The sequence below is a fragment of the Homo sapiens genome, chromosome 2 (assembly GCF_000001405.40).
Source record: "Homo sapiens chromosome 2, GRCh38.p14 Primary Assembly".
NCBI lineage: Eukaryota > Metazoa > Chordata > Mammalia > Primates > Hominidae > Homo > Homo sapiens.
In genome coordinates this window covers 38,517,027-38,654,339 of record NC_000002.12, presented here as the reverse complement: position 1 = coordinate 38,654,339, position 137,313 = coordinate 38,517,027, and the positions used below count along the sequence as shown (strand labels likewise).

Genomic DNA, 137,313 nt, shown 5'->3' with positions numbered 1-137,313 from the left:
CGTCGCTTCTGTGTCTCTTCAAAAGGCTAACATTGAATCTAGGTGAGAGAATTGCAGTGGAATTGGCAGTTTCTTCTGAGTTTAACCACATTCTATAAAGATGTGTGGTTATGCAAGGGCCAGGCGAGGTCAGGAGAGGGCAAATGTGACAAGCTCCTGGGCAGTGTTTTTTTCTGACACCAGCTCTGACACCCAATCACACCAACCAAATCTATGACACCAATTGGGTGTCCCATAATTCAATTTTGACATGGCCTATCTGGAGTTAGTGTCAGATCCCACAAGTTAAAGGGCTCAGTCTCACAAGACTGCCCCTGTCTTCAGATACCAGCTGCAAATAGGGTGCCCAGGCTACCCACACTTCTGCCCAGACCACTACAAATGTGAGGGTTTCCATGACCTCCTTTCAGGTTTGCTAATTCACTAGGATGACTCACAGAACTCAGAAAAATACCTTACATGTGCTCACTGGTTTCTTATAAAGGCTAAAACTCAGGGGAAGCCAAATGAAAAAGATGCACAGGGCAAGATATGGGGGTGGGGTGGCGCAGAGCTTCCGTGCCCTCTCTTGTGCCCCATCTTTCCAGCACATCAATATGTTTACCAACCCAGAAACTCACCGAACCTATTGGTTAGGGGTTTTTGTGGAGGTTTCATTACCTAGGCAAGATTAATCAAGTCTTTGTGTTTGATAATGAAACTCAACCTTTAATCCCTCCTCACCCGCTAGGGAAGTGGGGCTGACAGTTCTCATCCTCAAATCTCTTGGTTGGTTTTTCTGGCAACCAGCTTCCATCCTGAAGCTATCTAGGGCCCCTCAATCTTGAGTCATCTCATTAGCATATAAAAAAACCCCTTATAACTCAGGCGATTCCAAGGGACAAGACTATATATATATTAGAGATAGTGTCTATGTTGCTCAGGCTGGAGTGCAGTAACACCATCATAGCTCACTGTAGCCTTGACCTCCTGGGTTCAAGCGATCCTCCTACCTTAGCCTCCCAAGTAGTTGAGACTACAGATTCATGCCACCACACTCAGCTAATTCTTAAAAAAAATTTTGTAGGCCAGTCATGGTGGCTTACGCTTGTAATCCCAGCACTTTGGGAGGCCGAGGTGAGAGGATCGCTTAAGCTCAGGAGTTTGAGACCAGCTGAGCAACATAAGACCTTGTCTCTACTTAAAAAAAAAAAAAAAAAAAAATTAGCCAGACATAGTGGTGCATGCCTATAGTCCTGGCTACTCTGGAGGCTGAGACAGGAGGATCACTTGAGCCTAGGAGATCCAGGCTACAGTGAGCTGTGATTGCACCACTGCACTCAGCCTGGGTAACAGAGGGAAAGCCTGTCTCAAAAAAAGAAAACAAAAAAATGGTTGTTCATAGAGATGGAGTCTCACTGTTTTGCCCAGGCTGGTCTTGAACTCCTGGGCTCAAGTGATCTTCCTGCTTCAGCCTCCCAAAGTGCTGGAGCTGCAGGTGTGAGCCACTATACCTGGCCAATTTAAAGATCTTAGTTGGCTTTTATTTACAGTTCTAGAATCGAGCAATACCTCATTCCATAAAATATGATGAGTGTTCCGATAAGCTGAGCAGAGGAGGTTGGCTTTAGAAACGAGAAGTGGGGAGAGAAGCAGAAACAGAAAATGAAAAGTGGATTGGTGGTTTCAAATTTCCTTTCCTTGTAAAGGTTAAAGTAGAGAAGATTTTCTTATCATATCAGCTCAAATAGCTTGGGTACTGGGCTATTATCTCACTCTCAATTTCTGGGAAGGTCAGATAAACAATTTATTTTCAACTTGGTGGGGTGGAGCTTCAGTGTGAGTGACTATTTTGGTTTGGTCTGTCAGGCCTAGTGCAGGAGCTCAGTTCAAACCAATGGCCTCCTCTAAATTGTATTTAATAACAGTAAGTCTAAGGAGGGACCTGGCCTCTATTTTTTTTTTTTTTTTTTTGAGACAGAGTCTTGCTCCATCGCCTAGGCTGGAGTGCAGTGGCGTGATCTTGTCTCACTACAACCTCTGCCTCCCGGGTTCAAGAGATTCTCATGCTTCAGCCTCCCTGGTAGCTGGCACCACAGGTGTGTGCCACCATGCCAGGCTAATTTTTGTATTTTTGGTAGAGAAGGGGTTTTGCCATGTTGCCCAGGCTGGTCTCAGACTCCTGACCTCAAGTGATCCACCCGCCTTGGCCTTCCAAAGTGCTGGGATTACAGGCGTGAGTCACTGCACCTGGCCCTGGCCTCTTTTTCTTTTTCTTTTTTTTTTTTTTAAGACAGAGTTGTGCTCTCGTTGCCCAGGCTGGAGTGCAGTGGCACAATCTCGGCTCACCGCAACCTCCGCCTCCCGGGTTCAAGTGATTCTCGTGCTTCAGCCTCCCTAGTAGCTGGCACCACAGGTGTGTGCCACCATGCCAGGCTAATTTTTGTATTTTTGGTAGAGATGGGGTTGTGCCATGTTGCCCAGGCTGGTCTGGGACTCCTGACCTCAAGTGATCCACCTGCATTGGCCTTCCAAAGTGCTGGGATTACAGGCGTGAGCCACTGCACCTGGCCCTGGCCTCTATTTTTTTTTTTTTTTTTTTTGAGATGGAGTTTTGCTCTTGTCGCCCAGGCTGGAGTGCAGTGGCGCAATCTCGGCTCACCGCAACCTCCGCCTGCCGGGTTCGAGTGATTCTCCTGTCTCAGCCTTCCGAGTAGCTGGGATTACAGGCATGCACCACCATGGTCGGCTAATTTTGTATTTTTAGTAGAGATGGGGTTTCTCCATGTTGGTCAGGCTAGTCTCAAACTCCCGACCTCAGGTGATCCACCCGCCTCGGCCTCCCAAAGTGCTGGGATTACAGGCGTGAGCCACTGTGCCCAGCCCCTGGCCTCTATTTTTAATAAACTCTCTAAATGATTACCACGCTCACTGAAGTTTGAAAACAAAGGGGTATACATTTTTTTGAGTCCCTCACCCCCAGCACCACTCCTTCCCATGAAGCCTATTCAGTCATGCTCTGAAGGAAGAGCCCCATTTGACTCAGGTTGGCCTTCTTCCTTAAGGGCCAGGCAGAAGGATGGCTGAGTACAGAGGATGGCTTGGCGGAGCGCATCTACTTTAGGATCCTGGAGATTCTGCCGCAGGTTGGAATCAGATTCTCAGGAAAAGGAATCAGAATTCACATTGGTTAGTGTCTGCTGTATCAAGCAATGTGCATGCTATGCATTTTTATGTGGTTTAATCTGTGAGGGAGGTATAACCACTGTCATTTCATAGCTGAGAAAATTGAGACTCAAAGAGGACTGGGGCCAAAGAGTCACACTGGTATTCAAATTCAGGCCTGCCTGGCTCCAATGTCTACCCCCAAATAGTATGTAATGGGCAGGGAACATGTTGAGCTTGTGTGACTTGGCTGTGAGCTTGAGCTGCTGCAGCCACAGTGTAGTGCTCTTCGCTCCATCATCACTGCGTCTGGAACAGTGGGAAGGACAGGACAGCTCTGTGCTGCCAAATAGGAGCACCATCAGCTCCCAGATGCTGCTTCCTGAAGCACTACTTTCTCAAAGCCTCCCTGGGGAATCAGCAGTCCTGCTGAATGTGTCCCTGTCTCTCTGTAGATTATGCTGCTCTCAGATCCCTGAGGTAGAGCCTGGCCAAAGGTTCTGGAGATTGTTGGAACCTCCACATCTAATGCTGAATCTAGCTTGGTTGATGCCAATTTGACCTTCTTCTGATGTGGTGAATGTCCCCTGGACGGCTCTGTGGTCCTAAGTCCTGTCTGCAAGGCCAGGGAGGGCTGGGTAGGAGAACAGCCCTTCTGTTCAGGGCTGGTATAGAGGGAGATGGGCTGAAATAGAAAAGGCGTCACTTAGGGCTTTCTGAGTAAGGCAAATCCAAATCCAACAGCAACAGTGGGAAAATAAATAGAAGGAATATAAAAATCAGCAGCCAGAACTTTGACAGTAGGTCAGAATAGAGTGGAATAGGTGATGGGAGGTGATTTAGGGATGAGTCTGTGAGGCCACAGCTTGGCCAACACACATGGAGCGTGTCACAGGGCAAGAATAGGAACTTGGAGGAAGTATGTGCACCTGGCCAAACTGTGCTGTACTTCCATGAGTTTGTTTATTCATCCAAGGTGGAGTCGCAGTGTGACATGACATTGATGGAAGGGACAGGACAGGAAGGCGGCGGTGTTGTTGGGAGAAATTAGCCAAGTGATCACCAGGGTGTAAATTCACCTTTTAGTCCAGGGTCTGGTCCTCAGCCTTTCAGGCAGGAAACTCGGTATTGTCAGTGCCCCAGGATTCGTCCTGCTTAGAGACTAACCCCAGCTACATTTTTAAGGACTGGTATATAAGATAAAAGCCTATTCTATCTATTTAAAAGAGATTATCCTCTTCCAGGGCCTGGAATGTTCTAATCTCCCTTTCCTAGTATGGAAGAACTGGTGATGATGAATTAGATGAATTAACAATCAACGGCCGGCTAGGCGTGGTGGCTCATGCCTGTAATCCCAGCACCTTGGGAGGCTGAGGAAGGGTGGATCACCTGAGGTCAGGAGTTCCAGACCAGCCCGGACAACACGGTGAAACCCTGTCTCTAATGAAAATACAAAAATTACCTGGGCATGGTGGTGGGCGCCTGTAATCCCAGCTATTTGGGTGGCTGAGGCAGGAGAATCCCTTGAGCCCGGGAGGCAGAGGTTGCAGTGAGCAGAGATCATGCCACTGCGTGACAGAGCGAGATTCCATCTCAAAAACAAAAACAAACAAACAAAAAAAACAAGGGCCATTTTATGAGCATGAGTTGCTGCAAAGAGCTGGCTAGGAAATGTACGTGCCCAAGGAAAGGTCCATGCTTCACAAGAGGGAGTTCATCTCTGATGACGAACTGCTGATGCGCCTCAGATTCAGTGTCTTCCCTGGACAGTGCTGGATATTATCAACCAATGTTTGTATCTTCAACTCTTCTTTTTCTATGCCTCTGTATCAGAGTTGCACAATTTTTTTTTCTTTTTTCTTGAGTTGGAGTCTCGCTCTGTCTCCCAGGCTGGAATGCAGTGGTGCGATCTCAGCTCACCGAAAACTCTGCCCCCCATGTTCAAGCGATTCTCTTGCTTCAGCTTCCCCTGTAGCTGGGATTACAGGTACGCAACACCATGCCCAGCTAATTTTTGTATTTTTAGTAGAGACGTGGTTTCACCATGTTGTCCAGGCTGGTCTCAAACTTCTGACCTCAAATGATCTTCCTGCCTTGGCCTCCCCAAGAGAGTTGCATAATTTAACTTGTGCTCCAACTTTGTTGTGCAGATGAAATGGGTTTTCCTATCAGTTTGTCCATAGCTGCTCTGGTCTTCTATTAAGCCACCACTCACTTGGTTAGTTGTTGTTGGTGGTGGTGAAGATGATTGAAATGTCCAGTCTGGTTTAAAGCATGGTAATGCTGATCATTGACATAATTCCTTTAGCTATGTTCAGTTTCTCTTGGATGAATTATCTCAATAATCTCCCGGTCTTCCTGCTTCTTCTCCTAACGTGGTGAACAGATGTATGGAGAAGAGAGACTAGTATGGCTTATGAGTCTTCACCACAGCAGGAAGAGCCACGGGCCCCTTCTGGGTCCCCCGCCTTCTCTCTCCTTTGTCCACCTGTTTTCTGTGTGCTCTGCTGGTCTGAAGCTGCAGCCTGTAGCAGTTAGCATGTGGTCGTGAACTGAAGGTCCTGCAGGTCCGGCACTGGTCCCGTGGTCCTGCACAGCCTTGGCAATGCATCTTGGGAACACTGGCCCCTTTTCCATTACAGACTTGACTTGCCCTCAGCTCTGACTGTGAACACTGAGCCTCTGCTTTGTCCCCCACTTGTCGCCTGCCCTGGTTGTGAAACCTGCCCAATTGTCCCATACAACTAATGTTTAGAGTTTCTTCTGAATAAACATATGAATTAATCCTCTTAGTCTTAAAACTTGAGTAAGTTCCATTTGTCTTATCTGAGTTCCATTCTCAGGAAACCAACCGTCATGCCTCCCAGATAGTATCAGGAAGCTGAAACTTACCAGGTTGCTGCATCAGGACAGTGAGATGCCAGACACCTCACCCATCATGATTGCCTAACTCACCACCTGCTTCCTGTTGACCAACTCCTCTTCCTCACCCCTCTCTATTCCTGTTTTCCTGCATGTAGTTTCATTTCTTCCTTGCTGTATAAACCCCTGATTTTAGTTGATCAGGGAGATGGATTTGAGACTGATCTCCCAATTCCTTGGCTGTAGCCCCCGATTAAAGCCTTCTTCCCTGGCAATACTCACTGCCCCAGTGATTGGGTTTCTGTGTGGTGAACAGTAGGACCTAGAACAAAGCCCTGGTGTTGTAGTAAGAGTGGCCTGCTGCAGCCTATGCAGTGGGGTCTTCTCTTGGTTCAAACTCGTGTCCTCTATCATTAGTTAATACCATAATCGTCTCCGAATAGCCTCTCTACCTATGGCCTCCTCCAGTCTCTTTCTCACAGCTGCAGAGCATCTTTCTAAAATGCCCATATGATCATAAAAAACCCTTAAGAGTTTCCACTTTTCTTTTCTTTTTTTTTTTTTTTTTTTTGAGACAGAGTCTTGCTCTGTTGCCTAGGCTGGTGTGCAGTGGCGTGATCTTGGCTAACTGCAACCTCTGCCTCCCGGACTCAAGTGATTCTCCTGCCTCAGCCTCCCGAGCAGCTGGGATTACAGGCGCCAGCCATCACGCCCAGCTAATTTTTGTATTTTTAGTAGAGATGGGGTTTCACCACGTTGGCCATGCTGGTCTTGAACTCCTGACCTCAAGTGTTCCACCCGCCTCGGCCTCCCAAAGTGCTGGGATTACAGGCATGAGCCACCGTGCCCAACCTCAATTTTCTATAGGATAAACTTTCAGCTGCTTAGTCTGGTTTAAATAAGACCTTAAGCAATTTGGCCTTCGTTTACTTTCCAGCCTCATCTCTATTTTTCCTGCCTCACGTGGACATCTAACATAATACACCCTTTTAGGACCCCATGTGCTATTTTTTCTGCCTTAAATTTTCTTTTTTTCTCATTATTTAAGGCCTAGCTCAAATGCTTCTCTGTGAAACAATGTTTTCTTTTTCTTTCTTTTTGCATGGATCTCTAGTATGTCACTTATTACATCTATATGTAAGCTGAACTATTTTAAATTGAACTTAAAAATTTAAGAAAAATTTGTTTCTTCAATAAATTGTGTAATAATTAAAAACCCAATTAACAACAAATGCTCTTTTGTGTGCACAAGAAGCAGCCCTTGGTCATTAAAACAAACTCACTTTAGACACTGACATTTTTACATAATTGTAAAATATGAACATCTCAGAGTTGGTTTATTAGACTGCTTTTTCTTTTTTTTTTTTTTTTTTTGATACAGGGTCTCCCTCTGTCACCCAGGCTGGAGTGCAGTGGCAAGATCTTGGCTTACTGCAACCCCTGCCTCCTGGGCTCAAGCCATTCTCCTACCTCAGCCTCCTGGGTAGCTGGGACTACAGGCATGTGACACCATATCCGGGTAATTTTTTGTAGTGATGGAGTTTCACCATGTTGCCCAGGCTGGTCTCAAACTCCTGAGCTCAAGCGATCTGCCCGTCAAAATGTTGGGATTACAGGCATGAGCCACCGCTCCTGGCCTTTATTCAAGTACTTTTGGTCACAAATAACAGGATATTGGTTTCAACGGCAAATAACGGTACATTAACAAAAAAGTTAGAGCTGGGCATGGTGGCTCAGGCCTGTAATCCCTACACTTTGCGAGGCTGAGGCGGGCGGATCACCTGAGGTTGGTAGTTCAAGACCAGGCTGACCAACATGGAGAAACCCCGTCTCTACTAAAAATACAAAATTAGCCAGGTGTGGTGGTGCATGCCTGTAATCCTAGCTACTCGGGAGGCTGAGACAGGAGAATCGCTTGAACCTGGGAGGTGGAGGTTGCGGTGAGCCAAGATTACGCCATTGCACTCCAGCCTGGGCAACAAGAGCAAAACTCTGTCCCAAAAAAAAAAAAAAAAGTTATTTTTCTTAGGTATTGAGAAGCCAAGAACTGAGCAATGCTGGTGTAGCTGCTAAGAAATGCACCCAAGGGCCAAGGCTCTTTTAGTTTTTCTGCTCTGCATTTCCTAGCTTAGGGACTTTTATCCTCATGCTTGACACCTCATGTTACCAATTGGCTGCTGCATCTCCAGGCCTTACATCTGCTTTCTAGACAGGCAAAAGGGGGATGAGGCAACAGGAACAGAAGAAGCAGGGTTCTTCCAGCTGTATCTATCCCTTTTCATCTGGAAAGAGACACCTTACATTTTATTGGCCAGAAGTAAATCATATGGCCACCTTTGGCTGAAAAAAAGGAAAACAGAAAATTTTGCTTTTCAGCCTTTAAATAGCAGAAAAGGGCAAGAGAACAGGAATCCCCAATGTCTATCACAATGCTGTATTGGGTGAGATTACTCATTAGATAAATAATGAAGGACCTTGATAGAAGGTGGAGAGAGAGAATGGTGGAATGTTAGGATTTTTTTGAGATGGAGTGTTTTGGGGTGCAGTGGCATGATCTCAGTTCACTGCAAACTCCGCCTCCGGGTTCAAGTGATTCTCCTGCCTCAGACTCTCGAGTAGCTGGGATTACAGGCGTCCATCACCACGCCTGGCTAGTTTTTTGTATTTTTAGTAGAGACGTGGTTTCACCATGTTTTCCAGGTTGGTCTTGAACTCCTGACCTCAAGTGATCTCCCTGCCTCGGCCTACCAAAGTGCTGGGATTACAGGCACGAGCCACCACACCCGGCAGGATATTTTGGATTAAAAAACCTCAAAGTCTGTCATTGGTTTCTTGGCCTCTCCGGTTTAGCAAAGAAATCACTCAAATCTAAGAGACTTCTAACTTCTCTTTTATGGCAGTCTTCTCTCTTTTAGATTCTTCCTCCAGAATAGATTTTTTTTTTTTTTTTTTTTTGAGACGGAGTCTCGCTCTGTCGCCCAGGCTGGAGTGCAGTGGCGCGATCTTGGCTCACTGCAAGCGCCGCCTCTTGGGTTCACGCCATTCTCCTGCCTCAGCCTCCCGAGTAGCTGGGACTGCAGGCGCCCGCCACCACGCCCAGCTAATTTTTTTGTAGTTTTAGTAGAGACAGGGTTTCACCGTGTTAGCCAGGACGGTCTCGATCTCCTGACCTTGTGATCCGCCTGCCTCGGCCTCCCAAAGTGCTGGGATTACAGGCTTGAGCCACCGCGCCCGGCCCAGAATAGATTTTTTTAAAACCATCTTTATCGAGATATAATTCACATACCATAAAATTCACCCATTTAAGGTGTACAATTCGATGGTTTTAGCATATTCATAGAACTGTGCAACTACCACCAAAATCCAAGTTTAGAATATTTCCATCATCTCCAAAAGGAACCCCCACCCCGTAGGAGTCAATCCTATCTGCACCCCAAACCCCACCGCCAGGCAACCGCTCATTTAATTTCTATTTGAGCAAAAATGTTTAAAAGAGCCAGATTTTCTGCTGGAAAGTCAGTAGAACACACTATAAAAATGAGCTGCAGGATAGATACTTAAATTTAAATATATCATGAAAGGCAATTCATTTACTGTAGGAGAGTTTTTTGTGAAGGAACTGATTCCATACCGCACATAGTGAAAGCAAAATTTCTAAGCACTTCATTTCTTTCCTCATTTCACTGTCCTAAATAATCATACTGTTTTCTAAATCTTGGCTGTCTTATAGTTCAGCCTTTCTTTAAGGTAAGTGAGATTTATAAAGACATAAAGTAGATATAAAATTACAAAACTCAAAAAGAAACTCAAGGTCTGGGGCCGGGCACAGTAGCTCACGCCTGTAATCCCAGCACTTTAGGAGGCTGAGGAGGGCGGATCAACTGAGGCCAACAGTTCGAGACCAGCCTGACCAATACGGTGAAACCCCGTCTCTACTAAAAACACAAAAATTAGCCAGGTGTGGTGGCGGGCGCCTGTAATCCCAGCTACTCCGGAGGCTGAGGCAGGAGAATCGCTTGAATCTGGGAGGTGGAGGTTGCAGTGAGCCAAGATCACACCACTGCACTCCAGCCTTGGCAATAAGAGCAAAACTCCATCTCAAAAAAAAAAAAAAAAAAAAAAAAAAAGAAAAGAAAGAAACTGAGGGTCTGATTATAAGTAAGGCTTTAGTTAAAAACAAAAAATTTACCCAACGCCAGAAGCGGCCAAACAAGCTGCTCATTGACAGTGACACTGGAGTCACGTGCCTTTTCTTCTCCCCTGGTATCTGTACAAGCCCTGTCCACTTTAAGTGTTATTCACAAGAGATAATCTACTGAAACGAAAACGAGCAAGGAAGCCTAAGACTCAAGAGTAATTGCTTTCATTATTGTTGCAACATTCCCTCTAACTGTCACATCCTCCACTCTGTACCTGTTGTGTTGAGATAAAAGAGAAAACAGGAAGTGAGGTTGTTATTTAGCACAGGCAAACGACTATCACCAAGAGGTTCCAGGGCCAAGGCTTTCTGGTCAGAGGTTGAGGAGATGTACAGAAAACCAGTTTTGTACCAGATAATAGTAGAAAAGAAAGCTGTGCCCAAACAGAAGCGAGGGGGCATCCCAGTGTGCTGCCTTTGATATTAAGTTACTACCACTTAAGGTAGACAGATCTTATTTACCCCTAACGACTGCAGATTTGAATCTTGTTCATTTGGTTTCAATCACGATCAGGCTACCGAGAGGTGACAGCGTACTGGCAGCCCTCGCTTGCTCTTGGCGCCTCCTCGGCCTTGGTACCCACACTGGCCGCGCTTGAGGAGACCTTCAGCCTGCCGCTGCACTGTGGGAGCCCCTCTCTGGGATGGCCAAGGCCGGAGCCATCTCCCTCTGCTTGTGGGGAGGTGTGGAGGAAGAAGTGCAGGCGGGAACTGAGGCTGCACGCGGCGCACGCGGGCCAGCGCGAGTTCCAGGTGGGCGCGGGCTCAACGGGCCCCGCACTCCGAGCAGCCGGCCGGCACCGCCAGCCCCAGGCAGTGAGGGGCTTAGCACCCGGGATAGCAGCTGCGGAGGGTGCCCTGGGTCCCCCAGCAGTGCTGGCCTGCCCGCACAGCGCTCGCTGGGCCTCAGCTGCCTCCTCGCGGGGCAGGGCTCTGGACTTGCGGCCTGCCATGCCTGAGACCCCCACCCCTGGTGGGCTCCAGCACGGCCGGAGCCTCCCTGATTGGCGCCACCCCATGCTCCGCCGCGCCCAGTTCCATCGAACCGCCCAAGGACTGAGGAGTGCTGGCAGCGCAGCATGGGACTGCACAGGCTCCTCCTGCGGCCCTGGGGAGGGATCCACTAGGTGAAGCCAGCTGGGCTCCCGAGGCGGGTGGGGACTTGGAGAACTTTTATGTCTAGCTGGAGGATTGTAAATGCACCAATCAGCACTTTGTGTCTAGCTCAATGTTTGTCAACACACCAATCAGTGCTCTGTGTCTAGCTAATCTAGTGGGGACTTGGAGAACATTTGTGTCTAGCTAAAGGATTGTAAACAGACCAATCAGCTCTCTGTAAAATGGACCAATCAGCAGGATATGGGTGGGATCAGATAAGGCAATAAAAGTAGGCTACCCGAGCCAGCAGCGGCAACCCCGTGGGGTCCCTTTCCACACTGTGGAAGTTTTGTCTTTTGGCTCTTTGCAATAAATCTTGTTGCTGCTCACTCTTTGGGTCTGCACTGCCCTTAAGATCTGTAACGCTCACTGTGAAGGTCAACAGCTTCACTCCTGAGGCTAGCGAGACCACGAATCCACTGGGAGGAATGAACAACTCCAGACGGGAGGAACAGACAACTCCAGACACGCCTTCTTAAGAGCTGTAACACTCACCACAAAGGTCTGCAGCTTCTCTCCTGAAGCCAGTGAGACCACGAACCCACCAGAAGGAAGAAACTCCAAACACGTCCAAACATCAGAAGGAACAAACGCCGAACACACCATCTTTAAGAACTGTAACACTCACTGCGAGGGTCCACGGCTTCATTCTTGAAGTCAGTGAGACCAAGAACTCACCAATTTCGGACACACTACCAAGTTTCTTTTTCTCTGAGCTATTTGTTTTCTTTTGCCTTTAATTATGATTGCTGTAGCAGAAAGACATTTTGTATCAGTTTGCTGTTTAAAATGACCCAGTAGGCTAGAGGAGGTGGTTCACGCCTGTAATCCTAGCACTTTGGAAGGCCTAGGGTGGTGGATCACTTGAGACCAGGAGTTCGAGACCAGCCTGGCCAACATGGCAAAACCCCATCTCTACTAAAAATACAAAAATTAGCCAGGCAGGGTGGCATGCCTGTAGTCCCAGCCACGTTGGCCACGCTGGTCTTGAACTTTTGACCTCAGGTGATTCACTTGCCTTGGCCTCCCAAAGTGCTGGGATTACAGGCGTGGGCCACCGCACCCGGCCATAATTTCAGGTTTGTTCTTGTACCCCAGAAATCATTCTTTGATGTTGATATTCATTTTCTCCTCAACTAAATATTGATTTCAATTTATTGACCTTATGCCAGAATGTTTATTTGGTATACTTCTAGTAGTGCTACATATTTTATAAATATATATATAAATATATATGGATAATATATATTTATATATAAATATTTATATTTCATATGAATATGAAAAAATGTATACATACATTTTTAAGTGACAGGGTCTTGCTATGTTTCCCAGGCTGGTCTCAAGCTATCCTTCTACCTCAGCCTCCTGAGTAGCTGGGATTACAAGCCTGAGCCACCATGTCTGGCTTAGTGCTACATACTGTAATCTTCCTCAACCTGCTTTTTTGCTCAACTTTTTATTTGTGAGATTAACTATTGTTGTTATATGTAGTTCAAGTTATTCAGTTTCATAAGTGCTGTGTAGTTTGTATGAGTTATATGTATATTTCATTTAACTTTCTTCTTATTGATGGAAATGTAGTTTGTTTCCAAATTTTTGTAATTCCAATGTTGCTATGTACGTTTATGTACGTATTATCTTGTGAGTGCTTCTCTAATATTTGTACTTAGGAGTGCAAGTGACATGCTGGGTCAAAGGGTGCTATTATTTTTAAGGTGAGCTTTTAAGTTCATAAAAATGGATAAGCATGTGTAGGGAAAGTATATAATTCTAGGAGATAACCTTCTCTTGCTTCCCTTTTTTGTTATAGTTTGGGAACTGTTTAAGAACAATTTTCTTCAAATTTATTTTTTGTTTTTCGTTTGTTTTTTTGTTTGTTCGTTTGTTTTTTGAGACAGAGTCTCACTCTATTGCCCAGGCTGGAGTGCAGTGGCACGATCTCAGCTCACAGCAACCTCTGCCTCTCAGGTTCAAGCAATTCTCCTGTCTTAGCCTCTTGAGTAGCTGGGACTACAGGTGCCCGCCACCACACCTGGCTGATTTTTGTATTTTTAGTAGAGACAGGGTTTCACCATATTGGTCAGGCTGGTCTCGAGCTCCTGACCTCAGGTGATCAGCTCGCCTCAGCCTCCCAAAATGCTGAGATTCCAGGCATGAGCCACCGCACCTGGCCGTTTGTTTTTGAGATGGAGTCTCGCTCTGTCTCCCAGGCTGGAGTGCAATGGAGTGATCTCAGCCTACTGCAACCTCCACCTCCCGGGTTCCAGTGATTCTCCTGCCTCAGCCTGCTGAGTAGCTGGGATTACAGGCACCCACCACCACACCCGGCTAATTTTTGTAATTTTAGTAGAGATGGAGTTTCACCATGTTGGCCAGGCTGGTCTCAAATCCCTGACTTCAGGTCATCTGCCAACCTCGGCCTCCCAAAGTGCTGGGATTACAGGCATGAGCCACCTGTAATTTTAAAAATTTTAAAAATTTTAAAATTTAAAATTTATTTTAAAAATAAATTATTTTTTATTGGTGCTGAACAAATTTATTTTAAAAAATTGATATGAAATTATAATAATTTATACAACATTATGTTTTAAAGTATATATACATTGTGGAATGGTTAAAGCTAGCTAATTAACAAATGCATTACCTCATATAGTTATCATTTTTGTAGTGAGAACACTTAACATCCACTCTCTTAGCATTTCTTAAGAATACAATATTATTGTCTTTGACTATAGTCACCATGCTGTACAATAGATGTCTTGAATTCCTTGTTTAAGAGCAATTTGATGCAATGGTTGCCATGGTAAATACTTTTCATGAGAACTAAGTATTGTTGAAAGCTGTTATAATTTACCATTATTTAGTTTCAGAGTGACTTGAATGTTTTTACTTTCCCCCTTCATTTAAATATTTTATCTGCATCAGAATTTCTTTTTAAAAGTTTTCTCTGGAAAAGACATACTGTTTAATACTTTTGGCCTGACTCTGACCTCACATTTTAGGCTGTTCACAGGTAGCATCTCAGGCTTCAGCAGTTCAGGAAAAAAGGGCAATTGAGTCATCTTATCATGGAGGGGTGTTTATGAATGCTCACACTATAAATGTGCTCAATAGCATAGTAATGAAATCAGATTTTATTCAAACTCTAAAAGACAAAATGTAAATGCAGTTTTATGGCCTAGGTGAGTTCTGCAGCTGTGGCAACATCTTGTGTTGTCAGATGTCCTGTGGCTTATGTTGTTAATTGATACCACGGTACTCAAAGATAGCAAGATAATGAAATGAATTATTCTTTTTTTTTTTTTGAGATGGAGTCTCCCTCTGTTGCCCAGGCTGGAATGCAATGGCGCTACCTCGGCTCACTGCAAGCTCCGTTTCCCGGGTTCACGCCATTCTCCTGCCTCAGCCTCCAAGTAGCTGGGACTACAGGCGCCTGCCACCACGCCCGGCTAATTTTTGTATTTTTATTAGAGACGGGGTTTCACCATATTGGCCAGGCTGGTCTTGAACTCCTGACCTCAGGTGATCCTCCTGCCTCGGCCTCCCAAAGTGCTGAGATTACAGGCGTGAGCCACCGCACCTGGCCATGAATTTTTTTTTTTAATAAACAGTAAACTTTAATGTCGAAAATGCAAACTTGGGGAGGGCAAAGTGTCACACACAAGGCTGTCACTTCACACTTGGAGGGTTGCACAGCGCTGGCCATGAATTATTCTTAAAAAGAAAAAGACCTAACACAAAAAAATGACATCAAGCACTTCGGTGGATACACACAGGATTGAGAAACATGAGGAGGGAAGATTTTTGTTGGAATCATATATTCATAAAAATAGCCAATCCAAAAGAGCCAAAAATATTCTGGTATATTTTAGTCACAGGGTTAGAGACTTATATCCTTCTAGGACAACTTTTGCTTTTGTCCCTCAAAAAAGAAAACTTTTTGTCCACTGTGATATTGTGGGTTTATCTGCTTTTTCCTTTTTTTCTAGAATGAAAGATAATCCAGCCCATTAGTGAGTTACCTGGACATATATTGAGCTCTCTGCTCTCTTTCCTCCTTGTCTCTCTCTGTCCCTCCTTCTCTTTGTCCCTCTTTGTTTCCTTCCCTCCCTCCTTTGTACCCCCATTCTTTCTCTTTCTCCTTCCCTCCCTACCTCCTTTTCTTCCTTCTTTCTTTTTTAGTTTAAGACCATTCCAAAGGAATCATTTATGTGATGATGGCATAGGTATAGATGATAGTGGGTGGGAAAGTTGAAAGAAATATAGATGATGTATTTGAGGTGGGGTCATGAAAAATTCCGAATCATTCATTCTGAGTAATTTTTTGCTTTCTCTTTTATTAGTAATAAGTGATAACTTTAAACTCTGAGTATATATTGGTCACTGAGTGTTTCACATAGCTAATTTTTATATTTCAAACTAGCTTCTGAAAAACAGGGACTGTTAATTGCTCTTTCTGTGTTGTCACAGTATCCAAAAGGAAAACTCCTCCAAGGTCCATTTTTTACATTTAGGGGTACATTGCATACACACTCAAAATTCATCTTCTTCAGGAATCCTTTACGAATGCACCCCCTTCTACTTCAATCTCTTCCATTTTTAAAAATTTTAAATAAGTTAAAAATATAGATAAGTATAAAGTTTTCTTGCCTCATGGAATTGAGAGTTATCTGTGTCTTGACATATTTGCTTTTAGGCTTTATATGTATGCAATAAAATAGTCCCCAATAAATGTGAAATATCTATGACCCTCACCCTCATCACATTCTCATCTCTGCCTCCTCCCCTGCCATAAATCTGCTGTGACTCCTTTGAATTTCATTTTCATACTTTCTACTATTTTCTTTATTCTATGTCATGAATGCCTTTCCTTCCCTTCCCTCCCTCCCTGCCTCCCTCCCTCCTGTCTCTTCTCTTTCCTTTTCTTTTCTTTCCTCCCCTCCCCTCCGCTCCCCTCCCCTCCCCTCCTCTCTTTTCTTTCCTTCTTTCTTTTCTTTCCTTTTTGACGGAGTCTCTCTCTGTCGCCCAGGCTGGAGTGCAGTGGCGCGATCTCGGCTCACTGCAAGCTCCACCTCCCGGGCTCACGCCATTCTCCTGCCTCATCCTCCCGAGTAGCTGGGACTACAGGTGCCCGCCACCATGCTCGGCTAATTTTTTTGTATTTTTAGTAGAGACCGCGTTTCACCGTGTTAGCCAGGATGGTCTCGATTTCCTGACCTCGTGATCCACCCGCCTTGGCCTCCCACCGTGCTGGGATTACAGGCGTGAGCCACCGCCCCCAGGCCTGCCTTCCTCCCTCCCTCCCTCTTCCTTCCTTCCTTCCTTCCTTCCTTCCTTCCTTCCTTCCTTCCTTCCTTCCTGCTTTCCCTCCCTCCCTCCCTCCCCCATCCTTTCTTTCTTTCTTTCTCGCTCTCTCTTTCTTTTTTTTTTTTTTTTGACGGAGTCTTGCTCTTTCACCCAGGCTGGAGTGCAGTGGCGCGATCTCGACTCACTGCAGGCTCCGCCCCCCGGGGTTCACGCCATTCTCCTGCCTCAGCCTCCCGCATAGCTGGGACTACAGGTGCCCGCCACCTCGCCCGGCTAATTTTTTGTATTTTTAGTAGAGACGGGGTTTCACCGTGTTAGCCAGGATGGTCTCAGTCTCCGGACCTCGTGATCTGCCCGCCTCGGCCTCCCAAAGTGCTGGGATTACAGGCGTGAGCCACCGTGCCCGGCCTTTCTTTCCTTCTTTCATTATTTTGAATGGAGTTCTTGCTGCTTGCTCTTAATCTTGGGACTTCCAGTTTTCCCTGCTGGATTGGGGTAAGCCAGGTGGCAGCTGTATCCCCAGACACGAGGCCTTGAAGAAGTTGGTCTGTGAGTCCCCTCTAGCCATCAGAATTAGTGGGATGTTCTCTCCTACATATATTCTGACTTCTCCCTGCTACAATTCTGCATCTTAATCCCTTGGTAACTGTATTAGTCTGTTCTCACAGTGTGATAAAGAACTACCTGAGACTGGGTAATTTATGAAGAAAGAGATTTAATTGACTCAGTTCCACAGGCTGTACAGGAAGCATGGCTGGGTGGCCTCAGGAAACTTACAATCATGGCGGAAGGTGAAGGGGAAGCAAGCACGCCTTATTATGGCAGAGCAGGATAAAGAAAGGGGAGGTGCTACCCAACCAGATCTCATGAAAACTCACTATCTTTTTTTTTTTTTTTTTTTGAGATAGAGTCTCGCTGGAGCTCCTGGCCTCAAGCAATCCACCTGCCCTGACCTCCCAAAGTGCTGGGATTACAGCTATGAGCCACTGCACCCAGCCAGGAGAATAAAAATCTATAGTAGGTGGGAGCTTTCATTGTCCCTGATCTGGAAAAACTCAGTGAGCTGCCAAGTAACAAAAAAATCCTCCTATAATTGGGAGGATTAATTATTTCTGGTACTGAGATATACATTGGATGTGGTATATATCTTCATTTTTTACTTTCCTATGAATATTTTGTGAATCTCCTGTATCTAATAGTTTAAACATATTTTGAGTGCATTAAATGAAACACTAATGACGTGTGATTTGGATGTTTTCTTTTGCTTCAAAAAACAAAACCTATATGCTGTCACTTTAAATCTTTTCCCTCTTTCTTTATTTGAAGGCAGAAATAATCAGGATATTTTCTCTAGGGCGTTTTGGGGACTTGGGACTAATCTTAAGCAGGCGGCATATGTGACTAACCTGTGTGTTGTGAGTCAGGGATGCTGATAAGAGCCTCCTATGTTTTTCCAACAGCCTCTCATATTTTCTTTCTATTTTTTATTTTTTGAGACAAGGTCTCACTCTGTCACCCAGGATGGAGTACAGTGGTGCAGTCTCGGCTCACTGCAACTTCTGCCTCCTGGGCTCTAGCAATCCTCCCATCTCAGCCTCCCTAGTAACTGGGACCACAGGTGTGCACCATCATGCCTGGCTAATTTTTGTACTTTTTGTAGAGACAAGTTTTCACTATGTTACCCAGGCTTGTCTCGAACTCCTCACCTCAAGTTATCCACCTGCCTCGGCCTCCCAAAGTGCTGGGATTACAAGCATGAGCCACTGCACCCATGCTCTCTCATATTTTCTAAAATACCACTATCAGACTTATGTTTGTTTGGTCTTTAGAAATCTGAATATTCTTTGGAAGGGAAACCATCTCAGTGAGAATTTGTTTATTAGATAGTTGTCCATGTTTGACATCTGACTTGGAGCAAGAGTTTGAAGAAATACAAAACAGGTAAGTTGGAAAGGATACTGGGAGGTATGATAGCAGAAGAAAAGGAAATTTCCTTGTAATTTTGCCTAGGATGAGCCCTTAATATAATTAAGGATGGTCCTTCCTCTGCTTCCCTAGGATTTTAAGACCTGCTTTCATTTTCTTCCATCTTTTCTTCTTCCCAAAATAAGAAGTAAGAGGTTTTGAGGTATAGTGGCTCATGCCTGTAATCCCAGTGCTTTGGCAGACCAAGGCAGGAGAATCACTTGAGGCTAGGAGCTTACGACCAGCCTGGGTAAAATAGCAAGACCTGGTATCTACAAAAATTATTTAAAAAAATAAGTTAGATGTGGTGGCATGTGCCTGTAGTCCTAGCTACTTGGGAGACTGACGCAGGAGGAACGCCTAGCCCAGGAGTTTGAAGCTGCAGTGAGCTACTGCATTCCAGCCTGGGTGACACAGTAAGACCCCATCTCAAACATACAAAACATAATGACGACAGCAAACAAAAGGTTTGGGGCCATAAAAAAAGAATTATTATAAAAATTGACTAAAGGGGAAAAGTCATTTATACTACATAGGAAATGTCCCCTAAAGGAAATTTTCAGTACAATTTTCCTCCAATGAGTCTCAATTATATTAGAATTTTTCCTTTCAGGCAATCTTTATTTAAATTATCCTACTTAAAACTCAAATTACGAATCTCTAAAACTGCAATTTCCAAAAACAATGAAGTTTCCTAAAATGAGATTATGCATCAGCAGCAGTGGCACCAGCTTAAATAAATTTTTAATGGAATTGTCAGTATTGCTGATACGTTTAGGGCAAAACTTCTGCCAAATTTTGTAAGATAACAATCAAGTACTGCGTGACCTTGACAGATTCTTTTCTTATTTTAGCAAAACCACATTCTGCTTTGAGAAAGGTCAAACTCAGAGCAAGGGTACAGCTTCCTCTTTACTGGTCTTTCATGAGTTTGTCATCTGATATAGGGACATGGTTAGGTCAAAGGGGGAATGTGCTTTATCTAGACAGTTTAAAATTTCATCTCAAAGTATCTAATCCTTTGGGGCAAACTTTCATAGATTTATATTGCTTTTTCTCTGGTGAATGATGCTAAATTTTATTACTTTGAAAGTTATTGACTATTCTGTGATTAAAGAAAAAAGATTTTTTTTTTTTTTCAGAGTCTTGCTCTATCGTCCAGGGTATGGGTGACAATTTCTTGCTTTACTTTGTTTTATTACAAAAGTGATAAAACAAAATAAAGCAAGAAATTGAAAAATGCAAGAAAGAATAAAGAATACCCATATAACCTATATCCCATATAACCCCAAATCCCACCTGCCCTGATAGATCATTTCATATTAACATAGTGACCCATTTCCTTTTAACTTTTTTTGGGGTGCATAGCTGAAATCATTGGTAGATAAAGTTTTGCATATATACACTGCTTTTTGAAAAATAGTGGATCCAAATTGTGTTGTCCTTCACAAAAAAAGGCTGGAACGAATGGAAAGGTAGACCATGTTCTTGGGGAGGAAGCCTAACAGCATCAAGATGTTAGCCAATTAGAGATTAGCAGTATCCATTAAAATTACAATAGTGCAGCCAAAACAAACAAAAACAAACAAAAAACAAACCAAAATCATGTCCTTTGCAGCAAGATAGTTGCAGCTGGAGGCCATTATCCTAAGCAAATTAATGCAGGAACAGAAAACCAAATACTGCATGTTCTTACTTATAAGTAGGAGCTAAACATTGGGTACTCAGGGACATAAAGATGACAACAAAGATACTGGAGACTACTCGATGGGAGAGGAAGGAAGGGCAGCAAGGGTTGAAAAACTAACTATTGAGTATTATGCTCATTACCTGGGTTAGGGAATCATTCATATCCCAAACCTCAGCATCACACAATATACCCATGGTGTAACAAACATGGGGATGAACCCCTTGAATCTAAAATGTACCCCTGCACATGCACCCCTTGAATCTAAAATAAAAGTTAAAATCATTATTATTATTATTATTTTTTTTTTTTGAGATGGAGTCTTGCTCTGTCGCCCAGGCTGGAGTGCAGTGGCGCAATCTCGGCTCACTGCAAGCTCCGCCTCCCGGGTTCAAGCGATTCTCCTGCCTCAGCCTCCCGAGTAGCTGGGACTACAGGCGCCCGCCACCAAGCCTGGCTAATTTTTTGTATTTTTAGTAGAGACGGGGTTTCACCATGTCAGCCAGGATGGTTTCGATCTCCTGACGTCGTGATCCGCCCGTCTCGGCCTCCCAAAGTTCTGGGATTACAGGCGTGAGTCACCGCACCTGTGCCAAAAGTTAAAATTATTTTTAAACATTACAAATATATGTACATTTGGACCCAGCATTCTCTTATACTTTTAATAATGATTTCTAGAGATAGTATTGAAGGAATATTATTCATTGCTTTTTTTTTTTTTTGTAACAGCAAAAGAAATGGTCACTTCAGAAAAGTTTTTCAGAAAAAAAATTGGAAGCAACATAAATGTCAATCAGTACAGGCCTTTTTAAATTATTTATGGCATAGCTACACTGTGGAATACTATATAGCTGTTAAAAATGAGTAAGTGCTTTTGTATTGATTTAGACAGATCTTCAAGATCTATTAAATGCAAAAAGTGACTTGCTGGAAAAATGGGTATAGTCTTTTGTAATTTGTATAAAAAAAGAAGAGGACAAAGAATGTATATTGTCTTTGACTAGGAACAGCCTTCTGGAAGGCCAGACAAGAAACTACTAATATTGATAACCCAATTGAGGCTGAGAATGGAAACCAGTGGGCACTGGAGCAGAGTAGGGGTGAGACTTTCTATTGTGTATATTTTTATACTTGTTTGCTGCTTGGAGAATGTGAATGAATGAATGTGGTATCTATTCACATTAAATTAAAATAGAAATAAAGAATGTGTGGGCTGGGTGCAGTGGCTCACGCCTGTAATCCCAGCACTTTGGGAGGCCAAGGTGGGCGGACCACCTGAGGTCAGGAGTTCAAGACCTGCCTGGCCAACGTGGAGAAACCCCATCTCTACAAAAATACAAAAATTAGCTGGGCATGATGGTGGGCACCTGTAATCCCAGCTACTCGGGAGGCTGAGGCAGGAGAATTGCTTGAACCCGGGAGATGGAGGTTGCAGTGAGTCAAGATCGCGCCATTGTACTCCAGCCTGGGAGACATAGCGAGACTCCATCTTAAAAAAACAAACAAACAAACAAACAAACAAACAAAAAAACAATTGTGGTTCTTTGCTAAGATGATTAAAATGATACTATGACCCACTATCAGTAGGACTTTAATTTTTAGTTTAATTATAACAGTGATAAATTTGCACTGAATCACAATACCACATTTCTTCAATTTTAAGATGTATTTTTCCACGTATTAAAATTTCTGAAATGACTACTTTCTCCCTGCCTGCTACATATAAATATACCATGCTTAATTTTGCTATTTGGCTATTACTGAACATTCAGGTCATTTCTAGGTTTTTTTCTCTCATTTTCATTTTGAATAATTGTCTCACACTGATTTTTTAATCATTAATTTTTTTTTTCTCAACAATTAGAAACCAGGTTGCAATGCTACAGTGTGATGTGGTGCTTAAAAATATGGGCTGTGGAATTGCACTGTTGGGTGTTGATCCTGACCCTCCTAGTATCTTCAGGCTGAGTAGTGTTGGCAGTAACCCAAGTCTCCTAATTTATGGGGCGGATTTAGCACCATACTTGGCACCAGCATAAGCATCCAGTTAATACTATTTTTTTGGTCACAAAAATATTCCTTGATATATAAGAATTATCTCTAGTACAGATTTCTGAAAATGGTATTATTTAACAAAAGGGCATAAACACTTTAGGACGCTTGATAGGTATTGATAAATTGTTTTTCACAAATTCTTATCAATGTATTTGCCTATCAGCAGTATCATACCAACAACCAATATGATATATTTAACCCCCTTTGAATTAGAGAGGCGATAATATTTAAATATTTAATTTTTTAACTACTAGATCGATGGAAGATTTTTTAAAAAATACCATATATTTAATTGCCATTTAGATTTCTTCTTGTGTGAATTTGTTTATTAATGACTTCTATGCCATTTTCTAACGTAGTCTTAATATTTATCTGATAGTTTATATGAACTGGATACAACACTGATACTTTAACTTTACATTGTTTTTATGCACTTTAACTTGTTTTAAACAAAATTTTTAAATGAACTCAGATTACCTTTTATATTAAAAATATGAAGATAGTATTCAAACAAAAGGGTATCTATAACATATTGCACAATTTAGAGACTAATAATAAGCTGGACTCAGTGGCTCATGCCTGTAATCCCAGCACTTTGGGAGGCTGAGGCGGGAGGATTGCTCGAGGTCAGGAGTTCGAGACCAGCCTGGCTAATATGGTGAAACCTTGTTTCTACTAAAAATACAAAAATTAGCTAGGCATGGTGGTGCGCGCCTGTAATCCCAGCTACTCTGGAGGCTAAGGCATGAGAATTGCTTGAACCTGGGAGGCAGAGGTTGCAGTAAGCTGAGATTGAGATTGTGTCACTGCACTCCAGCCTGGGTGACAGAGTGAGATTCTGTCTCAAGAAAAAAAAAGACTAATAATAAAATTAACACCTCTATACCTGACACTCAGCTTAAGAAGCAGAACATTAGCAGTACTTTGGAAAGCACTATGTAAAACTCCCCAGTCTCAACCTTCCCAAGTCTTGGGGTTACCAGTCTTAAATTTTATGTCTTGCCTTTCTTTATAGTTTTACCATACATATATGTGTGTGTGTGTGTCTCTAAGTAATATATTGCTTGATATTTCCTGTTTTCAACTTTTGTATCAATGCAATTAGAGTGTATGCATGCTTCTATGACCTGATGCAGTACAGTTCTATTACATATCAGGTCTCTACCTGAGCCTGTTCTCCTGGCGGATTTGTCTCTGGTCAATACCACTAAGTCTTAACTATTAAAGCTTCATATTAAGTCTTAATATCTAGTAGGGCAGATCTTTACACCTGTTCTTCAGGAGGGTCTTGCCTATACTTGGCACTTAGTTCTTTCATATAAATGCTAGAAAAAACTTGTAAAGTTTAATGAAAAAAAAAACCTACTGGAGTATGATTCAGAATTGCATTGAATCCATAAATCAATTTGAGAGAACAGACATCTTTATGATGTTCTGTTTATGAAAAAGGTATGTCTTAGCTAGGTGTGGTGATTCACGCCTACAATCCAAGCACTTTTGGAGGCCGAGGCAGGAGGATTACTTGGGGCCAGAAGTTCGAGACCAGCCTGGGAAAGATGGTGATACCAAGTCTCTACACAAAATACAAAATTAGCTGGGCATGATGGAACATGCCTGTAGTCCCAGCTACTTGGGAGGCTGAGGCAAGAGGATTGCTTTAGCCCAGAAGATTGAGGCAGCAGTGAGCCGTGCTTGCACCATTGCACTCCAGCCTGGGCTAAGAGTGAGAACTTACCTCAAAAAAAAAAAAAAAAAACAAACAACCAGATGTGTCTTTCCATTTATATTTGTGGTAGACAGAATAATACCCCCTGCTAAGACGTCCATGTCCTAATGCCCAGAGCCTGTGATATGTTACATTGCATCTGAGTTATCTAGATGGGCCCAATGTAATCACAAGGGTTTTATAAGAGGGAGACAAGAGGGTCAAAGTCAGAGAGAAGATGTGAGGACTGAAGCAGGGTTTGAATTTGAAGATCAAGAAAGGGGCCACTAGCCAAGAAATGCAGGCAGCCTGTAGCATATGGAAAAGGCAATGAAAAGGTTCTCCCCTAGAGCCTCCAGGAAGAATGCGGCTATGACAACTTGATTTTGGCCCATAAGACTCTTTCCTGCTTCTGACCTCCAGAACAGTAAGATAATAAACTTGGGTTGTTTTAAGATGCCAAGTTTGTGGTCATGTGTTACAGCAGTAATAGGACACAAATGCAATATTGTTCCACACATAGCTGTTATAAAAATAACTTGCTGGATTTATTTCTAATCACTTTATAGTTTTCATTGCCATTTTAATGGCATTTTAAAAATTAATTTTATTATATCTTACACTTTATAGAAATGCTGTTGATATTTGTGAACTGATTTTTGTATCTAAGAACCTTACTTATTCTAAGAATTTATCTGGAGATTATTCCATCAGATTCTATCATTTTCAAATAACCGTAGTTTTCTTTCTACTTTCCCAGTTCTTTCTTTCTTATCTTATTGGGCTGCTCAGACCCCTAGTACAATATTTGATAGATATGATGATAGTAGCCATCATTTTTAAATTTCTGATTTTAATGGATATGATTTTAATGTACCACCTGCTAGAGGGTTTTTGAAGATACTCTTTTTCTCTTTGTACTGTATTCTGAGAAACTTCTTGACTTCTATCTTCTAGTACACTAATGATTTTTTTTTTAGTTAAAATATTTTTTACTTTTTAAGATAGGGACGGGTTCTCACTGTGTTGGCCAGGCTGGTCTTGGAGTCCTGGGCTCAAACAATCCACCTGCCTCGGCCTCCCAAAGTGCTGGGATTACAGGGATATGCCACCGTGACTGGACTGATTTTCTCTCTCTCTCTCTCTTTTTTTTTTGGTCATGACAGCCTACTGTTAAATTTTCATCTGTTTTTAATATGCTAACTAGTCCCTTTGATTTTTTATTTCAATTAAAATTTTTAATTTTTAGTTATTCTAATTGTTCAGATCTACTTTGTCAGTTTTTATATTCTCCTGTTTATACTTTCAATGTTAAATACATTCTATATATTTATAAAATAAATCTATAATTGATCATCCAATATCAAAAGTTTTTACAAGCTGATTTTGCTGTTGTTTCTGATGACTCTCACATACTGTGGCTTGTTTCTTTGTGTGTTATATAATTTTTTGTTGTGAGGTCATGTTCCTTGGAACTTTGTGAGAATTCTTTTAAAGTCTGGGTTTAAAGTGTGTCCTGCCAAAGATAATTTGCTTATACCTGCCAAGTGCTTGCACTGTAAGAAAACCTGATTCCAGGCCGGGCGTGGTGGCTCATGCCTGTAATGCCAGCACTTTGGGAGGCCAAGGTGGGTGGATCATGAGGTCAGGAGTTCAAGACCAGCCTGGCCAACATAGTGAAACCCCGTCTCTACTAAAAATACAAAAATTAGCCGGGCGTGTTGGCACGTGCCTGTAGTCCCAGCTACTCAGGGGGCTGAGACAGGAGAATAGCTTGAACCCAGGAGGTAGAGGTTGCAGTGAGCTGAGATTGCACCACTGCACGCCAGCTTGGGCAACAGAGTGAGATTTCATCTCAAAAACAAACAAACAAACAAACAAAAAAACCTGATTCCAATGATCCATTCACTAGGTGTGTAACTCTAGGCAAGTTATGTAACCTCTTAGCCTCCCTTTCCTCATTGGTACAATGGGATACCAAGAGTATACTTGGCTGGGTAGGATTAATGAGTTAATATGTATAAAGTGTTTAACGAACTGCTTGGCACATGGTGTGTTCTTAATATGTCAAATATCATTATTATTACTTAAATTTTTTCCAGTTAGGCTGTCACTGAGTACAGAACACAGTGATATCAACAAGAATTATAGAGCACTGCTATAACATTACTTGACACAGAGCTTCAGATACACTCTGGCCATATCATCCTCTAAAATAAAGATCTATTTTCCCTAAGTTCTTTCCTGAAAGTCTCAGATCACTGGAGAGGCTGGAGTTGGGGTTGGGAACAGTGGAGGGGGAAGGTGATGAGGAGAAATGGTGGAAGTATCTCTCTGGAGGGGCTGCTGCTGACATTACAGGGTCCCCCAATAATAAAGCTGGTTCACCATCTAATTGTCCTGCAGAAAAGCCCTTTAGGCAACACACCTTGCCAATGCACCCGGAGCTTCCAAAGAGCCTTTTTAGGAGGCACTCTTAAAAACTAATGATCAGCCAAGGATTCTGACATTTCAAGAAAACCTGCAACATGAAAGACACATACTGAAACAAACAGAGAAAAATGGAATTCAGATGTTAGAAGGCAGAGAGTTCTTGACCCTGGAAAGAGTTAAGTCGAGTTACAATCACTGTTTGTAAAGCTGTTTGATCTGCAATGTTAGCACTGCTATGGCCACAGTCTCATATCACTAAGGATTACATTCAACTGCAAGTAACCCACCACCAGACTATAGTGGCTTAAACAAATAGCCATTTATTATTGTGACAAAACAAGAAGTTGGAGGTAGCAGCTGCAGGAATTGGTTCAATATCCCAATTATGGCAGGAACGGCACCTTTGTGATTTTCTCCTTCGTTTTCTCACGGTCCAAGATGGTCATTGCAGTTTCAGGAATCATATCTTATTAAAGGCTGATGCAGTCCCCATGCCCTTCTTTATGAGTGGGGAATCCTATACAGAGTATAAGGGAGGCTGTTAATGGGAGTAGCTTAATGGCTGCCAAGGGCTCAGAGAAATCTTTCTTCATATTTGTAGAGCCCAGTTTCTCATCAGAGGACTCTTAGCTTAGATTGGTGTTAAATGCAAGTAGTCAGGTAATGATCATTGTGATGGTTAATATTGAGTGTCAACTTGATCGGATTGAAGGATGCAAAGTATTGTTCCTGGGTGTATCTGTGAGGGTGTTGCCAAAGGGGATTCACATTTGAGTCAGTGGACTGAGAAAGGCAGACCCAGCCTCAACCTAGGTGGGCACAATCTCATCAGCTGGCAGCATGGCCATAAAAAAAAGCAGGCAGAAGAATGTGGAAAGACTAGACTAGTTGAGTCTTCTGGCCTCCGTCTTTCTCCTGTGGTGGATACCTCCTGCCCTCAGACATCAGACTGCAAGTCTTTGAGGGCAGCTTTGGGACTCTTGGGCTTTAGACCACAGACTGCAGGCTGCACTGTTGGCTGCCCTACTTTTGAGGCTTTGGGACTCGGACTGGCCTCCTTGCTCCTCAGCTTGCAGACAGCCTATTGTGGGACCTCACCTTGTGATTGTGTGAGTCGATACCCCTTAATAAACTCCCGTTTATGTATACGTATATATATTAGTTCTGTCCCTGTAGGGAACCCTAATACACTCATTTATAAATTAGTAGATTGTGCCACTGCTGACACCTGCTTGCCTAACGAAGCTTCCTATCTAGTTAACTGACAGTGTGCCCTTGTGGGACTGTTATCACTGACATCAAAAGGATGTGGGGGGAGGGGAAAAATCCCACAGTGGGTCTTAAGAAGACAGTTCTACAAGCACATCACTTTTCAAAGGTTTAACACCATTTAAAAACCATTTCATGTTACATACAATATAGAAAACATCCTCAAATGGTTTAAAGATACGTTCCTGTGACTATGTAAAGCTGGCAGTCTTCTGTGGAACTCTATAGAGTTTTCTCAGATCCTCAGGAGATTAATTCAGAGATGAGCTAAGCTAACTTGGGAATCAGTCCCTGGAGCTGGGTTGTGGATGACAACAATTCCAGCTTTTTCTTTTAAACATAACAAAGCTCAAGCACCATTATATAATGGTAATGTAAATCAAAACCACTGGGGAAAAATCACCCATAATTCCACTACTTTAACAAATAAACCAGTTTCATTTTTCCATGTATCTTTAATGATGATTGACATATTTCTTTAAATGACAAATCACCCATCTAAATGCAAGCTGCTCTTGAGCTATGAGAGATGGTTACAGAGCATTTGGGGGTTAGGGCCACACAAGAGGTTTGATTCACTGTCTTTAAAACTCTTCTGACCCTTACAAAGTAGCAAATTTTAAAAATCGTAATTTGTGTACACATCTTGTCTGTTCTAGATTATAATCGCTCAGAAGACAAATGAGAATCATGGTTTACTCACAATTGCATTCCCTGAAATACCTAGTTCATAAAAGACATATGTACCTTGTCCATAAAACACAATTAATAAATATTTATTGAAAAAGTGAATGGGGGCAGAGCACCATGGCTCATGTGTGTAATCCTAGCACTTTGGGAAGCCAAGGTGGGTGGATCATCTGAGGTCAGGAGTTCGAGACCAGCCTGGCCAAGATGGTGAAACTCCATCTGTACTAAAAATACAAAAAATTAGCTGGGCGTGGTGGCATATGCCTGTAATCCCAACTACTCAGGAGGCTGAGGCAGGAGAATTGCTTGAACCTAGAAGGTGGAGGTTGCAGTGAGCCCAGATCGCGCCACTGCCCTCTAGCCTGGGTGACAGAGTGAGACTCCATCTCAAAAAAAAAAAAAAAAAAAAAAAAAAAAAAAGTGAATGCGGCTGATCAAGATGGGGGTGTGGAGGCTAGGAGTGAGACCAGGAGGTGATAGCAAGGCTGCCTGTTTCCCAGCTCCTCTCTGGTTTGGCCAGTAACACAGTCTTGCATGAGAAGAGGGCTGAAGGGGAAGGGAGTGTGGGACACCACCATCAATTTTCTCAGTGCCGCTCTCTGGAGTCCCTGTCTGCTTCTGGCCACCCTAAGCTCTCAGCTCTATTTACCTACAGACCAGAGAAAAAACATTGTGCGATCTTTGAGACACTCTGCCCTCTGGTATCTACTTGCCAGAGTTGCTGTAAGGATTGCATGAGTTCATATATGTAAACTGCTTGACAAAATGCGTGACATGTGGTGTATTCGGAGATTAGGTAGAGTCCATGGGGGCACAGCCAGAGTAACAGACAGTCCTAGAAGAGGCATGCTAGAGACAGCCCGGAGCAGTTAGGGGCCCGAGGACAAGAAGTAATTTGGAGATAGCCAGTTAAACGTTTACCAGCACACACTGAATAGAGGCATGTGCTGGGACAAAGAGCCGTGTACTTAGAGACTTCAGGATGAAAATGCAAATGGACAAAACCATCAACTCCATCAGTGGGGGCAGCAGAATACCATGAGTGGCAGAGAAAGGAACATTTTCATTCAGGGGTCATCATCCAGGAATAAGACCAAACTAGTCCTTCCACAGCAGAGACCAGCAAAGATCCTGGATACCAACTGGATCTGAAGCCCCTCCCCCTACTGCCCCAGAATGCTGCAATCCAGTATCACTGAGCTGCCATCCTGAGGATGCCACTGGACATCTGTCCCCATGACTCAGTCATCCAGAAGACTGTTTAAAAGCCGAGACTAGGCCGGGCGCGGTGGCTCACGCCTGTAATCCCAGCACTTTGGGAGGCCGAGGCGGGCGGATCACGAGGTCAGGAGATCGAGACCACGGTGAAACCCCGTCTCTACTAAAAATACAAAAAATTAGCCGGGCGCAGTGGCGGGCGCCTGTAGTCCCAGCTACTCGAGAGGCTGAGGCAGGAGAACGGCGTGAACCCGGAAGGCGGAGCTTGCAGTGAGCGGAGATCGCGCCACAGCACTCCCGCCTGGGCGACAGAACGAGACTCCGTCTCAAAAAAAAAAAAAAAAAAAAAAAAAAAAAAGCCGAGACTATGAGACTTTTGATTGGCTGGTCAGTTTTCAAATAGTTGGAATCTAGAATCCAGTTCTCATCTTAGATTCACTTTTCCACCTTGACTTTTACTCCCCCTTAGCGAGGCACACATTGTCTTCTGGTGCTCACAGGCCATAGCAGTTAAAGTGGTAGACATCTATTTGTTTCTGTCTTTTTCTCCATAGTGACCAGTCCTGATGGACTATTCACAATCGCTCCTCCTTGGCTTATCAGGCCTCATGCAAATCACATGCTGTCCCAAATGACCAGTGAACTGCCTCCGAAGGAACCAAAGTGACAGGGGCTGTGGAGCTGAGGACCTCTCTCTAATCCCTCCAGGCTGAAAAATTAATGGCCCACTTTTTCTGATGGTAAAATAATAATTAGTATGATTAATATTAGTAATAAAATTATTAAATAATGTAAAGCTTGATGAAATCTCTTTGGGTGATAGGAAAATGAATTGCTATAGGATCTTGGATTCTTGTACTAAAAAGGAGAATTTTTTTTTTTTTTTTTTTTTTGAGATGGAGTCTTGCTCTATATCCCAGGCTGGAGTGCAGTGGTGCAATCTCAGCTTACTGCAACCTCCACCTCCTGGATTGTAAGCAACTTTCTCTGCCTCAGCCTCCCAAGTAGCTGGGATTACAGGTGCTCCCCACCACCCCCAGCTAATTTTTGTATTTTTAGTAGAGACGGGGTTTTGCCATGTTGGCCAGGCTGGTCTTGAACTCCTGACCTCACGTGATCCACCCGCCTCAGCTTCCCACAGTGCTGGGATTATGGGAGTGAGCCACTGTGCCAGAGAAATTTTTTAAAATGGTGTGTGTGTGTTTTTTTTTTTTTTGAGATGGAGTCTCGCTCTGTCGCCCAGGCTAGAGTGCAGTAGCGTGATCTCGGCTCACCACAACCTCCGCCTCCCAGGTTCACCCCATTCTCCTGCCTCAGCTTCCCGAGTAGCTGGGACTACAGGCTCCCGCCACCAGGCCCGACTAATTTTTTGTATTTTTAGTGGAGACAGGGTTTCACCATGTTAGCCAGGATGTTCTTGATCTCCTGACCTCATGATCTGCCTGCCTCGGCCTCCCAAAGTGCTGGGATTATAGGCGTGAGCCACCACGCCCGGCCTAAATGGAGTTTTTAAACTGTTCTACACTAGAGGATGAACAGCCTGCTTTCTGTAGACCTCCTGATTACGTTATCCTTGATCTTATATACATTAGACTCTGGTTGGAGAGAAAAATACACACACACGCCAAACAGATTCCATTATTCTCAGTTTAGAAAAAAAACCTCATTAAATTTGTAGGTAGTACCTTAGTGATAGTGCTGATAGGAGGTGAACTAAATTCAAGAATGTCTGTTGAATCCATTACCTGCACTGAAAAAAAAAAAACCGGGATTTTACGCTTATACAGGGCCATTTTGACCTGGCTACATCAAAATGGCTGCTTAAAAATGTCCTGCTTCAGACTTGTGTTGTATTCGGTCTTGCAAACACATCCTATCCTGACCACCTCACTCCCTGCTCCTTAAAACTATACCCTAAAGAACACAGGAGCATTTGCCTGTGACACAGATCAGGAAGAATCCATTCACAAACAACCATAACAATATGCTTTTTACACATACTAGGAGCAGAGGTAAAGCCTATGCAAATTATTTTTCTTCATCATATCTTTTAGGTATAATTTTAAAATTCTAGACATTCAACGATCTGCAGGTGATTGGTAATACTATTTTGCTGGCTGCACAATGTGAAAATACTATAGCATATAATGAGAAGTAGGGAACAATTCTATCTTTTGTGGTCAAGGCCCTCACATGTCAGACATGTTGTGGTTTTCTTCTGCAAAAGAAGCGGGAGGTGGAATAGGGAAGTAAGGAGAAAAGGGAAATGACTGAAGAGATTCAGTCATTCATTCAACAAATACTCATTGAGCCCTACTGTGTTCCAGCACTATTCCAGGCACTGTTAATAGAAGCAAAACAAAGATCTCTGCATTTGGAATTCTAACTGGAATAAGGTTATACCGGACATGAGTATGGGAACTGTTGGTGCATAATGATGTGTAATGTTCTCATTTGAGTCTATAGTATACTTCTTATAGCTACGTTGGAACATACCGTAGATATTAAATGCAAATATTCACCTATGAGAATTCTTTTTTTGAGACGGAGTCTCGCTCTGTCGCCCAGGCCGGACTGCAGTGGCGCTATCTGGGCTCACTGCAAGCTCCATCTCCTGGGTTCACGCCATTCTCCTGCCTCAGCCTTCCGAGTAGCTGGGACTACAAGCGCCCGCCACCGCGCCCAGCTAATTTTTTTGTATTTTTAGTAGAGACGGGGTTTCACCGTGTTAGCCAGGATGGTCTTGATCTCCTGACCTCGTGATCCGCCCACCTCGGCCTCCCAAAGTGCTGGGATTACAGGCGTGAGCCACCGCGCCCTGCCGAGAATTCTTACAGCAATTGTGGTGGTGCTGTTCTTGATGCCATTGGTGAGCCAACATTTACCACATACAAGAAGGTGTGTAGAAACCCAAAACTGAAATTAGAGGTAGGAAATATGGCTGGAAAATGTTATAGAAATGCCATATATATATTTTTTTTTCAATTTTGTGAGCATTTATTTGTTAATTTCTAAAGTTCTCGCTCCCTTTAAAATATGTCCCTTCTTCCCCCCCAACTTTTATTCCAGCTGCAGGGGGTATATGTGCAGGTTTTATACATGGGTAAATTGCATGTCACAGGGGTTTGGTGTTCAGATTATTTTCTCACCCAAGTAATAAGCATAGTACTCGACAGGTAGTTTTTTGATCCTCACCCTCCTCCCACTCTTCACCCTCGAGGAGGCTCCAGTGTCTGTTGTTCCTTTATTTATGTCCATGTATACTTAATGTTTAACTCCCACTTCTAAGTGAAAACATGCAGTATTTGGTTTTCTGTTCCTGAGTTAATTTGCTTAGGATAATGGTGTCCAGCTCCATCCATGTTGCTGCAAAAGACATGATTGCATTCTTTTTTATGGCTGCATAGTATTCCAGGGTGTATATTACCACATTTTCTTTAACCAGTCCACCACTGATGGTCATCTAGGTTGAATTCCATCTCTTTATAGCCTCATATTTTTGTGGTACTGTGGCTTCTTCCTGGTCTTTGTTACAGGAAAGACATTTAAGTGATGTCAGCTATAAAAAGGCTAAAGTTTGTCATCTGAAAGATAAAACACCAGAATCTCTACCTTTAGTTTCATCAACATTTTCCAGGTCTTTCTTCTATATCACCACCTAAAAATCACTTATGATCTTATGAAAGTATAAATTCCAGAGAACAACAATTTGTTTTGAAGACTGTGATAGACACTGCTAGTTACCTGTTTAGTGACCATTTCCCACTTCTTTCTTGTTGAGATAATTCTAATTTTATTAGGGCAGCAATGGCAGTTCCTGGTATAGATACGAACTTTTCCAGCCAAATCGGGGGCCACGTGACATGGTTCTGGCCAATAAGATGATACAATAAAGAAAGATATAGTTGGTACCATCTTTGCCTTCTTTTTTCCCTCTGTGGCCTTGAACAATATATATGTGATTCCTGAAACTGCAACAGCTATCTTGGACCCTGAAGAAAAGAGTGGAAAATTACAGAGGTGCCATTTCTGCCACGATTGAGATATTGAATCAATGCCTGCAGCTGCTACCTCCAACTCCTTGTTATGTCACAAAAATAAACGGCTGTTTGTTTAAGCCATTGTAGTCTGGTTTTCTGTTACTTGTAGTTGAATGTTATCCTTGGCGATATGAGACTGTAGCCATAGCAGCACTAACTCTGTTGATCAAACAGCTTCACAAACAGTGATTGTAACTTGACTTTACTCTTTCCAGGGTCAAGAACTCTCTGGTTTCTAACATCTGAATTCCATTTTTCTCTGTTTATTTTGGTATTTGTGTTTCATGTTGCAGACCGTTTTGAAATGTCTGGGATCCTTGGCTGGCTATTATTTTTAAGAGTGCCTCCTAAAAAGCCTCTTTGGAAACTCTGGGTGCATTGGCAATGTGTGTTGCCTAAAGGGCTTTTCTGTAGGATGATTAGATGGTGGACCAGCTTTATTATTGGGGAACCCTGTAATGTCAGAGCCTGAAGGCCTTTTCTCTCGGACTATCCAGTTTCTCCAGAGGATTGATTAGGTTTGGTGGTGGTGGGGCACGGGGTGGGGGTAGGTACATGCTTGGTTACTGGCATTTTGAGAGCAGGAAAGGGACATGCCTGACATGTTCACAGTTCGGTACATAGTCTCTTACATGAAACTACAGTTTTCAGGTCTGTAACTCATTTTGTCCTGCATGTAGCTTAATCTTCAAGTTCAGAGACTGCTGGGTTAATCAGAATATGAACCTCCATTCTCTTTTGGGGTAGTGAGCAGAGAGGGGTCTGGCTGCTTGAGAGTTGTTGAGGAGACTGGAAGTCCAACCATTTCCCACACATGTAGCCCTCCAATCTTAATAATCTTGGAGTCACAGCTTCACTTCTACCTTCTGTGGCTCTTGCTGCCTGCAAGCACTGAGACTCTTTACAGCTCATTACTCATTGAAATTCCCCGCCAAGATGCTTAGATTTCCACTTCCTCTATCCTATTAAGTCATTTTTACTTCTCCATTCACTTTCCATCTTCCCTAAGTTTGTTGAATATTCTTTGTTCTTGTTTCTTCTCCAACTTGTGGCTGGGGGCTAAAACCTCTTTTCTGTGTATTCCTTTACTATTGTGTCACTGGTGTTTGGGAGGAGGCACAGAAGTGTGGTCACTCTACCATGTTTTCCTTCCTTTTTCTAGTTAACTTTATTTTGAATCCCAGAATGTACGGTAGTGAGCATTTATCCTAGTCTGTTTTATGTTGCTGTAATGGAATATAACAGACTAGGTAATTTATAAAGAAAATGAATTTATTTCTTATAGTTCTGAAGGCTGAGAAGTCCAATGTTGGGGGGTCTGCATCTTATGAGGGCCTTCTTGCTGTGTTATAACCATGGCAGAAGGGCAAGCAAGCACACAGGACAAACAGACAGGATGGGGGCCAAACTTATCTATTTATCAGGAGCCCACTCCTGAGATAACATTTTTTTCAGGGCCTAATCATATCTTAAAGACTCCACCTCTTAATACTGTTACAATGGCAAATTAAGTTTCCAACACATGAATATTGGGAAACAGATTCAAACCATAGTAGCATCCCAATAGTTGGCTGTAGGAATGAAAACCCCTGAGAAGAATTGAATAGTTCAGCGGATTGTGGCAGGAGCTCAAATCACTTATTGGTGAAAGAAATCCTACCCAAACAGGTAGGATTACAAAAGAGGAATTCCAAAAGAGGAATTTATTGGTTCACTAAAGTGGGTGGTTCAAGTTGAATGGACACTTTTGATCTAAAGGAGAAATTCAGAGCGTGAATCTATTATGTAGGAGGAAGAAAAGCTCCTTAGGTTAGTTAGTAGAAGTAAAATGAGTTAAATCAGTAAATTCAGGGCAAAGTGAACCTGTCAGCCAGAAGTTTTAGAAAGGGAGAGAAAGCAAGGACACAAATTGGCAGAAATTGCAGAATGTTTATGTGAAAACAAATGCAAAGGGAGCCAAGAATCCATGGGAATTTCACCTGGTATGATTCAAGTTCCATTCAAGTTGTGGTGTGCTGTTTGCTCCCCTTCCAGTTCTGACAATAGCACACCCTCTTTATGATAATGACAAAGACCACATTGAATAAAGTCAACAACAATTAGGGGCAAAACTATAGGTGGTCTAGCTAACTGAACCTTGGGGGACTATCTGGAGTGGAGCTTTGAAAGTGATTTGTGCCACCGATAAAATAATAATATTGGCTGGGTGCACCGTGCCTGACACCTGTAATCCCAGCACTTTGGGAGGTCAAGGTGGGCTGATTGCATGAGCTCAGGAGTTTGAGACCAGCCTGGGCAACATGATGAAACCCTGCCTCTACAAAAAATACAAAAAAATTAGCCAGGCAAGGTGGTGTGCACCTGTAGTCCCAGCTATTTGGCGGGCTGAGGTGGGAAGATCACTTGCACCCAGGAGGTGGAGGCTGCAGTGAGCCGAGATCCTGCCACTGCACTCCAGCCTGGGCAACAAAGTGAGACCCTGTCTAAAATAAAATAAAATAAAATAAATAGAAGAATAATATCAGAAGGAAAACAATTTATGTTACATAAAAAGGTTTAGTTAGACTCTGCAGGCTTGATAGTGATTGTAGGTACTTCCAACTGTTGTCTCTCGCCCTGACTTTGGTCAAAGTTAACAAAGACAGTGAATTGTGTGTTTGTGTATTCTTATTGTCCCACCAGTTGTTTTGTTGGCACCACTGCCTGGAAGAAACCCCAGGAACCCAGAACTGGGAAATGCTGGGAGTCTCTACTCCTGATGACCTTGGGAAACTGGTCTGGATTGGAGCAATGAAGCCTACTGTTCCTGAGTGGATGGTAGGAGAAAAAAAGAGTCAATGTGGAACCAGCTTCAGACAGAACTGGGATCCAGGGGCTCAGATGATGTCTTTAGGGCTGTTTTTCTGTCTCCTAGCTCTGCTTACCTCTTGCAGCTTCATTCTGAGCTTCTCCAATCCCAGGCTCCTATGTTCTTAGCTTAGTAAATCTGGTAAAAAGAGCCAGTCTTTCCCAATAGCTCTGACAAAAAACTCCTGGGGTTGATTCTGATATGTTCTACTTGGTCACATATATCTCTCTGGAACAACCAAGCAGACTAGGGAAATGGGGAACTCTGGTTGGCTTTGTCGGGTCACTTGCCTACTCTTGTGATGATGGCTGTGTAGCCCCAAGTGAGAGTTCAGCTCCAGCTGAGACACATGGATCGGGTTCCTCACAGGAAAGAGAGTTCTATCATAAGAAGGAGGAACCTGGCTATTAAAAATGAGAGCTGTCCATTACAGGTTCACTTACCACCGATGGATTAGAATCTTGCCCTTGTGTGCTGGCTAGCATAGCCCCTAACACAGATCACCTCATTCAATATAAAACATTCTAAACTTTCAGAATGGACACAGAACTGATTTGTTCTATGTAGCTTTAAGTGAACTTTAATTCAGAGTAATGATCATAGTACCTGCAGAAGTGATGCTATTACACTGTTACTTCATAGCTTCATAATATTAACTTGACAATCTGGTAACTGTGACCACGGCAGTGGCCAATGGTGGAGGAATACTTTTAGAGTCGGGGATGTGTCTCTATTGGTTTGCAGTGCCCAGCCTACTTTGAGCTAGGCTTCATCTCACTGTCCTTCATTATCAAAAGTTTTTGATCCACTTATTGGAATTTTTTGTCCATTGAAAAATAATGTAATGATGACTGCTTATGTAAATTTTACCTAAAAATGTCTACCTATGAGAAAATAGAATTTGCTTTACATCTTATTTATAGCGAACTTTTATGAAATACTTATTTTTAAAGTGAGGGACACCTGTGAAATATAAAACTGGGAATTGGTGGTGTATTTTTTTTTTTGTAAATCAGAGGTAGTTGGAATGTTCCCATACCTAGTCAACCCATGGAAACCAAAAAAAGTCATAATAACACTAAATGCCTAACTGAAAGGTTTCAATAACTTCCCCTCACAAAATCTCCACCAGTTAATCTGGGAGTTGTGAGCAAGTTTCCTGTATGTCCTTAGGAACAAGTCTGCTCATGTTCCTATGAAGGTCCAGTCTCCTGGCAGAAGTCCCTTGTTCCAAATCTGTTGGATGGAGGCGCTGGCCCTGTTGATGGGGCCCTTCCTGTAATTTCTGATTTTCTGCTGCCCTGTGCTTCACAGCACTTGGTGGACTGCTTTGCTCCCACTGTGTAGAAATGAAGGCAACGCCTCCAGCCCACTCTACCCTTTATTACCTGGGTCTCAGTGCTGTACATGCTGAATCTGACAATATGGCATGAGAAAGTTCCTTTGTCTTCTAACACTGATCTTCATAAAGACCTAATTGGGTCCACAGGACCAAACGGGTTGGGGTAGAGTAAAGGTGGAAGAGCCGAGAGGCCATGTTTTTCTCTCCACTCTCTTGAGATTCTTGCTCATAGCCTTTTACCTTTTCCTTTCTTCCTCAGCCTCCAAATTCCCCCAAGCCTCCAGGCATAGCTCTCCAAGTCAAGCATCAAATACCCCTGCACTTATTTATGGAATCACATATATGCCTCAGAACAGGAAAGGGTGATTGTCAACCATCTACATCTGCCTCTCTGGCAAGGTTTAGGCACTGGGTTACCCACTTCTCAGATATATTGCTTTGTAGAATAATATTATTGAGACTTTCTAAAACAGTTTAAAATCACCTGTTCTACCGGAGCAAGGAATAGAATGGCCATTTGAATATTGACAATTTTATTCTTTCCCAACCCTACAGTGTTAGAGTAGCCTACACTCTTTGTTCTATATTACCTACTTATGTTACTCAGCACATGTTCACAACTGAAGCTCTATTTCTTGTGCTCAAATTCACTAAATGAGAGAATGAACACGGTAGAACATTCTGCGAATGTTAGACGCTGTAATCCTTAATACATTTTTAAAAATAAAATTGAGAATTGTCAAAATATTTTAAGTAACTTTCCCATTGACGCCAAACATACATTAAATTCTTACTCAAATCCAGTGTTGGGTAGCAGTGATGGAATAATTCTGAATTCATTTTTTTCTTATACAAAATTTCCTTAGAAATTCTTTCTGATTTTGAGCAAGCTCCAAGAAGCATTCTGCAGAATAAGAATTATGGTTAGTACTAATGAGTCATTCTGTCCTTCTCCATCTGAATCACATATCAGTTCTGGCCTTATGGGTTTTTAAAAAATGATTTTGCAATCCTCTAAATAAAGTTTCCTTTGATGTCATTATAACGGGAGATTAAAATTATCTCTAATAATGAAACTGTATAATAACTTTTAAAGATTAAAACTCCTTAGAAGAGTTTGTGACTCACAACAGTACTCAATTTTAACCTTTAATATTTTTATTGCAAAAATATTAAAGAGGATGTTTAAAAACTTCAATGACTTCATCATCCTATTAGAAATGCCTTTTTAATTTTTCCAAATTTCCTCCCAGCTTTCTCCACATATGCACACATTTTTACATAGCTGTGATCATAGAGTATAACCCATGGTTCTCAACTCGGGGTGATTTTGCTACCTGTGGGGAGTTGGGAATGTTTGGAGACATTTTTGATTGTCACTACTGAGGATGGGTGGCGCTAGTGGTATCCAGGGGGCAGGGGTCAAGGGTGCTGGTAAACATTCTACAACGTACAGCTCCCTCTCAGCAAAGAATTATCTGGACCAAAATGTCAATGGTGCCAAGGTTGGGAAGCCCTGGTACACATGGTCACACTTTTAAAAATTAGACTTTTCAGGCCAGGCGCGGTGGCTCATGCCTGTAATCCCAGCACTATGGGAGGCCGAGATGGGTGGATCATTTGAGGTCGGGAGTTCGAGACCAGCCTGACCAACATAGTGAAACCCAGTCTCTACTTTAAAAAAAGCAAAATTAACTGAGCATGCTGGTGCATGCCTGTATCCCAGCTACTTGGAAGGCTGAGGCAGGAGAATCACTTGAACCCAGGAGGCGGGGGTTGCAGTGAGCCATGATCGTGGTGCCACTGCACTCCAGCCTGGGCAACAAGAGCGAAACTCCACCTCAGAAAAAAAAGAAAAAAGAAAAAAGAAAAATTAGACGTTTCAAAACTTTCCATCAAATAATAAATTGTTTTTTATTGTCACGAGTCTTATAATTACCCCTCAGTATATCTAGTTGACAATCATAATTTATCTAATGATTTCTTGACTCTTAGATGTCATAGATAATATTGTGAACATCTCTATGCATATGACTTCTATATTGGTTCGGACTAAACTTCAATTCTCCTGAGTAAAATTACTTTGACAAAGGATATTATCATTTTTATGGCTCTTATACTTGGTATGGGGATCTTATTAACTTTGGTAAAACGCATTTGTTATTAATAATTTATCAGAGAAAGTTAAAGTCTGCCTTTGACTATAGCTTCTAATGCTATTGTTTTGTAAGTGGGAAGTAATGGCACTGGGGGAGGGTTCTAACTGATGGTTTTAGCTTTTGAATAATGATGTCGTTTCACATTGCAGGGAGGATATCTCTTTACCCTCATTTGTGTTACCCACTGTGTCTGAAATCTCACATAAGTCTGTGGAGGAAAAAAGATATAACCATCTGCCTTAGCCTTCTTTAAGATATGAGTCCCTGGAATGGACACAGAGCGGGTTGGGACTGTGTCTTATTTATTCTTTTATCAGGGCCCACCACAGGGTCAGGTTGAAATGTTTATCATAAATGTTTGTTGAATGTAGGAGAGGTAACACATGAAGTGACTGAACGTAGCTGACTTTACTGGGGCAGACGACAGCAGAGGAAGCAGTGTGTTCCCATAAAATTATTGTTTTGTGGCAATGTTTTAGGATCCACAGATTTGTATGCCCGATCCACAGTAACAGGCCAGTTACACTGAGACAGCAGCAGAGGGTTTAATGATCACAGGGCGCCGAGTGAGGAGATGGGAGGAGAACTTCGAATCCATCCCTCCCAGGAGTTCTGGGCTGGGGCTTTTAAGGTGATCATGGAGGCTGAGGGGCTGGAAAACTGGAGTTGTTGATTGGTCAGGGTAAGGGGAATAAAATCATCAGGATGTAAAAACTGAATTCCTTGGTGAGTGAGCTCCTGGGGGTTCCTTCAGACCAGCTGATGTCAGTAGTGTTGTTGATACGTGGGACCAAAAAGAATATATCAAACGTAAAACTAAACATTTAATAATGTTCCAGTTGTTATCTATTGAGGAGTTAAGGGGAACTAAAATCTTGTAACAGGTTCTATGTGATTCTGAGGCAATAGCACCAAGCAACCATGAGGAAGCAGTCAGAGAGCAGCTGGCCTCATGATTAATGCTGAATGGGCGGTGAGCTTGGTTTATTTTTGTTTCTTCCCCTCCCTCCTTCCCTGATTAATTTTATAAAGTTTATAGGGATGGCTTCAGGAACACATGAAAATCATCGTGTTTCGATTTGTTCTTATAGTCATCATTATACTTAGTGATAAAGACTGTTGCTTTTGCTATCAGACTCTGCTAGAAATATTTGCTAACATTGGTGGTGGAAGCCAAGATATCAAAAGTCTGGGCCGGGCACGGTGGCTCACGCCTGTAATCCCAGCACTTTCGGAGGCCAAGGTGGGTGGATCACCTGAGGTCAGGAGTTCAAGACCAGTTTGATAATCTGGAGGTCCATAGGCAATCATCCTTCTCCACTACAAGACTGGACAGAGTTAATGTTTTAAAGTTGTGAAGTAGATGAAATTTGTTTTTGGTGATTTCAGCTTTCTTCACTCATTTTTTTTCTTCTGGCGTCTTCCTTCCCCGGGAAGGGCATCTCACCACACAGTGCCCTTGTGGTGCCGCAGCCATTCAGAATGCCACACCACAGTGCACATAGGATCCCTCAACACATAAGGCTGTGGCTACAAAATTCTCTCTCTTCTTTTCTCACCCAATAATTATTTCCCTCTAGTGCCCCACCACTAGCTGGATGATGGGGTGGAAATGCTGCTGCTTGTGAAAATAACTCAATCTGACTAGGTAGAACTATTTTGCCTTCCCTAGTTTAAAAGAACTTGAGTTTTGTCTTACTGTATACAGGACCAAAAGCAAAAATGATGGGCTGGGCGCGGTGGCTCATGCCTGTAATCCCAGCACTTTGGGAGGCTGAGGCAGGATAATTGCTTGAACCCGGGAGACAGAGGTTGCAGTGAGCCAAGATCCAGCCTGGGTGCCAGAGCGAGACTCCATCTCAAAAAACAATAACAAAAACACCAAAAATTATGTCTAAATTGCAGATATACACATTAGTATTCATGCAGAAGCATTTCCAATGATCGTTTTTGTACATTTCACTTATTTTTCTGTAAAAAACATTGCACTATGGAAACAGTCGAGAAGATTAGCTTTTTCTCTTCTCTCTTCCTGTGGTCATTTTGGTGCCAGTTGCAGAGTAGCTGAAGCCATCCTAGAGACTTTGCTTTCAGACTGAGATAAAATGGTGTATTAGTACCTTCTTCTTCACACTGAAATCTTATAATAAATTCTTATAATAGGAGTTGATTTGGTAATATGTTAGTTGATCATTGCGAACTTTAGTTCTCTTAATTTGTTGCAAGAATAATTTTTTTTTCAATTTCTGCTACTAATAAAAGATTCTAAAAAGAGCACACATGTTGGCCAATTTGCCAAGACTCCTACAGAGACTAGTAAGCCAAATATTGCATCCCTAGACTCTCTTGCAGCTATTATTACTTAAGCTTCAACAATCAGAGCCTCTATGTAAGATCCGGAAGGCTGTTTCTGCTGCTAGGCTTGGCTTTGGGTGCGTTTTTTTTCTTCTATAACAATGGTTCTGGAGGTTCCAGTGTTCACTTATTAGTTTCCTGAATATCAGGAAACATGGGGTGGTGCATCTACTTTGCCAGTGCAGATTATAGTTGGTATGGTGTGATTCTGGAGCTGGCCATGGAAGTGGCAGCTTCCTGATCGTGATGGCTTCCAGACTGTGGTATGGTGGCGTAGTGCTGGAGCAGTCAGCTTCACAATGAGCAACAGCACCGCTCTTTTGGTTTCCCAGTTCTGAGTTATGGTTTTGTGAGTCACTCCATTAATAGTTTCAGTTCTTTAAGTGCTTTAATACTTCTAGCTTAAACTAACCAGACTGGATTCTGTTCTTTGCAACTGAACTTTGGCTGATAATAGTCTGCTCTATTTGTTTTCAGGATCACTCATGTATTCATTGATCTTTTAGCAAATATTGATTGAGGGCCTTCTTATAAATAGGTGGCGAGATATATATATTTTTTTCCAGGGATGTAAAACAATGGTTTTAGTTCACACAAATTATAGGTTGCTTAAAAAGTTATATTTCTAGGGCCGGGCACGGTGGCTCACGTCTGTAATCTGAGCACTTTGGGAGGCAGAGGTGGGAAGATCACTTGAGGTCAGGAGTTCAAGACCAGCCTGGCCAACATGGTTAAACTCTGTCTCTACTAAAAATACAAATATTAGCTGGATGTGGTGATGGGTGCCTGTAGTCCCAGCTACTCAGTAGGCTGAGGCATGAAAATCACTTGAACCCAGGAGGTGGAGGTTGCAGTGAGCCAAGATTGTGCCACTGTACTGGAGCCTGGGCAATGGAGCAAGACCCAGTCTCAAAAAAAAAAAAAAAAAAAAAAGAAAAGATTATATTTCTAGGAAAGTATTTCCGTCTAAATAAGGCAGAAAAATCTAAAGTCCCAATTCCAATGTAGTTACCATAGATAGTTCATATGTCCTTATTGGTATAGTGAAAAGAAGATCGGAATTTAGAGACAAAAGATTAGTCTTTCTGAACTTCACCTGCCAAATGGACACAGTAAGGACCTTCCCTGTTAGCTTATATAGTTTCTGTGAGAATCAAATTAAGCAATGTTTGTGATACTGCTTTGTACATAGTAAAGTGCTATACAATGCTGGTTATTTATTTGTAGTTAGTAATAATAGTAACTTTATTCTCTAAAGTTTTCTACATCAGATGGTTACAATAGCACATTCAAATAAAACTATTTTTTGTTTGCCTAATTCTTCAATTAAGGGCAAATTCTTATTTTTTTTAAATTTTATTTTATTTTAATTTTAAGCTCTGGGATACACGTGCAGGATGTGCAGGTTTGTTACATAGGCAAACATGTGGCATGGTGGTTTGCTGCACCCATCAACCCATCACCTAGGCATTAAGCCCTGCATGCATTAGCTATTTATCCTGATGCTCTCCCTTCCCCTGCCCAAATTCTGATTTTTATATAATGATGTGCTTACAGGTAAATCAGAGAGTAATTACTCACTTTGTAAAGGAATTTCACTTTTGAAAATATTCACAATAGGAAAGTTTTTGTTAAAATGCTTCTCTCACATTTATTACAATTGGCTGATTTATAAATTTAAATCATATGCATTTTGGTACATCAAGTGCACAAAATGAGCCATATCTATGCAGTTATTTGAAAAATGGAATTATATTTTTAAGATGATTTCATTTCAAATATGGGTGAGGAGCAAATCATATTATAGATCAGTCTTTTGAGACATCTTCATAGACATAATTTGCAAAGCTGACATGCTCTGTTTCATGTGCTTCTTTTTCTTGAGGCAGAGAAAGAGAAGCTTAGTTTAGATCAACAAACATCTAGCCAGGCAATGTTCTAGGTGCTGAAGACACAAAGATGAATGAGATCAGTCCAGTCCAATCCTGTGCAACGAGGTAGCCACTTTTATGTGGCTATTGATCACTTAAAGTGTGGCTAGCATGACTGATATGGTTTGGGCTGTGTCCCCACCCAAATCTCAACTTGAATTGTGTCTCCCAGAATTCCTATGTGTTGTGGGAGGGACCCAGGGGGAGGTAATTGAATCATAGGGGCCAGTTTTCCCCGTGCTGTTCTCTTTCTCCCTCTTTTTTTTTTTTTTTGAGACAGAGTCTCACTTTATCACCCAAGCTGTAGTGCAATGGTGTGATCCCGGCTTACTGCAACCTCTGCCTCCCAGGTTCAAGCGATTCTCCTGCCTCAGTCTCCTGAGTAGCTGGGATTACAGGTGCAGGCCACCATGCCCAGCTACTTTTGTATTTTTAGTAGAGATGTGGTTTCACCATGTTAGCCAGGCTGGTCTTGAACTCCCGACCTCATGTGATCTGTCTGCCTTGGCCTCCCAAAATGCTGGGATTACTGGCAGGAGGCACCATGCCTGACCCCATGCTATTCTTATGATACTGAATAAGTCTCATGAGATCTGATGGGTTTATAAGGGGTTTCCACTTTTGCTTCTTCCTCATTTTCTCTTGCTGCCACCATGTAAGAAGTGCCTTTCACCTCCCACCATGATTCTGAGGCCTCACCAGCCATGTGGAACTGTAAGTCCAATTAAACCTCTTTTTCTTCTCAGTCTTGGGTATGTCTTTATTAGCAGTGTGAAAATGGACTAATACAGTGACATTAATTTTCTGGATTTAGGGGTGAGGGTGAGGAAAGTACTGTAATAGTTTTGGAAAGTAAATAGCAACAAGGGAAACAATGATACAATTCTGTTTAAAATATGTCCTATTGATTCAAATGTTCCCTAACATATTCAGAATGTAAAGACATCGCCTGCTTCAGAAAGCTGAAGATAGGGAGGGTGAAAAAACTGAGGTCTAACAAACCTACTGCATGTGTGATCTTTAGCATCCGTTGTCCTTTTTGTAGTAGTCTCAGTATCAAAGATCAGGAAAGGATGAGTGAATTAGTAAACTTGCTTACAAAGGAAACTTCTTTGATGGGGTGAGATGCACCCTTCCCAAGGTATTTTTAATTTGCTCAAATTAAAAGAGACAGAAAAGAAGAGCTGGGAGCTTAAAATTGAATTATTTTTCTTTAGGAGAAACAAAACAATAGAATATTCTGTGAAATAATTGGGAATGATCAAGAGCACTTAATATCTTTTTGTTGTTAAGTATGAGCAATTATTTGTTAATTTTATCCATATTTTCATATGCAAGGTGAATTTCATTTGGCAAATTCTATTCACTCTCAACTGTGGACAGAAATGCTATCATTTCGTTCTTTATTAAATTATAATGTATTAAAATTATTTTTTAAATGTCTAAAGCAATATCAAGTCACACAAGTCAGAGGGAAAAGTGAAAATAATTTAAATATTATTTCTAAGACTGAGGTCAAATGGCTGTAACCAATAACAAGAACCTGAATTGGCTGGGCGCGGTGGCTCACGCCTGTAATCCCAGCACTTTGGGAGGCTGAGGCGGGCAGATCACGAAGTCAGGAGATCGAGACCATCCTGGCTGACACGGTGAAACCCCGTCTCTACTAAAAATACAAAAAGTTAGCCAGGCTTGGTGGCGGGCACCTGTAGTCCCAGCTACTCGGGAGGCTGAGGCAGGAGAATGGCGTGAACCCGGGAGGCGGAGCTTGCAGTGAGCCAAGATGGCGCCACTGGACTCCAGCCTGAGCGACAGAGCGAGACTCTGTCTCAAAAAACAAAAAAAACCTGAATTTTACCTCTCATTATCGGGTATATGAGTGAGTACTTCTAAGGTTAATCTTTTATTTTTGCAGATTTATCATAATTTTTTTTTAAAGAGGTCAAACACTGTGGCAGCTGGATTCCCAGAGCAGCTGTGCATGACAGCTGATAGAGTAGACCACTGTGGTTACACTCGACTACATCTTGAGCTAATAGTGCTTGAGGCATTTCCTGCAGAGTGCATCCTCCTGGAACTGCGGCTTCTTTTGACCATTACTAAGCAAATATAGGTTGAATTAAAGGGGCTAGTTTCAGCAACAGTGCCACAGTACTCTTTCTCAGTGATCTCTGTCAAACAAGTGGCATCGTCAGAAATAGTGCACTCTGGATTTAACAAAACTTCATAGAAACTAACTGATTTGTCTCTGAATAGCTGGATTTCATGTTAAGTATGTTGTCTTAATCATAACACACCTCTATGGCTCTAATCCTTTGGAAGTGTGACTCACAATAAGATGTGCATGAAGGTTTTACTGGACTTTAACAGGAGTTGAGGCAGGAAACAAAAGTTTTGCATATTCAATGAAATGGCAGCAATATTGGAAATTGAGTTTGGGTATGAAAAACTTGTAATTTGCATCTTTAGTTATTCAAATAATGCATCCATCAGAAAATGGTGACACTTTTCACATAATTTCTGGGCTTTTTCTACAGAAATTAAGTTGAAGGCTAGGCACAGTGGCTCATGCCTGTAATCCCAGCACTTTGGGAGGCTGAGGTGGGTGCATTGCATGAGGCCAGGAGTTCACAACCAGTCTGGCCGACATGGTGAAACCCCATCTCTACTAAAAGTACAAAAATTAACCAGACATGGTGGCACAAGCCTGTAATCCTAGCTACTTGGGAGCCTGAGGCACAAGAATCAGGAGGCGGAGGTTGCAGTGAGCCTAGATCATGCCACTGCACTCCAGCCTGGGTGACAGAGCAAGACCCTGTCTAAAAAAATAAAAATAAAAAAAGTAAAAAATTAACACTAAAACAGTGCATTATATTTGTAATTTCCTGTGGAAGTAAATTGAATTTCCTTATACAAATGCAAATGATGAAAACTATAACGTATTCAATCCTTCCCAGGATTATAGCTACATAAACCCAGGTATAAATTAGTGAATGAAGCTGAGTTCAGTGGCTCATGCCTGTGATCCCAATGCTTTGGGAAGCTAAGGCAGGAGGATCTTTTGAGCCCAGGAGTTTGAGACCAGCCTGGGCAATATGGTGAGACTCCCGTCTCTACCAACAACAACAACAAAAAATAGCTGGGTGTGGTGGTATGTGCCTGTGGTCCCAGCTACTTGGGAGGCTGGGGTTGGGAGGATTGCTTGAGCCCAGGAGGTAGATGCTACAGTGAGCTATGATTGCGCTACTGCACTCCACAGCCTGGGCAGCAGAGTGAGATCCTGTCTCAAATAAAGAAATAAATAAAAAGGAGAAATCAGTGAATGAATTAGCATCATTATATAATAAGTGACTATAAATTAGATCTGTATGTCCATGGTAATAAATAACACAATAATTAAATCATCAGTCTTCTGATGACGAGTACTGGCTCTGGAACCCGATTGCTTGGGTTCCAGTCCTGGCTTTTCAATTTATTAACTGCAGCTCTAGGGCAGGTTTCCTTTTTTTTCTTTTCTTTTTTTTGAAACAGGGTTTCACTCCAACACCCAGGCTAGAGTGTAGTGGTGCAGTCACGGCTCACTGTAGCCTGGACCTCCCTGGGCTCAGGCAATCCTCCCACCTCATCCTCCTGAGTGGCTGGGATTACAGGCACGCACCACCATTCCAGGCTAATTTTTACAATTTTTGTGGAAACAGGGTCTTGCCACGTTGCCTAGGCTGGTCTCAAACTCCTGGGCTCAAGTGATCTGTGTGCCTCTGCCTCCCTCTGTGCCCAGCCTAAGGCAGGTTTCTTAATCTCCCCTAGACTGTTTCTTTAATTGTATACTGGGAAGAGTAATAATAATGCCTCTGGTAGAAGGCTTCTGTCAGAATTTATTGACAAAACCCTTTCAGTGGTTAGCACAGTGACTGGCACATTAAATGTGGCTATTAATTATTGTATATGTATTATTACATATGGATGCTTGTAGCCTATCTCTTGGGTATGAGCCTTGTTTCCACAACTTGATTGCAAGCTTTGAGAGGGCAGGGACCAGCTCACGTAGTCCTCTCATCACCTAGCACAATGTCTTATAAATTTTATAGATCAGTAACGAGATTTAAAACTAAAGGGCAATTTGAGGCTGGATTGATTATAAAGGCCCTTGACTCTCAATTTCCCTAGGCCTGCCCTAAGCCTGTCTCCTACTCCAGTATAGCTGGAGTCCCCTTTGAGCTGTGGCAATGGGAGCTCTTGGCTGCTGCCTACTTGACAGCAGCGAATTCAATCAAATGTTCAGAAAATAGTCAAAGGTCTGAGGCCGTAATGCATGAGAGGTTCCAGACAGTCATGGCATTTAGGAGCTGTTTCTGCTTTTCTTAGGTATTTCTGGCTACTGGGCAGTGTGTAATTTCTTTGTCTCACCTAAGTGAAATAATGTAGAGTATAATTTATGTCCTCTCTCTTTAGCTCCTCATGCCCTGGTGATGAGCTAGCTAGTATTTTCCTTATCAAAGGACCTACTGTCACTGTCTGAACAACTCATCTGCAACAAGCTCGCATTTCACCCATGGTTAACGAACTGATTGGTGTCCTTTAAAAATGCTTTCTAAGTTTTACTCCCTCAATATTTTTTTTTTTACTCAACTGGGCTACTTACAAAAAGAACAAAGTTTAATACTGGTACATATTGAATTCCACCTGCTGTTTGTGAACGCTGAGCACAGCAGCCCTAGGTTTGGCAAGGCTGGATTTCCTTACCCATTGGTGTGACAGTTGCATTGTAATGTGGTATAATCCATAGGTTGAATGCAGGGCTTTGAGAATTTAAAATATTTGCATCTTCACAAGAAATATTTGGAAAGTTTGTATAAGGCCTAGTAAATCCAGTTGTGAGTGAATAGAATTTACCAAACTAAATTCACCTAGCATATGAAAATGTACATAAAACAAAATTAACAGGTAGTTGCTCATACTTAACAAAAAGATATTTAGTGCTTCTCATCACACTCAATTATTTCACATAATATTCTATTGTTTTCTTTCTCCTAAAAAATAATTGTTTTAAGCTCTCAGCTCTTCTCTTTTAATTTGAGCAAACTAAAAATATCTTGAGAATGGCCCATCTCACCTCATCAAAGAAGTTTCCTTTGTATCAAGTTTATTAATTCACTCATCCTTTCCTGATCTTTGATACTGAGACTGCTATAAAAAGGACAATGGATGCTAAAGATAACACGTGAAGTAGGTTTGTTAGACCTTTTTTTTGACCCTTGGTATCTTCAGCTTTCTGAAGGCCAGGTAATGTCTGCATTCTGAATATGTTAGGGGACATATGAATCCATAGGACATATTTTAAGCAGAATTGTATCATTGTTTCCCTTGTTGCTATTTTACTTTCCCAAACCATTGCAGAGCTTTTTGCCAATGACATTTTCTCATCCGCAGCCAGCTCTGCCACTCTTTTGCTATTTCTTCTGTCGACTTCCATTTTAATTTAAAAAATAAATTTATAATTTTTTTAGTTCTGTTTTGTCAATGTATACCTGCAGCCGCACACACATTTGATTATAGCTGCATAGTGTGGAAAATCTTGCAATTAGATTCCAAAATGACAGCCGGTGTAATTTACAAAGTACAAAAGTGTTATGTTAAAGCACTCTCAGCAATAAATAAAAATAGCTTTTTTGGAGGAGGAAATAACTTTGGAGAGAACTAGGCTGGAGGAGGAAGCAATCTACACTCTTAGGAAAGGAAGAGCCACATCTAGGAAAGCATCCGAGGGACAAGGACAACAGAAACACAAGAGGCTCTTGATCTCAGGCAGTCCTCCAAGAGGCACCTGACAGAGGGCAGTTAGGTTGCCTTGATTTGCCAGTTTCTGTCCTGAAAGATACACTGGACCTTTATTTCCCAAGGACTACTCATTCAGCATTGTTGAGCACCTAAATTGTGCTGGAGATCGCACAGGAACTGGGCTTGCGAAAATGAAAATTGCACACAGTTCCTGTCTTCAGGCGCTCACAGAGTTTTTAAAACAGAACATCTTAAGAGGGAGTTATAAGGGGCCCTGTTGCAAAAAGAGAGCAGCAACTAAAATCTTGGAAAAGCCCTCAGGACACCACAGAGGAAGCAAGCTGTGATCACAGAACTTTGAAAGGCTTTTGTATCTTTCGACAATAAATGATCAAGTGAAGTAAATACATTGTCCAGAAGAGAAAGAATTGGGATGGAGGATGAGATTTTATATGGAAGGATTAAAACATATTTAACTGGAGCAGGGACTTACAGGGACAGGCAAGTCAGTAAAGGGCCCAGGTTACAAACGAGTTATAACCGATCAGACCGACGAGCGCCCGCGTGCAGCGCCTCCTGCCGACGCGCGCCTCGCAGCCTTCAGTCAATGCTGACAGCTGTTCTCCAACACCCAGCTAGGGGCGGGAGGGTCCGCCCACTTCTACCAGATTTTGCACACAAAACAGTGGAAAGACCATTCTCATGGCTCCAAGCCGTTTTCTCCCTTCATCGCCTGCAATTTTAGGGCTTTTCGGGGGGTATGACTGCAGGGATTTTAGAGGTTTTTTTCCTCATTCTCTTTTTAAGAGGTGATAAAAAGCATTTAAATTAGCGGCAGGGCGGTTAACACCCGCAGCCCTAGCCTCTCCGCACTTCTCGTCGCTCGTCCGTGTTCACTCCACGCCTGGCCTCGGGTAGGAGCCGCATAGCGCCAACGGTTGCGGGTCGCAACTACTCCCAGGCGGCGCGCCTTGCGCGCCGGGCCTCCCAGGACCGCGGCGAGTTCAGAAGGCGCGGGGAGAGAAGTGAGGTCGAGCAGCGGGCGGCTTTTGACGAACGGCCCTCACAGCCAATGGGAAGCCCGGTCGACTTTCCCGCCCCTGCCAATAGGGAGCAGAACCCGGGCCGGGGGGGGCGCTTCCCGCAGGCTGCGGCTGGATTCGATCCTGCGCGACGGCCGCGAAGGCGGGGGCGGAGGCTCGGCCTGCGCGGCTGGGAGCGGCTTAGGGGAGGAGGGAAGACCGGAAGCCACGGTTGCGTCCCCATCCTTAGATTCGCTCCTCCGGGCAGGGAGCGGAGACGGAGGAGGAGGAGGGAGAGGCTGAATGTTGGCTCGGTAATTGAGAGGAGCGGCCGCTCCAGAGCTTCCTCCCGGGGCGCCCCCCTCAGTCCGTCCGCGCTTCTCAGCCGCCAGTCTCCTGGCCGCGCAGTCCCCGCGGACGGCCGGGCCGCGGAGACCCTCGCAGAAGAGGCGCTGCCGGCGGCGAGGACTGGCCGGCGGCATCCGAGGCGCGCGCCCCACCGCCACCCCCACCCGCCTGCCAGCCGGTCCCTCCGGCCGCCGCCATGTCCTCCTCCTCTTCCTCCCCCAGGGAGACGTACGAGGAGGACCGGGAGTACGAGAGCCAGGCCAAGCGTCTCAAGACCGAGGAGGGGGAGATCGACTACTCGGCCGAGGAAGGCGAGAACCGCCGGGAAGCGACGCCCCGGGGCGGGGGCGATGGCGGCGGCGGCGGCCGGAGCTTCTCTCAGCCGGTAACAAAGCGCGGCCCCCCTGTCCGCTGTGCCTGGCTGCTCCCCGGGAAGCAGGGCCTCGGTGCGGGGCCTCCCGCTTGCTTCAGTTAGCCTTTTCCGCTGCGCCGACCCGTTTGGGGAAGCGCCCACTCTTCTCTTTGGGGCTCGTATTCTGGCCTCTACCTGTTTCCCGCATCCCGACTGCGAACCCGGCGCCGTCCTGGCCGCAGGCCCCGCAGCGAGTCCACTGCCGGGCCCTGAACTTGGGGAGGGTCGCGGCGCGGCGGCGGCGGCGGGGAGGCGTCGCTTCCGCTCTGGGGGGTTTCGCGGCTCGGGGAGCTCTTTGTTAGTTTAACTCCTCGGGCTCGGGGCCAGCGTCGGGACCACCGGTTCTCTTCAGTCCCTCTGCCCGCAGCAGCCGCGCGTTGGTCACCATCCCGGGATGGTTGCGTCGGTTCTACCGGGAGCTCTCTCCGCCTCGGTCCTATGGAGACCCGTAATTAAATAACAGATTATGCCTTGGCGTTCACATGCTAGTTCCCTTGAAGGTTTAATTTAAAAAATTTTAAAATTAAACTCTTTATAAGCATGGCGTGCATCCTTTGCTCTACCCAATTTTGTGGATTACTCAGTACACTTTTTACCTCTTCGGTTACAACACTTCAACAGAAGTGTTGGCAGCTGTTGGTACACCCCTACCTTCAAGTAAAACAAATCTTAAAATTACTAAAGTTTTTCATTGGTAATTTATTCCACATTTGCCCCATGAAAGGATGAAGTGAGCTCAGGGTTGCATTAAACACACATTCCTAGAGCCAGGTCTTTCTCTTACCAGAAATGTTAGGGGGAGGCAGAAGGAATGTGATCATTTTGTCCACAGCAAGTAGTTAGCTTCAGTTGGATGGAGACTTTAAGGAAACAAAGCGGAGCAAACGTTATTGCCCTTTTTTGGTGCACTTAAGCGGTTTTAATGACTTAGATGTTATTTAAACATTTAACACATGAATTGTGATTAATTCTGCAAACTTTAACAGAATTACGAAACTGTACACATATATCCTACTATTAGGTTAAAAGGGTTTTTACCTTACCTTTTAAAAATAAGACGCACATTAGAAGCCCTTTATAGCCGTTTGAATTTTTAAATAATAAAAAAAAAGGCTGGTCAGTCACCCAGCGTTGCAGTTTCCAGTTACCAGGATGTGAGAGCAAACTTTGCAACACATTTAAAAAAGGAACTTTTTCTCTCAGTCTTGTTACGGTGTTAGCTATTACTTTAGATTTTTGTGCCGAGCTATTTGAAATATTCAAAATGTAACTTGGAAGTGTGAATAAAGGAAATGGTTTTTTCTTAGGAAGTTTCAGTTCAAAGCCAACTCTGTTGTGGAAATTGGAAACAGGAATATTATAACTGATATTTCGATGTATTCGATCAGTGTACCTCGTTGCTAGAAATCTTGCTTGGGTTTTTGTGCAGCATCATGAAATGTCTTCAGGCATTTTGGAAAGATACTTAAATCAGATTATAAAAATTTGTTTTTGAAAACAGATAAAGCATTAAATCAATAGTATTATTTTGGATGTTGGGAAGAAAATAACATATAATTAATGTATCCAAAGCGAAATGTGTGGAGCGGTGGAAATGGCACTGAGTAGGGCTTGGGGGTGGTCAAGAGTCTAGGCTTAGCATACAATTTTTTTTTTTTTTTGAGAGGATCTCACTCTATGGCCCGGGGCTGGAGTGCAGCAGCTCTGGAGTGCAGCAGCTCGTGATCACGGCTCACTGCAGCCTTGATCTCCCTGTCTCAAGCGATCCTCCTACCTCAGCCTCCCGGGTTGCTGGGACTGGAAGCCTGCATCACCACGCCGGGCCAATTTTTTTTTTCTGTGTTTTGTAGAGAAGGGGTTTCACCATATTGCCAAAGCTAGTCTCTTAACTCCTGGGCTCAAGAGATCCACCTGAGTTGGCCTCCCAAAGTGCTGGGATTACAGCCGTGAGCCACCGCACCTGGTCTTAGCATACAATTTGTGTGAGTCTGAGAAAGTCAGTTTACTACTCTGAGTTCTCTTAGTCTGTAAAATATGAAGGTTGAAACACATGCCTTTTTTAACCGAAGCTATAGTTAAGTGATTAACGTAATGCTAATGCTGCTTTTAAGTTACCCCGGCGGGAACTGATATAAGCAGATTGAGGTATAAATTTTAATTTTTTTGTTTATCTTACTGCTGATATGTTTCCTAGGAAAGGGTGAATTGTTTTCATTTAACAGTAAAACCATCATTGTACTATGAAATCTAATGAAGCCTTGTTTATCTTGTTTTTAAATATTTTTCATGTAATTTTTGGTACTATTTTGAAATCATGGCAACTATGGAAACCTGTACATAATAAAATTCTATTATTAGGATAGACGTTCCCCGGATAGAAGTTTACTGTCTTGTGCTTCTTCGTTCACATGTTTGGTAATTCATTGTAACCGAAAAGGGTTTTGCACAACTTCAGTGGTCCTTCAGCCCAGAGAAGAAATACCTTTGTGGTCAGACTGTTAAAGTAAATGCAGGTTAGGTACAATGATGGCATTCTTTTCAACTCTAGTTGGAAGTTTGTAAAGTGCAAAGTAAGCCTTTGAAGATTTACATTGCTTGGTTTTTTATGATTAACCTTGAGTGCTTTGATAATATATTGACTACATTTAAAGAGGAAAGTGAGTATTTAAGAAAAACATAGTGGTTCTACAAAGGCTCTTAACTTAGAAATGAATGGATAATTGTGAGTGATCATTATGTTGAAGGTACAAAGAGAAATGAGAGAAGAGTTAATACTTTGGATATGAGAAATAAAACACCCTTCAAATTTGTGTCTTCTGGTACCTTTTTTTAATAGAGCAAAAAACTCCTAGGGTTTTTCACATTCACTGAGCTGCATTGTTGAATAAGGCTTGATTATAGAGGTTCCTGCCACATATTATACAGTTACTTTTTTCTTGTGGAGTAGTGTTCTTAAATTTAATAGGCATGACCTTCAAGATCATATTAAGTTTCTGTATCTTCTTTTAAGAAGGCAGCTTGACTTGGAAATATTAAGGCTTCACTTGGGAAAACCACTTGAGGAATTGGGATGGAGTGCTAATTTATTTTGGAGATTTTAAAGTTTTTCTGTTTTCTGCTAGTGAATAAACAGGCAAATCAAAGATTATTAAGTGGTTTGCTGATGAAGTGAAAATTTGTTTCTCAACTTTTAGTAAATAGACGTGAAAGATGGCAAAATGCCAAGATAAAATTGTTGCTCCTAGGATTTCCAAACAAAGGATTATACAGCACATTGAAAATCCAGTTTGAATTCAGGATACACTATTCTGTTATACTTGCACAATGTAAATTACTAATGATAGCAATATTACTGTGATCTGTTAGATGCATATGGGTTGGGAGATGGGATGAGGTCACTTAGCTCTCACAGGAGAAGTTTAGAAGACTGTGTAGTAACTACTTCATGGAAATAAAGTAGTTAAAGGATGTGTGCCCCAGAGGTAAGTGCCAGAGCCTGAGGCTTGCATAGCAGTAGTGTCTTGTGTCTCCTCCAGCGAAGCTGTTCTAGTAGAGTGAGGATTTTTAGGCCTAGTTTGGGGAAAGAAATGAAAAGTAGTAGGTTTTACCATCTTTTGGTTTTAGACTGTTTCTTCATGTTAGTATGTTACGGTGAAAAGAGCTGTTCATAGAGCCAGTAGCACAATCAAGGCAAGTGTATTGGCTCTGCTTACAAACTTTTTCACTTAACCTCTCTGGAACTCAGTGATCTCTAGCCTCATTTAAAACACAATAATTGAGCTTCTACCATATGTCAGGTGATGGGGCTATAATAGTGAAAAAATGTTACATATCTAAAAATCTGGTTCTACATCATATATTGCTTTTTTTGCCTCCATGAAATTGAACACAACTTTCAGGGCTTACAGCCACAGCAACAACTCAGATGAGCTTAAGGAAAACAAAAAGGGAGCGGGGTAGAAGATTTATTGGCCCATGTAACTGGGAAAGCCAAATTGTGACACTGGTTTTAGGAATGGCTGGATCCAGGGATTTGGATGATGTCATAGGGACTTGATTCTCTTTCCATGTTTCAATTCTCCTTTTCTCTGTATAGTGGTAAAGCTAGGCTGACATTCTTATAGCTAGCAGCTAAAGAGCATCCTCTCTTTCCCAGCCCGTATTTATCCCTTCTTATCAAGCATTTTTGATCTTCCCCTCTTCCCCCGTCTAATTAATCACCAGGCCACCTCTGAGGTTGAGGAGGCATGACTGTGTGATTGAAAATACCAATGTATAATAATAATACGGAGTTGTTTTGTTTTGTTTTTATGTTTTTATTTTTAAACAGAACGGGTAAGGAATTCTGGGTAGGCAAAACCAAATGATTTCTATTACATGAGCAAAAAAAAAAAAAGTTTGTTTTTTAAAAAGTTACTTGACTTGGCCGGGCACGGTGGCTCACGCCTGTAATCCCAGCAATTTGGGAGGCTGAGGCAGGTGGATCACGAGGTTAGGAGTTCAAGACCAGCCTGGCCAAGATGGTGAAACCTCGTCTCTACTAAAAATACAAAAAATTAGCCGGGTGTGGTGGCACGCGCCTGTAATCCCAGCTACTCCGGAGGCTGAGGCAGAGAATTGCTAAACCTGGAGGGGCGACGGTTGCAGTGAGCTGAGATCGTGCCACTGCACTCCAGCCTGGGCGACAGAGCGAGACTCCGTCTCAAAAAAAAAAAAAAATAAAAAAAGTTACTTGACTCATATGGCCATAATTTTACATCTTTGCTCTGTTATGTGATCAAATGTACCTAAAAACTTTGGATAGGAAAGTTAGTTTCCCTATGTTTTAGATGTGCTTCTTTACAAAGAGAAAAAGACCAAGAGACATAATTATTTAATTTAGTAGGGAAAAAATGTGATTAAACATCGCGTGGGTTAAAATGATATTTACAGCTGCCCGTTAAAACTTTGTCCTTTGTTCTATATTAAGTGTCCAGAGTAAGATAGGGGATAGTTTTATGTCTGGAAATACTGTACTTATTCTTGGGACTGCATTGATAAATTTTAATGTATCCAGAAAGCTTACCAGAATGGAGAAGGCACTAGAAATTGCATCATAAAAGGAGTGACAGAAGAACCTGGAGGATATTTCGCCTGAAGAGTAAACTTAGGTGTGACTTAATAAATCATTACAAATATCGGTAATTGAAAGATTATGTAAGAGAGGGAAATGTGGATGAGGTAGGATGTGCCAACTAATGTTTATTGAACCTTTGTTTATACTGTACTGAGCTTTTCTTCTCTTCAGTAGAGTTTAGTCCTTAATATGCAGTAGTCAAAATTAGCATTTAAAGTTAGTATTGCTGTGAAGAGGGAGTTGTGAAAAAATAAAAAATAAATAAAATATTGTATTATTAAGAGTTTGTCCCTGAAATGGCCTTTGAAGGGCTGAGAATTTGAAATGTCTGTAAGTAGACTGGTCTAGAGCCTGTAGTAGAGACCAAATAATGCTGCCATTACAGTTAACCCAATTAACCTAAAGAAGAGATTATGTAAGTTTGTAAAGTGCATGTATGTTGCAAGCATGCCTTCTTTTTCTGGGTACGCAGCTGGGATATTGTTTCTAGTCTGGTAAGCAATAGATACAGAAAGAGAGAGCCTAGGTAACTAAACATCTGAAATGGAAATAACTTGGGCTCCTGTATGAGGAAAGATTAAAAAAAGGACTCCTTAAGCTGGAGAAGACATGACCTCAATATTAATATATTGTTGGGGGGTAAAAACAAAACTGATTTGTTCACCAGTTTAGGAGTCAAGATTCATAGTATGATGCTTAAAAGAAGTTATTTTAGAGTAGGTAAAATAATCTCTACAGGCGGGGCGCGGTGGCTCACAGCTGTAATCCCAACACTTCGGGAGGCTGAGGCAGGTGGATCACTTGAGGCCAAGAATTCAAGACCAGCCTGGCAAAAATGGTGAAACCCTGTCTCTATTAAACCACAAAAATCAGCCAGGTGTGGTGGTACATGCTTGTGGTCCCAGCTAGTCGGGAGGCTGAGGCAGGAGAACTGCTTGAACCCAGGAGACAGGTTTGCAGTGAGACCTTGTGCCACTGCACTCCAGCCTGGGTGATAGAGCGAGACTCTGTCTCAAAAAAGAGAGAAGTCTCTACAAATGACACCAGATTTCTTGTCACCAGTATATAGTACAGGTAAAGAAGTGATTTAAGAACAGTATGAGTATTTTGGGGGAAAAGGGGGAAAACGAAGCTCAGGAGAGGATGATGGTAGACAAATAGTTGGGAAAGATACCTTTGATACATTGGTTTTATATTTGGAAACAGCCATAGGTTTTTTTTTTTTATCACTACAGAAAGAATGAGAAAATTGTGTGTTAAAGAAAAGGGGACATAATTTAAAAATAGAAATATCCAGGTAAATAAACTTATGAATGGCAGATTCATTGAGTGGGAATAAGGGAAATACAAGGTGGGTGAGGGGTATGTTTTCTGCCTTGAGGTTGAAATAATCGTTATCTTCCCCTAATTACCATACTGAGTATATTTAACATTGTCCACCCTTTTTTTTTGAGACGGAGTCTCGCTCTGTCGCCCAGGCTGGAGTGCAGTGGCGCGATCTCAGCTCACTGCAAGCTCTGCCTCCCGGGTTCACGCCATTCTCCTGCCTCAGCCTTCCAAGTAGCTGGGACTACAGGTGCCCGCCACCACGCCCGGCTAATTTTTGTATTTTTAGTAGAGATGTGGTTTCACCATGTTGGCCAGGCTGATCTCAAACTCCTGACCTCAGGTATTCGCCTGCCTTGGCCTCCCAAAGGGCTGGCATTACAGGCGTGAGCCACTGCGCCCGGCCCACATTGTCCAGCTTTTAAGTGATGACTGTGGTTTCACTTTATTCCACTTAGGAAATATAATTAAATAATAATATATTAAAAGGAGATTTTTTTTGAGAGATTTAAAAATCGATTGTATAATCCATTTCTTTGTAAGAAGACCAATTTGAAAAATAGTTATATTTTTTAGCACTATACTCATGATAGTGGTTACCTATAATGGGAAGGGAAGGGGGTAGTAAGAAGAGATGTGATCAATTTATTGTTTTGTGTTTTTTTCTTTTCTTTTTTTTTTTTTTTTTTTTTTTTTAGACAAGGTCTTGCTCATCACCCAGGCTGGAGTGGCACGATCTTGGCTCACTGCAACCTCCACCTCCTGGGTTCAAGCAGTCCTTCCACCTCAGCCTCCTGAGTAGCTGGGACTACAGGCGTACCCCACCACGCCCAGCTAATGTTTTGTTTTTTTGCTAAAGACGGGGTTTTGCCATGTTGCCCAGGCTAGTCTCAAACTCCTGAGCCTCGAACTCCTGAGCCCGCCTCTGCCTCCCAGAGTGCTAGGATTACAGGCATGAGCCACCACGCCTGGCTAATAATGTTTTATTTATTAAATTGGATGGTGGGTACATGGTTATTTCTTTTTTTTGAGATGGAGGCTCTGTTGCCCAGGCTGGAGTACAATGATGTGATCTCAGTTCACTGCAACCTTTGCCTACTTGGTTTAAGCAATTCTCTTGCCTCAGCTTCCTGAGTAGCTACAGACGTGCACCACCACGCCCAGCTCATTTTTCTAATTTTAGTAGAGATGGGGTTTTGCCATGTTGGCCAGGTTGATCTCGAACTCCTGACCTCAGGTGATTTTGCCTGTGTCAGCCTCCCAAAGTGCTGGGATTACAGGCATGAGCCACTGTGCCTGGCCTTGGGTATTTTTAATAAAGTTCTTTATACCTTTTTTCAGGCTTTAAATATTATAAAATAATTTTGCAACTTTTTATTATATAAAATGTTCAACTTAACGTATATCCTTCACTTAGATTCAGCAGTTTTTAGCTTTTTGCTGTGTAGGGTTTTTTTCTCTACATCTGCATATCTATATTTATATACATACTTTTTTCCCCTATACTATTTTCCCCTAAACTATTTGAAAGTAAATTTCAAACATCATGACATTTCATGCCTAAATATCGCAATGTTCCTAAGAATAAGGGTATTCTCTTACATAACCATTACTATTTTCTTACTAAAGACAGTGATAATTAATTCTATTATGTTAACCTAATATCCTGTCTGTATTCAAATTTTCCTAGTTGTCCCTAATATGTGTTTGATAGTAGTTTTAACTATTGTCTAATAAAGGCTCACATACAGCATTTGGTTTTTTTGTTTGTTTTTTGGTTTTTGGTTTTTTTTTGAGATGGAGTCTTGTTCTGTCGCCCAGGCTGGAGTGCAGTGGCGCAATCTCGGCTCACTGCAAGCTCTGCCTCCTGGGTTCACGCCATTCTCCTGCCTCAGCCTCCAGAGTAGCTGGTACTACAGGCACCTGCCACCATGCCCGGCTAATTTTTTTGTATTTTTAGTAGAGACGGGGTTTCACCGTGTTAGCCAGGGTGGTCTCGAACTCCTGACCTTGTGATCTACCTGGCTTCGCCTCCCATAGTGGTGGGATTGCAGGCGTAAGCCACTGTGCCCGGCCAGCATTTAGGTTTTTTTTTGTTTTTTTTTTGAGACGGAGTCTCACTCCGTCGCCCAGTCTGGAGTGCAGTGGCACAATCTCGGCTCACTGCAGCCTGTGCCTCCTGGGTTCAAGCAATTCTCTGCCTCAGCCTCCCGAGTAGGTGGAATTACAGGCGTCCTCCACCACACCAGAGACGGAGTTTCACCATCTTGGCCAGGCTGGTCTGGAACTCCTGATCTTGTGATCCACCTGCTTCAGCCTCCCAAAGTGCTGGATTACAGGCATGAGCCACCACGTCTGGCCCAGCATTTGGTTGCTGTGTCTCTTAGTCTCCATATAGAATCTTCCCTCCACTGGTTTTTGATACTAACTTTTTGAAGAGTTCAGGCCAATACAGTTTTCTGTCGTCCTTTTATTTTACCTTTGCCACCTGATTTCTAAGAATGAACTGAAATGATTCTCTTAATTGTATCTTGCAGTTTATTATTTTCTAATTATTTTGAGAGTAAAACTTGTTATACTTTAAATACATGCTGTGTTTGGCAGGTAGGTATTATTTAGAGCTCTTCCTGCTTTATTCATTTCCAGTTATATTTAAGAATGTAATGATGATACATGCACATTTGCTTGTTGAATTTCATCTAGACAGAGTCTGATTGTTAATGTTGCTTAAGAAAGTGTTGATTTACTTAGGGTATAGTCAGAATGATTCATTTCAAACTTAGTGGCATGTAAGGGATATCTGTTTAACCATAGGAAAGACGGAGCATAAGCAATTCAAATAAATTCCAAGGATAGAATTAGTATTGGCAAAGGACTGAGTTTATTTTTTGGATTTGACAGTAGCGTGAGTAGTTCTGTGGTTACTTTATATATTTAAATCAGTTCCTTTCTTTCAGTTGTGACATAAATTTTTACTGGCAGGGCACTCCATTTGTTATATTTTCCTAACAGTCTTTATAATAAAGAAAAATTGGTGAGTCATTTAAAATAGCCTTAAAGAAATTTAATTTTCTTAAAACAATTGTTAAATTTTAATGGTAAAATAGCGCTTTCAGATTAGTCTTGTTATAGGAGAAAAAAACTTTAAAAAATTTCTTTTTGTATAGACAGGGATGTACACGGTGGAAGTCATTTCTGAAGTTACGATGCAAGAGAAGTGCCTGATGGCATTTGTAAATACAGATCTTTGTCTTAATGGAACTTGAATAAGTAAATGAAAGCTATTTGCATTTTCAAAGTAATTCGTACAGATACTACGTTTAAAAATAAACTTTAAGACCATATTCTTACATTTTGAAACATCCTGCCTGGCATACTCGAAGATACACAATATTCCGTAGATGCCCAGGAGGGCTTGCATTTTTGAGTAGTTCTTATTCATCCCCCTGCCTTGCAAAGATGGTACCCTTGTATAAATTTAAGTTGTCATGTGTTTAATGAATTAATACTGCTAAGTGAGTATCCTCAAGTTATAGTGGGACTAGATAACCAATTAAACAAGAACAAAAGATGATACAAATCTACTACGTTACAGGAAAGATAAGTATATTATCTTCATGTTGAGGAAAAATTTTTGATTGGAACTTTTTGTTCATTTGTACTAGTTGAGATTTTGATTTTATGGAGGTTAATGAGTATCAAATATACTTCCAGTTGTAGCATGCCCTATGTATCTGCTAAATTTTCTTTCTGAGATTTTCTTGAAGTTGAAATATTATTAAATAACATCTTTGTACTTCTTACTGAGATAGAATGCTCCCTTTTAAGAAATTAAAAATTTTAAAACAAACATTTATTTTATTCTCATATCCTTTTGCTAACTTGTGAATTGCGATTTGGTTTGGGATTAAAAAAAATGTTTACTTTTTAAGCAGGTTTGAATTTACTGAAAGATGCAATTCAACTTAGACTTAAATTTTTTTTGTTTTTTTTGAGATGGAGTCTCACTCTGTCGCCCAGGCTGGAGTGCAGTGGCGCGATCTTGGCTCACTGCAGCCTCCACCTCCCGGATTCAAGCCGTTCTTCTGCCTCAGCCTCCAGAGTAGCTGGGATTACAGACACGTGCCACCATGCCTGGCTAATTTTTCTATTTTTAGTAGAGATGGGGTTTCACCATGTTGGCCAGGCTGGTCTCGAACTCCTGACCTCAAATGACCCTCCCACTTTGACCTCCCAAAGTGCAGGGATTACAGGCGTGAGCCACCGCGTTCGGCCTTAGACTTAAAATTTTTTTAACTAGAAATTATTTTCTCTTGCTAGGAGGCAGGTGGAAGTCATCATAAAGTTTCTGTTTCACCCGTCGTCCATGTTCGAGGACTCTGTGAATCTGTGGTGGAAGCAGACCTCGTGGAAGCGCTGGAAAAATTTGGGACAATATGGTAAGGATGATAGGGACTTCATGTAGATTGAAAACTGTGGTAGAATAATCCTTGCTTGCTTGTTACAAGCCTTGATGTTTAGCATAGTAAATATTGTTTGTATATATAAACAAAGTAGTATCTATTGTTTGCCTATGACTGTATTTCTTTGGAACGTTTTAAGCCTACTATTTTTAACCTTCCTGGGTGATGCATGAGTGTATTTTTGTGGAGCTATGATCACTTCTCACTCCCCAGCAAAGTTGTATAAAGAAATTATGTGTGCTTTTCATCTGATTTTCAAATGAGTCCGTGAGTCCTGTTCAAACACTCTTTAAACCATTGAGTTGATTACATGCTTCATCTTCAGAGTTTCAAGTAGTGATGCTTAAATATTGATTTTTTTGTTGTTCTTGATTTTGGAATATTTAGGAATTAATTGGCAACTAAAAGTAAGCAGATTAAGGGTAGGCATTATTTGTTTAGGTGCATATTGCTGTGAGTTCTTTTGTTCATGTGCATATTGCTGAGTTCTTTTTATTTTTTGAGACAGGGTCTCTCTCTGTTGCCCAAGCTGGAGTGTAGTGGCACATTGATGGCTCACTGGAGCCTCCACCTCCTGAGCCCAGGTTATCCTCCCATTTTATCCTCCCTAATAGCTGGGACTATAGACGCATGTCACTATGCCCGGGTAATTTAAAAAAATTTTTTGTAGAGATGAGGGGTCTCTTAACATTGCCTCAGCTGCTGTCCTGGGCTCAAGCTATCCTCCCACCTCAGCCTCCAGAAGTGCTGGGATTATAGGCTCTGTGAGTTCTTAATGCAAATCATGAGCTATATTTTATCCTAGTTTGTCTTCCTTTTGTGCCTTGTATTCACGCAGGCTCCCCCTGTCTCTTCCCACAGCTGCTGTATACTTAAGAATATTAACTTAAGTGAAAACATAATTAGAAAAGTGAATCTGCTGCCAAAAATAGACACTTAAAAATTCTAAATTATTTTTGGAGTATGCCCGGCTGTTGTTCTTTTCTTAGTATAGATAATCTAGCGTTGATTTTATTATTTTTCCTTGATGAATATGTTTAGAGTTTTTGTTACAGCTATCGAAGACACAGATCAAGTTGAAGTATATAAATAGAAGAGAAATTTCAGTGTGTTTTCTGAGATACTTACCCTTACTGCTTCAATTTTATAAAAATTCATGTTAAGTATTTGAGTATTGAGAGGAAAATGCATAGATAATGAGGTAGTGATCAGAGATGTCCAGCAGAGGGTATCCAGCAGAAATGGGTTATTTCTTCAAAGGAATAGTAGTATTAGGTGATAACTTGCATTGTGGCATAATTTTATTTTCTTGGGTGACCTCATTGAGAGGTAAATGACTTGGCAAACACGTTAACCTTGGATGTACAAATTGAGAATCCGCATGGGCATAGTAAAGTTTGTATGTTGAAAGTGTATCACTAAGTTGATTATATCAATTCTCAGTCATTTGGAGTGGATATTGGAATTAAATCTGCGTGGAGAGTTACATATTAAGTAGACAGACTCCTTAGACCTTTAGTCTTGCTGTTGACAGTAGACTACCCCTGTCTCTATAAGGACCTTCTAATGATTATATAAGTGGCACATTGTCCTATGGAATTATAAAGAGGTGGGTGTCTGTGGTTTATTTTTCCTCTCTTCTTGTGTATTTAGGGCTTTAAAATTTATTTTCTTAGGCAGATGTCAGAAAACAAGTTGATGAGCAAATATAAATGGAAACTTTGGGAAGCAGTGACTATTTTGATGTTAATTAGTACCATGACATGAAGGTTAGGAATTAAAGAAATAGAACTATTTTAAGTTAGTAATTTGAATTACTCCTGGTGACCTTTGCATTTTTAGACTCTAAAATTTTGATTTGATACTTAGTCTCTGGTAAAGTCTACCGTATGTGAATGTCATTCAGTTAATTTGCGTCATTTTGCCCTCAAGATTGGTAGTTATGTGGATAGAAAATTCTGAAATAATTGGAACAAATTAGTGTGTAATTAAGAGCTTAATTGGCATAAATAGGTGTAATAGGAGTTTCAGTTGTATGAAATGAACTTGCATGAGAGGTGGCTGCTATTAAGGCTGAAAGAACCTTGAACAGCTTCCAATAGAAATTTTGCTTCAAAATGTTACAATTTGGAAACTTTCCCTTTATTTAATGGAATGTGTGGGATTATAAACAGTATAGAAACTGCTTATATTAAAATGGTGAATCACCAAGTTCAGTATGTAGTAAGCTTATATATAAAAACTAGATGCATAGGTAAGAAGCTCAGAAGAAAATATAACAAGATATTAAAAATGGTTGTGTTGTGTCAGGATAAAATTGCTTGTATTTTTTAACTTTTGTTATTTTTCTATACTGTATGCATTATAATCAAGAGTATAAGAGTATTTAAAATACATGTTGTATTTCTTTTTCCCCTTCTCTCCCATTAAAGGAGATATTAGGAAATGATTAGTTTTACAATACAACATTTGGGAGGACACAGTTTGTGCACTAAATCTGTTGTCTTCTCCTATGTTTTTATTTAGAAATTGGTAAAGATTTTTAAATTGATGGAGTTAAAAGCATTGATCCTACCATGTCCCTTAGCTTTTTTGTTTCTTTAGCCTTTTCTCTCTGTGATCTCCCACTGTTTCTCGTATTAATACCTTTTTTCTTTATTTTTTTGAACTCCTGGGCTCAAGCAATCTTCCCACTTTCAGCTTCCTGAGTAGCTGGGACTGTAGGCACAAGCCACCACACCTGGTTTCATATGAGTGCGTTTTAAAGATTTTCAAAAAACAATTTAAGCACATGCTAAAATGTCTGTAACATTTTAGTTTTTTTATATTGAATATTGGCAGTAAAAAGGAAAATAAAACATTTTAATTTTTTCTTTATCTTCATTGATGCTACTTTTCTGGGTAACCCTCACTTTTAAGTTGTGCTTTTAGCTCACCCTTTTTTTTTTTTTTTTTTTTTGAGATGGAGTTTCACTCTGTCACCCAAGCTGGTGCAGTGGCGCGATCTTGGCTCACTGCAACCTCTGCCCTCCAAGTTCAAGCGATTCTCCTGCCTCAGCCTCCCAAGTAGCTGGGATTACAGGCGCCTGCCACCGTGCCTGGCTAATTTTTTATATTTTTAGTAGAGACAGGGTTTCACCATCTTGGCCAGGCTGGCCTTGAACTCCTGACCTTGTGATCCACCCACCTCCGCCTCCCAAAGTGCTGGGATTACAGGCATGAGCCACCGTGCCTAGCCAGCTCACTTCTTATTTTAGTCACAGAAAGCAAATTTACTAAGTCTATAACAGGCCAATAAATAATTTACTTCTGTACCTGTATTAGTTTGTTGTTACATTGCTATATTGCTATAAAGACGTATTTGAGAGTGGGTAATTTATTAAGAAGAGAGGTTTAATCGGCTCACGGTTCTGCAGGCTATACAGTCTTCTGCTTCTGGGGTGGCCTCAGAAAACTTAGAATCATGGCAAAAGGTGAAGGGGAAGTACGCACATCTTTACATAGCCAGCAGGAGAGAGAGAGAAAAAAAAGAGAGGAGAGAGAGCGCGCACACAAAGGGGCAGGTGTCACACACTGTCAAACAACCAGATCTTGTGAGAACTCTGTCAGGAGACAGCGCTAGGGGGATAGTGCTAAGCCATTAGAAACCACCCCCATGAGCCAATCACCTCCTACTAGGCCCCACTTCCTACATCGGCGATCACAATTCAATACGAGGTTTGGATGGGGACACAGAGCCACACCATATCAGTACCTTTATAATTTTCTGTTTTCATATGGCATTATTAGCGTAATAACATAAACTCAGTAATACATTTAGATATTAAACCAACTTTTTTGTTTTGTGAAAGAAGATTTTTTCTTCTTGAATTTCTTTAGCATAGACCTGATACCAGCATTTTCTATTTTTCATGTGCAAGACTTTAGAACTTCAGTGAAGCGTCTGTGTTTCTAAAAGGAATGTCTCCTGGGATTTATATCTTGCACTTTTAAATTCAACGCCTTGTTTTTGTACTTCTTTAATTTTGAATGATATGGGTGGGGAAAACTAATAAGTCCCCTAGATTAACAAATATATGCTAGGCTCTGTTTCTAGCTTCTGAGGACAGAAAGATGAATGAGGCAAGATACGTTAAATAATAATAATACAGTAATAGTTACCTTTTATTGAGGGTGTACAATGTGCAAGGCAATCCGCTTAGAGTTTGTATGTAGTAACTCTAATCTTGACAATTCTCCAAGTTTTATAAATGAGGAAGCTGACATTTACTATAATAATAATTTGCCAGGCTGTAAGGTGATCTGTTTCTTTCTTATTAATACTGTACCATTTGTTAGTTTCCATAGTGTAGCAGTAGGTCCTGGATGCCTGATTGAGAAACAGTGATGTCATTGAGTACTGGACCCGACATTTCTTTGGCCTTCTGCTATTACGAAAACCACTTAATTGTATTTTAAAGCATTTTTAAGGTTCTTGTTCCTGTGAATAGAGGACATGCTTCCCCCATTGTGATCCAGGTGCTGTGATTTCTGTCTTCAACTCTTCCTTCCTTTCTTATTCTTCATTTCCTGTATTAAAATATATCTTTTTAATTCTTCATTTCCTGTATTAAAATATATCTCCTCCAAAAAGAACGTACTGTATTATATTTTGGGGTTTTTTTGGCTGCTTCGTTTGTCTTTCTAGTAAAGAATATACTTTGAAAAGTAAACATCTTACCCTCCTGCTCATAGACACTCCTGATTGCCGTATTCTAATGAATATTTTTTATGGATGGTTAGTATTAAAATGTTTTGGAGGAGATTATTTATATGAACTTTGGAACTTTGGTCAGTCTGTTGTTGCTTCCATTTATATTTATCTCTGTTTTAAAAGTATAGTCAGTTCTTAGCTGTTAGTATGGATGTTTATTCAAGAAAATTCGAGAGAGGTAGTTTGTGCTGTCAAGTAGGGATTCTGTCTGCCAACCTTCTGTTGAGTTTGATCTGCGTTGGTTTCTATGTCTTTGAAATTTTCTAATACTGCTTCGGAGTAGCACCCCAAAGAATAAACTGGGTTGTCTTGTTAGTAACTAATAACAGATAATTGTTTTTGAGGAGGTCATGAGGTAGATAAACTTATCACTGGGAGATAAGCTTTCATATGTGTACATCTACCTGTTGTACCACAATTCTTCAGATGATTTAAGAGTTGACTTACCTCATGCCTGTAATCCCAGCACTTTGGGAGGCCGAGGTGGGCGGATCACGAGGTCAGGAGATCGAGACCATCCTGGCTAACACGGGGAAACCCTGTCTCTACTGAAAGTATAAAAAATCAGCGGGGCCTGGTGGCGGGCACCTGTAGTCCCAGATACTAAGGAGGCTGAGGCAAGAGAATGGCGTGAACCCGGGAGGCGGAGCTTGCAGTGAGCCTAGATTGCGCCACTGCACTCCAGCCTGGGCGACAGAGAAAGACTCCGTCTCAAAAAAAAAAAAAAGTTGACTTACGTTGGACACAGGTAGTGAAGAATACTGTGGGATTTGACACATTTTTATTAAAGTCTGCTTTTACTTAATTGAGGACAAATAATGTTAACGGAACTTGCTGTGTTTGTGTGTTTCCTCCTTTTCTCCCTTTTCAGCTATGTGATGATGATGCCATTTAAACGACAGGCTCTAGTGGAATTTGAAAACATAGATAGTGCCAAAGAATGTGTGACATTTGCTGCAGATGAACCCGTGTACATTGCTGGTCAACAGGCTTTTTTCAACTATTCTACAAGCAAAAGGATCACTCGGCCAGGAAATACTGATGATCCATCAGGAGGCAACAAAGTTCTTCTGCTCTCAATTCAGAATCCGCTTTATCCAATTACAGTGGTATGTGTTTTAATATGACAAATGAAATTAAAAGTGATTTTGCAGTTTGCCTCCAGAGTGACTGATCTGTAGTTTTTTCATTGCCATCTAGATACTAGAAAATAGTTTTTTTAATTTTGAAAATTAATCTTAACAAGTTTAATGAACAAAGAAAAAATGCTGAGCACTGTAGTTAAAAAGATAAGCACAGTTGTCATAATTAAATAGGCACATTGAAATTTTTAATGTATAATCAGTACCAGTTCTGTTTTTGATAATAAGGAATTATAGACAGACTTGTTTGAAATCGTTCAAAAAATCTCTGTCACGCATATGCCAGCATATATATAAGAGCATCTACTAGGTAGTGACAGAATCCCATGTTATGGTAAGATGCACATATCATTATGAACTATTTTGCAATAGCTTGTTAAAAATCTGTCTTTGATTTACTTTAAATTCCCTGCTTCTTTACTCTTTTGAAAAGTGTTATTGGTAGAAGTTTTAAAAAGGATTTGTTTCCAGAACTAGTTTTCTTCCTACTCACATGCTGTTTCATAATAAGCTAGTAACACAGACACTTAATTTTTGTAATGAATAGAGGAACATCACAGTAAGGGAAACTTCAGTTGGTATCATATGTAGTCTGGGCATATGATATTGGGACATAAACTTAAAGCATAAGATATTCTTTAGATTTAATTAGACATTTTGTATTTTAAATATAGACTTATTAATATATAGTAATATATTTATAATATTCGGTGTTGGGAAAACATGTAACTAATCTAGTGTAGGTACTCTGTTTTTTGTTATATCTCTGGTGTGTAACAATGCAGCTGTGTAAATTATAGATGCTCAAGAAATTTCTTGATAGTTGAATAATTACTCCTAAGTAGGTATTTAGATTCTTAGATGACTCAGGCGTCTTGTTTAGTGACATGTAACTGTATGGTCTTCCTTGGGTCTTTTCTTTATGGCCATTGTCCCTTGAAAAATGAGTACCAGAGTTGTTCTAATATTATCTCTTAATACATATTTATTACTATAACACAAGTGATTATAATATTAAACATTTCAGTGTCACATTTGGAAAAAATATTCATTGATTATAGTTTTGGTTTATTAATTTTATATCATCAGAAGTTATTTTAGTCACCTGTTAAGAAAATAAAAATTGAGGATTCATTTAGGACATAAAATAGGTGACAGTGCTTTCCAAATGTTCCATTGGAACTTCTTTAATGTGGGTGTATTGTGTAGGTGAAGAAATACCTTAAGATTTATTAAAGTATAATAATTTTAGGCCAGCATGGTGGCTCATACCTATAATCTTAGTTCTTTAGGAGACTGAGGTAGTAGGATCCCTTGAGCTCAGGAGTTTGAGACAGCCTGGACAACATAGTGAGACTCTGTCTCTACAAAAAACGAAAAAATTAACCTTGTGTGGTGGTGCATGCCTTGAAGTCTCAGCTACTCGGGAGGCTGAGGCGGGAGATCGTTTCAGCCTGGGAAGTCAGGGCTGTAGGGAACTGTGATCGTGCCACTGCACTCTAGCCTAGGCAACAGTGTGAGACCCTGTCTCAAGAAAAAAGTAATAATTTTAAGAATTAATTTTATTAATCAATAGAAATGACATCTTGACAGTTGATAGTTTTTAGGTAAAACAAAACGAAGTATAGCTTTAATGTTTTTTCAGATGTAAAGTGTGAAGAAATCTTTTTCTTTTCCTTCATAGGATGTTTTATATACTGTATGCAACCCTGTTGGCAAAGTGCAACGTATTGTTATATTCAAGAGAAATGGGATACAAGCAATGGTTGAATATCCTTTATTTGTAAATTTTTATTGATGTGTAATTCATACGGATCTTATTTTTTCTGGCTTAAGCATTTCTAGACAAGTGGTGTTTACTTTGTCCTCTCACAAAAATCTACGTGACTTAGCTTTAAAAAATGAAACTGCAGTACTCATAGGGAATTTTACTATTTATGATAAGAATAACTTGCTACCAGAAAGCAATCTAGTGCTTCCTTTTTAAGCTGTTAAATAACACTATTTGAAGATATGTACACTTGTACTATTTTGGAATTTATCCTAAGTGAACTTTTCTGACTCCCTCTTAAAGTAGTTTGGAAGTACCAAAACTTTAGAGTCAGTAAAATCTTACCTTTTTTTATTGAACCTTTAAAATGGTAATGGTTTATGTAAAAACTTCTTTATGTTAAATTTGTCACACATTGAGTAAGAAGAGCAAGTTACAAAATAGTATAGATAATACACTTTCCCCCAAGCTGGACCCATCTTAAATAATAATAATAAAGAGAAAACCCCAACCTACGTGTGCATGTGTATGCATAGAAGAAGGTAGGGATATACAGCAAACGCTTTAATAGTGCTTACTTCTGGCAAGGGACTTATGTTTTATCTTTGTTTTTTTACCTTATATACCTTTGTGATTTTATTTTTTTAAGATTATGGACTTAAGTAATTTTTTTAAAAACTGATAAAATTTTAGATAGAGTATTATAAAACTATGCCTTCTCAGAAATATGTAAAAATCATGTATTTGTTTTGTATTACTTTGGCTCTTTGTAATGTTCTTCTTAAAGAGTAAAATCTTTTCTGTTTCAAGGTTGCAAGTTGTCCTTTGCTAGGGAATGGGACCATGCTCCATTATCTCCTCTGCTTTCCGATTTATAAAGTACTAATGATGACCTAAAAGAATTAAGGTAGATAGTTCGGTTGTATTATGTTTTCTTTGGTACCCTTGATTTTTTTTTTTTTTTTAAGATGGAGTTTTGCTTTTTGTTGCCCAGGGTGGTCAAGTGATTCCCGTGTCTCAGCCTCCCAAGTAGCTGGGATGACAGGCACCTGCCACCACACCCAGCTAATTTTTGTATTTTTAGTAGAGATGGGGCTTCACCATGTTGGCCAGGCTGGTCTCGAACTCCTGAGCTCAGGCTGTTCACCTGGTTCAGCCTCCCAAAGTGCTGGGATTACAGGCGTGAGCAACTGTGCCCAGCCACCCTTGATCTTAAAAATAAATTCTCCTGGCCAGGCGCAGTGACTCACGTCTGTGATCCCAGCACTTTGGGAGGCCGAGGCGGGCGGATCACGAAGTCAAGAGATCGAGACAATCCTGGTCAACATGGTGAAACCCCGTATCTACTAAAAAAATTAAAAATTAGCCGGGTGCGGTGGCACACACCTGTAGTCCCAGCTACTTGGGAGGCTGAGGCAGGAGAATTGCTTGAACCCGGGAGGTGGAGGTTGCATTGAGCCCAGGTCGCGCCACTGCACTCCTGGTGATAGAGCAAGACTCCGTCTCAAAAACAAAACAAAACAAAAAATTCTCTTAAAATTCATCCTGAAATTGGTAAAACATTTCCAGAAGTAAAAGAGCTACTTCTGATTATTTTCAATCCTGTCCTTTGGGAGTGAATAATGATTAAGTATCAGATACCTTAAACCGAATTTCCTTAATAGAGCTTATGTTTGAATCAGTCCTTTGTGCCCAGAAAGCTAAAGCAGCACTCAATGGAGCTGATATATATGCTGGATGTTGCACACTAAAAATTGAATATGCACGGGTAAATATTTTTTTCAACACCCTACCCAAGAAATATTTATGCTTTGGATATGCAGTTTGAACTTACATTATTTTCAATCTTAACAGCCAACTCGTCTAAATGTTATTAGGAATGACAATGACAGTTGGGACTACACTAAACCATATTTGGGAAGACGAGGTAGGTATTTTATACATTTTAGAATGTACTTGATCTGCTGACAAATTTTTATATGCAGTTAGATTCTTTTTTCCTGAGATGAGCTAGTTAATTCAAATGAAAACCTTGTTGATGAATGCTTTTGTTGCAAAAGGCCATGTAATGCTGGAAAATAACCTTGAACATTAGTGCCCCCTACTGGTATGTACTGAGCTATTTATATTTAGTTCAACAAGGAGCCCACACATTCAGGCACGCCCGCAGTTCAAGGACTTGCATTTCTCCAAGCAGCTCTCTCTCTTTGGAGGAGAGGAAACTGATTCAGAATATTCCTTACAAACTGCAAACTTGCACACTGCTTCTCTATGGAAAGGACTTTCCCCCAAGCTGGACGAGGCATTAAGAAGGATAGAGGACTCCAGCAGGCTGACTCTACACTTCATCATGCACAACATCGGCATCAGCAAAAAGCCCTCTGAAAAACTCAGACTCGCAATTCACCTTGACTGCATACTGCATGCACCATCACCCCAAGTTTTTAAAGGAGGACACTTAACAGTACTTCAGAATTGCATGGGATGAACACCATGATAGACTGTGCCCATTTATACAAGTTGTATGTATATATTGGTCTGATTTCCCTTAAGGTTTCAGTTGTAGAATTTAAGACTTTCCACTAACGGAAACTAGACTTCATCTGCAATGTTGTAAATCTTAATGCCCATTACTGTGACTGTGTGCAGCTTAGATTCAAATTGTTAATTGGCAAATAACCAGGACCAGTTTATTAACAGGTCTTGGGAATTGATAATGCTCAACCAATCCACACAGATAGAAAAATAAAAGGATTAGAAAGGTGCACACTTGCTGCATTGTTTACTTTTTAAATTTTTTGTTTTTTTCTCAATTGTGGTCACTGAACAGAAATTCTAACATAATGAAAAGGTGCATTATATGTGAAAGACGTTCTTCTGTGTGGTTTGATTTTTGTAAAGTGGCTGTTTATAAGTTGTCACTTTTTGTAACAATTTAAGGTTATCACTGTCAATTTGTGTAACTAGAAATTTTGACATTTCAAATGTAGGTGAAAGTAACATGTCTGTTCAAGATAGAATATCTTTAAACTTGATAAATCTGAAAATAAGAGCATTTCATTTGGGATGCATCTTCACCTATAAGTGCTAGATTTCGTGAGGATAAATTTGACTGATAAAATTGTTCAACTAACTGTGTGGCAATTCTGGAATATACAAATTAAAATGTGGATCTTGTAAAAACAAGGGGGCTGCAGTATTGGCTACATCTTAACTACAATATCAGTGTTTGAACTACAGGGTGGAAAAGCTCAAGATGAGTATGTCTGTAAAAGTCAGTAACTAGAAAAAAATTTTATGGCATACAAAATACCTTGGGGAGTGGGTACTCTATAGTGCATGTACTCTAGCAAAAAGAAAAAGACAATGTGATGATTGATCTTTTGCATGTTTGCATATTTAGGACTTTTAGATGATTGGCTCCTTTAACTCTCAATTCCCAGGAAATCATCTTGCCTTATGCATGAAATTGCAAATAGGTTTGTTTTGTAATGCAGCTTTGGCTAGACCCCATGTTTTTCACTACTTATGGAAATCTGCCTGGCCTTGGGTTGGTACAGTTGATGTCAGTATTAGAAAGCACATCCTTAGCACTGAAACAACCGGACAAGTGGTTGATGAGAAATGTCTCACTTCTGTCAATTTACAGTTATTGACCACTCGGTTTTGTTTTTTTAAAAAAATCTCATTTGAAATAGTTGTGGTTACATTTTTCTCAGGGGCTCTTTAAACAGGTGTAGATAAGCTTATTTTAATAGTGTTTACATCTATTCTTTTAAAGGGTCTGATGTTTACACAAAGCCAGCTGAGGTTAGTTCTTCATATAATTCTAGTCAGATAAGTTTAGAAATGTATAAGGTATATATGTGAATAGTGAAATATAATTAAAGCACGTAAAACGTTTTTAGTTTATGCTTTGAAGGAAAATTTTTTGTTTTCTAATTCCTTACAGATATTTGTCTTGCGAGACCATAACAGTTTATGTTTTTGTTTCTGTAGAGCTCTTAGCTTGCACTCAAATTGATAGCTATTGAAACTGTTAGGTTGCTATCCCCAAATAAAGACCTTCATAACATTTTTTTTTTTAACCAAAAAAAATAAAAACTTTTTTAAAAACATACCCTCACTTTTTTCAAAGCCCTTTTCAGCTTGAATTACATTTTAGTGTAAAGAATCCCTAACCAGGACGCCAGGGAACCCCTCCAGAAATCTTAGAACCTGTAGTAGATAGGTGCATCTTTTTGGGGAGAATGTTCACAGCTTCCATCAGATCATTTGACTCTAGGAAAGCTTACCACTGTTTAGAAACTGATATATTTAGGGTTCAACTTTCTGCTCACTTCTGTTTTACGTGACCTGTTACGCAGTGAATACTTCAAATGAAGTGAATTATTATTAATTTTTTAATTATTTTATTTTATTTTATTATTATTATACTTTAAGTTTTAGGGTACATGTGCACAATGTGCAGGTTAGTTACATATGTATACATGTGCCATGCTGGTGTGCTGCACCCATTAACTCGTCATTTAGAAGTGAATTATTAATGAGAATGTTTGGCTGAAAGATAGCTTGGAAGATAATCTACTCTAACTCCTTCATTTATGAATGAAAATTGTTTCTGTGACTATACAGCAAATTAGTGGTTTAAGTTGGAATCGTCTGATTCCCAACCCAGTTCTCTTTCCTTTATAGCACACTGTTAACTGTATCAATAAAACTGAGTCATGAAGACATTATGGTTGTTGTGGTTTTAAGATTCCTAGGTCAGATAAGGATTTGTATTTAGTGTTTGATGGCGTATGCTTAAGCAGAGGAACATTAACAGAATGGATTAGTAGGCTAGATTGGCTCAAAAGGAGTGAGACTTGCGTGATGAGAGACGTTAGAAGCCATGTGGTAGAAGGAACTGTGAATGTTAGGATTGAAGAAGAAATGACTTTGGGGAAATGGGGTCGGGGGGACAGTCATAATAACTTCTTGAGCATTTAGAAGAGGTTTTGGCCAACGACTAAGTCTGTAAGGCCCTAAATGGGGTAGAATATGGGTAGAGGATCAATTTCTATACAATATAAAAATTCATTTTCTCACAATTTAGGGCTATCTGGAAATCTTATTATTGGTTTTGGGTAAGCAGAAGCTAAATGGTCCCAACTTACAGAGATGATGTAAAGAGAATTTTTACATTGAGTAAAAGTTAAACTAGATGGCCTCAGTCCCTTTCAATGCCACAATAACTTGGAATAGGTGATTAAAACTCTACTTCTCTAGACTGAAGTGAAAATTAAAGTATTTCTCATCTCCCATAAACCTCATTTGTTTAGGTGACTAAGGATATAGGTAAAGGCTCTCTGAATTTTCAAGGATTAGAATGACCAGAGTCTTGAGATACATATTTTTAAAAATCTTATTGGGCACTGTAATTTCATCAGCAAACTTTCTAAAAGTATTGTATAATGATTTTTAAAATTTACTAACATAGGAGGTGCTATTTTAGAAACTTATAAATAATTTTTTTGTTGATGTCTCTAATTAGATTTGGGAAAATTGGCATGCCTTTTCTGAAAACGTAGCTAGAATAAAAATTATCCTTTAGAGTATTGTAGTATTCTCATCCAATAATGTAGCCCCCTTGGTTAGCTTTATCTTGGCATCTTTAAAGTTTGGGGTTGCTCATAGTCCTACCTGGTGTTATGGTCAATAGACAATGACCTATTCATGATATAATATGAGTCAGTGATGTGAACATTTTCAGCTCTCAAGTCAGGTGTTTGTAAATATGTGCATATACTTATAAAATACTCTGTGTTTACTGATTGTGAAACCATGTAATACAGGTTGTTGTTGGCTTATGCTGAAACTTCTTGAAAGAAGCCCACTTTGAAAATGTGTTGCTGTTGAAGCTAATAGTATGATTCAGGTACTGTCTTTCAAAAGTACTGCACTTAAAGCTTGTTTTAAAGACATGTATTGGTAAAAACTTCTGTACAGTGTCAAACTTCTAGCATTGTGTACATTCACTTTCTGAAAAGTATCCATTCTTCCTTAAATTTGAAAGTGTGATTGTATTTGGCATTTGCCAAAAAGATATATTCAAGTTAAGTGGAATTTGTTAGATGGAATTAATTTTTTACACTCTTGGTGTTGTGTTTAAATTGGATATGAATGGATGTTTAAAGTTAACCAGGAATCGTATTTCTTTTATGAATTGTTGTATTGGATGTTTTGAATGGGTGTTTCCCATCTGAGAACTCCATTAAGTACTTGGGTCAAAATTGTTAAAACCATGTTTCTACTTTTGTGTCAGATAGAGGAAAGGGTCGCCAGAGACAAGCCATTTTGGGAGAACACCCTTCTTCGTTTAGACATGATGGCTATGGTAAGTTGTCAAGGTAGAAAGAAGGTAGTATAGATGAACTGTTTGACTTGCTGCATTTCTGATGAAGTATGGCACATTTCTTGTCTATTTTTCCTGCGTATCTGCCTCGGTTTATATGGGATCAGTCCCTTGTAATGTACTCCCAGGAGTTGTCCAAAATTTGTTTTCTTAGGATAATGATTTAAAAAAAATCCTTGAGATAAGTGAGAGCTACTAGTTGGGGATTGAATACTTTTTTGCCATTATATTTTGGTTTGGTTTTGATTTTTAATGGGTTCTGGCTTGTAAGAGGACCAGAAAGAAGAATTATTGTTCAGTAAGTGTATTTTCTTTCATTCCAGCAATTAGCAACAAAGAGGAATTTTGAGTAATAAAGGCAGAAAGAATAGGGTATTTGTCAAAAAGGAAACATGCTTCTGGTTAGACTCACCTTATAGTTCTGTAGCTAGTATTTTGGTTTCAGTTAAATTTGTTCATGTTTATTCCCCTTTTAAAACTTCTCAGCTTTTACTTTTTGCTATGTTGATAAGATTATGGAACCTAGAATAATAATCTGCCCCAGGAAAAAATTAGGTAACGTTAGGTATCAAACTATTGTTCTTATAAGTAGAATCTTTTAACTAGCTGTAAATTGTTTGAAAATATTCTTTAGTTTTTAGTGGTAGTTATTGACTCTACCTATTCTGTGCTTTAAAGTTGAAGCACAATACTATTAAAACTGGCAGAAAATAGAAATTGCTATATTGTAGTCTTGGGATTGGTCACCGAAAAGCACCTGGTATTGCCTATTGTCCTAAATGGTTCAAATTGCCTACATACTTACTTTAATGACCATTCTTAGCTGTGAGTTTTAGCTTACTTTCTAGTGTTTTTCTTTTGAACTGTAGTAGTGTGTTTGTGTTGTGTATGTGTGTGTGTGTGTCTTCAAGGTTCCATAGTCTATATGGCAGAAAAGATTGAAACCATCTCTGTTTTGTCAAAACAGTAAGTGTGGTATAGAATGAAAATCTCATTACAGCTGGTTTAGTGAATGTGTACCTTGATTATTTTTCTTAGTTATTCCTGTAACAGAGTAAACATTAAACATGGTTGTATGGGTAGTTCTGATCCTGCAGTAAAAAACATTGGGTGTTTTTTGCACTTTGATAATGGAGGGTTACAAAAAATTTGCCATTACAAGTTTGTAGTATAGTTGTAGAGTCATGGCAGTCAGCTGAAGGCTAAAAACTGGTTAAATATTTTGCCAAAGTGGATTAGAAAAATCTGTGAAAGAATAAATGAAGGACAAGGAACTCTGCTGTAGTAGTGTGGAAACAGATTTTTTTCTTAGTGTAAGTCTGCCTTCCTTTATAAAATATTTTACCGAAAAATAGTATAAACAAAAGCTGTTATATACCCTGCCAAAATTTTTTATTTTTAAAAAGCCTATTGTGAAATTCTTTGATAGTTGTGGTGGGATTATGTAGGGGGGTATCCATTCTGAGCTATGTCCATTAAGATATTTAATCTGAGGTTAATTTGTTCCACTTTTCTAGGGAAGTAAGCAGAATTGGGGTATAGGAGGAAAGAGAGCGAATAAAGAGGCAGAGAAGAGAAGTAAGATGAGTAATAGGGGAAAAAGCAAAGATGGGGGATGTGTGCTAGTGATATTGAGCCTTTTTACAAATATTGCAAATCACAAATGTATCCCTTCAGATCAGCGCTTCAGCAAAACAGGTTTACTTGCATTTTGGGATCACCTTATAGATGACCTTTCCTTTTCCTATGTGACGACTATAAGAAAGGGAATAGAAAGAGTTAATTATGGTTCAGGACCCATAGATTCCATCAGATTAAGTTTATTCATTGGTTTATTATAGCAGTATGAAATCTATGTGAATCATCACAATTCTTTACCTCTTTTAATTTGGGAAGCCCAGACTTAATGATATGAACTGGTAGAAGCTTTCATAGTTGAACCATGGCAGAAATTGATACATAGATTTATTTGCTGTAAGCTCAAGAAGAGTTTGTGTATTAATTTGTAGCATCTTTGGATATGGTTTGTAGACGAAAGATTTTAAAGCTTGAAAGATGAAAAATGCCTTCAAGATGTTAATATACCATTTATGTAGCATTTTTCCATGTCAGTTTTTTAAATATTTGAAGCATTAGTTTTTTAAACACCCAGACTTTCTATTATCAATTTAGTATAGAAAACTTTTAAAAGACGTCTGATTTTTCTTATCTTAAATAATATAGGTAATACTTTAAGTAGTATAGATAAGATAATTTAATAATGATGGCTCAAAGTCATAATTATAAACATCAGTTATTCTTGTGGACTGATTTTGGTTGTTACTTAGGGCAGTAGATCTCAGAGGTTTTGGACTTTAGCCACTATACATAGAGTAAAAGTTTCCACTGCCTGTCTACCATGTGTCTTTCTACTTCCATGAAAAAGAAAATTTAGTGTGATGATAGTGAAATGTCATTACTGTACAAGCAAATGGTAGGTGGCGGGGAGGCAGTATATTATGTATATGTACTTTTGCAATAGGAATAAGAATAATTGATATTTGAATCTTGGTGTGTGTATGAGAGTCTAAATTAGAGGCTAAAATAATTACTAAACAGCCTAAAAACTAATTACTAAACAGTCGCTCATATGGATTGTTTTGTTAAACTACCAATTGCCAATAAAAGGAGTAGTTGAAATCCATGACCAATTTAAGGAGACACTGATGATACATTGATAAAGTATTCCTCCCTAAAATTGCAGAAATTCACACCGTGTTTGTGTGTGCTTGGTGGTGGTGTTACTGTGTTGTTATGAATGGCAGCTGTTAGAATACCAAAAATTGGAGTCCACCATAAGCTCTAATAGTATGTTATGAATACCAAAATTTAGTAGTTCTTAGTAACTCACTTAGTAGATAGATGACAGTTGTCCCTTAGTCCTATATACAAGTGCAACTCAGTGGCATTACATACTCTTCTTGAGAAATAGAGAAAGGACTTGGGTTTTTGGATTGGTTTTGCACATCAGGGGGACCTTTGCATGTACCCTAGATGTTGCTTCTGTTATTATTAGGAGCATCTAAGATGTGTAGGGTTTCTGTTTCTAAGCTGCATGTCTCCATCTTAGTTGCTGCTTTTGAGTTCCTCTGCCTTTCTTCTTATTGCTGTAAAATGTGCCCTGTGTCTACTTTGAGTGTCAGTTTCTCCACCCTCATTTCTTTTCATTCTACACTCTAGCTTTATTTTTTGTTAGATCTGTTGTGGATGGGAAAAACAGATAAAGTTGTTTAAAGCTACTCTAAAGTTAGCAAGTTGATTCTTAATGAGGATTCTCAATGTAAGAGACATAGATTTGAGTGTGTTTTTCTGCTGAAATAGTTTTAGATACTCAGGCATTATTTCCTTCTGGGTTCTTGATACTGTTTCAAAAAAATGGAAGTTGTAGAGTAATAAGACACCTGTGTGTAGTTGAGTTATTAACTAAATCTAGGGTTTTAGTTTCCTAAATTAGAATTAGGGGAATAAGATACCAACCTGAAAGTACATAGTAAAATATATTCAAGGAAACAACTTTTCAGTGGAACTGAAGAGGTTCTTTTTGTTATATCTGTGTAGAGATAGCTTCCCAGATTTCACTGTACATGTAATATTATTACTCCTCCAAAAGACATTGGCAGGAGGTTTATTTTTTAAATTTGAGGTATAATTTATATACAGTAGCCCCAGACTTTACATTCATTTTCTTAACCCCCCATAGTCTTGTTAAACTATAATTTTTTAAAAATGTAAGCTTATAGCCTGGTGTATGCAGGTATAGGTCAATATATATTGTATCTGGTGCAAATGAATACAGATTTTATTAATTTTCCTCAGGTTATACTGAAATATTCATACATTTGAGTTTTCTTTGTACATCAAACTAGCTAATATTAAGAGTTTATTTTTTGTGTGTGGTGCAGTATATCTACTAAAGTATTTACAAACAACTATGTGTATATGTTAACTAATTTATTTATTTTGATCATTTTTATAGGATCCCATGGTCCATTATTGCCTTTACCAAGTCGTTACAGAATGGGCTCTCGAGATACACCTGAACTTGTTGCTTATCCATTACCACAGGCTTCTTCCTCTTACATGCATGGAGGAAATCCCTCTGGTTCAGTTGTAATGGTTAGTGGATTACATCAACTAAAAATGAATTGTTCAAGAGTCTTCAACCTGTTCTGCTTATATGGAAATATTGAGAAGGTAAGTTTCTCTTTATATTGGTTTCTTTTGCTAGGATATTCAGTGGTAACTCTGAAAAGGCTGCAAATATGTGTCTTCTCCTTGTATCAGGAATATCCAAATTCTTTGAGTAATGACCCACATAAGCTAAAAATCTATTATATAGGAACTCTGGAAAATGTTTTTTGTTGATAAGTAATAAGTATAGGTTGTTGATACTACAAATATTTTTAAAATAACCAATATAAAAAGAAGTCTAAATCAGTAGTAATCAACTACTATGGTATGAGAGGCCTGAAGTCTATATTTTGGTGATCTCATTTCAAAGTGATTCTAGCGTTTAACAGGTTGAAAGAGCAGTTACTTTCATGGAGGGTATATATAAAAACAAGCTTCGGAGCCTAGCCAGAAGTTGTGAATTTCAGAAGAGTTCTAGAATTTATGCACTTGCTTCCTAAATGCCAGGGTTCTATTATCTTCGGAGGAACCATGTGCATTTAGCTCAACCAGTATTTGAAACTGACCCACTTTGATAAAATGTGTCCAAAACTTCCTGTCTAGCAATATACATATTTTGAAGGTCTTTAATAATTGTAACTTTATTATCAAATAACTGTGTTTTCCCCAAATCTGCGAGGTTTTATTTATTGATACCTCACAAATGTGAGATAAATAGTTTTTGAAAGAATCATGGAAAATTTAACTAGGAAAATGAATGGTAGTCTTAAGTTACCAGTAGTTTGATAAAAACACTTGCTAATTTGAGTTTTAGTACTGTAGTAATGTGTTTTTTTCCTGTTTTAAGTGATTTTAGTGTTCTTTGCAACAGTAAGTTCTTGCAGCATGTGAGTCACTATGCGTGGGAGGGGAACATGGCTTGAAAAGTTGCTACATTTAGTTCTTAGTTCATTAATTCTAAAGCTTCTTGATCTGAGGAAGCAACCCTTCAGAATTATGAAACAAGAATTTTGTCAACCATTTGATCACAGTAAAAAACAAAACAAAACAAAACAAAACATTCCACATTTGGTCTGGGAGATAACATATGGGATACCTATACTTGTGTAACTGGGCAAGAATACATGGGATAGGTTTAGTAGCATTGGGAGAAGTATTATTTTCACACAGACACTATCTTAGGCCCAAGTGTTAAGTGGAGGGAATGCATGTTTGATAATTAAATGGGCTTTAATGTATATTTTAACTTTCTTTATAGAGTATTTTCTTTTTGTGTTTTTCACATATGCAGACAATCAGAATCAGGCAATTTAATCAACATCTTTAGTAGATCTATGTCTTTTGTGTTGTGAACTAATTGTCTCATATGATTTAGAAACTCAAATTACTTTTTCTAATAAAACTTAGATTTTTTGTATGTTATTTGACTAATTCTAGTCCCTTTCACTCTACATCTTGCAAGTTTTTAAAACATTTTAAATGATAAGCTATGATACGTTGAACTCAGACTATCATAATCCTTTAAAGATCCATATATAGTTAATTTTTTCTAACTTTCTTTTGGAGATTTACCAATACAAGAACCACATATTTAATGTGTATATTTAGTCACTATTAGATTTGCAGATAGTCATTGGATTAAATCAAGGGAGAGGAATTTTGTCCATGAGAAGACAAGAGATTTCAAATAAAGCTGAAAAATCCTGTTACGACTGAGTTTTGTTCAAGTACAGGTGTAGTATATCCTATTAAAGTGGGTAGTTGAAGTGATGGAAATAGAAGCCATGTTGCATTTGTTGTGTAAATACATTCTCAGTATTCTTTAGACGTCAATAGATAAGAAGGAAATACTACGTTGAAGGTGTCATCTATGTCATTGGTACAGGAGTCCTCCCTTATCCACAGTTTTGCTTTCAGTTACTCACTGTTAACTGCTCCAACAATAGGTGACTACAGTAAAATAAGATATTGTGAGAGAGAGAGCATGTTCACGTAATTTTTATTATAGTAGATCATTTATAATTTTTCTATTTTATTATTTTGTTAGTCTATTACTGTGCCTAATTTATAAACTTTATCATAGGTATGTATGTACAGGAAAAAGCATAGTCTATATATGCTATGCTTATATATAGTATATACTATGTTTAATCTCTGTCTGTCTCTGTCTCTCTATCTATCTAATTATCTTTCAGTACTGTCTACAGTTTTTTTGTGTGTTTGCTTTTGAGACAAGGTCTTGTTCTATCGCCGAGGCTGGAATACAGTGGCACCGTCATAGATTACTTCAGCCTCTAGCTCTTGGGCACAAGCAGTCCTGCCTCAGCCTCCTGAGTAGCTGGGACTACAGGTGCATGCCACCATGCCCAGCTGGTTTTGTATTTTTTTTTTTTGTAGAGATGGGGTCTCAGCTATGTTGCCCAGCCTGGTCTCAAGCTCCTAGGCTCAAACAAGCATCCCACCTTGGCCTCTCAAAAGTGCTGGGATTACAAGTGTGAGCCACTGCACCAGGGATTGTCTGCAGTTTCAGGCATCCATTGGGGTTCTTGGAATGTATCCCTCAAAGATAAGGGGGAACTACTGTACTTAATAGCCACTTAGGGATTTCCCAAGGGCTAAGCATTAGGCTGAATGATATCATACTTCATACCTTCTAACCCTTACAGCATTACATTCTAAAACTGGAAATAGTACAAGAGGGTAAGTATGGCCTCTGCCCAAACTGTCCTGAAATAACGTGTATCCCCCTATGTTGCACAAGCCTTCCTGTGACCATGCTATCTCAAGGCTATTTTGTATTATTTCTTATATAGCATCTTGTTTACTGCATTAACAGAATTCTACATAGTTTGTACTTACTATTTGTTTACTTTTAAATTTCTGACTTAACTACTAGAATATAAGGTTCAAGAAGATAATGTCTGTTAACATTCACTATTAAATCCCCAGTACCTACCACAGTGCTTATCAAAACATATTAGACACTTAATAAATATTTGTTGAAAGAGTAAATATTAACGAGTCCTGCCAGATGGTATTATCTGTATTTTCAGCGACAATCCATGGCTCAGAGAAGTTAAGTATATTGCCCTCAAATCACACAATTAATACATAACAGAGTTAGGGTGAGCCTGTGCTGTTCTTCAGTGGGCTATACAATAGTGTTCCTTTTTAACTATTGAACTTTGATAAGAGTTAAGGGTATCTCATAACATGGCAGAGTATAGTTAAAATCCAGGTGATCTTCCGTATTTTACTTTAACCACTTAGGTCGTATTGTGTTTTAAAATTTCTTTTACTGTAAAAGGGAATTAAATGGTCACCTTTTTGGAATTTTGTGTTTACAGGTAAAATTTATGAAGACCATTCCTGGTACAGCACTGGTAGAAATGGGTGATGAGTATGCTGTAGAAAGAGCTGTCACACACCTTAATAATGTCAAATTATTTGGGAAAAGACTTAATGTTTGGTAATTATCTATCTTAAATGATAAATTTTAAAAAATATTTAAAAATCTTTGTCCTTTTTATTAGAGACATTAATGTCAACTTGAGAATATTTTAATGTAACTGAGGGCACATCTGAAACAACAGCTGTAATATTGTTATTTTAGACAAGAGTTAGGGTCGTATCACTCAGATTTTGCTTAGCGATACCTGCTTTTTAGTTTTATGATGATAAAACGTGTTAAAATGGGCACGTTTTTATGTTAAAGTTTTCTAATATGAGAATATATTTAATAGATTTTCTTTCTAATTGATGTCTAAACTACAAGAGTGATTGATTATAACCCAAACTAAATCCTCTATTTAAATAGCTCTATGTATGCCTTTTTTTGGTTAAGATTTATGCAAGCAAAATATATTAGCATTCTGAGACTACTTGCTGCTTTTTATCTAACAAAGTACTTTTGTATGTCTTTTCTTTACAATCTTTAGCGTGTCTAAACAACATTCAGTTGTTCCAAGTCAAATATTTGAGCTGGAGGATGGTACCAGCAGCTACAAAGATTTTGCAATGAGCAAAAATAATCGCTTTACAAGTGCTGGCCAAGCATCTAAGAATATAATCCAGCCACCCTCCTGTGTTTTGCATTATTATAATGTTCCATTGTGTGTCACAGAAGAGACCTTCACAAAGGTAGGCACTGAAATACAAATGTGTATAGAATGTTGCTATTTCCTATTTTAAAATCTGTTTTAGCTTCATTTTGAAGTCGTTTTGCTCATTCTTTTGCTTTTGATGTTATTACTATTTTATTTACTTGGTACTGGATAGTTTATTCTTTGACCATTGTACTTTTCTGGCCTCCATTCCTCATTGGGCTTCGTTGATTTGTGGCTCAATCCTTTTGAGAGTTGGAATTAGAATGAGGTCATCTTAATCCTGCATTCAGAAAGTTATTTAAAGACATATCGTGTCTTTAAATCTCACCCATAACAAAATTTTCTCTATCCATATTGTTTCCCCTAACTTAGAAAATGCTAAGTAGGAACTGTAAGAAATGCTTCAGATAAGAAATGATTTTGTGGAACTCTACTCCCTACCTTAAGTACTAGATAAATCCTGGTCAACTCTGAGAATATATATTTTAGTTAACAAATCTGTGGTTTTATTGTACAGCACTAAGTTACTTAATATAGTTTATAGAATTTTACTGTTTTTAATTGATTTTTTCATACAGCTTGATATTAATGTAGAAAACATACTTGATTTAATCCATTCATTTGAGAATTAAAACTTAAATTCTGCCATAAAGTTTACTTTCTGTAAAAAAGTGGGATATTATTTTGGCTATATTTTTAATGAAGTTTTACTTTCTTTGACAGTTGTGTAATGACCATGAAGTTCTTACATTCATCAAATATAAAGTGTTTGATGCAAAACGTAAGTGAACAGTCCCTCTTTTAAAGCTTTCTGGTTAAGTTGGTGATAAGCAAGTAATAATAACTGAGTTTGTGTTTTTTTGTTTTAGCTTCAGCCAAAACACTTTCTGGGCTATTAGAATGGGAGTGCAAAACTGATGCAGTAGAAGCCCTTACGGCACTGAATCACTATCAGATAAGAGTGCCGAGTAAGTAAAATGCTTTATTTGTGTTGTAATTATGTAGTGGCAGTTACCATCACAGAAACATTCATGGTAATATAAAAATAACACTTAATAGGCTTCTTAAAAAATACAGATAAATACAAAAAAGAAAGGCATATTAATTCCTGTATTAGTTATCTATTGCTGTATAACAAATTGCCATAAAATTTAGCATCTTAAAACAGCAAACATTTATTATCTTACTGTTTCTGAGGGTTAGTATTTTGGGTGCATTTCAGCTGGGCAATTCGGGCTTAGGATCTCCCATGAAGTTGCAGTCAAACTGTTGTTTAAGTCTGCAGTAATCTCAGGGCTTGACTGAAGCCAGAAGATCCACCCCCAGGCGCACTCATATGGTTGTGTGTAGGCTCAATCAAGCCACATTGGCCTTTTGATGGTAGCTGACTTCTCTCTGAGTGATCCAAGAGATAAATCAACAATGTTTTTTATAACCTAACATTGGAAGTGGCATACCATCACTTAATGTTATAATTTTTTTGGTCACAGAGACCAAACAGTACAGTGAGTGTAGGAGGGGACTATACAGGGTGGGAGTACCAGGAGGTTGGAATCACCTTCAAGCTATAGCTTCCACAATCCCTGCTGATCATTTTAGAGGAAAGCAATACATGCATATGTTTAGAAAACTCAGACAGTACATAAAGGTACAAAATGAAAAGTTAAAGCTTTCTACAACCTCCAACCTTTTGTCTTGTTCTTTTTTTCTTCCCTAGTGTGTATATATAATTACATATATTTTTAAAACTTGGCTAGGCACTGTGACTCACGCCTGTAATCCCAGCACTTTGGGAGACTGAGGCGGGTGGATCGTCTGAGGTCAGGAGTTCGAGACCAGCTTGGCCAATGTGGCGAAACCCTGTCTCTACTAAAAATAAAAAAATAATAAAAAAAAATTAACCTGGCGTGGTGGCACACACTTGTAGTTTCAGCTACTTGGGAGGCTGAGGCAGGAGAATTGCTTGAACCTGGGAGGTGAGGTTGCAGTGAGACGAGATCACGCCATTGCCCTCCAGCCTGGGCAACAGAGCAAGACTCCGTCTCAAAAAAATAAAATAAAAAAACAAAATGATTCTTCTGTACATACTTTCCTGTGTCTTGCTGTTTTCACTTACTATATCTTGGAGCTATTTCTATATTGCCACATTCAAAGCTTTTTAAAGCATTTTCAGGATAGCTATTTATAGTCAAGATGTATCACAGTTTTGTCTTATTTACCCGTCCCCCCACTGATGAACAGTCTGGTTGCTTCTGTTTGTTTTTTTCTGTTATTGTAATAAACATCCTTATAGTTGCACTTTTTTATTTTTAAATTTTTTTTTATTTTTAATTTTTTTTTTTTTTAATAGAGACAAGGTCTCACTGTGTTGCCCAGGCTGGTCTTGAACTCCTGAGCTCAAGTGATCCTCCTGCCTCAGCCTCCCAAAGTGCTAGGATTACAGACGTGAGCAACCACGACTGGTCAATAGTTGCACTTTCTAATGTGTGTTTGTAGGACAGTTTTTCAGTAGTGTAGGGCATGAAGGTTTATAGTTAGGTAAAATGTTGCTAGATTGTACTTTATAAAGGTTGCACCAGTTTACGTTACCAACCGTGATATATGAAAATATTCATTGCTCAGCACTCTTAGCAACACTGAGTGTTGTCAGATATTCAATTTTTACCAGTATGATAGATGAAAAATGGTATTTGGTTGTTTTAATTTGTGTCAAGTCAAGTGAAATTGTTAACCTGTTTGTTTGTCTCCATAATAGTAACAATGGCCTTTTTGGTTTTTTTTTTTTTGGTTTTTTTTTTTTGAGACGAGTCTTGCTCTGTCCCCCAGACTGTAGAGTAGTGGCACGATCTTGGCTCACTGCAACCTCCACCTCCCAGGTTCAAGCGATTCTCCTGCCTCAGCTTCCCAAGTAGCTGGGATTATAGGCACCCACCACCACACCCAGCTAATTTTTGTATTTTTGTTAGAGACGGGGTTTCACCACGTTGGCCAGGCTGGTCTCGAACTCCTGGACCTCATGATCTGCCCACCTCCGCCTTCCGAAGTGCTGGGATTACAGGCGTGAGAAAACTCAAGTTTAATTTTTGAAACTTTTTGCTGTGTAATTTACTTTGATCCTGGATCTCCAGGGTATTTAAATAATAGGGGAACATTATTGGGTGTGGTGATGAATGATGGTTTAAAAAAGAGAAAAAAAAACAATGAATGATTTATGGCTGGAATAACATCTGAAATTTGCTTTAAAATATTCTAGCTTTCAAAACTGTGTGTGAAGGGTAGGTAGATAAAGTAAGACTGACAAATATTGACAATTATTGAAGCTGGGTGATAGGTATGTGGGGATTCATTAAACCTATCTACATTTTTGTGTATGTTTGAAAATTCCTAAATAAAAAGTTAAGTAAGAAACACCTTTTTTTTTTTTTTTTTTTTTTTTTTTGAGACAGGGTCTTGCTCATCTCCTAGCCTGGAATGCAGTGGTGCAATCACAGCCCACTGCAGCCTCGACTTTCCTGAGCTCAAGTGATCCTCCCACCTCAGCCTCCCAAATAGCTGGGGCTATAGGAGTGCAACACCACATCCAGCTTATTGGTGTATATTTGTTTATTTTTAAATTTTTTTTACATGGAGGGATCCTGCTGTGTTGCCCAGGCTGGTGGTCTTGAACTCCTGGCCTCAAGCAGTCCTCTGGCCTCAGCCTCCCAAGTTGCTGGGATTGTAGGCACAAGCCACAGTGTCGGCTTTCTTCTCATTTTACTTTTAGTTAAAAGAAAAAAAAGGAAATTTTATTAAGTAGTCAGGCTTAATTTTTGAGAGAAAGTTTTAAAAAGCTTTAAAGTTATATGAAATACCTTAGAGACAGTATATAGATTATAAACTGTTTGGAGATAGGGACAGTTATGTATGTTTTTATCCTCTGCAGTGTCTTGTACACACTTGTTGATGCATATGCTTTTCCTTACAGGAATTTTTTTTCTTTAATGAACTACAGCTTTTAATACTAAAATTGTGATACATTAAGATAGCAAAACTGGTTCTTTGCTTTGATTTCTTATATATGTAGTTGAGGAAGAGCTGTTTCTGCCTGGTCTGAAAAATTAAAGGAAAGAAAAATTTACAAAATGGAAATATTTTTGTGAAGTATACCCAGTTGGTTTGTTTTTTTTTTTTCAGTAATTTCAAAACTTATGTACCCCATTGATGAAGAGAGATTTAATACTAGATTTCCTGGAACCTTTTGGGATCATAGATGTCTTCATGTACATTCCAGCTTTGACCTACTTCCCAAGCTGTATTTGAATTGGCTTTTATAGAGAGTTAACTGTTGGCAATATTTTTGCAATGTGAGCTTTGCTGCTTAATCCTGATACTATTTATTCTTTAATGATGAATTCACTAAAAAAAATTGAGTGCCAGACAGTGTTGAGAACAATAGAAATGTGGCAGTGAACAAAGTCCCTGCCTTCATGAGCTTACCTTCCAGTAAATATGAATAAAAATCTTTCCCTTACTTTACTTAGAAATTTTACTTTTTTTTTTTTTTTTTTTTTTTTGAGACGGAGTCTCACTCTGTCACCCAGGCTAGAGTGCACAATCTTGGCTTGCTGCAACCTCCACCTCCCAGGTTCATGCAGTTCTCCTGCCTCAGCCTCCTGAGTAGCTGGGACTACAGGCGTGCACCACCACACCCAGCTAATTTTTGTATTTTTAGTAGAGGCGGGGTTTCACTTCATTAGCCAGGCTGGTCTCGAACTCCTGACTTCAGGTGAGCCACCGCATCTGGCCAATTTTACTTCTTTATATTCCTGCTTTATATTCACCATATTTCTTATATTTAGTATAAAAAGGTGAAGTAATTTACTCTGATACTTCAAGGTGATCTTGAAAGTTTGATGAAGTGAAATATTAACTGTTTTTTACTTTTTACAGATGGTTCCAATCCCTATACATTGAAGCTTTGCTTTTCTACATCATCCCATTTATAAGAAGAGAAGAGCATGTTAGAATTTATGTTCACCTTTATTACAATTTCAAAGCTACACTTCATTAAAAAAAAATCTAAAATGGTTGATCTCATGTTGCCTTGCTTACTTTAAGATCCTGTTCTGTAATAAACATATTTTGCCTTGAGTAAATTTGTTGTAAGCTTAAATATTGAATTGTTTTCATTTTAAGATAGAATATCATAATGTAGACTATCTACAGCTTCATTGTAGATTATACAGATATATGATTTCTAACCTTATTACTGGAATTTTTCTTCCACAGTAAAAATATATTTGCATTCTTAATGCTAATTATCTGCAAGTATTTTTTCATTGTGTAAGAGATTAATGCAGGTGAAAGTATTGCATTTTAATATAGAATTCCTATTATATGTTTAGATGTTTAAGTATGTTGCAGTTACTCATATTAAACATAACTTGTATATTTATTATTTTAATGAAGTTTGAGAATAACGTTACATATGTTGAATTTTAAGTACTACAGATTTAACTGATTTTATATTTCTGAAAGGCTAACAGACATGGATACACGTGTACAGTATGCATTCAAACTTATTTAAATTGGTGTATTTTTTTTTAAGTCACTGTCCATTTGTATTGACATGCCTCTGTTTCTAGTCCAGTTTGGAGATTTTATAAAGTTATAACAATGAGTTAATGTGTTCATTTTCATTTGTTGCATGTGACTTAAATACAGCTAGTATTTGGCATTGAGATTTTAATAGAGGTTATAATTAACAGTTCCTCTTATAGATAATAATCTGGGATCCATGGGTGGGCTTCAGAGAATCTGTGTACCCCCTAAAATTGTATGTAGAATTTTGGATATTTACATTTTTATTTTTTAACTCTTGGATCCATCAGTAATATGTATTTTTCTATATGGTACAAGATTTAAGGATCTAATTTTATTTTTATTCCAAACAGATAGCTATTTGTCTCAATACCATTTATTAAACATTCTTTCTCCCACTGGATCTGTTTTTTTTTTCTTTTTAAGATAATAGATTTTATACATAGGCAAGTAAGATTTAAGGACCAAACATGGTATTAAGAGACTATAGCACGATTGTTACCAAGTTCACAGCTTTTTTACAATAGAAAAACTGATGTGGCCATTTTGTTTTCATCTTTAAAAGAAGGGAGAATATGTGTCATCTACCTAGAATAACTGATATCAGTAGTTGACAATATCAGTTTTGTAATCCTGACACTTTTAAACAAATTTGTAAATGAAAGTTCCATTTAGATCTTTTGTAAAGACTTTATTTTAAATTTTAATATAAAAAATCCTTTTAGAAATAAGGCAGGCATTTACAATTTTAGAGCTGTTTAATAGGAAGTTTAGATGGAAACTAAACACACATTAACATTTATTTCCCCTCATTTTGATGGCAGTGGACCAGCATTTAGCCCTCTAAAGATAAAGAAAAAATTAAATTTAATCTAGAAGTATTTTAGACCCTTATCACAGAACCCAGTAAGTTATGCCAAGGGTAACTGTGTGAACTGTGTTCGATACTGGGCTATGTATGTTTCTTATTCATTGCCAATTTAATACCTAAGTTTATCTAACTTTACAATAAAGCTTTTTTTCCCCTATAAATACTTTTCTACCTCTTTTGAAAAATTGAAATACCTTAATTTTGGTTTATGTAATAGTTGTCTACGTTCCTTCCTCCTCTGAAAATTAATGTGGGTTGTCAGAATTACAGACTTTTTAATGCCTAAGATTTTAAGAAATAAACCTGTAGGTGTTGGCAGGACTTATTTCATTTAGATTTTAATTAGTTTAGATGTGTAGAAATGATTTTTATCTGTAAGGCTCTCTCTCCACCAAAATAAGTGAATTGTTTGGGAGTAAACTAGTTGGTAAGTTGGGCCTTGCTGATAGATTTATACACTGGTGTGTAAGCCCTATACTGCTGCTGTCACTAATGTTTTTGATAGTTTACTTAGGCATGACTGCTGTTAATGAAGTTTGCTTTGTGAATACTCTCTCTTTCCTTAGCCTTGGCAACATTCTTCTCTGTGCTATCTTTATGCTTTTAGAAGAACTAGAAAAAGCAGATTTAAGAACTGTAAAGAAATAATACTAGCTTTGAGTTTTTAAAAAAAATATTGAAATCCCATCTCTGTATCCAAATCCTACTACACATTTGATAATAAATCTGCCAAACTGAGTTATGGAATATGAGCTGCCTTTTAAAATCCTTATTCTCCTGCTGAAGGTGTTACCTCACCAAATAAAAATATTTGCAGCTGCAGCCAACATGAGACTTTGCAAACATCCTAGTGATTTGGTTATCTCAACTATGTCTTGAACAGAACTGAGAAGAGGGGAAAAAAATGACTAAATGGGGTGAGTTGTTTCATATTTTCTTTACAGATAGGCTGCTACAGAACTGCAAAGTAGCTATCAGTGATACTTTCTCTGGAATAAAGAAATTTTGATTGTAGAACATTCTCCCATACTTAGGAATCTGAAGCACAAGGAGCTTTGCTTCACTTAAAGGTAACAAAAGTGCTTGTAAGATAACAGCGATGAACTTCCTATCTCCATATGGTTGTTTGGTCTAAGAGACTTTTAGTCCACTGTGGCCTTTCTCTTCATAGTACTGCGGCTCTGCTCATGATGATTTTCAGTGTCAACCAAAAAGTAAGTGAATGTGCAGGCATGAATACTGTTTAAACCAAAGAAATTATTTGGGATATTAAATCTGTGGATATTTGGGATTTAAAATAATGGATATTTAATCCGTAGTATCATTGCTTTTGCCTAAAACGTAGCATTTCCATCAAATGGATTCAAATGTTGATTAAAACCTAATATATTTTATTTAGCAAAATACCGTCTTCTAGGGATCTTAGTTCTAATGTTTTTTTGAACTTGAACAAACAAAATGGACTTTGCTTTACTAGTTACTTTCATAGAAAGCCCTTCATTCGAGGGAACACTTGAAATTCTCTTAGTTTTAATTTATAAATGAGGAAGGTAGTAATGTTGGATATTGTTTTCTCTATCCTCCATTCCACCCTCCCCTATTTTGTAGCAGTAATCAAGGTTTGAGTGAGCCTCATTGACTTAGCCTCATCACTCTTAGTACCTCTTAATAAGGGCAGCAGGTCCTCCTAGAGGGGTATTTTGACAGTTTGTAGGGGTGTTTCTTCAGTGGTTAGGGGACACTGCAAACAATTTGATGGGTAGGACCAGGAAGAATTATCCCTTGTCCTGCATGACTTTCTGATTTCCTATCAGATACTTAAATAGGTAAAAAACCTGTTTATAATGATCTGATCCTCGAGTCTGACTTTTTAATATATTAATGCAAAATATTTTTGTGTGGTTTTAATATGCAGTACACTGAATTTTTAGCAATACAACTACCTTATAAATCAAGGAAATAATGTTTAGAATGCTTTCAAGAGTTGTTCGCCATTTTGGAAAATTATATCATCAACATATTATTGGGATTGCCATTATAATACACAAGGGTCAGTTTTCATTTGTAGCTGTCACATTCATCTCTGTCTTCTGTTGTAGCCGTACCTGAGTATTTATGTATTACAACGTACATTTTATCGTAAATTTTATTTCTCCCTTAACAATTAAGAGTTTTATTTGGTTTTTCTTTAAGTTGTGTGTGTCTGTGTGTAGGTAGGTATTATCTAGGAATTTTATTTCAGCAGAGTAAAAGGATATCAGATTGGGTGGGGAACCATTGCTGTAAACAAGGTAATAATCTGATTCTGTGTTGAACAGGTAACCTAGGTTGATCCAAAGAGAATGACACCTAGGATTTGTTGAAGAATGGATGAGGAAGTGCTCTCGCTAAGGGGTGTGGTCTGCCTGTGTAAGGTTAGGCCTGGGACTGTTATAGCCATTTTGCTGTCTTGAGGGAAACTACCTAGTAGAGAAAAATGGAATACACAGTGGAAACCACCTTGAGCATAGGCTAGTTTGGTATTTCGTGCAAAATACACCCATCTTCAGAGTTCTCTTTTGAGTTTGAAAACACAACCTATGTATTTTAAGGGTCTCCATTTGCCTAAATCTCATCTTTAGCAGTTTAATCTACAAACAGCACAATCAAATGAAAGCACTGACAATTGTTTGACAAAAGGCCCAATTTTTTTTTTTTTTTTTTTTTTTTTTTGAGACAGAGTCTCACTGTTGCTCAGGCTGGAGTGCAGTGGTGTGATCTCCACTCACTGCAAGCTCCGCCTCCTGGGTTCACACCATTCTCCTGCCTCAGCCTCCCGAGTAGTTGGGACTACAGGCGCCCACCACCACGCCCGGCTAATTTTTTTGTATTTTTAGTAGAGACGGGGTTTCACCATGTTAGCCAGGATGGTCTTGATCTCCTGACCTTGTGATCTGCCCACCTCGGCCTCCCAAAGTGCTGGGATTACAGGCGTGAGCCACTGCGCCCAAAAAGGCCCTATTTTAAACATGATTTATCTTTGTCTTTTTGCCAACCGTAGGCTTTATTTTTTTTGTAACTCTTTTATGTTTAAACTTTTTGTTTTGTAGAGATGGGGGTCTTGCTATGTTGTCCAGGCTGGCCTTAAACTCTTGGCCTCAAATGATCCTCCCACTTTAGCCTCCCAAAGTGCTGGGATTACAGGCAAGAGACTGTACCTTGTACTCTTCTGTCAGATACCACAAAGTTTAGACATAGATGTAATATTTATGGACACTTACTGAAAGTATTGTGTGTTGATTTGTTAATGGCTCGTTTAAGAGTTTCTAAAATTTAATGGGCAAAAATTACATATATGGGGTATAATGTATACATTATGGAATGGCTAAATCAAGTTAATTAACATATCCACTGCCTTACATACTTATTTTTTGTGGTGAGAACATTTAAAATCAACTCTAGGGTCGTTTAATTTTTAAGAGCAGAAAGCTTATTTATATGTAACTTAGAAATCATCTCTACTGTATACATTAAACCCTTGTAAGTGATACAGAACTGCTAATAAAGTAAAATTACTGAATTAGTGGCAGTCTCTGATTTGGAAACTTTGACAGCTCCCTTGTGGGGTGACACAGTAATCAGGCTAAGCTACAGAGCAACCTTGAAAGGTTTGCTTTGAGTTGAGTTGATAATTGTAATCTGGTCATCATTTATTTTTTCCTTTTTTTTCTCCCTAGTAATACCAAAAGAAATTAAGAAGCAATGTTATTTTTTTTTTTTTTCTGGGAAGTAATCATAGTTTAATGAGAGCCCGGAAAACAGTAAATGGCCTGAAAGACTTTCGTTGTTACCATAATTTTAGTATAGCTTATTAAATAACAATACCAGTGGTATAGCTTGGGAGTGTGAAACTTGATTACAACTTAACGATTGTGAAGTTTAGGTTATTAAGGTGATTTTTGGATGTGACTTTATGTGAAACACCCTTTTCTTCGGAGAGTAGGGGAAGAAAAACAAGGTAGATAGATAATGCCGGTGCTGCACGGGGATATTTAGCAGTGCTTCTCGACAGTTAGGAGAGTAACGTTTTATTTTGTGGGGAGATGATTTCATGACTAGCAAAAAGGATCATGTGGGGAACTTTTAAAAAATACTGATATCCCAGATAATCTGCAGAATCTGACTTAGTTGTACTATGTGTGTATATATTCAAAACAAATTTTATTATCCATTGATTTCCATTTAAAATATTTGATTTTTGATGTCACAAAGCATGAATGTAAAGTAGATAAGATTATTTTCGTTGCAGCTTAGAAATTCAAAGAAATAATGACAATTTTAAACCAAAAAACCTTCAGTTTCTACAAAAACCATATCAGAAGTGTCACTTGCAACGATTTGGCTTCTTGGATATTTCAGTCATTTATTCCAGCTTCTATCAAGTGCACTTAGTATGCCAGACAATACAAGTTCAGGCAGATGGTTAGCTTTAAAAAGTCAGTAGGTTAATTTGAGCTTAGAAGGGAAGCAACGGAGAAATGGCTAAGCCTTCTTTCTAAATATGAGGCAGACTATTTCCTAAATTCTTAAGAGGAACTGAAAATTGATTAGGGAGTCTTTAGTCTTTGAGTAATATAATCTGAATCTTTTAGCTTTTATGAATTCCACTATAAGATGAAAAAATAAGGTCAAGGAATGATCAGCACTTGTGGTGGAGGCGCGAAGGCTGTATAATCATTCCGTTTCACAAATTGGGGATGAGAGACCCAGATTTTTTTGATCTGCCCAAGTTTAACAAAGTAAACGGGGATATAATGACTTGAATCTAGATGTTAATACTCAAAATCTTACACAAAAGCCCTTTTGAGTCATTGAAATAATTGGCTTTTCTCAGTGAGTAGAAGTATTAGCTGTAGTAGCCTAAGCAATGTTAACTGCTTTGGTAAATGATTAGAAAGCAAAATTCTGGTTGCCAGCTGGGGGTAATGGAGGTGTGATTGCTATTGGCTACAAGATATATTTTAGGTGATTAAAATGTTCTGAACTAGATAGTGGTGATGGTTGTACACCTTGTGAATGCACTAAATGCCACTGAATTGTATACTTTAAAAGTTAAAATAGTAATTTTATTTTGCTACAGTATTTTACTACAGTAACAAAGTAGGTCTAGCCCAGCAATCCTTTCCTTTAAATAAGGGCTAATATGGGTCTGCAAGGCTTAAATGTAGCCGGTTAGATACATTGGGGAAGGTGTGTAGGGAGAATCTGTTGAGTTAGTTCACTCCCACACCAGCAGGAGATGGGATCCTGAGTCTGGTTTATGATTGTATTGCTAGGGTGGCTGGCTACTTCTGGTCACCTTGGACTATGGGACAAGAGATTAGAGCCAGGGAAGAGAGCCCACTGAGGTCTTGTGCACAGTGAACGGTTAGGAAAGAGGATTTGAGGGTGGGGAGGGGATGATTCCATGAATGGAAAATAGAATTTCTCTTGTGTTCCTAAGCCTGAGTAATGCTTTGGTTGCTTAGTTTACAGACTTTATCCTAACTAATTTTGAGCTACTCTCACTGAGTCTCAGCCTGCAGGAGGATCTATTCATGAATATACTCACATTTTCTTGAAAAATTAAGAGACTATTTTAACCAGTTTACCCAGTTTCATTTAGACTTTGGCACACATGCTAACGTATATACATAGCTGCTTCAAAGTCTTGAAGAGGAATTCAATAAGAGACTGATTTATATAGACAAAAATCCATAAAAACAAAAATTATGTGTGCAGTGTATTTATAAATCCTTTAGAGGGTTTTAGGAATCTTCTGGAAAAAAAAAATGTAAAATGAGATAGCTAATGCGTGTTGTTTTATGCACCTGTATGATACATAATAAAACCTCAGATTTTTCTGCCTAACAAAATTGAGAGGACTGATGCCAGTATCAGCCACCTCAGTCATGGTAGAGGTTTTCTTGCTAGACTGTTAGAAGGGTAAGTAATATTTATATGACTGTTGCCAATACAAATTCAAGCTCGTCCTACAAAGACCTAGTATGATCACTTATCCCACAATATTTCTCAGCAAGGCACTAGTATTTGAGCCAAAATTTCCACCACTTGACCAAAAAGACTAAAATAGCTCCACACCTGTTGTACCTCCTCCTGCTGTGTAATAACCCTTTGCTCCCTGCAGTTTTGCTTCTTAAACACTCGACTCAGGATCAGTAAAACCTGTTATTTTTGTTTATTTATGTTTCTGAGGAAGGTAAGACTGCTTTGGCAAATTATTGCCATTATGTGTGAATGAAGGCCACATGGTTTATAAACTGTAGAGCAAGACACTGAAAGTGCACAGGGAATAGATGGAGTCCCATCCTCAACCTACTTGCCACCAGGTGGGACACATGGGATGGAGCTCAGGGCCGTGTAATGGGTCATGATGCTCTTCCAACGAAGAATATGTGGCAGGGTACAGCGGAAAGGGCAGAGACTGAGGGGCAAGGCCTGGATTTTAGTAACTTCTGTCACTATTTGGTCTTGGGCAACCCATTTCCTAGGTCTAGTTCCTCATCTGTATAATGTAGAAGTTAGGCTACATGGCATGGTTTGTTAAGAATGCAGTTCTATTCCATACTTTTTCTGATTCTTTTCTGGCTCAGCAGTTAACACGTGTGGTAAGGGGCTGCTGAAGTTCTTTGGATAAAATAGGTAAAACTGCTATTGAGTAAAGGTTTTATTCTTGCCTGAATTATCCATATAGGGTTCTTAAATTGATCAAGTTAATATAATATTATGTTTGTTACCTAGTAAGTTTGCATTTTAGCAACAATCTTAGTGAATAAAAGAAAGGATCAGACTGCCTGCCAGTTGCCTGCATCATGAAAAATGCTCATGTGAGGCTCCTTAAAGCTGGTAGAGGTCAGAGAGAGAGGTCGGACTGGGAACTTTGTATCCCAGTCTATGGGAAGATAGCTGAGGAAATGGTTGTTAAGCAGCAGTGGTTCCATCCCATGGGATTCCCAATTGACATCAACTACCTCCTCTTAGTCAAGTTATGGGTAAGGTGGATGGGGGCAGGATATAGATAGAATGGGTTGCTATGATGCAGGGAGTGAAATCAGTGTTTGCACACCTAGGTATTGGATTTGGATATCTCAAAAGCTGTGTTCTTCAAAGACTGGCCTTTCTGAGCTTGAAGAAATCTGGAGTATACCAGATCCTAAAGACTTGGGAGGAAGAGACGCAATAATTACTCCCCCTGCAGTCATGGTGGCTTTGAGAAAAATCTGAACAGAGCATTTATAGTCAGAAGAAAGTCTCACTATGCCATTGGCCATCTAGTGGTGAGAGGGAGTGATCTTAGGCATTTAAAAAATGAATTGGTCAGCTGCAATGCTTGTAATCCCAGCACTTTTGGAGGCCAAAGTGGGAGTATCACTTAAAGCCAAGAGTTCAAGACCAGTCTGGGCAACATTGCGAGACCCTGTCTCTACAAAAGTTAGCCAGGTGTGGTGGCGCACGCTCATAGTCCCAGCTACTCGGGAAGCTGAGGTGGGAGGATTGCTTGAGACCAGGAGGTCGAGGCTGCAGTGAGCCAAGATCGTACCACTGCTCTCCAGCCTGGGCAACAGAGCAAGACCCCATCTCAAAAAAACCAAAACAGGTTAAATAGGAAAGACGTTGCTGGGAAGACTTGGATTGTAGTCTATTGTCTGGATTATGGTCATACTATTATCAACTAGAAATCCTGATTTGACCATGTATACATCTCGCCAGCTCCCAAAGATTCTTGGAAGAAGTATCTTTGTGCTGGCAGACAGCTGCTGGTTATCCTGCGGGAAAGAGTAGTATTTTTCATTTAAGGCACAGTTTATAAAGTAGCCCAAGATAATGTGGTGGAGTTAAGAAGGGACAGAGATAACTCATTCCATTCTGGTCATTTTGGATGAGCCTAAAATAATTCCCAATAATTTTGAGAGAGTGTTGTGTAGTAGAACACTGGGTTAGGACTTTGTGAGACCTGGCTGCTTATCCCAGCTCTGCCGCTAATGAGCTGTGTGACTGGGAGCAAGTCATTTAAGATGACTGTTAAACATTAGATTCCTTTCGTGTAAAACGGGAATAGCAACAATACCTGAGGACCAACTGATCTCATAATGAAATACTACGTAGAAAAGTACTTTTGGTGACATTCAATACAAATCTCTAGAAGAGATAAGGGTATTCCAGAGAGTCCCTATGCTACCACAATAGGAGATATCAACTGCCACAATCCAATCATTGCCATTGTGAATCTGTGGTTTTTCTGCAATACAAATGGATTTTATAGATTAAAAAGTCTAGCTCAGGTACTAGAAAATAACAGCAAGTTGGCAATTCAAATTACCCCAACCTGCCTGGACAGCTTTTTCTAAGAGATGGGGTCTCCCTATTTTGCCCAGGCTGGAGTGCACTGGTTATTCATAGGTGCAATCATAGCGTGCCGCATCCTTGAACTCCTGGGCTCAAGCGATCCTTCTTCCGTAGCCTCTGGAGTAGCTGGAACCACAGACACAATGCTACTGCACCTGGCTTTTGTTTTTTCTTATAGATTTGCTGGACGGCCACAGTGGCTCACACCTTGCCTATACTTTGGAAGGCTGAGGTGGGAGGATCACTTGAGCCCAGGAGTTTGAGACCAGCCTGGGTAACACAGTGAGTCCCCATCTCTACAAAAGAAATCAGCTGGGTGTGGTGGTGTGTGCGTGTAATCCCAGCTGCTTGGGAGGCTGAGGTAGGAGAATTGCTTGAGCTCAGAAGGTTGAGGCTGCAGTGAGCTGTGATGGCACCACTTCACTCCAGCCTACACAATAGAGCAAGACCCTGGCTCTCATAACACACACACACAAAAGACTTGCCTCATTCATATAACATCAGTAAAAACCCTCCTAAATTCTAAAGGCAGGCAAAGTTAATATCATTTTAGGATTATATTCCTGTAATCCTAGCACTTTGGGAGGCTGAAGTGGGAGGATCGCTTGAGCCCAGGAGTTTGAAACCAGCCTGGGCAATGTAGTGAGACCCCATCTCTATTAAAAAAATTTTTTTTTAATTTTAACCTTGAGGTTTAAGGGAAATTTATTATAGAACTTTTGGTATTGTATATATATATATAAGTTATATTTGTATACGCAGCTTATGGTAGATGGACATTCCTTATATAACCAAGATATGGTACATAAAGGCCCTTTTATTTTTAATGAGTATGGAATTTTCCAGAGACAACATAAGAGTTTTAATATTATGTTGGCCATATGTGTGGTTTATTTGACATGATACCCCCTTGGCCAGGACCCCTCATCATATTGCTGTTCATATGGGAAAACACAATTTAATTTCTAATGATTCAACTTAGCATTTTTTTCCCAGGAACTCACTGGCATGACTACCTGCCTGAATATTTCTGGCCAGCACTCTTTGTGGAGATACAGAGTTTGATAAGTTTGTTTTCTGGTCTGTGAATAAGTACTTCACAGGTGTTTGAAAAGTGCCAACTAGATTATCATAAACAGTCCCTGTCCTTCTTAGTTCTGTCAGTCTGGATTTGATAGGTTTCTTTTCTCGACTGTAACATTTCTAGGTTGATGAGTCTCAATTTTCTTTTTTTTTTCTATCATTTTTAGTTTCTTCTAATTAAGTAGCTCTTCTTTCATCAACACCCCAGGATTTTTTCCATCATTTAGTTGTCCACTTTTTGGGGTTTTTGAGATTCTCAGATGTGGCAAACAAACAGAACTGTCTGCCAGTGGCAGACCCTACTCCAGTTTTCGATAAGCATAGGAAACTGTTTTCCATTTTGGTTTCCATATCCTTCTAAAGAAGGTGCCGAGGGGAGGAAGCATAGGACTTAGCAAAGTCAAAAATCCTGGATTTGCGTCCTATGCTGCCCTTTATCAGCCATATGAGCCTGAACAAGCCCTAACGATGGTGTGAGCCTCAGTTTTTTGTTAATCTGTAGAATAGTGATAATATCTCTCTTATTTATCTTATTTGTTAATTAAACCCAAATTAAATGGCATAGAGTAGGCCTTGGGTACCACTGCAGTAACTCCATTTTTTTCTGTTTTTTTGTTAAAACAGTCATTTGTCTCTGAACTCTGTAACGGCAGGGAACTCTGTATTTCCTTTCCCCTTCCTGTCAGCACCTTGCCCATGTAGTCATGGTCTCTATGTAAAGTTGTTCTCACAGATGAGAACTGCCTCCATTTGTGCCAAAGCCACAGGGTGACCCTGCCTGACTTTGTGACTGAGATGAAGGAGCAAGCATGCTGTCAAAGGGAAGATAACACCAATCTAGAAGGAAGTTACAATACTGAAGACCACAGAATCAAGATTAAAAACTCTCGACAGGCTGCAGCCCTGGGTTGGAAACAAGGTGAAACCTAATTGAGATCAGAAAATGTTCCTTGTTTAAGTTGACTATTAATAATTATAGCTGACATTTATTGAGTACTTGCATGTTAGGCATCCTGTTAAATATACATGTTAAGTAATTCTTATGACAGATGAGGCTGAGGCCATTATTATAAAGATGGGGAAATGTAAAGTAAGCTGTTCAATCTTGCTCAGCCATTAGATGGTGAAACTAGGATTCTAAACCCTGAGGTTTGGTTCCAAAGCAGACACTCTTAACTCTTATAATAACAGCCCCCCAAAATAATGTCCCACCAAAGATATCCACATCCTAATCCTCAGCCCCTGTAAATATGTTACCTTCATGACAGAAGGGACTCTGCAGAAGTGAGTAAGGGTTACCGACCTTTAGATGGGGAAAGTTTCCTGGGTTATCTAGGTGGCCCGATCTAATCATATGAACTCTTAAAAGTGAGAAACTTTCCTCTCTTCTTTAAGAGAAGAGGAGATGGAAGGAGAGATTCAAAGCATGAGGAGAACTGCCTGCTGTTGCTGGCTTTGAAGGTAGAAAAAGGGGGCTGCAAACCAAGGAATGTGGGCAGCTTCTAGAAACTGGAAACAGTCCTCAGCTGACAGCCAGCAGGTAAATTCAGTCCTGTCACTGTCAGGAACTGAATTCTGCCAACAAGCTGAATGAACAAGGAAATGTCTTCTCCCCTAGAGCCTCCGGAAAGCAGCCAACACCTTGATTTTCTTTGTGTGCACTTATACATTTCTTGTGAAACTTTCTTCTAGAGGTTTTATATTTTTTTGTTATTGTGAATTGAATCTTTTTTTTCCGTTTTATTTTCTAACTAGTAATTGCTAGTATAGCGTAAGGCTATTGAATTCAAAATATGTCTCTTTTATTCTTCTACTGAATTTTCTTACTCATCCTGATAATTTTTCAGTTGATTCTCCTGGATTTTCTTAGATAGGCAATTGCATCATCTGCAAATAATTACATGTTGTTTCTTCCTTTCCAATATTTAAACCTGTCACTTGGTTCTTGTTTTTTTCCCATTGACCGCTGGCATTTTAAAACAGCTGTTTGATGCCAGAGACATTTTGACACAGCCTAAACACAAATCATTAAATAATCTTTGTGTTTCCAAAATGAAATAATAGTAGCTAATACATATCAACTGCCTTTTTTGAGCCAGGTAGGTTCCAAGTATTAATATCTTGTATATTAATTTATTTAATTCTTACCGCAACCTCATGAGGTTGTTATTATATTCCTTTTAATGACAGGCAAACAGGAGCAAAGACATCAAGCAGTTTGTTGAAGGTTTAACAAGGAGGTGGTGCTCAGACTTGAACCCAGGCAATTTTGTTCCCAAGGTCATACTCTCAACTACTATTCAAAATTGCTTCTAAGTGAATAAAATGAAATGGCAATCTTGCTTTTTCTGATTGTAAAAGTAAGACATGCTTATTAGAAAAGATTCAGTCAAAAAGATTTAAACAAAAGGAAAATCACCTCCCCACTATCATTTTTTCATTGCTGCAGAGTATCCCACTGTGAGATGGAATGGTAACTTACTTCATCAATCCCATGCTGATGGGTTTTTGCCATACAGCTTTTCTTAGTTTTATTTTTCTGTAGTTTTCTTTTTTTTGTTGTTACTCTCTGCCTATGCTTACCCATCATATAGCTTTTCAAGCACCCATTTATGTGCTCATGATACTTCCTGAACTGGAGTTTCTCAGTCGAAAAGAGTAATCACATTTCACATTTTGACAGAATTGCCAAATTGCACCCCTCAATTCAAGAAATGGCCTATTAAATTTTATTAACCTTATAGGTGAAAAATGTTATTTTCACATATTTTAGCCATCTTTATTTTTCTATTGGGTGCTCATCTTTTTATTGATTTGTAATTACTTTTTCATTCTTTTTATATAAGGGCAATTCTGTCTGATGTTGCAGTTTTTAATTTTTACTTTTATATTGGTTTGCCATTATAGGAGGATTATAGAAATTGGCTGAGCGAGGTGGCTAATGCCTGTAATTCCAGCACTTGGGGATGCTGACGTGAGAATCGCTTGAGGCCAGGAATTCAAGACCAGTCCGGACAACACAGGGAGAGCCTATCTCTACAAAAAAAAAAAAATTTAAAAACATCAGATCTCCCTATGCTGTCCAGACTGGTCTTGAACTCCTGGCTTCAAGCACTTCTCACTTCAGCATGATGGTGCATGCCTATAGTCCCAGCTACTTGGGAGGCTAAGGTGGAAGGATCACTTGAAGTCAGGCAGTTGAGGTTACAGTGATCATGTCACTGCATTCCAGCCTGGGTGACGAAGCAAGACACTGTCTCTTAAAAAAGAAAACAGTCATCTACACTTTCTTGTATATCTTTACAAACGACAATGTTTTAAAATTACTAATTTGAGTGAACCAGGCCCCACCTTTCAGCCTCCCTCCCTTCCTTAGACGTAAGAACTCTGCAGCCACACTGGATGGCACGAAGGGTCAGGACTGCTACTTTGGGTTATTACTTGGTAATTCAAAACTATTTTGACCTCTAGATAAATGTTGTGGATTGCACACTTGTGCAAAAAATAAGCATGCTTTAAATCCAACTAAGATAGAAGAAACCAGCAAATTAGTGATGTCAACAAACTGAAAAATGTGAAGCCAATGAAAAATGGAAAGTAGCCTGCAGAGAAAATGCCAGTAGGCATGCCAGTTTACAAAGTTTACTCTGAAAGGTTCAGGAATCGGAACCTTTCAGTCGCGTTAACTAGCTGGAGGTGAGAGGGGCTCATAACAGAGTCTTGTTGAAAGAACATAAGGAAGACTTAAAACCACAGATTCCTTTCCATATCTGACCCTGCCAGATGGCTACCTCTCCCTTACCTCCGAACAAGAAAGGAAGCTTATTTTCTTGAGAAATTCAAGTAGAGAAGCATCAAATTCAGAAACAAAGGCAGAGAGAATGAGCGCTGAGGCACCGTTCTGAAAATGAAAATGAAGTGCAAATCTACATATGGAAGACTGAGACTGCCCACCCTCATTCTTCTTGCTCCCTCCTTCCAACTAGGCTCCCAGAATTCTGGCAATCAGCTTATAGCTCATTAAGCAGATTGGAGGATTTTTCTCTGGAGAAGCTGTCTAGCCAAAGGCAAAAATACTACAGATTCTGACATTTTAAGGGTTTCTTGTTAAGTGGGCAGTTACAGTGATAGCTACTACTGAACCCTCCTTGCCCGTGCATGCAGAGCTGCTAATTGGCTTTTTAGTGTGTCCTTCTTAATTATGAATAGACTGCTAAAAATTAATCCTTTAACATGAAAGACAGAAACCTAGAGAAAACAGACTATGCAGGGAGCAGGAAAAAATTAAAAAGCAAAAACGTTTACCTTCTTCGAAGAGATGATTTTACATGAGTGAAATAAATATGGGATGCTTTTAAACAATAAAAACGGACAAAACCATAAAGAACTGTAAACGATAAAATTAAAAGATAATTAAACGATAAAAATTAAAAGAATTAAAAAGTCAATAGGCAACAAATAATTAGAAATAGGCTGGGCATGGTGGCTCACACCTGTAATCCCAGCACTTTGGGAGGCCGAGGTGGGTGGATCACTTGAGGCCAGGAGTTTGAGACCAGCCTGGCTAACATGGAGAAAACCTGTCTCTACTAAAAATGCAAAGATTAGCCTGGTGTGGTGGTGGGCATCTGTAATCACAGCTACTCGGGAGGCTGAGGCAGGAGAATCGCTTGAACCTGGAAGGCAGAGGCTGCAGTGAGCTGAGGTTGTGCCAGTGCCCTCCGGCCTTGGTGACAGAGTGAGGCTCCATCTCAAAACAACAACAAAAATAATTAGAAATAAAAAAATTTTAAAGATATGCAGGACCTGTACACTGAAAGACTATAAAACATTGCTTAGAGAAATTAAAGAAGACCTAAATAAATTGAGTGATATATCTTGTTCATGAGTCAGAAGACTCAATATAGTTAACATGTCAGTTATCCCTGAATTGACCTATAGATTTAATGCGATCTCTGTCAAGATCCCAGCAGGTCTTTTTTTTTTTTTTTTTTTTTTTAAGGTAGAAATTTATAAGCTGATTGTAAAAATTCATATGAAATGCAAAGGACCTAGAATAGCCAAAACAACTTTGAAAACAAACCAGAGTTGGAGTAAGTCTTAGTTTGGATGGACTGCTATAACAAAATACCACAAACTGGTAGCTTATAAACAGCATAAATTTATTTCTCTGTCTGAGGCTAGAGAGGCCAGGATCAAGGCATCAGCTGATTCCGGGTCTGGTGAGGGCCTGCTTCCTCATAGATGGCTGTCTTACTGTAACCTCACATGGCAGAAGGAGCAGGGATCTCCCTGGGACCTCTTTTATAGGGCACTAATCCCATTCATGAGGGTTCCACCTCAAAACTTATACAGCTATAGTAATCAAGACTGTGGTAGGTGTGTAAAATAAAAATAGATCAATGGGACAGAATATAGATATAAAGCCACACATATTGATAATGCATACTGATTTGTTACAAATATGAAAAGAAATGCAGTGGAAAAAGGACCCTCTTTTCAACAAATGTTGTTGGAACAACTGGAAATACATATGCAGAAAGACCCCTTCTAGCCATGTTCTGTTCCATATGCAACAATTAACTCAAGATGGGTGAAAGACTTAAATGCAAGAGCTAAAATTATGAATCTTATAGATGAAAACTTTTTGTGACCTTTTTTTGAGTAATGATTTCTTACAACACCAAAAACATTGGTCTATTAAAAAAATCCAAAACCCAAACTCATAAACTCAGCAAAATGTAAAACTTCTGCTCTAATAGAGAAGGAAAAGACAAGCTACAGATTAAGAGAAGATATTTGCAACATATATTTCTGATATAGGACTTGTATCTAGAAAATACAAAGAATTCTCAAAACTCAACAAGAAAATGACCCTATTAAAACTTGGCAAAAAGATTAGAATCTACATTTTACTGAAGAAGATACATAAAAGATGAATAAGCACATGGAAAGATGCTTAACATCATTATCCGTTAGTCATTAGGGAAATAGAAATGAAAACCACAATGAGATACCACTCTATATGTATTAGAATGGCCAAATTAAGACGACTGAGGCCGGGTGCGGTGACTCACGCCAGTAATCCCAGCACTTTGGGGGCCTGAGGCAGGTGGATCCCTTGTGGTCAGGAGTTTGAGACCAGGACCAGCCTGGCCAACATGGCAAAACCCCATCTCTACTAAAAATACAAAGATTAGCTGGGCATGGTGGCACCTGCCTGTAGTCCCAGCTATTCAGGAAGCAAGAGAATTGCTTGACCCCAGGAGGCGGAGGTTGCAGTGAGCCGAGATTGTACCACTGCACTCCAGCCTGGGCAACAGAATGAGACTCCATCCCAAAAAAAAAAACAACAAAAAAAGAAGACTGAGCATACTAAGTGATGGTGAAGATGTGGAGGAAATGAAACTCTCACATACTTTTCATAGGAATGTAAAATGGTACCACCACTTTGCAAAAGTAATTTGGCAGTTCCCAAAAGTTAAACCATATACCTACCATATGACCCAACCATTCACTCCTAAAGAAAGTATATGTCTCTACGATGACTCATACATAAATATTCACAGCAACTTTATCTGTAATAGCCCCAAACTGGAAACACCTAAGTGTCATCAAAAAGGAAATAAATAGGTTAGGTGCAGTGGGTCATGCCCAGCACTTTGGGAGGTGGGAGGCCAAGGGGGGGATGATTGGTTGAGACCAGGAATGTGAGACCAGCCTGGTCAACAGAATGAGACATCGTCTCTACAAAAAATAAAAAAAATTAGCCAGGCATGGTGGCATGCACCTATAGTCCCAGCTACTTGGGAGGCTGAGGTGGGTGGACTGCTTGAGCCCAGAAGTTTCAGGCTGCAGTGAGCCATGGTCATGCCATTGCACTCCAGCCTAGGTGACAGAGCAAGACCCCATCTAAAAAAAAGTGAATAAATAAACAAATTGTGGCATATCCTTAGTGTCACTTCATCCATGCCATAAACCTTTCCAGATTTAAGGGCACTCTACTTCCAAGGGGGAGAAGTGTCAAAATTATGTTGTAAGAAGAGCATGGGGGATAAGAGAGATTATAGCTACCATCTTTGGAAAATAAAATATGCCACAGTATGTGGTGTATGTCCTCTGGAAATACTGTTTTTATTTTTATATTTTTGAGACACAGTCTTGCTCTGTTGCCCAGGCTGGAGTGCAGTACAGCATAATCTCGGCTCACTGCAACCTCTGCCTCCTGGGCTCAAGGGATTCTTGTGCCTCAGCCTCCCGAGTAGCTGGGCTTACGGGTGCCTGCCTCCATACCTGGCTAACTTTTGACTAATTTTTGCATTTTTAGTAGAGACGGGGTTTCACCATATTGGACAGGCTAGTCTCGAACTCCTGACCTGAAGTGATCTGCCCACCTCGGCCTCCCAAAGTGCTGGGATTACAGGCGTGAGCCATAGTGCCCAGGCAGAGAAGTCCTACACCACGTGTCAAACTCGGAACACAAAGAATCACTGTCTTATTGCTTGGTACAGTACTCCTGTTTGTTGAGAGCCCATTTACTAGAGCAGCTCTGTTTGTGCTTAATGAAAGCTCTTTTCTGAGAGGCAACAGAGTGTGTTCTATCATAAATGAAGCGCTCTTCAAGAACTTCCTGAGCAAAAAAAAAAAAAAAAAAAAAAAAAAAAAATGCAGTATATGATGTGACTAGAGAATCAGATGTGAAAAACTAGTTAGCTTAGGCCATGACTTCTCATCAGGGCTACCATTTCCAGTGGAGTATTTCTGGTTGCCAGTTGTATCTGTGCATAATGTGGCCAAAGTTTTTAGCATTGTTTAGTTCTCCTATAACCACTAGACTTTTCTGGAAGGTGCTCGCTCTCTTGATGGAGATATTGCAAATGGACCACAGAAATTGGGCCCAAGTGGCTATTAAACTAGTTCCTTAATTTGAAAATAATCAAAGCGTAAGAAATAAACATTCAGGCTGGGTGCGGTGGCTCATGCCTGTAATCCCAGCACTTTGGAAGGCCAAGGTGGTTGGATCACTTGAGGTCAGGAGTTCAAGACCAGCATGGCCAAAATGGCAAAACCCCATCTCTACTAAACATACAAAAATTAGCCGGGTGTGGTGGTGCATGCCTGTAATCCCAGCTACTCGAGAGGCTGTGGTTGCAGTGAGCTGAGATTGCACCACTGCACTCTAGCCATGGAGACAGACTGAGACTCTCTCAACAACAACAACAACAACAACAAAAAAGAAACATTTAACTTGCCTTTCCAATAGGAACTGCTTTTCATGGTAACTAAATGGTCCCAGATAATGAAGAAAAATCTCTTTTCTACTGAAGAAGGTCTGCTAATCATGTAGAAGATTGATAGAACTAGTGAACTGACATTTTGCAACACCCTGAACTCAGGCAACAAGTATCAAATTGTTGAAAGCGTTAGGTTGATGGGAAATTGAATATTTATATAGAGCCAAAGTGATACCATACAGATTTTTACCCAGTTGCAAGGAAAAGAATGTAACTGTGTCCTGTCATTGCATCAAAAAGTCACTCCATTCAGTGGTTGATCTCAGTGTCACTAATTGTGGGTCAACAAGATAGTACATGTTCCTGATGTGATATAAGATGAAATAAACAACATTACTTGTGATGTATAGCCAAACTTGGCTCAAACTTGATAAGAATAAAAATTTTAATCTAATTTTCAGTTGATAAGAAATACAGAAAACAAGGGACCAAACTAACACCATAAAGAAGTGTCCAGAAAAATCCAAAACATGGCCCAGCCTATAATACATCTGGCCTAGTCTATTAACAAGTCAGTGTGAGATAAAGAGAGAGAGAGAGAGAGAGAAGTGGGGATGTGGGGTGGGGAGGAAGAGATAGAGAAACTTAACTAGTTTAGAAGAGAAACTATTATAACGCAATGCGTAGACTGATTAAACCAGATGTAGAGAATGTTTTAAAGATGACTGAGAACATCTGAATATAGACTGGTATGAGAAAAGATAAAAGTTTATATGGAAAAGTAGAAATCATTGCATAAAAATTTCAGGTTATAAAATAGCATGTACAGTATGGTTTATTTTGGTACAAAAAATATAGAAATATATACATGCAAGTTGGTTGTCTAAACTGGAACACTTATGGGGGTAAAGCAAGGCACTATTGATATGCCAGGATAACAGGTATAAACTTATCTTCCAGGCAAGCTGGGAGGAATGCTCATCCTTCAAGCAGCTCTTCTGAAACTTCAGTGTGAAGGGGAATTGCTTGGGAGTTGGGGTATGGTGGGTCATGTTAAATGAGGATTCCCAGGCTCTATTCTCAGAGATTCTGATTCAATAGATCTGGGGGTGGGCCCAAGAATCTGCCTTTTTTGTAAGTACTCAGGTGATTCTGCTGCTGGGACTGGTGAGGGAATGGAGCCTGGCCAACAGCACTTTCTGTAGGCATCATCACTAAGTAGGGATTGGCTAATCCTTGTGGATTTGTTTCACGGAATTTTCCTTTTCTTTTTTTTTTTTTTTCTTGAGGTAACTGCTTAGAAATCCATCTGTTGCCTATTAAAGAAGACTGGAGGCTGTACGCAGTGGCTCACGCCTGTAATCCCAGCACTTTGGGAGGCCGAGGCGGGTGGATCACCTGAGGTCAGGAATTCGAGACCAGCCTGACCAACATGCAGAAACCCCGTCTCTACTAAAAAAATAAAATAAAATTAGCCAGGCGTGGTGGCAGATGCCTGTAATCCCAGCTACTTGGGAGGCTGAGGCAGGAGAATTGCTTCAACCTGGGAGGCAGAGGTTGTGGTGAGCCGAGATTGCGCCACTGCACTCCAGCCTGGGCAACGAGTGAAACTCCGTCTCAAAAAAAAAAAAAAAAAAAGAAAAAAGAAAAAAGACTGGAAAGTATAGTGGTATAAATCAAAAAGTATCAGAGACAGATCTCAATCAACTTAGCAGTTTATTTTGCCAAGGTTAAGGACATGGCCGGAAGAAAGGAACACAGATACCACAGAAACAGCATGTGGTCGGGGCTTTTCTTCAAAGATCACTTTGAAGCCTTCAGTATTTAAAGGGGAAAAGCAGGCTGGAAGAGAAAGAGGGAGGATGTGGTCACATGACTGAATCCACATGTTGCAAGAGAAAAGGAGCAAGTAGGAGAACAGACAATTATGTAGTCGTCTCCCACTCAGTAAATCAGCACTGATCACTGATAAGGTGAACATAGAGTAGCTGACTGTGGAGACATCCGGCCTTTTATCTGTAGCTGTCTGCTTAGGAACAAAGAGAAAGGCAATTTCTGGCCATGACTCAGCTTTCAGCTTAATGTTTTCCTTTTGGCATCATGAAACGGGGTCCTGAGATTTTATTTTCTTTCACGGTGGTTAAATAAATGGCCTTTAGAGTTTGATAGAGTTGGGTCTGATTATCAACTTTAGCACTGTGTGCTGTATGACATTGTCTCTTCACATCACTAAGTCTATTTTCTTGTAGGTGAAATATGAATATTGACAAAGTTGGTATGAGGATTAAGTGAGATAATGCATTTAAAGCACATAGTCTCAACAAACAATAGTTATGACTGTTATTATGATCATTGTTACTATTCTTGAACGGGCAGTGAATACATTGTGCTAACCCTGGACCTGCCAGATAGGTGTCTTCTGCCTTTCAGATTCAGGATGTCTCCCGTAAAGCAAAACAAAAACCTATCCTGACCTTCTTGGATGATTCATAAACACTTGGTGAACAGTTTTTACTACACATTTGTTCCCTGATAGCCCCTTAGAAGTCTGTGGAACTGGCTGGGCGTGGTGGCTCATGCATGTAATCTCAGCACTTTGAGAGGCAGAGGTGGGCGGATAACTTGAGGTCAGGAGTTTGAGACCAGCCTGACCAACATGGTGAAACCCCGTCTCAACTAAAAATACAAAAATTAGCCAGGCATTGTGGTGGGGGTCTGTAATCTCAGCTACTTGGGAGGCTGAGACAGGAGAATTGCTTGAACCCATGAGGCGGAGGTTGCAGTGAGTCGAGATCGCGCCACTGCACTCCAGCCTGGGTGACAGAGTGAGACTCTGTCTCAAAAAAACAAAAAACAAAAAACAAAAAGAAAACTGTGGAATAGTTGCCTGAGTCTTTGGGTGTGAGATACTTATGCAGCACAGCAGCTTCAATACTGTGCTCTGAAATCTCGGGTCTAGTTACTATGGAATGGAAAGCTGAGGACAGGGAGTAGAAGGAGATTCTTCAGTAGTTTTTTGAACTCAACTTGTCCATTCCAGCTAAACTTTATTTCTTATGCAACATAAGTCTATGAAGGCAAGATTTTTCTTGGCAGCATAATTACTGCTACCTAATAAGGGAAGAGAATTTCCTTCTAAAGATTCCTGCTGTTTTCTCAGCAGGTGGGAACTTTTGCACTCTGCAGCTGCTGGGTGCCATTACTGTCCGTCCTGGGCTTGCTCTTTCCATTCTGAGATGGGAATGGAAAAATCCACAGGGAACAATTGGTAATTCCATCCTGATTTGTATGCATTTTGGGGTGTTGGTTTTGTTTTGTTTTGTTTTGCTTGCTTTTTTTTTGTTTTTCTTTGGTACTTCTATTCTGTAACCTTGTCACTTATATTTTTTGAAAAGTCAAGATGCATCGTTTGATACATAATTAAATATTTGAAAACAGGGACTGTCCCGGAACTCTTGGACTTTGGGCTACTGTGTGCATAACCTCGTGGAGGGTTCTGAGCAGCTCTGTCCATCTACATGTGAAGGATCAAAGGGTGCCCCAGGTGTGTCCCTACTGACTCCATATAAGGCCCAGGGGAAGTTGTGCCCTGAAGATAAAGGAAATTAAGCTTCAGCACCCTTCAGTTGTCAGGGACTAGACCTTTCTAAGACACCAGGCAGAGGACCTAGCAATGTGTGCATATGTTTCTTTTATAAATGGCAAAAATAAGACATTTTTCTATTGTTTTCCATTAAAGATGGTCTCAAAAACTTTGTAAGTTTAGGCCCCACAAATCTGTGTCCACCCTTGACAGGCTTCCTCTGGCTATGCCTGAAGGATTTTCCCTTTATATAACTAGATAGTCAGCAGCCTCAACTCCAAGCCAGGGCACACTGGCATGCCAGGGATGGTGTGGGAATGCAAGTAAAGAGGGGCATTCACAACTCTGTTGGCTGCTGGATGCAGAGAAAACCACAAGCTGGATAAAGAGCAGCCTCTGGGGAAAAACAAGCTGTAGACCTGAGGTCCAGCAGCAAGAGTTCCTTCTTCAAACAGGTGGTTAGCAAGTGGCACCCATCAGCTACCTGTTAAGTCTTTGAGAAAAATTAACGACCTACTTTATAATTTATACAAACAAAAATACTGTCGCCTATGTGCTGCGCCCCAGCCATTCCCCAGCCCTGGTGCGGCTGTGTCCTGTAGTGGAGACAGCCCTGGATAGGTTCCAGCCTTGGCTCCTCTGCTAGGTAGCTAAGTTATGAATGCTTAGCTTTGTTCATCTTTAAAATGAGTGTGTTGTATTAGGCAGTCTCACTCTGAAACTTAAATCATTTTATGGTATGGGGGTAGAGTTTATATGATTTCTGTAGAGATACAAGAGTAGTGCTGTGGGAAAGTATGACGCACCTGTTGGGAAGGAGGTTGACATATGGAGAAAAATCAGACCATATGGGATTATGAAATTTAAAAAATTATCTCCTCCTGCTCAGTAAACGTGCCAAATATAAGCCTATCATCCTAAGAACTGTCTTCCTTTTAACAAATGAGAAGAAATTATGTGCATTTCCAAAATTAAAGGGATATTCACGTCATGTTAAATGTGTGACATATGTAGGCAACGACGAAGTTCTGAGAAGTAAGTTTGTGTTTACGGTATGGCCTTTGTTATTTAGGAGATTACAATTAAAACAGGACTAGCCCAGATGAAACAATTAACAAAGCTGATGAGCTATAACCAAAACCCATGATTAGTGATGGGTTCATTGAATACATTCTAGTACATCTGTTCTATGGAATACCATGCAATCAATCATCAAGTAGAATGAACCACATTTATATGTATTGACTTGGGAAGGTGTAGAAGACATATTAAGTAAACATAAACAAGTGGTAAATTATAATGAAAAATATGACCATGTTTTTGTTAAAAGCATAAATGAGACCTCAACAGGTGATTCAGTGCTTGTGTAAGCGTAGAAAAAATATGGAATGATATATACACCAGCATGCTAATACTGGTTACTTTAAGAGAGTATAATTGGACAGGGGAGGAGAAAAAATATATACATTATATATATATTATATATGATAATATATTATAAAATATGTGTCAATATTATATATGAGATATATTTTTATATATTTTTATTATATATAATATATTAGCTTTCTATAATTAAGTTTATTTAAATTGTTATGAGTGTGTATTATAATTTTTTTTTTTTTTTTTTTGCCCAGGCTGGAGTGCAGTGGTGCGATTTTGGCTCACTGCAGCCTTGAACTCCTGGGCTCAAGCAATCCTCCTGCCTCAGCCTCCCTAGTAGTTCGGACTACAGGCATGAGCCACCATATCTGGCTTGTGTATTGTAATTTTTAAGAGTGCTTTTGTAAAATAAAAAAAGCATAACCTTTGTTTTCTCAGCCTCCCCAGTCTGTGGTTGTATGCTGGATCACATTATGGTTATAACCTATGTCTCCTCTGCGGTATGCTCAGGTTCCCTGTAAAACTCATCCAGTGATTTCAAGGCCTTTTCGCCCACCCTGTTTTTCCTCCTTGGCTCACCTGCTGCTGGAGAAGCCCTGGGAGGGAGTGGCCTCCCATGACACTCAGGCACGTAACCCCCCTGAAGGGGGTGCGGTTTGTGCTTGGGGCTCTGCCAGAGTACAAAATGGCATCATGTTCCCTAGACTCCCAAAGTCCCCTCAGTGTCCTAGTTCTTCAGGAAGGGGCAATGCCTTTCATCCCCCTCACCTGTCACACTTTAATGGGTGGTTACAAAATTGGAGCTGCTTGGGCTCCTCATGCATGTCAGCTCCTCTAGGCTGGTCCCATCTCTCCAGAAGTGCCTGGGTCCCTTCACGCAAGCTCAGCCTCTAGGGGGCATGTCCACGTACATTAGTGCTAATTGTGTGGTAGAGGCAGAAATTCAGTGAAGGGAAAGACGGGGCTTTTTTAGAAGACTTGGGGTTTACACAGGACCATGGGGAGGTATGGAGATGGGGTACATCAAATGTGGAAACCTTAACACCAGCAACATCAAGAAGGGGGAAGGCAACAGTAAAAACATGGAAGGCCAGGTGCGGTGGCTCACACCTGTAATCCCAGCACTTTGGGAGGTCGAGGCGGGTGGATCATGAGGTCAAGAGATCGAGACCATCCTGGCCAAAATGGTGAAACCCCGCCTCTACTAAAAATACAAAAATTAGCTGGGCATGGTAGCGTGCACCTGTAGTCCCAGCTACTCAGGAGGCTGAGGCAGGAGAATCGCTTGAACCCGGGGGGTGGAGGTTGCAGTGAGCTGAGATCGTGCCACTGCACTCCAGCCTGGGCAATAGAGTGAGACTCTGTCTCAAAACCCCCCCAAAAATCATACAGTTGAATAAGAACAACTATTTCCCTGGTTTCTGTCTTTCTCCTGTCTCAAAGGCCTCTTAATGTATTATTAGGCAGGGATGTGTGTGTATTAGTATCTTAAGTAAATAATTTAACATGTTAACAACATTCCTTGAGGAAATAAATGTGCTTAAATTTTTAGTATGCATGGGACTTGGCACTGGTGTAAAGACACTTTGAGTAGACAGTGGTTCACCTGCAGTATTGGCCATATATCCTAGAGCCTTCAAGTGTCTGGAGAAGTGATTTCCTTCTTAAAATGGATAGATCCTCCTCTGAGTGCAGGAATCTGACTAATTACAAGAATCTCCTTCCCTGGAGTGATCATTCAACCTGGGATGTGTCACTGCAGATAAAAGAACACCCCGTAGATTCTCACTAGAAGAGAACCAGTGGCTGAGCGTAATGTTCCCTTCCTCAGGGAGAACATATTTCTTCAGAAGGGGAAATGCTTTTCAGGCAAATAAATCACTGCTCCAAATTTTTCATAACTGATTCAATATACAGTTCCAACTTCTGTGTCAAATGCTGGTTTGGAAAAGATTTCCAGTGTCATGGGAAATCTATGGACTGAAGAATATAACATTGTGCATGAAGGAAGTATCAAACATTGAGCTTTAAAAAATACTTCATAATCGTCAAGTATTTACAAATGAAATTATAGGTAATCTCAGATTTGCTTTAACATAGCCTAGCTGAGTGGAAGAGGGGTCCTGGGGTATAGATAAAACGGAATTGACAATGTGTTAATTATTGAAACTGCGTGATGTGCCCATGTGGGTTTATTATACTGTTTTCTCAACTTTTGTAAATGTTTGAAAATTTCCATATAAAAAGTTAACAGGCCGGGAGCGGTGGCTAACGCCTGTAATCCCAGCACTTTGGCAGGCTGAGGCAGGTGGATCATCTGAGGTCTGGAGTTCAAGACCAGCCTGGCCAACATAGTGAAACCCTGTCTCTACTAAAAATACAAAAAATTAGCTGGGCATGGTGGCAGGCACCTGTAATCCCAGCCACTCGGGAGGCTGAGGCAGGAGAATCGCTTGAACCCGGGAGACTGCAGCCTCGGCAACAAGAGTGAAACTCCATCTCAAAAAAAAAAGGCCGGGTGCTGTGGCTCACACCTGTAATCCCAGCACTTTGAGTGGCCTAGGCGGGTGGATCACAAGGTCAGGAGTTCAAGACCGGCCTGGCCAACGCGGTGAAACCCCATCTCTACTAAAAATACAGAAATTAGCTGGGCATGGTGGCGGGCGCCTGTAATCCCAGCTAGTTGGAAGGCTGAGGCAGGAGAATTGCTTGAAACCAGAACACGGAGTTTGCAGTGAGCCGAGATCATGCCACTGTCCTCCAGCCCGGGGGAAAGAGAGATACTCCATCTCAAAAATAAATTAAAAAAAAAAAAAAAGGTTAAACCCCAATAGTGTCTTTCTTTTGAGTGAAAATGTTTTTAAAAATTAATAATTCATAGAACTTGCATAACGAATAAATATATAAATGCATAAAATATAGCTAACACTGGTGCTTACTATGTACTAGGCATATATGTTATATATGTACATAATTTTGTATATTATACATGCATATGATTATATGCATACATACATTTATATGCACTTACATTAAATATGTAAAACACACACGTATAAATATATATGGTGTATCAACTCATTTAATTCCTGTCAACAATTCATGACGTGAGTTCTAAGTAAATTATTTGCATGTGCAGATGAGGTAATGGGGTTATATACGGGGTTAAATAACGCACCCAAGGTCATTAAACAGGATTTGAACTCAGCAATTTTGGCTCCAGAACTCATGCTCCCCGCTGCCTGTATCCATGCGGGTCTGTATTGTCGCCAACAACTTTCCCCACCACAGTTTAACTTTTTTTTTTTTTTTTTTTTTTTTTGAGACGGAGTCTTGCTCTGTTGCCCAGGCCGGAGTGGAGCGGTGTGATCTCGGCTCACTGCAACCTCCGCTCCCAGGTTCAAGCGATTCTCCTGCCTCGGCCTCTTGAGTAGCTGGGATTACAGGTGCACGCCACCAAGCCCGGCTAATTTTTGTATTTTTTGTAGAGACGGGGTTTCAGACGCGCCCAGCCCACAGTTTAATTTTTATTTTTGAATTGATTTGGGAGTGGGGGGTGGGGTGGAAACTTTTTTTTTTTTAACTGTCCGGCAATTTTGCTGAAGCTACCTGTCCAGGTTGGCCCCGGGGCGTGCCTCTTGGCACCGAACTGGGGCGCCTGAGCCTCGGCAGTGCGGGCGGTGGGTCGGCTCGGGTGACCGGTTACCCCCGGTCTTGGGTCCTTTGCACCGCGGCGATCCGACCGCCTCAGAGCGGCGCGCAGGTAGCCGTGTGGCGCCACCTGGTGGCCGGAGCCCCAGACTCGATCCACAGCAGCGCGCGCCCGGGCCTTCGCGGTGGGAACGCAACCCTGGCTAACAGAACTGCGACCGCTCCGCGCACTCCCGGGGCGTGGTTGAGGACAAAGCCAAAGCCCAGGGTGGCGGGGAGGAGGTGGGCGGCCACAACCCCAAGGGAGATGGGCCTTGGACCTTAGCCTGGAGGATCTTCTCCGCTAAGGAGGGAGACCCAGGAGGCTCGCTCGCGGTCCGCGCAGCCCAGGCCTGCCACCCTGACCGCGCCTCCTCGGAGCCCGCAGCTCCACCTTTGATCAAGTGGGAATTAACTTGAGAAAGGGGTGCTGCCTAAGGACTTTTAAAACGAACTCTTTAACATTTCCAAGTACTTACCCTTCATGTATGTGTGTACATAATCTATGTCTATTTCTTTATATCATCACTTATTTCCAGAAAGGGTATGAAAGCTGGAATGACGTCATATAATGCCATTTTTTTTTCCCTCACGACAGCCCTCTTACGCTTGTGAAGAACGCATGTGCTGACCCCCAGAGCCTGGTCCTGCCGAGCTGCTCCCTGGTGCTGGGGAAAGGTGGCACAACTGTAGAGACAGAAGAGTATTTTGGGGGCCTGGCAGGGGGCAGAGTGTTCACGGTGGTCCAGAAGGTGCAGCCGCATCAGGGCAGGAGGCTGGGAACCGCTTTCTCTCGCCCATAAACCTGCCAAGGAGATCTGGAAGGCCTGCGGAACGTCCTACCTGTACCAGGTGGGCCGGCGGGACTGCATTTGCTACCGGACCAAGAAGGCAAATCTCCCTGGTAGGTGCTCCCTTTCCTAGTGTCTGCACAGCTGCAAGCTAAGGAAGCTCTTCGCTGGGTCCTGCAGCATACAGGCCGCGGGTGAGGTGCAGTCGCCTCCTGTCACAGGCAGCAGGGCTTCCGTGCCACAGAGGGAGGGCAGCCCCTCCAAGGCAGGGCCTCACCCCTCATCCAGACCTGTCTGAACATTCTGCAACGAACGCCCAAGTCCATGGATGCTTCCCTGGCCAAGGCCTGGACCGGCCTCTCTTGGACTTTATGAGTACTGTGTTATTGTGCGTATGGGCACGCCTCCCCATAAAGGGTGAGGTCATCCACTGAGGAAGAAGAACATTTCTCAAAATTGCGCCTGAGATCTGAGCAGGGAAACTTGAGCAGGACTGAATCTCTAGGCAGCTACTACAGTGTTTCCCTCTGTGGGCATTTGATAGATATTTGGTGCTTGCTTCTCTTCTGCTCCCACATAAAACCTCAAGATTCCATCCTCCAAGGAGTCGGTTCCGCCTGTCACTTCACTCCAAGCTCAGCTTCAGAGATAAGGCTTCAGAAGAGAAATGCGTCTTCCCACATATGGCTCTGTTTTGAACTTAAAAACAGATTTGATGTGAGTACCTGCATACCATGGTGATAGGTGCCATAGAAATCAGAGGAAAGGCCGGGCACAGTGGCTCATGCCTGTAATCCCAGCACTTTGGGAAGCCGAGGTGGGCGGATCAGTTGAGACCAGCAGTTCAAGACCAGCCTGGTCAACCTGGTGAAACCCTGTCTCTACTAAAAATACAAAAACTAGCCGGGCATGGTGGCAGGCGTCTGTAATCCCAGCTACTCGGGAGGCTGAGGCAGGAGAATTGCTTGAATTCGGGAGGCGGAGGTTGCAGTGAGCCAATATCACACCACTGCACTCCAGCCTAGGTGACAGAGTGAGACTTCGTCTAAAAAAAACAAAAGAAAAAAAAAGAGGTAAAGCAGGGAGGTGGGACAGAGGAATGGTGGACCTAGAACATCAGGGGTTGGTTTGGAAGCAGCGTTTTGGTGACACTGATGCTTATTTTAAGCTGGCAGTGTTATTGATCATGTCCTCCCTGCACAGCCAGCCTCCCCCCTGGGAACACAAATGCTTTCTGCTTCCCTATGCACTATACTCTGGGGTCTTGAGAGGAGTGGAAACTGCATTCATCATGTAAGATACACATCAATGTCACTACTTTATTGTTGTTGCTGTTGTTGTTGAGACAGAGTCTCACTCTGTCACCCAGGAGTGCAGGAGTGCAGTGTTGTGATCTTGGCTCACTACAACCTCCACCTCCTGGGCTCAAACAATCCTCAAGCCTCGACCTCCCAAGTAGCTGGGACTACAGGCACGCAGCACCATGCCTGGTTAATTTTTGTGCTTTTAGTAGAGATGGGGTTTCACCATGTTGGCCAGGCTGGTCTCTAATTCTTGGTCTTAAGCGATCCACTGGCCTCAGCCTTCTAAAGTGCTGGGATTACAGGCATGAGTCACCACGCCCGGCTGACACTTTTCAACGTATTCATGCACATTACCTCCCTCATTTAATCCTATGCTAGGGCAGCTAGTATCACCCCTGCATTTCTGATGAATTTGAGGTTCAGAGACTGACTTGTCCAAAATCACAGAGCACGTGAGTGGCCACAGCTAACCTGAAGCCCCCTGTTCCCCTGACTCGGCTTCCTCATGTTGTGTAGCCGTGGAATTTTCAGGGTGCTGGACAGGCCTTCAGTGTATTTTGGGCAGTGTCATTCAGGATAGAAGGAGCTGTGTGGAGTGATTCAAATGCTCAGAGAAGCTGGTGCTTCTGCATGAAGACTGCAAGAAAATGGGATTGGCTGCAGAAGAATTTTGCTAATTTTATGTCTTGAGATACACGGACTCTACTTTCAAGATTGGCAGTCATTCCAAACAGCTCCTGGCCAGCATCAGTGAACTTCAGTACTCTCAGCTTCACTGGCCTGTGCAAATGCAAATACAGGTCCTGAGAATGGCTGCACAGCTGCCTACACCCTCCTCAAAGCATCACGGGACAGACAGCTCAGACCAAGCCAAAGGCAACGTGAAACACTGGGCATGCTTTCACTTCCTTTCTCCACTCTCCTGCACGCATGTCTGTCGTAGCTAACTGGTACGCCTGCGTGCCACGAAACTCCTTGTGTCTGAGCCTTCGCCTCTGCCTTCCCTCTCTCTCACCTGACCATTCATCTTCACTTTGCCAAATCTGACCTAGCCTTTGAGGCCCAGTTCAAATGTTCCCTCTCCAAAAAGGTTTTCTCTGATTCCCTGTCGCTGAAAGTTGAAAGTGATCTCTCCCTCCTCTGACACCACTAGCTTGAAAGAGGGTCTAAAGGTGAGAACGAAAGGTCTCTCCATTCCGAGAGACACCAGTAAGCCCCCAAAAGCTGGAGCCTGCCAAGCTCCCCTTGCCTTATAGGGGGAGTCCGAACTGGTTCCATGATTCCCCATTCAAGCTCTGAGGGTTGACAAAGGAGAGGGTGAGGTGGACTGGTCTTGGGGAGAGGGGTTATTCACTCTCTTTCTTGAAGCCAAGGAATGGGGTGGGGACCTAAGAGAATCATAAGGAAAACTAGAGGTGTTTGTAAGGAGAGTTGTGCTCCCAGATGGTTGTTTGCTTGGCCTTCGGGCTTGTCAATCTGCCCTAGGGCTGTGGAGAAGAGGATGGGAGGGAGATAGTGGGGAAGGGATATACTGCCTGGCAGAGAGGGCCCAGAACTGCTGCCTTGAGTTCTCAGCTCCTGAGGGCGTGCAGGATGGATCCATGCAAACTTGCTGTGCTGAGAGGAGACACTTGCCCTTTGCCTCTCTCTCTTCCTGCACCAGCACACACTGGAGGGCTGGCTCTACAGAGGGGAGAAGATGATGGGTAAAGAGATCAAGCCTAAGCTAGAGTCACAGACAGACCCAGTCTGCATGGGTAGACAGGGAGTTGATGAGACTTGAAGCTTCAGGATGCAAAGGACTGAGTCTTAAATCGGAAATAATCAAAGGTGGCTAGAAAGCTATGGAAGGTGGCAAAGATGTGATTAAGAAACCCTCTATTTGAGAAAAAAAAAAAGGATGGTCAGTCTGGATTAGTTGGGGGCAATTACATTAGGAGAAAAATCATGTTTTATCCCCAAGTAGTTGAGATTATTCAATCAACTATTTAGAATTTTTTTTTTTTTTTTTTTAGATGGAGTCTTGCTCTGTCACCCAGGCTGGGATACAGTGGCATGATCTCAGCTCACTGCAACCTCTGCCTCCCAAGTTCAAGTGATTTTCCTGCCTTAGCCTTCTGAGTAGCTGGGACTACAGGCACCTGCCACCATGCCCAGCTAATTTTTGTATTTTTAGTAGAGATGAGGTTTCACCATGTTGGCCAAGCTGGTCTCGAACTCCTGACCTCAGATGATCCACCCACCTTGGCCTCCCAAAGTGCTGGGATTACAGGCGGGAGCGACCGTGCCCAGCTAGAATTATTTTTGCATCTCCTTTTCTCTTAAAAAAAATTGTGCTAAAAACACATAACACAGCCTGGGCGAGGTGGCTCACGCCTGTCATCCCAACACTTTGGGAGGCTGAGGCAGGCAGATCACTTGAGGTAAGGAGTTTGAGACCAGCCTGGCCAACATGGTGAAACCCCATCTCTACTAGAAATACAAAAATTAGCCAGGTGTGGTGGCATGTGCCTGTAATCCCAGCTACTCGGGAGGCTGAGGCACGATAATTGCTTGAACCCGGGAGGCAGAGGTTGCAGTGAGCTGAGATTGCGCTACTGCACCCTAGCCTGGGCATCTAAAAAACAACAATGACAACAAAAAACAAAACACATAACATAAAATTTACAGTCTCAAACATTTCTTCTTTTTTTTTTTTTTTTGATATAGTCTCACTCTGTCACCCAGGCTGGAGTGCAGTGGTGTGATCTCGGCTCATTGCAACCTCCGCTTCCTGAGTTCAAGTGATTCTCATGTCTCAGCCTCCTGAGTAGCTGGGATTACAGGCATGCGCCACCACACCCAGCTAATTTTTTTTTTTTTTTTGAACTTTGGTAGACATGGGGTTTCACCATATTGACCAGGCTGGTTTCGTACTCCTGGCCTCAAGTGATCTGCCTGCCTCGGCCTCCCAAAGTGCTGGGATTACAGATGTGAGCTACCACGCCTGGTCAGAATTTCCTTCTTTTTAAAGGCTGAATAATATTCCATTGTATGTGTACACCACATTTTGTTTAATCATCTGCTGATGGACACTGAGGTTGCTTCTACCTCTTGGCTATTGTGAATACTGCACTATAAACATGGGTGTGCAAATATCTCTTTGAGATCCTGCTTTCAATTTTTTTGAGTATATACCTGTAAGTGGAATTGATAATTCTATTTTTAATTATTGGAGGAAACTCCACACTGTTTTCCATTGTGGTTGCACCATTTACATTCCCACCAAGAGTGCACAAGGGTTCTTATTTCTCCACATTCTCACCAACACTTGTGATTTACTGTTTCTTTTGGTTTTTATTTTTTATTTTTTGGATAATAGCCATCCTAGTGAGTATAAGGTGATAACTCATTGTGGTTTTGATTTGCATTTCCCTAATGATTAGTGACGTTGAGCATCTTTTCCTGTGCGTGTTGGCCACTTGTATATCTTCTTTGGAGAAATGTCTATTCAAGTCATTTGCCCGTTTTTTCACTGAGTTATTTGTGTTTCTTTGTTGTTGAGTTGTAGAAATTCTTTATATATTCTGGATATTAGCCCCTGATCAGGTTTATGATTTGTGAATATTTTCTCCTGTTCCTTAGGTTGCCTTTTCACTCTGTTGATTATGTTCTTTGATGAGGCTCCTCTCTTTTATCATTCTGAAGTTTTGTTGGGGCGAGATTGTATTTCAGGGGGCTTCTCAGTAAAGGCTTGTGGAATGAGGCAAGGAACATACAGTGAAGATGATTAGGCAAGCATCTTTTTGAGGAGGTGGAACTTAAGTTACTGGACAAGGTGGACCCCAAGTACAAACTCAGAGTAGGGCTGGGTGTGTTGGGTCATGCCTGTAATTCCAGAACTTTGAGGGGCTGAGGCGGGTGGATCACTTGAGCCCAGAGGTTCAAGACCAGCCTGGACAACATAGTGAAACCCCATTTCTACAAAGAATACAAAAATTAGCAGGGCATGGGGGCATGTGTCTTGTAGTCCCAGCTACTCAGGGGTGCTGAGGTGAGAGGATCGCTTGAGCCAGGGAGGTTAAGGTTGCAGTGAGTCGTGTCCCAGCCACTGCACTCCAGCCTAGGGAACAGAGTGAGACCTTGTCTCCCAAAAGCAAAAGGCCAGGCGTGGTGGCTCATGCCTTTAATCCCAGCACTTTGGGAGGCTGAGGCGGGCTGATACTTGAGTTCAGGAGTTCAAGACCAGCCTGGACAACATGGTGAAACCCCGTCTCTACTAAAAATACAAAAATTAGCTGGGCCTGGTGGCATGTGCCTGTAATCCCAGCTACTCAAGAGGGTGAGGCAGGAGAATCACTTGAAGCCTGGAGGCGGAGATTGTGCCTCCGCACGAGATTGTGCCACTGCACTCCAGCCTGGGCGACAGAGCGAGATTCTGTCTCAAAAAAAAAAAAAAAAAAAGAAAGAAAGAAAGAAATGCAGACTAGGAGTTTGCCTGTGGCTCCCTCTTCGCTCCTGCCGCCTCCTCTGACGGTTCCTCTCTCTGCAAGCACTAGGTCCTTTAAGCGGGTCTGTCACATACAGGCTGTCCCCTGGCCCCCAGTTCTGTTCACTTTGACAAGTGGATCTGAAGCGCTGTGGAGCTGGGTGCAGTGCTGGGGATTACCAGGGAGAGTGAAACAGAGCCCTACCCTCAACGTGCGTTCCTCTGCAGGGGAGAGGAGAACTATGGGAATTTCATTTACTTTACTGTGATGAATGTGCCCTCCAGGAGTAGCTACCCACCGTGGAAAAAAGGCAAAGAAGGACTCCTGATCTGGACCAAGGGAGGAGTGAGGCTTCCCGGGGGAGGCCATCGTGAGGTCACTTGGCACCAAGCCTGGTCGGCCCTCAGGGCGGCCTGTGCTCCTCCACTCCGTAGGCCCCAGTTTGCACCCCCGGAGTCGCTAGAAGAGGGAGCATCACTGTAGATTGTGTCGTCTTTCCCCCATTGGCATGTTTACGTGGTACACTAGTTTAAGGTGTAAAAGTAGGCCGAGGCAGGAGGATCGCTTGAGGCCAGGAGTTCAAGAACAGCCTGGGCAACATGTGAGACCCCCGTATTTACCACCCCCCCCAAAAAAAATTTGCTGGGTGTGACAGTGCACACCAGTAGTCTTAGCTATTCAGGAGGCGGGAGGATCGCTTGATCCCAGGAGTTTGAGGCTGTGGTGAGCCGTGATCACACCACTGCACACCAGCCTGGGCGACAGAGCAAGACTCTGTCTTTTAAAAAAGAAAAACGAAAAAGAAAGGGGCAAAAAACTAAAAGGAGCAATATACATGACTGGTCAATTTTTTCTAAAAATTAAATGCTAAAAAATCAGATTTATTATGTTCAATAATATTGTGCTTCATATGTGCCAGTCACTGTTCTAAGCACTTTACATGTCTTTAACTTAATTATTCCCCACAACAGCTCTATGAGATAGGTTTTCTTTCTACCCATTTTCCTTTTGTCGATAGAAAAACTGAGGCACAGGGAGGCTAAGTAACGGGCCCAAGGCCAGAGAGTAGGAAGTGAGAGAGCTGGAATTGGAACTCGGGAGCCTGTGCTCTTGGCCTCTGATGGTGTGATTTTTCATGCCAAGAAAGTTTTCCTGCTTCAATCAACTTGATCCAACAGAATATTTGTTATAAGTTCGTTGCCTTTAAGACTGTCATTTCTTTTTTTTTTTTTCCCGAAAATCATTTTAATATAGTCCATTTAATACCAATGCTCTCCTAAAATGTAAACTGTGAGAAAGAACAATCATTCAGTTGGGAAATGGAGTCTTCAATGATTCATCCTTCAATATGATTTCTTTAATACTGTCGATTTTATGTCCACCTGATTTCAGCCATTTTTTGTACTGTTCCTCAGCGTGCAGTAGAGAATCTGCTTTTAAAGCATCTTTCCGATATGATTCACCACTTCATGGTACAGATGGAGGCGAATTTGGAGACTGTCATTAGGATTTCCATCCGCCCAGCGCCATCTTTCGCCCAATCACAGCGGCGGCGGCCGGCGGGGGAGGAGGGGAGCCGGCTGCCAGCTCGCACCGCAGCCCGCGGGCGGACCCCAAGCCACCGCGGACCCATGCGCGGAGCCTGCTGGGCCGCCGCTGCCGTCGTCCTAAGGCTGTCATTTTTTACTTGCCCCTTCTGAAAATTCACTGTTGACTTAGGTATTCCACGTAGAACTTAGAGCCCTGGGACATCTAGAGCATTAGTCACCACTGAGCTTCTGTTGCTGATTCCTGGGAATCTCACTTAAAGGCACAATTTTTAAAAAACAACAACAAACAACTCAAAATAAAATTAGAAATAAATAAATATACCATAGACAAAAGGGGGAAAAAAATCTCATAACAGGAAAAAAAAAAACCCATAACCACACTACTCAATTAAATAAACCGTAATATAAATTAATCAGAACCATAATAATACAATGAACTATAATGAAATTAAATAAAATCACACTCAAAATTAACACTTCCTTAATATCAGTTGATATCACCGTTCAATTTTCTTTGATTATTTCAAAATTCTCTTTTCACCCTTGCGTTTGGTCACAGGTCTCTTAAGTCTTTTCTAATCCATAAAAGAATGTTTCCCTTTCAATTTTTGTACATTTTATTTGTTGAAGAAACTGGGCCATTTGTCCGGTAGAATAACTAGGAAGACTGACAAATATGGTTTCAGATTTCTCTGTGGTTCTCTTTGCCCCTAGGCTGTATCCTCCTGGAGAGATGTTCAGTCAAAGTACTGCGTTTTAAAGTCACTTAAAATAATTCTTCTCCCTGTGATTACAAAATCAACTTGCTATACTATAACCATCATTTGGCTGAGTTTGTTTTTGATTGAAGGGGGTTGCCTTTTCTAAGTTTAATTTTGTTTTTCAATACTCTAACATATTTACATGCTGAAAGTAAAAATTATAAAAGAAATATAAGCAAAGAATTTAGCCTCCCTGTCTGCCCCTTCCCCACTCAGCTGTCACAGCTGTCATTCTCTTTCTCATCTTAGAGATAATATTTTCTAATTAACTTTTTTGTTTTTGAGATGGAGTCTCGGTCTGTTGCCCAGGCTGCAGTGCAATGGCACAATCTTGGCTCACTGCAACCTCTGCCTCCTGGGTTCAAGCAATTCTTCTGCCTCAGCCTTCCCAGTAGCTGGGACTGCAGGTGCCTGCCACCATGCCTGGCTAATTTTTGTATTTTTAGTACAGATGCGGTTTCATCATATTGGCCCTAGTGGTCTCAAACTCCTGACCTTGTGATCTGCCTGCCTTGGCCTCCCAAAGTGCTGGGATTACAGGCGTGAGCCACCATGAGTGGCTTTTTTTTTTTTTTTTTTTTTTTTGAGACAGAGTCTTGTTCTGTTGCCCAGGCTGGAGTGCAGTGGCGCCATCTCAGCTCACTGCAACCTCCTCCTCCTGGGTTCAAGTGATTCTCCTGCCTCAGCCTCCTGAGTAGCTGGGACTACAGGTGCCTGCCACCATGCCTGTCTAATTTTTGTATTTTTAGTAGAGATGGGGTTTCGCCTTGTTGGCCAGGCTGGTCTCAAACACCTGACCTTAGGTGATCTGCCTGCCTCAGCCTCCCAAAGTGCTGGGATTACAGGCATGAGCCACCGCGCCAGGCCCCTCCTCCCTTTCTAACAAAAAAAGCTAGCATACTGTATTTACTCTTCTGACCTTGTATTTCTTACTTACCACTATACTCTGGAGGCCATCTATCCTCCTTCCTTTTATTGCTGCACAGCAATTCACTGTGTGCATACTCCTTAATGAATTCAACCAGTGGCCTACTGATGGACATTTGGGTTGTTTTCAGTTTTTGCTATTATAAATAGCGCTGCAATGAATAACTGGAGCATATGCCACTTCACATTTCTGGTATTTATGTTTGCAATAGACTCCTAGAACTGCGGTTGCTGGATCAAAGGGAAAGAGCACATGTAATTTTGCCAGATATTACAAAATCCTTCTCCACAGAGATTGTATGATTTTGAATTCCCATCAGCAACAGGGGACAAGTTTCCCCAAAGCCTCACCAATAAACTATATTGTCCAACTTTTGGACTTTTGCCTATCTGAAAGATAAGAAATGGTACCATAGTATACAGTATTTTAAGTTTGCAATTCTGTTATTAGGAAAATAATAGTAAACATATTTTCATTAGTTTCATTTGCTTTACTTTTTCTGTGAAATGTCTGTTCATATTTTGCCCATTTTTCTATCAGGTTATTAGGATTTTTCTTCTGAGAAGTTCTTTAATTGTTAAGGATATTGACAATTCATTAACCTTAACTGTTAACTAACCTTAACTGTCTGTGATACAATTTGCAATTCTTTCTCCCAGGTTTCATTTGCCTTTTGATTTTACTTGGATATTTTACTTAGAATGTTTTTATAATGCTACAGAACCAAATTTGTTAATATTTTATTACTTTTATGAGTTAGGGATTTTATGAGTTATAATTAGAAAAGATTTTGTCTTTTCTACATTTAAAGTATTCCACTCTTTTTTTTTTGGATTATTTGTATGATTTCATTTTTACATTTAGATTTTGATCCATTTGGTGCTTAATCCAAAAGCTTTTACCCTGGTGCCTAATGTGAGGAATGGATCTAATTTGATGTTTTCCACGTGGCTATCAAATTGTATGATATGTGTGAATGATAATCTCAATGAGGCTGTTTACACACACACACACACACACACACATATGCACGCAGAAGGATATATCCTAGCATGCACAGGTTGACTCTGGATGGTGGCATTATGAATGCTTTCCGTTTTCTGTTTTATTTTTTTCCTCTCTATGAACAGATAGACCCTGTGAAGGCTGGGACATTTGTGTCTGAGAGGATATAATGTAGGCCCACTAAAAAATTTTTTTAAAGAAGTTTGTCCATAATTCATACTCAGGCAGCCCGGTAATCAGAATGTCTGCTGTGCTCACTGGACTGAGTGTGCTCTGTGCTGGGGGAAATATTTAAAAAAGCGAAATCATCTGTACAGAGATACAGCTAAAAAGTCAAGGCACCTAATGGTTAGGAGAATTGAGGTCTCAGAGAAGGCCAAATGAGCAGTATAGACAGGTGAAAAATTCACAGGAAAGAGAGATCTTCATGGGCTGGGTAGCCTGGGAGGCTTCAGGGAGGAAGTGTCTTCCAGTTAGTCCTTGAAGAATGAAAAGGATTTAGACGCTTGGGGAAAACAGAGATGGCTGAATGCAAAGACAGCGTTGTAGGGGAGGTGAATAGGAACACCTGAGGGTGTCTGGGACACTGGGTAGGCAAGGTGGTCAAAGAGGATATCCCCTGAGCAACTGACACTGTTCACCCAGACTGGGGAGCAAAGCTCTCTGCTCCTAGGAAGTGAGATTGCCCGCAGTTGCTGGGGGCAGGGAGCCTCTCAGAGGAGCCAATTACACACAGAGCCCCTCCCCAGGGAGCTCATTTCTGGTGGTGAACTGCTTGCAGATGGGGACACCTGTGGATGCTGAAGTCCACGAGACTATCAGGGTTTAGATTTGCTTTTGCTCCTAATCATTCCACTCTTGGCTGGCACCCATGATCTGAGGACCCCTGACTCTGTGGCAGGACACACCAGCCCTCCACAGATGGGAACATACAGCTGCCTCCCTCCTGGCAGGGCCCACGGGGTGCAAACCCCTAGGGTTGGATGGACTTCTGCTGAGAAGGTCTGGGCTGGATGTGACGGCTCACACCTGTTAATCCCAGCACTTTGGAGGCCGACTATGGTGGATCATGTGGGGTCAGGAATTTTAGACCAGCCATGGCCAATATAGTGAAACCCTGTCTCTACTAAAAATACAAAAATTAGCCGGGTGTGGTGGTGTGTGCCTGTAGTCCCAGCTACTCTGGAGGCTGAGGCAGGAGAATTGCTTGAACCTGGGAGGCGGAGGTTGCAGTGAGCTGAGATTGCACCACTGCACTCCAGCCTGGGCAATAGAGCGAGACTGTCTCAAAAAAAAAAAAAAAAGTCTCCTGGGTACAAATATTTGGCTTTCTCCTCCTCCAAGCAGTCTGAATAAGCAACAACATTTATCTTGGGCGAGGAAGGGTGTCCCGGGGAAGGGGCAGACAAGTCTAACAGCCAAAAACAGCCATCTGACACCTGGTGTAAACTACAGCTTCATTCCTTTGAGTAAGAAAGTTTAAAAAAAGGCCCCACATTTTCAGTTAGTCTTTTGGATTGTGTGTGTGTGTTTGGTGGGGTTGGGGGGCTTTAGCAGCTCTCCCTGTCCTGTGACTCCCCAGAACCACGTGCGGGCCCCACATCCATGCGTTTTCCTCCGGGCTGCCCCTAGATGGCGGAGGGCCCTCCTTCACTTTGCATTCTTCCACTTCAGGGCAGGGTCATGCTCCCGAATCATCCCCTAAAGGGAGTTCTTTAACTTCCTGAGACAATCCATTTTTGTTTTGAACAATCCCCACTTGCATCTAACCTAAAGCTCTCATGCTGCAGAAATAGAGAATACCTGAATATCACCTTTTCCTCCTGAATTACAGATCCTATTGCTGTTCCCCTTTAGAGGGCTACATGGTGGGATGGACGGAGCATGGGCTCTGAGTCAAATGGATCCCTGGCTCTGTCACTATCTGCTGGATGACCTCGGGCAAGTGACTTAGTTCTGAGCCTATTTCTGCACCTTCACATGGTTGTAGTGAGGATAAAACAACACAGGCAAAGAGCCTGGCTCATGGGCAGAAGGCTACAAAAATCAGTTTCTTTGATATGTTCAAAAGCCTTTCTTGGCGTAACCTTCAGCCTTCTGGGTTTGAGCACCCTAACGTTACCCATCCTGCTTCCCAACACTTTCATCAGTCCCCCCAATTTGAGGACATCACTGTCCAGGAAGGCCCTGAGCTCACTGTGAAGCCTCTTTTGAGCCTGCACAATGGAAATATTCCTTTCCAGGTGAGGTTTCTATACCAAGAGCTGGCTGCTATGCCCAAGGAGGCTGCCCCAGGGAGAGAGAATCCCCTAGATGCTGCCTGCAGAACAGGGTCAGACAGATGCGACTGTGTTTACGGTCTTGTCCTCAGTTACCTGACACCAGTCTCCATGGGAATTAGCACGAGGCATCTCGAATTTCAGGGTACATATTTCTCTCTGAGCTTGAGCTGTTGATCTTCCCCTCCATGGACCTGCACCACATCCTCCCAGAAATAAGTGACCCAGTCTCCTTGTGCAATGACCTACACAGAAAGCATGCCTTCCTGGGTACGGGAAGAGAACTGGGACAGTGCATAAGGGAGGAGAGGCTCTTGTGAATTAAACAGGGCACACGGGGCTGGTCAGGAGCCAAGTCATTAATGACTCTGCTGATTTCCCTTTGGAGCAGTCAGGACCTGTTTTGCTCTCACTTTTGCATCTTGTAACCCCTCTGATAATCGAGATGGCGGTACCTGAAAGCAGGTGCCCTGATACCGCCCGTAACCTTATGTCAGTATTTCCCTCCCTGTTTTGTCCTTGGACAGCCACCTAAGACCCCAAATCTTTTTTTTTTTTTTTTTGAAACAGAGTTTCACTTTGGTGGTGGTGCGATCTTGGTTGACTGCAACCTCTGCCTCCCAAGCTCAAGTGATTCTCCTGCCTCAGCCTCCCAAGTAGCTAGGGTTACAGGCATGAGCCACCACACCCAGCTAATTTTTGTGTTTTTAGTAGAGACAGGGTTTCAACATGTTGGCCAGGCTGGTTTCAAACTCCTGACATCAGGTGATCAGCCCACCTCGGCCTCCCAGAGTGCTGGGATTACAGGCGTGAGCCACCACGCCCAGCCCTAAGACCCAAATCTTCAAGCTGCTTCCCCGGTCTCATTTTCTTCTTGAGGCTGATTTTAGCCATGGTTCTCCCGTGGTGCTTTGCTTCTCACTGTCTCAGCACCAAAGTGTTGACAACTAATTTAATTAATGCTTCCAAGTTCAATGAGAGAAGGCCAGAAGGTACTCTGGGTTCCCTGTTTAGTTCCCTATGTAGATCTAGACACAGCGTCACTAACTTTGTGACTCTGATGCTGGAAATTTCTCTCAAAACAGGAGATGGTTTTGGAACAATGGGTCATTCAAGTGCCCTCATATTATACTGGATGCCAAAGTTCTCTATAAATTAAAAACAAAATTAGAAACGACCACCACACTCACAAACGATAAACTGAACACCATGCACTGGTGATGAGGACCAGTACTGTAATCAAGTATGATGTCATAGATTATCTGATGCCTATTTAGTGATATTTTATGCTTCCTTTTAGCCTCCATTATAATTAGCTGTTGAGGGAGAATATCTTTCAATTTGGCTTTTTAATGATAATCTATAGCTTTTGAAAACTCCTAGTTTCTTTCTCCAAAATGTAGAGTAAGTGGTCTTCAACGTATGGTCCTGGAACCAACAGCATAAGCATCACCTGGGAGGTTGGTAGAAAGGCAAATTTTCAGGCCCCACCCCAGACCTGCTGAATTAGAAACCCTGGACATGGAGCCCAGCAGTCTGTGTAAGAATCAACCCTCCAGGTGGTTGTGATGTATGCTCAAGTTTGAGAACCACTGGTGTAGATAATTCACCAATTACCAGTCAATAAACCCGCGTTAGCTCTAAGCGCTGGCCTGCCCCCTTTTTAAAGGGTGTCTCAGGGAAAATTAAATTCTTGTCAATCTCAGCTTTTTCCAATCAATTTGCCTTGTTTTCGCCTGGAGTATCAAGTTATGGTGGGAAAGAGGCAACCAGATTTAGGAAGGGCAAGAGATGCAGAGCGAACCCTTAGAAGGAACCTGTTTGGCTCCGCAGCAAAGAGATGGTGCACCTGGGATTAAGCCCTGCTGAGTTTAAACTGAGCCAGAGGGAGGCATAGGCAGCCATGAGAGCTGCTGGGCCCGCCACCCCAGGAACAGGCTCCTTTCCTGCTCCACCTCTCCTCATTCACCAATGGAATGAGCCGAAGCATATAAACTCTTTTATTGGTGTGTAGTCTGGCTTTGAAGTACATCAGAAGGCCTGGGCACGGTGGTTCACGCCTGTAATCCCAGCACCTTGGGAGGCCAATGTGGGTGGATCACTTGAGGGCAGGAGTTCGAGACCAGCCTGGCCAACATAGTGAAATCCTGTTTCTACTAAAAATACAAAAATTAGCAGGGTGTGATGGTGCACGCTTGTAATCCCAGCTACTTGGGAAGCTAAGGCAGGAGAATCACTTGAACTTGGGAGGCAGAGGTTGCAGTGAGCCGAGACTGCATCACTGCACTCCAGTCTGGGTGACAGAGCAAGACTTTGTCTCCAAAAAAAAAATAAATAAATAAAGTACATCAGAAACAGGACTGATCATCACTGGAAGGGTCTATAAGGGGACAGCCTTTCCGTTGACTAAGAGGCGATCACTTAGAAAAAGTTTGAGTTCTGCCAGAAGGTGTTTAGAATCATAATAGTTCCCGTGGACTGCGTGCTTCTTGCTAGCTATAGCTGTGTGGCCACACCAGCTGATGGAGCCTGGGAAACACCAACAACCTCATTACATTTGCTGGTCACGGCTCTTTGAGAGCAGTCCTATTATCAGCCTATTCATAGACGGGGAGATTTAGGCTCAAATAGGTTGAGCCAACTGCCTGTTGGAAAGGGACAGAGCAGGTGCTTAAACAAAGCAGCCTCAAAAGCCTTCACCTCGGCCGGGCACGGTGGCTCACGCCTGTAATCCCAGCACTTTGGGAGGCCAAGGCGGGCAGATGATGAGGTCAGGAGATCAAGACCATCCTGGCTAACACGGTAAAACCTCATCTGTACTAAAAATACAAAAAATTAGCTGGGCGTGGTGGCAGGCGCCTATAGTCCCAGCTACTCAGGAGGCTGAGGCAGGAGAATGGCGTGAACCTGGGAGGCAGAGGTTGCACTGAGCCGAGATCGTGCCGCTGCACTCCAGCCTGGGCGATAGAGGCTCCGTCTCAAAACAAAACAAAACCAAAAAAAGCCTTCACCTTGGTACTAACCCATCAAGCTGGTCTCCCTCCCATGGGTCCAAGGAGCCAGATTCATCCTTCAGTAGTTTACCAGGAGATGTCAGCTTCTTTGGTCCTTCCCTTCCCTGTTTATCTTCTTGCTGCTCTCTCCTACGTAACCTCCCTCTTCTCCCTCCATTTAGTGACAGTCTTTCCTCCATCTAGACCGAATGCTTTGTCTTCAGAGGTCTCCTTGGGCTTCTGTGTGCCTGATCATCCATCATAACCCTAAAAAATAATCAGAGACAGAATTTTTTATTTAAAAACATTTTTATTCCCTTGTTTAAAACACAATAGATTCTGAACAATACTTATTAACTGAACGAAGGACCAGTAACTGGGTCCCTCTCAAATGTTGATGGTGTTGGGCTGAGGTGGATTTTATAAATTAAATCAGTTGTTTTGGAGTCCCAGAGCAATAATTTCCAAGTGAGTTAGGATGAGTGGGCCACATCTTCCAAGGGGCTGCATCAGAATCTGAGCCTGCCCTTTGCCACTATTGTCTCCTGGTTTGATTCTGAATCCCCTGGAGTAGGGGCCAGGAATAGTGTCTTTTTTTTTTTTTTTTTTTGAGACAGGATCTTGCTCTCACCCAGTCTGGAGTACAGCAGTGCAATCACAGCTCACTGCAGCCTTGATCTCCCAGGCTCAAGCAATCCTCCCACCTCAGCTTCCCGAGTAGCTGGGACTGCAGATATGAACCACCATGTCTGGTTAGGTTTTAAAACTTTTTTGTAGAGATGGGGTCTCATTATGTTGCCCAGACTAGTCTCAAACTCCTGAGCTCAGGTGATCCTCCTGCTTCAGCCTCCCAATGTTCTGGGATTACAGATGTAAGCCACTGCATCCGACTTGAAAGTTGGTCTTTTTAAGAGGTCCCCAGTAATCCTTACAATTAGGCCAGTTTGGGAAACACTGAACTTGGAGGAATAAACCATTGGTCCTTTCAGTTCCTTGCGCTTCCATATAACCCATCTCAGAAGCCCCCTCTGGACATCCTGAGGCTGGGGGTCCCAGGACCAAAATTTGAGAACACTGCCCCAGAGCAGATGTCAAACTCAAAGCCTTGTTCAAGCACAGATTATGGGCCCCACTTCTAGAGTTTCTGATCTAGTTGGTCTGAGGTGAGGTTGGGGATTTTGCATTTCTAGTGAGTCCCCAGATCATGCTGATGCTGCTGGTCTAGGTACTACACTTTGAGAAATCTCCTGTGCTAGACCATTCTGTTGTATTAAAGAGTAGATTTGTCCTCACCCAGACCAGAGACTTTTCTTCATGTCAAGCTTAGATGTATATAATTGCAGTAACTGACATACCAGGCTTTCCTTATAAATCACCAGCTTCCTTAATTATTACAGAGCTCTGCTCTTGCAATGTATAGTGATATCCTATTTATTGTTAGAAGTAGGTATTAGGAAGCCAGGTGCCATGGCTCACGCCTGTAATCCCAGCAATTTGGGAGGCCGAGGTGGGTGGATCACAAGGTCAGGAGTTGAAGACCAGCCTGGCCAACATGGTGAAACCCTGTCTCTACTAAAAATACAAAAAATTAGACAGGCGTGGTGGCAGGTGCCTATAATCCCGGCTACTTGGGAGGCTGAGGCAGGAGAATTGCTTGGACCCGGGAGGCCGAGGTTGCGGTGAGCCGAGAACATGCCACTGCACTTCAGCCTGGGCAACAGAGCGGAACTCCATCAAAAAAAAAAAAAAAAAAAGAAGTAGGTATTAGGAAACTTAGGTGCTAGGATTCCACTTATAACCCAGAGGCACACTTCATGAACATCTACAGAGAAGTCATTTCCCTCTACATGGCCTGATTTTTCCCTCATTTGCCAAATACAACATCTTGAGAAGATGAAATGAGAGAATAAAACAGAACACATTTATCCTCTGTTAACTGATCATAGGGGGAAGAAAAAAAAAGAAGCCGCGCATGGTGGCTCACACCTGTAATCCCAGCACTTTGGAAGGCCAAGACAGAAGGATTGCTTGAGGCCAGGAGTTTGAGACCAGCCTGGGCAACATAGCAAGCTCCCCATCTCTACAAAAAAAATTAGCCGAAAGTGGTGGTTGCATGTCTGTAGTCCTAGCTACTGGGGAGACTGAGGCAGGAGGATCTCCTGAGCCTAGGAATTTGAGGCTGCAGTGGCACAAATACAATTGTGTACACTGTACTCTAGCCTGGGCAACAGAGCAAGACCCTGTCTCAATAAATAAATAAATAGATAAATAAATAAAATTCAAACACATTCAGAAAAAGTTTAAAGCTCAAGGCACAAATATTAGCCATTACCCTCAGCTTCTGACTTGGGGAGGTGAGGAATGTGGCTCCTGGGTCCTGGTTTGTTATTACCTTTAGGGGCAGTGGCCAGGCTTCCCTTTCTTCATCTCTAAAAGACGGGGATTAACCTGGACTGTCTCAAACATCTCTCACAGCTGGGAGATCACGAGATTTCAACCCTGACCCAGCACCTGAGACTGGGTTCATTTTTACGTTGCTTCATACAGAGATCTGTTTCTACTCTTCAGATTGTAATCTAGGTTTGGGGCACCAAATATTCCATTTAAAACATCTAGGATGCTTGGAGCAAGTGGGCAGAAAAAGTGTGAGGGGCATTTAACACAAAAGAAGTCTAGATGGAAACAAAAAGCAAGCAAAACGTGGGCCGTGGCGTTCTGCAGAGTGGCTCGACTTATTAGTGTGTTCTCTTCAATGCCTGTCAGAGAAGAGGTGATCACTGTGTCTTATGAAATCAGATCTGTAACCGGAGAAAAGATGAAATTGCTTAACTAGCCCGACTCATGTCAGTTTTTATTTGAGAAGAGAAAAAACATCCCTTTGAATAAGAGAAATATAGCAGTCCTTATCTGTCTAGCAACTGTACTCTCTGTATAAAAAAAGGTAGCCCCATGATTCTACAATTATTTTTTAAAAATTATAAATAAATACAGTATACATGCATTGAAGGAAGGTGTGCAAACTTATTTCCTAATGGTCTGTGTGATCACAGTAGTTTGGAGACCACTGCTCTAAGTGATGAAACTTCAGGGGCCCCTGCTTTGTCCTTTGCGTATTTCTTTTTAAAGAAACTTAAAAAAATAGACATTATTATTATTTGAGACGGAGTCTCGCTCTGTCACCCAGACTGGAGTGCAGTGGCATGATCTCGGCTCACTGCAAGCCCCGCCTCCTGGGTTCACGCCATTCTCCT

The 137,313-nt window shown here is 41.0% G+C and overlaps 1 protein-coding gene across 8 annotated transcripts, besides 12 other annotated features; it reads left to right on the top strand.

The window, feature by feature from the left end:
• Positions 1-197: part of a transcriptional cis regulatory region, noted in NCBI's record as "candidate enhancer chr2.1528 targeted for multiplex CRISPR interference", that runs on past the window's edge. NCBI's record gives its function as "positively regulates GALM gene expression with high confidence in K562 cells {active_cell/tissue: K562}" and the evidence as "EXISTENCE:mutant phenotype evidence [ECO:0000015][PMID:30612741]".
• Positions 10,139-10,651: a transcriptional cis regulatory region, noted in NCBI's record as "candidate enhancer chr2.1526 targeted for multiplex CRISPR interference". NCBI's record gives its function as "positively regulates GALM and HNRNPLL gene expression with high confidence in K562 cells {active_cell/tissue: K562}" and the evidence as "EXISTENCE:mutant phenotype evidence [ECO:0000015][PMID:30612741]".
• Positions 51,233-51,302: a silencer, noted in NCBI's record as "silent region_11378". NCBI's record gives its function as "represses an Ori minimal core promoter by ATAC-STARR-seq in GM12878 lymphoblastoid cells {active_cell/tissue: GM12878}" and the evidence as "EXISTENCE:reporter gene assay evidence [ECO:0000049][PMID:35858748]".
• HNRNPLL (heterogeneous nuclear ribonucleoprotein L like) lies at positions 51,412-92,371 on the top strand. Of its 8 annotated transcripts, XM_005264640.4 has the most exons (15): positions 51,412-51,483; positions 51,740-51,902; positions 62,692-62,810; positions 68,459-68,696; positions 70,414-70,499; positions 72,172-72,268; positions 72,355-72,427; positions 76,808-76,879; positions 80,913-81,130; positions 84,415-84,536; positions 85,006-85,207; positions 85,897-85,954; positions 86,043-86,141; positions 88,140-88,233; positions 90,103-92,371. In XM_005264640.4, exons 1-15 carry the CDS (start codon positions 51,473-51,475, stop codon positions 90,221-90,223), a joined length of 1,773 nt encoding a protein of 590 aa, XP_005264697.2. In that variant the 5' UTR covers positions 51,412-51,472; the 3' UTR covers positions 90,224-92,371. The 8 variants fall into 8 exon arrangements, with proteins under 8 accessions (XP_005264697.2, NP_001136122.1, XP_005264696.2 ...); NM_001142650.2 differs by lacking the exon at positions 88,140-88,233; XM_005264639.5 differs by having other exon boundaries at positions 51,412-51,902.
• Positions 51,523-51,572: a silencer, noted in NCBI's record as "silent region_11377". NCBI's record gives its function as "represses an Ori minimal core promoter by ATAC-STARR-seq in GM12878 lymphoblastoid cells {active_cell/tissue: GM12878}" and the evidence as "EXISTENCE:reporter gene assay evidence [ECO:0000049][PMID:35858748]".
• Positions 51,593-51,692: a silencer, noted in NCBI's record as "silent region_11376". NCBI's record gives its function as "represses an Ori minimal core promoter by ATAC-STARR-seq in GM12878 lymphoblastoid cells {active_cell/tissue: GM12878}" and the evidence as "EXISTENCE:reporter gene assay evidence [ECO:0000049][PMID:35858748]".
• Positions 101,759-101,963: a silencer, noted in NCBI's record as "fragment chr2:38779519-38779723 (GRCh37/hg19 assembly coordinates)". NCBI's record gives its function as "represses an EF-1alpha promoter that drives an FKBP-Casp9 reporter gene in an ReSE screen in HepG2 liver carcinoma cells {active_cell/tissue: HepG2}" and the evidence as "EXISTENCE:reporter gene assay evidence [ECO:0000049][PMID:32094911]".
• Positions 112,719-113,013: a silencer, noted in NCBI's record as "tiled region #10245; K562 Repressive non-DNase unmatched - State 19:H4K20". NCBI's record gives its function as "represses a minimal TATA promoter and a strong SV40 promoter by Sharpr-MPRA in K562 cells {active_cell/tissue: K562}" and the evidence as "EXISTENCE:reporter gene assay evidence [ECO:0000049][PMID:27701403]".
• Positions 112,719-113,013: an enhancer, noted in NCBI's record as "tiled region #10245; HepG2 Activating DNase matched - State 5:Enh". NCBI's record gives its function as "activates a minimal TATA promoter and a strong SV40 promoter by Sharpr-MPRA in HepG2 cells {active_cell/tissue: HepG2}" and the evidence as "EXISTENCE:reporter gene assay evidence [ECO:0000049][PMID:27701403]".
• Positions 117,767-118,377: an enhancer, noted in NCBI's record as "H3K4me1 hESC enhancer chr2:38763105-38763715 (GRCh37/hg19 assembly coordinates)". NCBI's record gives its function as "activates a minimal SCP1, AML or CMV promoter by ChIP-STARR-seq in naive H9 embryonic stem cells {active_cell/tissue: H9 hESC(naive)}" and the evidence as "EXISTENCE:reporter gene assay evidence [ECO:0000049][PMID:30033119]".
• Positions 118,124-118,183: a silencer, noted in NCBI's record as "silent region_11375". NCBI's record gives its function as "represses an Ori minimal core promoter by ATAC-STARR-seq in GM12878 lymphoblastoid cells {active_cell/tissue: GM12878}" and the evidence as "EXISTENCE:reporter gene assay evidence [ECO:0000049][PMID:35858748]".
• Positions 120,619-120,748: an enhancer, noted in NCBI's record as "active region_15608". NCBI's record gives its function as "activates an Ori minimal core promoter by ATAC-STARR-seq in GM12878 lymphoblastoid cells {active_cell/tissue: GM12878}" and the evidence as "EXISTENCE:reporter gene assay evidence [ECO:0000049][PMID:35858748]".
• Positions 126,059-126,168: a silencer, noted in NCBI's record as "silent region_11374". NCBI's record gives its function as "represses an Ori minimal core promoter by ATAC-STARR-seq in GM12878 lymphoblastoid cells {active_cell/tissue: GM12878}" and the evidence as "EXISTENCE:reporter gene assay evidence [ECO:0000049][PMID:35858748]".

What these genes read in the sequence shown, in the direction of transcription:
- HNRNPLL (XM_005264639.5), top strand. Translation starts at nt 51,714, where the DNA reads ATGTCCTCCTCCTCTTCCTCCCCCAGGGAGACGTACGAGGAGGACCGG. An exon ending in ACCATATTTGGGAAGACGAG is followed by an intron (nt 72,428 to 76,807) that starts GTAGGTATTTTA and finishes CTTTTGTGTCAG; the next exon opens with ATAGAGGAAAGGGTCGCCAG. An exon ending in GTTTAGACATGATGGCTATG is followed by an intron (nt 76,880 to 80,912) that starts GTAAGTTGTCAA and finishes TCATTTTTATAG; the next exon opens with GATCCCATGGTCCATTATTG.